At 43.3% G+C, this 144,179-nt stretch overlaps 1 protein-coding gene and 4 long non-coding RNA genes across 7 annotated transcripts; 3 read left to right on the forward strand and 2 right to left on the reverse strand.

Annotated features, from left to right (window-relative positions):
• The first annotated feature begins 918 nt into the window (after positions 1 to 918).
• LOC309540932 lies at positions 919 to 5,816 on the forward strand. Of its 2 annotated transcripts, XR_014223534.1 has the most exons (4): positions 919 to 1,649; positions 1,682 to 2,130; positions 2,908 to 3,895; positions 5,383 to 5,816. It is a non-coding gene; the product is annotated as an uncharacterized lncRNA (long non-coding RNA). The 2 variants fall into 2 exon arrangements; XR_014223535.1 differs by lacking the exon at positions 5,383 to 5,816 and having other exon boundaries at positions 2,908 to 3,995.
• Positions 5,817 to 9,690: 3,874 nt separating this feature from the next.
• On the reverse strand, positions 9,691 to 49,472 carry KLF3 (KLF transcription factor 3). Of its 2 annotated transcripts, XM_082238274.1 has the most exons (6): positions 49,202 to 49,472; positions 28,078 to 28,172; positions 16,994 to 17,462; positions 16,096 to 16,246; positions 13,682 to 13,842; positions 9,691 to 11,387 (listed from the first exon to the last, which is right to left on the reverse strand). In XM_082238274.1, exons 2-6 carry the CDS (start codon positions 28,132 to 28,134, stop codon positions 11,206 to 11,208), a joined length of 1,020 nt encoding a protein of 339 aa, XP_082094400.1. In that variant the 5' UTR covers positions 28,135 to 28,172; positions 49,202 to 49,472; the 3' UTR covers positions 9,691 to 11,205. The 2 variants fall into 2 exon arrangements, with proteins under 2 accessions (XP_082094400.1, XP_082094399.1); XM_082238273.1 differs by lacking the exons at positions 28,078 to 28,172; positions 49,202 to 49,472 and having other exon boundaries at positions 16,994 to 17,552.
• A 219-nt stretch (positions 49,473 to 49,691) lies between these two features.
• Positions 49,692 to 57,728, forward strand: LOC309540947. Its single transcript, XR_014223560.1, has 2 exons — positions 49,692 to 50,967; positions 56,636 to 57,728. It is a non-coding gene; the product is annotated as an uncharacterized lncRNA (long non-coding RNA).
• A 72,197-nt stretch (positions 57,729 to 129,925) lies between these two features.
• On the forward strand, positions 129,926 to 131,247 carry LOC309540982. Its single transcript, XR_014223602.1, has 2 exons — positions 129,926 to 130,201; positions 130,994 to 131,247. It is a non-coding gene; the product is annotated as an uncharacterized lncRNA (long non-coding RNA).
• Positions 131,248 to 131,971: 724 nt separating this feature from the next.
• On the reverse strand, positions 131,972 to 135,602 carry LOC309540952. The gene is made up of 2 exons (XR_014223568.1): positions 135,508 to 135,602; positions 131,972 to 132,262 (listed from the first exon to the last, which is right to left on the reverse strand). It is a non-coding gene; the product is annotated as an uncharacterized lncRNA (long non-coding RNA).
• Positions 135,603 to 144,179: the final 8,577 nt, after the last annotated feature.

Here is a 144,179-nt window from a genome sequence, read left to right on the forward strand (position 1 = left end):
CCTCTTTATAATAATACATTGAGTCTTTTAATGGAAAGTTGGTGCCATCTAGTGGTGTGCAATATACATGTTAGTAAAATAGAGGGCCTAGAATAGATGCTAAGAAACAAGAAAAGCTAATTTTAAAAAAAAGTTCTGTCCTTCTTTGGCATCATTTGGCCGACAATGCCCAAAAGCAAGGCCTCTGGTTTCTTAACTTTTTAATGTATGCGACAACAGCAGCAAGAATACTCATCGCAAAGTACTGGAAGACAGAAGATTTGCCCACTCTGGAAGAATGGCAGACGCAACTGATAGACTACATGGAATTGGCAGAAATGACTGGCAGAATCCGAGACCTGGGAGAAGAGACAGTGGAAGAGGACTGGAAGAAATTTAAGGATTATTTGCAGAAGTATTATAAACTGTATGAATGTTAGAATGATGCAGGATATAAAGATAACGTGGCATTAGTGACATATTTGAAAGGAGTATGCAAAATTGGTTTACAATAACAAAGGTAAAATTTTGAACAATATTATGTCAAGCTCAAATAACTGATAAATAAAGGGGAAAAATTGGAGACATAATAGCTGAAATGTATAATATAAAATAAGATTTGAAAGATGGTGAAGTATTGCTGAATAAGATTGTAAATGGGAACACAGAAAAGGGAGATGTGAGGGAGTCTAGAAAGAGGGTTATGGAAATAATATCTAAGAAATTGAACCTTTTTCTTTTTTTCCCTTTTTATGTCTTTTTTATGCTTTTCTTGTTTTTTTGTACGCTTTGTATGTCTTTTTTGTCTTTTTTGGTTTTTTCTTGATTGATTGTGATGGTGTTTTTTCTTTTCTTATCGGTTGTGAAGGTGAAGTTTGTTGCATTGTTTAAAACCTTTAATAAATATTTTTTTTTTAAAAAAAGAAAAGCTAATTTAATTTAAATTTAATAGAGGGCATATGTGCAAAACAATTGTGGGTTTAGAAAGGGATAAATATGGGAAGGCCCACTTATAAGGAAGGTATAGCGTGATACCAAATCCCCCATCAAAAGCATTGTTGGCTCTTGGCATAAGTAGATGATGAATACATGGAAAGTTATCAGGGGATAAGTGAATACGTCAGTTTTGGTTTCTCTCAGCTTATCCTACTTCCAGTCTTAAGATCAGATCTCTACCAAAATGTCCTCATGAAAACTCACCTGCATTTTAGTGTGTTCTCATATATACATTTTCATATGCAATTTCACCTTACATACTTTTTTTTTTTAAACAAAGCAGTGTCCCCTAAAATAATGGCTTTTGTTTGTTTTTTAAACTATTATATGCATTTATACCCACACTTTCCCCTTGTACATGCATTTTTTTACACATTGCTTGGCTGAAGAAGTGTGAATCCTGAAGGGTGGCTGTGTTCTGGTTCACACTTTGTTTTGGAAACTAAATTAGGCACATTGACCTTTAAATGCAAAGTGCATCAAATTTCTCCCTCATCCGTAGATGTTACACCTAACATAGCACCTAAACTGCACATGATGCTCAAAAGTTACAACTTACAATCCTCCACTTATATTAGATCTCATTTCCCAACTAATCTAGTTTTTCTCTGGAGGGTAGGGCTTGAACCAATGGCTTCAGGTTACAGTGGTACCTTGGATTACATACGCTTCAGGTTACATACGCTTCAGGTTACATACGCTTCAGGTTACACACTCCGCTAACCTAGAAATAGTGCTTCAAGTTAAGAACTTTGCTTCAGGATAAGAACAGAAATTGGGCTCCGGCGGCGCGGCGGCAGCAGGAGGCCCCATTAGTTAAAGTGGTGCTTCAGGTTAAGAACAGTTTCAGGTTAAGTACGGACCTCCGGAACGAATTAAGTACTTAACCCGAGGTACCACTGTACAAGAAAAGAGATTCTGACTAAACATCAGAAAAAAACTATCTGACAATAAGAGCTGTTGGACAACGCAACGGTCTTCCTTGAGACGTCGCGGACTCTCTTGGGAGCTTTTAAGCAAAGATTGGGTGGCCATCTGTCGTGGATGATCTAGCTGAGATTCCTGCCTTGCAGGGGGTTGGACTAGATGACCCTTGAGATCCCTTCCAACTCTATGATTCTGAATATACATGCACTCTAGTTTGAAAAGCAGTAGGTGACGTGCCCAAGGATTAAGGCTTTCTGGGAAATGATCTATAATGAAATGAAAAGAGGTATTTAAATACACTTTCTTGAAGAAACCAGAGGCCTTTCTTCTAGGCATTGTCGGCCAATTGGTGTCAAAGAAGGATAGAACTTTTTTATGTATGCTACAACAGCAGCAAGAATACTCATTGCAAAGTATTGGAAGACACAAGATCTACCCACTCTGGAAGAATGGCAGATGAAGATGATGGACTATATGGAACTGGCAGAAATGACTGGCAGAATCCGAGACCAGGGAGAAAAAATGGTGGAAGAAGACTGGAAGAAATTTAAAGATTATCTACAGAAATACTGTAAAATGAATGAATGTTAAAATGATGTTGGACTGAAAATAAGTGGTTTTGGTATCAAGGCTAATAAGAATATGCAAATATATATAGTTATTTGGATGAAAATATATAGTTATAATAGGTTAAGATTATAGAGTAAAGATAAATGAAAGAGGGTAAGGATTTGCTGAAAGGACTTTGTAAACGGGAATACAAAAGGGGAGGTGTGAGGAAGTCAGGGAAATAAGCAAATGAACTTAAAGATATTGAAAAATGGATTATTTCTTTTTAAGATATTGTTCTTTCTTTTCTCTCTTCTTTTTGATTTTTTATTACCGGTTTTTTAAGGTCTTTTTTTGGTAATTTTCTTGTTAGCTGTTGTTCTTTTTTCTTTTTTGTATGTTTTGTGTAAAATCTTAATAAATATTTTATTTAAAAAAAAATATGAAAAGCAGTAGTTGGCAAAAAAGGCTTGGTAGAATCTCAGGAAAGCTGACCAGGCACAACTAAAGCCATTCCAGGAGTCGGTTACGTAAACAAAATGCATTCCTCAGAATAAAAGGCATGAATATGTCTGACCGAGCTTTATTTCTCAGTCCACTCCCACAATTTCTGTTCAGAGTTGGTGTTTAAGAGTCAGTCACAAGCAGTTGCTGTGTCTTTATCGTTGCTTCTGTTGACAGAATCAGTACAGTTTGTTCTTCATTATTTAACTCGTAGGCTTCTGGTAGGAATTATTCATAGGATTAAATAGACATAGGACTAATTAATCAGCTTTCTTGATTGAAAACCTGCTCTTAAACTAGGTCATCATCCACATGCAACCATTTTTTAAAAGGAAAAAACCTTTGGATTTAATATTTACACACTCCCTTGTGGCCTTATATAACCTTGCTGGGCACACAGTCTAAACAACATTCTTCACTGTTAGAATTAAGGCGATTTTAGTGAGTAGCACAAATAATAGATTATTATTGGGTGAAGTTGCATAACTCTTATTAAAGGAGACCAGCTATGAATTTACAGGCTTGAGCGTTGACATTTAAAGTCAGGTTTCAATGGGCCATGTTTTAAGCCAGTTACTATCTGCTAATGTTATGAAAGTACAGAAGTGGCTTTGAAGATGCCTACAGGAAATAACCTTTGGGACACTAATCCCTATGTATCCATGTCTCATGTACGTCAGGAATTAGTGAGCATCACCACTGCTAACATCACATTTACGCCAGAGTTGTTTTACTCTTGTTATTCATATGACCAAACAATGATGTTGTGTTGTATGAAAGACAAAAGAAAAACCAGTCTTTCTACGCCACCTGGTGGACTTTTATTGCACATGCTTTCAACAATGATATGCAAAAAATGCATCAGGGATAGTTGGAAACTTGGTACATTGGAAGACGCTTTGGAACTTTTATTGATCAATATATAATTTTGTATGATTTGGTGAGTTGTATCTTCTTTTTACTCTTCTGGTATGGCTTGGTGTGTTATTTTTTGTTGGATAAATAAACTTGAAATGTGTAATAAATTCCTTTATGTCTTGTCTCCCAGTATGGGTTAAAATGGCTGTGTAATAAGGGCAAGAAGGGGGATACCACTCTCTTGGGAGTTCCACTTTGCCTTAGCCAGTAAAGATTTCTGGCACAAATTATGTCTGTAGTTGGAACTTTTGCAAAGAGAGAGAGAGAGCTGAAGGATTTTTCAGGGGAGGAATCTTTGCAAAAATGGTAGCCTGTTGTTTAGTTGTATTAAATCTTTTTTTTTTTTAAAAAAAAACCTGTTAGGAAATTTTAAAACAAATACCTGATGCTCATCACTCCCTGCAGTACATTTACATTCTTTGTTCAGAAGACTGGAGCTGATTTGCTTCTTACTAAACTGGGTAGAGTCAGGGCTGGTCCAAGAGATTTTGGTGCCTGAGGCAAGCCACAAAATGCGCCCCCCTCCCGCTTCCCACCAGGGAAGAATGGGTGACTGAAGATTTACACCAGGAACAAAGGGGTGGGGAATAAAGATCCACATCAGGATTTGCTGTCCCTGTGGATCCTGCTACCTGAGGTGGTCCTCACCTTGTCTCATTGGTGGGCAAGCGTACTGCCTACGTGCTTTTCTTAATATCTAAACAAAGGAGGGGATGTGGGTGGCACTGTGGTCTAAATCACTGAGCCTCTTGGGCTTGCCAGTCAGGAGGTTGGCAGTTCAAATCCCCGCGAGAGGGTGAGCTCCTTTTGCTCAGTCCCAGCTCCTGCCAACCTAGCAGTTCGAGAGCACCCCCAAAAAGTAGATAAATAGGTACTGCTCCAGCGGGAAGGTAAACGGCGTTTCCGTACGCTGCCCTGGTTTTGGTGTTCCGTTGCGCCAGAAGTGGCTTAGTCATGCTGGCCACGTGACCCGGAAAAACTGTCTGCGGACAAACGCCAGCTCCCTTGGCCTGTAAAGCAAGATGAGTGCTGCAACCCCAGAGTCGTCTGCGACTGGACTTAACTGTCAGGGGTCCTTTACCTTTACCTTAAACAAATAAAGAGGATAGTGAATAACTGGGAGGTGGGAAGCTGACTATTCAGGCAAGGTACCTGGCATAGACCTGAAGGTGGCAGACCCCCAACCTCACTATTTTCCTGAAAATACAGGATGCCCAAGTGCCGCAATGTCCAAGAACCAAAAAACCGGGTCAAACCGACCCTTTGAATCAATGAAAGGTTCTTCAGGTAAAATCTTACAAGACCTTTCCTCTGCTGAACACTTCATAATGACTATCCATCTATTAAATATTTACTTCATAGGTGTTTTTCACTTGGGTAGAAACCAAGCAGGAAGCTAGAAGGGGCAAGTTCCTTCTTTAACATCCATAAGAAATTCAGCACTTGGTTCCTCCTCTGCCACCTCCCAGCAGGCTAGTATTTCATTATTATTTTTATTTTATTTTGCAGGCTAGTAACTCCTGGGACTTACAAGGCCAATTTAATGGGGTAACTTGTGAATGAAAGCAGAAAATATGAGGAAGTGATGCAAAGATGGGTATCTTTTGTTGTATATGGGAATTAACGCGAGGGCAATCAAGCAGAGAAACATTCACATTTGGTCAAATGCACTTTAAATAATCCAACTTCACTTGTGCATAAAATAATTTTGAAAAATAACAACAGTTTGTACGTGTGACTAGTTGCGCCAGAATAGAAATGCAAAGCCGAATGTGTATTTTATTGATAGTAACGCAGCACAGATTTCAGGTCCATGATTCCTGATCTGGCTAATGATGTATGTGCAATGGCCTTTTGCATGTGCCAGATGTGTTGAATATGACAATCTGCTGTGATATTTGCAGTCAACCAACTTTCTTAGGTGAGTCACCAAATAAATAAGTAGCAAAGATCCTTCTCATGTGCTACTTTCAGCTCATCTAAAGGATACAGGGCTGTATCTAAGGCCAGCTGCCATTTGGCAAAATCAAGATTGGGGGGGGGGAGTCTGCAAGTTGTTTTGAGGGATAGTTTTAACTACATATTGACATTTAATATTTGTCTTGTTTTATTAACAAGTATAATACATATAGTATACTATATATAACATATGAGGACTGTACAGTACAAATTATGTTCACAGTTTGACATGACAAAATGTCATTACTGAATTCCCATTGGACTACCAAAAATAGAAAGTGAAGTTACATTAAAACATTCACATATTTAGTGAGAAAGATTACCAAAATGCTTCAGTATCTGCAAATGATAGGAATGCATGCTAGAAACCTTTAATTACCCGATTATTATTAGCTTATAAAATATATTACATTTTATTTTTTAAAAAAATTCTGCATATTTTTATACAAGTATTAAAGTAAATGTAATAGCCCTGCTACATTTGCAGGTAAAGTTTTAAGAGATGCTAAGCAGGAAGATTATTTTGACCGTATAACATTTAAAATACATAAATATCAAGAAAGTGCTAATATTTGTAAAATGTAATGCGAATTATTATAGCCCTTTTCAAATAATATGTATAAAATACTTTTGCAAATTCTGTTTAAAAGGAAAGGATTTGCATTCATCTACACCTTGCTAAGTTTGAACAGAACACAAAGAAGAGAAGATCCTGCAATTAGAAGGTTTTGTGTTGTGTGTTAAAACTGGAACTACAGTGTGCAATTAAAACCACATTATAGAAATACCAGCTTCACTCTGAACAATCCCTCTTGGAAGAACCCATAATGCTATTTAACTGAAAACATGATCAACAGTATCCTGAAAGTTGCATTCTGTACAGTGGAATACTACTAGTGCACATGGTTTGTTTAGAAAAGTAACTTTTAATTATTTGGACTGCGTACTGCTTCCCCAAACACAAGTGAATCTTCCTCATTTGCTAACCACTTGCTTTTCAAAATTGCTTGAGCCTCTTCTCTTGCAATTACATGTCCCCCCACCCCCAGTAGGCAAAAGACGACCTCCACTTGCAATAGTGGAGGACAAGTAGTAGCAGGAAGTTCTATGGGGAAAATGCACTGCCCCCAAAGCCGTATTTTGGGGGAGTGGAATTGGAATTGACTCTCTGGCCAATGGTTGCCTGCATTTTCCTGGCACACTCAAGACACGTGTTACAATCTGGATTAGAGATGAGGATGTTTGCATGGCTAAAATGGTCTACACTTAGTAAAAAAAGGCCTGCTTCCCTCCATAAGAACCACAGAATTAAAGTGGGCAATGAAGCCGGTGGGAGACTAGACTGTCATATCAGAGCATGGATTCTTATCTCCCGATTTCAACAGAGCTACTCCAGTGTAAGGGCTTTTAGGACTGCATCTTATCTCCCTAGGAATATGCAAATATAGGATTAGATCCAAAGTTCCCTTCCTCTGCTGGAGGAAGACTCCATCAGAAGAGAACCTTTGGATCCAACGCAGAGCCTAAAGCCCTGATTGCAAATATGCAACCAGTTCCATTTGCTTTCTGACTCCTATTTCCTAAACATCAGTGTTTTCCAATTTCCCACAACACAGAAAAACATTTTTGAAGCGGAGGGGACCTATAAACAAAGAGTGTTTGAGCTGGAATAGTTATTCCTGATTTAGACTACAACTAGCAATAATCCAAGGTGCAGAAAAGATAAAAATCACACCTAAACAAGCCTTTGGCCATACTGTTTGCTCTTTGAATCCCAGAATTATATATAGAAGCATGCAGATAAAATGTGGAATTTTGTAACTGTGTTTGCCTGAAGTTAACTAGCCACATAATTTTTTTATGTGGCATTAATAAACCATCTTAAAGGGGGCATTTCCATTTTGTATTGCAGGCCATTTTCTGCTCACCCTGCTGCGATTTTTTTTTTAAGCCCATGTATTTGATACATAGTAGAGCATTCCAAAAACCTTTTCTTAAAAACAAAAAAAAGTGGGTTTCCTCCTGGCGTTTTATAGTATAAACTCAAATGTTGCTACATACTTGAAACAACTTCAGATGGATTGTGAGAATAATTAATATAGCAGAAAGTATTTTTTTTAAGAAATAAAAGATAACATGTAGCAGCACCACAAATGAAGGAGTCTTTGAAGACATATCTGAACGACAAATCTGATGAGCTCAGAAAGTGGTAGCTCTCCGAGTATGGAATTTAAATCAAGGGCACTTTAAACCAAGCACTGCTAAACATCCTAAATGGAAAAAAGCAATTTCAGCCATGCTTAGACACAGTTTACCAATTTTCATATGCTGGTAATTTGTATCTGTTACGTTTTGATGTAGAAGGGGGAAAAGGTATCTTATTTTTGGAGGGATCCAAAAGAATTAAATTTCTATTCCAAGTATGGCACTCTCTGCTCCACAGTTCCCACTCCTGTTTTGCTGACACTTAGAAATCTCATCAAGTTTCCACGTTCAGTGTTTTTCCATGTTAGCAACAGAGTAGTTTAAGTGTGTCAACACAACAGAAAGTAATGTGTTTCCCAGATTTGCTTGGCAACACTAGAGAGGTTTTTTCTTGCTCCATTTATATTTTGATGGAATGGGTTGCAGATGCTTCAGTACAATTATTCCTGGTTTAAACTAGCTATTAGCAAAGCAAAAAAATCTGCCACACTTTTAACTGGATTGTTGTTTGGATTTCCAGGCTGGTTTTGAACATTCCTAATTCTTGCAAGGTTTGATTGTGAAACAGGCACCATACACACGTGACTGATTACACTGAACAATGCAACAGTTCCCTTGCTCTGTCAGTTTAATTTCTAGAGAAAGAGAGATTAAATTTATATGAAGCACCTATATATCCAACTAGGTGAAGTTTCAAATACTTCTGGGTTTGGCTTTAAAGTTTAAAGAACTGTAGAAAGCATTTCTTTATCTCTTCCCTCTCAAATTTACCTTTATTCTTCTGTTTTCACAATAGCAACTCACAAGCTGAATTCTGCACCTGTGACTCTGCAGAATGTTTTATTATTGCATTCGACAAAGATACTGTTCTCAACAGCCTGCCTCAACTTCCTTGCAATTAATTAAGTGGCAACTCTTCCATATCAGCCTTCTGACATAGTCTGTGAACGTTTTCCTTTCAGGAGTGGGAAAGTGCATGCTTTCTTGAAGGGAAGAAAATGTCACAGCACAATCCTATACTCAGAAAATTAAGTCCCTCTATGTACCTCTTTTTAAACTTATATAAATGAATAAATCAAAAATGTATTTCAAAATATATTAAGATCCTTAGTTAATGAAGTTACTGAATTGACGATCTACACATGATTTTTTTGCCTATTATTTATGGAAAACAGAAGAGATGAATTTCTTGCCGTTATTCAGTCCTGCACGAAATTTAGATGGAAGGAACCATGATGAGTAGAAGGGGGCAGGGTGGGGGAGACTGTTTATCACTGTTATTGCTCTTTTTCAGTGTTTGAACCTTTATTGCTATAAATTTATACTTTTTAATATAACATTTAATTTTAATTTTAAAGTAGTCCCATTGCTTGCCAATGTTGCTTTCTGCCATGAGTGTGTAAATGATTGCAACCTTAAGCTGAAGTTACCTGGGATTTACAAACCAAATTGAATCTGAGAAAAAATGTACAAGGCCTATCTAGAACAGGTGTGCAGATACAGAGTGCATGACACAAAAAATGATGGCCATGATCCAGCCACAGTTACTTTGTTACATCTGATTTCAATGGGAGAGAGTCACCAAGCTAAGTAAGCACCCAGCTGTACTTTTATTTTTCTGTTGAAGAAAAGAGGAGACAGGACTACAAAAAGTGCTAGAAAATAGTTTATAGAAATGAACTATGGAAGCCCAACACAGTTTATGAAACAGTAGAAGCACACTACTACTTTGACAGTGTTGAATGAAACAGGTTGCCCCTGAAGGGGTGGTTAACTCAAAATGCATTTGATTACAACAGTTGATTTCGATAAAGTGTTTCCTAGCACATTATGAGTTCCTTTCCTCTGTTGTTCATTCCCCTTATTGCTGCTGGCCTCAATATATCTATCTAGCTCCATTTTTTAAATTATGAAAGCCAAATGACCCATAATTCTAAGAAGAGCTCATAGGCACACTGGTGAAAAGAGTAATTTTTCTTTCTTTCAAATCTTTCCATGAAATCTCTAGAGGATATGGAATAGTATCAACCATGCTGGATTTTTAAATAACTATTTTTTGGTTGTGTATTTTACCACTCCTAGCATGACTGCATTACAAATCACTTGAGGGACTTCGTGAAGCTCTTCTGTGGAACATGGCAACGAGAGATCAAAGTGTACCTTTTCCATTTGCGATACTCAAATTTTGAGATCTACAGAAGCGCTTCAATTCAGAGGTTGTCTTCCTCACTTATCTTATGAATATGGTGGTGCCTTCCAGCAGTTCAGGTTCATTTTGCTGAAAAGGTTGCTGCTTCTAAACTGTGCCAGGGAAAGGACCAGAGGCCTTGTGTAGACAACAGGAAATGCAGAGGAGTGATGAGAAAATAATATACCTACCACACCTCCTCAGTGAGGTAGCTTATTGCATGTATCATCGAATGCCACATCATACGAGTACCATGTGTGTTCCATTCATACAGCTGGACACAAAACACAGATAACTATACTACAAGAAGGTCTTTGCTTAATGAATCTACCGAGGCACTATATCCAGGCAAACACAAGCTAGCATTCTACACAACAGACAAAAGAGAGGCAATGTCGGTCAGGATGTACATGATGCATTGACAACATTTCTGCTGATAAACAGGCACTCATCAGTCAAAAATTGTTCCATTCACTCCCAGTTTGAGGATTCTTTTCTTTTTTAAACACATCCAAAAAGTGTCTTGTGGAACATGCTTCTACAACCAACCACATTGGAAAAGGATCCATTCGTTGCATTGCTGAGCATAAAAAGGAGACACGCATCCTTTACAGGGTACAGAGTCTCTGGCAAGGACTAGCAGGCTGGATTTCCAACAACAGTGACTATGATCAACATATGCTGGTTAATTAAATGGCAAAACTAGCCAGCTCGATTACAAGATCTCTTAAGTCTCACGGAAATTTAATCTGCATGCTGGCAAGCAAGGGTTTGCTTAGCAACCCCCAGGAGAAAAAAAAAATGTTCACATTCTGTAGGTCTGACCCGTGGCATGGGCAAAGAAGGGTCAAGCAAACATCTCTTACTGACCATAGGGAAGGTTTCAAGGCTATTAATCCAGAGATTCAGGCCCGCTGAATCCAACTTAAAATGCACAGGTTAAAAATGAAAAGAATGAAGAGAGACGAAGGAAGAGTGTTTCAGACTAGCATGTGGCGCTTCCTATGAAGGGCAAGATGGTCAGAGCGGGAAAAGCTACGGTCGCAGTCTGGGCACTGGAAAGGTTTGACTCCTGTATGCTTCCGGAAATGTCGTGTTAGTTCATCGGATCGAGCAAACTTCCATGTGCAACCTTCCCAAGTACATTTGTAAGGCTTTTCACCTAAGGCCAAAAAAAGAAAAAAAAGGAAGGGGGGAAGGCAATTAAAACCCCCGAAGCAAAACAAAAACTCATGGAACATATTTTCATTTTACACAACGAACACATAAGAAAAGCAAGCCTCCGTTGTCAACAGCATTGTTACATAAAAACTACATATTTTTACATTTACACCCGATGTTCTAGTAAAACAGGTTTCTCTGGATTAAAAATGGGCCTTAGAATGTCTTTATATTTGATCCATAACTGACTTGTCCACTAGCCCTAACTGTTGCTTTTAATCCTGAGTTACATCCAATTGCATCTCTCTGAAAGCTCTTCAGTCCTGTGGGCATTATTTGTCCACGGTGAGGTTATTTTTGTTGTTTTCTCCCTTCTCTCCCACAAGTCAGCATGCTATACAGGGTTAGAGAGTGCCTGGGAGAAAAGGGGAACTTGTGAAAATTGCACCCTTTCTATTTGTGAAAGCTTTCATTTGTGAGAGCCTTCACTGAACAGAGCTCAGAAACAGAGAACAAGATCTGTAGAGAGAATGCTGGATCCAAGACAAATTTAGTGATGATGTAGAAGGGTGTGGTGGTACTAGCGCCATTCAGTAGAAAAATAAGAAAAATAAACCAGCCACCACTCAGAAAAGCAAAAGTGTGTGCCAAAGAAAATAAAAAACCAAGCCTAAAATCCTTTAACGCCTGCTAGGGGATAGGCCCCAATGAGCAAGGCTTAAGGTAAAGGGACCCCTGACTGTTAGGTCCAGTCGTGGCCGACTCTGGGGTTGCAGTGCTCATCTCGCTTTATTGGCTGAGGGAGCCGGCGTACAGCTTCCGGGTCATGTGGCCAGCATGACTAAGCCGCTTCTGGCGAACCAGAGCAGCGCACGGAAACGCTGTTTACCTTCCTGCCGGAGCGGTACCTATTTATCTACTTGCACTTTGAGGTGCTTTTGAACTGCTAGGTTGGCAGGAGCAGGGACCGAACAACAGGAGCGCACCCTGTCGCGGGGATTCGAACCACTGGCCTTCTAATCGGCAAGTCCTAGGCTCTGTGGTTTAACCCACAGCGCCACCCGCGTCCCCAGCAAGGCTTACTTCTGAGTAAATATTCATTGGACTGAAGTGTAAATAATTAAAAATACAGGCAGTATTCCACATTTTACATATCTGAAGCTTCAGTCTCAAGACTGAGAAATTTTCTGGTATGTGACACATGTTACAGAGTGGTAGGGGGGCCTTAATTTGAGCCACTCCTGAAGCTAAGGAAATACAAGAAGTGATAATGCCATCGGCTGTACAGCACATTGACTTCCTGGCACCAAAGAGACAAGTGACACTGCCATGGCATGAAAATACAATAACCCGAGCAAGACACATGATACACTGCCAATAAAACAAAATATGGAGCGCCACAGTGGTGGAACAGTGTTTATTGACAGCAAGCATGTTGCCTATAATTAATGGGTAGACTGGGCCACAGTCAGTTTTGCTTTATGGCTTTGTTTACGGCCCCATGGCTAGAGCAAAACCATTCCAGTCAAATTAAATTGTATATATTCCCCACGCACATTTTGCATTCCTACAGCTCAATTCAAGCTACAGCAGTTCTAGCAGCAACTTGGGCTGATGCAGCTGTCCTGCCAATCAAAGCATCCCTAACCTTCACATGACAATCAGAAGTGGCTCATGTGCATTTGTGTTGACCTTTGCAGTTCCTATGGACTATAAAAGCCAACACCATACTACAAATGGAGGGTCTCCACTCACATTGTTCAGCCAGGACACTGAAGTCCAGCTCCTCACTGCAAGAAGTGAAGCTATAGGGAACCGGGCAGAGGGTCTTTTTGGTGGTGGCGCCCTCCCATCAGATGTCAAGGAGATAAAGGACTACACAACTTTTAGAAGACATCTGAAGGCAGCCCTGTATAGGGTAGGTTTTTTAATTAATGTTTTGTTATGTTTTTATATCTCTTGGAAACCTAGCCAGATGGGCAGGATATATATATATTATTATTATTATTATTATTATTATTATTATTATTATTATTATTACCACCCCCCTGTTCCCACTCCTTTTCTTCCAGAGCACCACAACGACCCTTGTGCAGTAATACTCTGTGTCATTCATTTCTACATCTATAGGAAAAGTGCCGGCATAATAATGGCTCAGTCAAAAATTAGGTCTCAATGTAATCTTAATCTGCCAAGGAACCAACACTGTATGATAATAGAGCTATTTTTCTCTCTTAGAAACTTCTGAGTTGGGTTGTGACAAGAGAACAAGTGATCTTTGGATCTGCCTCATACCTGTATGTGTTCTTCTGTGAGCTTTTAGGTGGGAGCTTTTAGTGTAAACCTTGTTGCAGCCTTCGTAGTCACATCGGTGTATTCTGCGCTTCCTTTGCGTGTCTGGAGATTCCACAGGTAAAGGCCTCTTACCAGGCTGAACAATAACTGAAGGGTGATTCCTGCATGAAGTTAAGCCACAGGTCAACGATGCAATCAGCTTAGCTACATTGCCCTTAATGTTACACCACAGAGCTCCTTTATTCACTACCCCCTCTGTCTTTTGGCAGCCTAAACAACATTACATGCATGTGGAAGAATTCAAGCAAGCTTAGCAAATTTCATGGTCTTTCGTGGTAATATTTTGGCTCTCTTCCCTGCTGGGGGTTTTAGTCATTCTGTGGGATGAACAACAAAAAAATCTCCAGAGCATGCTAGGCTTTTTCGTTTATTTTTAAGATCAGGCTCTTGTTTCCCAGACAAGCATACTGTATTTAGATTTTCCAAATTCTCAGTTAGTGCTTCCAGTGAACGTCTATTGCTTTTGTTGACATATTTTCCTTCTGCTTAGGAAAGAAATTTTAAAAATGAGCTGGCTCACAGCTTTTTGACATTATTAAACCCACCAGTTCTTCCTTAAGAGCCTTTAGTCTCAATTCCCCTAGAGACCAATTAAGAATTTCCTGTTTAGGGCTGGCATAAGGGTGCGGTCTCTCCTCACCACTGATGTCAATCCCTAAAAGTAGAGTTTAGTCTGTATGTGCCACACCCACAAGATGTCAAAAATCGACTCTTAGGCTTCCATCAGTTGGAGGCGTGTGGCCTTACCAGAGCACATTATGCACACTAAGAGCATTTGGCCTAGGAATAACCCTTAAAATCAGGCAGTAACAGCTGTGCAGTTCTGTATCCGTACACGTTTATAGAAAAGACAGCTATCCATTCATTATTTCTAATTAGCAAGCAGAAAGCCCCATCTCTTATTTCCTGCATCTAGAACTTCTGTCTTTAAAAAAAGTGGGACTTCAGTAAGTGATTGTGCAATTTCTGCAAGATGGGGTTGTTGTTTTTTAAAGGAACTGTATGTGGTACAAGTGGTGATATGAGGAGGAATAATGTAGAAGAGCTATCAACATATCAGAGGTAACTATGTCATGAAGCCCAATCAATAAAGAATGCTTTTGGAACACAGACTTCAAAAAGAACCAATCCCTATCTAGACCAAAGTTCTGCCAGCTATCCAAACAAATAGCTCCAGATCTCAAGTAAGAGAGCCAAGCCAAATTGTCAAAATAAAAGGACTGGGGATAGAGTCCACAGGCTCTTTTATCTGATTTGTTTTAAATTTTACTTTTTAAAAGTCTTTTTGACCACATGGTGTCTTTATTTTTGGCTTTAAATACCACAACTAAACTGAGTGCAATCTACAACATCTCTAACTGCAGCAGGTACAGATCCCACAAATGAAGTTTTGAGATGTTACATCTGCACATTTCTTCGATATTTTACTGCACCAGTGCAACTCAGTTAGACTAATGCAAGATGTCTTGCAACTGATAGCGAAAGGTTGACCCCCCCCTTTTTCCTTTCAGTCAAGGGGTGTGTGGAAGGCCTGAGGGAGGGGATAAAGAATTGTTCTGGGTACAAGACTAGCTGTGTCCATTAGCTTGACTTCAGTAATACAGATCACCTTTTTTTAAGGTTCCTAGCAATGTTTTAAAAGTCTCTGAAGAAGTTTCCCAGGGAAACTTATCCTGTCTCCTTTGAGAAAGGAAATGAGCTGTTATCTCTTTATAAACCCAACTAAATCATGCTACACTTTAGATCATCATTCTATTGCTGTTCAACTGATTTATGAAACACACCCTACAAAGCATCTCAAAGCGTTTTCACATTGCAAAAAAAGCCATAGGCAAAACAACTGCATATATAAAAATGATGTGTGTGTGTGTGTGTGTGTGTGTGTGTGTATATATATATATATATATATATATATATATATATATATATATATATATATTCTAAACAATTTCAAATAAATTCAGATACCAACTGTGATAAAAGTCTCTTCCTAAAAAGGCTGGTTGAAAAAGTCTTCAACAGGCACCAAAAAGACAATTTACACGATTGGTTGGGTGTAAGAGATGACCCTGTATTTTAGGTATTCTGACCCCCAAACTACATAGGGCTGTGTTCTCCAGGACTAGCACCTTGGACTTAACTCAGAAGCTAATTGGTAGCTAGCACAATTCTTTCAACAGCGGTGTAATAGTAATAGGATGCAATATTCTGCCTTGGTCAGCTGCATTTTGCACTAGCTGCTGTCTCCAGGGCAGCCCTGCATAGAATGCAACACGGTAATGCAATCTATGATGAGGACGCAATTAATTATTGTGCTCAAACGAGGTAGTATAAGACTCCAGTTAGCTACTTACTCTTGAAGCATTGCTTGAGGAGGCGACAATGAGGTCATCAGCGGAGGGGACATTTGTTCAGGATAGTAGTCATTCCTAGGAGATTCCATGCCTGGTTCCACCTTAATAGATTTCCTTAGGGCTTGCTTCTCATAAGATTCTATAACAGACACTACAAGAAAAACAAACATAGCAAATAAACACATTTTCCCATCTTCTACATGCCGCGTGTAACTAACATAAGGTATTCCTGTGAAGATTGTAAACTGCTGAATATATTTTGTAGGCTGGTAAGTTCTGCATTTGAAACACTGTTACTTATTGCATTTCTTACTGCCCTTGCCTCCTCCAAGGAGGTCAGGACTAGGGCTGGACGATACCTGGTTTTCAACATCATGATATATCACCAGCTAAACAGCGCAATATACTGATATATCACGATGTCTGAAATAAGGATGGAGCTAGGCATTGGCTGGCTTCACTGTTTTTCCCATATCATGATTTTTGCCTAGCAGACACACATACATAATGATTCGTAATATATTGCCAGGTCAAAAAGTACGAAACCAGTACCACAATATGGACTTCAGTTTTGGACGATATATTGGTTTATCACCCAGCCCTAATCAGGACAGCATCCCTTGTTTCTGCCTTTCTGTCCCCCTTTATTGTCACAAAAACTGTGACGCAGATTATGCAGAGAGTTAAATGCCTGGTCCATGAAGTAGGAATCTACTTTGCCTGCTCTTAGTTGAAAACACTTATCTTCCGTATCACCTTGTAAAAGGATAAACAGAAGCAGTTTTGCCATGATAGATGTGGCACGACTTTAAGCAGAAGAGCATCAGGTTCCTTTTTAATTTATCTTTTAAAAAATAAAAAATGGGATGGGGAAGTCCACAAAAACCAGAACCTTTACCTGGCATGCTACTTGGGTTTTCCAACTCTTCTGAAAGGACCGTGGACACCATAATAGGATGCTGAAGGGGAGGAGCATACATAAAAGGGACAGGCTGCACTACGACGGGCTGTATAACTGGAAGCATCCCAGGGCTTCGAAGTCCATGGCGAGAAAGAGCTGCCATTACCGGAGGAATAGTTAATGGCATCGTGAAAGGCTGCAGTTTCTTCATTGGTGGGCTGGGTGAGGGCAGGTTTAATCCAGGTGAGCCTCTCCTGGGCTGGAATTTCAGGGGCGAAGGAGAAGGAGAACTTCCTGACGAAGGAGGCGAGCTCCGCTTCACTGTGAGGTCGACAGGCTCAACTTGCACTCCGTTGCAAAACCCTTCCGAAATCTGGTAGATTTTACTGGGCACCATGTTTGGCGTCGAATAAATGACACTATACTTGTTGTGGTTCATTTGGTCCATGTAACTGGAGCTGAACGACTGCGCAAAAGAGGGGAAGAAATAGGTGACATGGAATCCAGGACACAAAATGCGCTTTGTTAAATAAGGGACCATCTCTGCGATGCTTTAACCTGAATTCCACTGGACTCAAATATGAATTGAAATCCTACACAGATATTCTTTGAAGTGAGAAGACACACATAATTCTGCTTAGGCAGAACCATACAGCCCCACGAAGCAGATGGCTTACAGGTTAGCGATCCTTGATGCCTCACATTAACCACTTCTGCCACATTACAGAATACAGTGGTACTTCGGGTTAAGTAAGCTAATGGGATCTCCTGCTGCTGCCACACCGCCGGAGCATGATTTCTGTTCTCATCCTGAAGCAAAGTTCTTAACCTGAAGCGTATGTAACCCGAGGTACCACTGTATATTTTAATATGTATCAGAATCTTCTGTAATAAAAGTTGATCTGGTAGGATTAATTCTGTACCTTTTGGTGAATATGTCAAGTCAGGCCTGGCTACAAGGTTGTGGACTCAGCCAGCTCAGATTCTAATTCTAATGTGAAGACATCCACCACAAGACAAGGACAGTCCTGGGAAAGGTTTGCCACGTTTTCCTGGAACAACTGGGCCCATCAACACTTTGTTGTTGAGCAGTAGAGGAAGGCTACTTGGGAGGAAAGCCAATTGGACATGGCCCCTATGCTGCTTATTTTTGTTCTATTCTACTGTTTGCAGTAACAGAATTTCTTCAACATAAATGTATTCCATTGCACAACTACATGTAAATATGTTACATGAAACCACAACATCCCTGTGGATGTTTTAATTGAGACCTTTCGACATCTGCAGAGGACCACAACTCCCATCACCTGTGACCACGGGCCATGCTGGCTGGGGCTGATGGGAGTTGGAGTCCAACTACATCTGGAGAGCAGTGTTAGAAACTCAGGTATATATTCTAGGTGTCAAATGGGTCCTTAAACCAAGGCTGCAGTGTCACCAAAATGGACTGTCTAGTTGCCATTTGGGGGCAAGACAACTCTAAAGTCTTATTTTTCAAATGACGGGTTGCTGCTTCTGGTTTTATTTTATATGTTGTGGTCTTGTTGTGAACCACCCTTGATTTATTGATTCTCAGTTAAACATCTAGCTAGTTCAGATGATGAAGAAAAGTCACTTTTCCCAGGCACAGTCCACATATATATTGGCCTATTCAGCCCTCTTTTTCTTAATGGTGACTGCTCCTGCTCAGGCTGCACAGAAAAAGCCATTTGGTTCCGGAAATCCATTCCGATTGCACAGATAAAAATATAACTGATAGAATTCTACAGGATAGGGGTATTACTGTATGTAAACACTCCAAATCCAATGATCCCCAGATGGTACAGATGTCAGGCACTATCCTGGTGCCCAGGCATCTTCGCTTGGTTGCAAGTAGTCAAAAGCCAGGTGCAAAAGTACCTGGCTAATTTCAAATACTGTCGAGAGCCACCTGCACTATTTGCTCAATAATCTTTCCAGACTCAACACTTCAGTGCCTCTGCCCCATCAAGCATATTTCATTTGCAATCTTACGCCTGTCACAACCAAAAGAACACTGAAGCAAGGGAATTATGATAATTATTCAAGGATACCGACTAGGGAGACACTAATAATTAAAACAGCACCAAGCATCTAGCTCCCAGGGTTGGCCCAAGCAAAGCAATCCAAGAGGTCCACCCCAGCACTCCCTGCAATATTGCAAGGGATCCTGGGGCACACCTCTCGGATTGCACACCAGATCTGTGCTGCTCAAAACCACTGCTTGGGTTGCTTATGCAGTCGGGCTTGCACAAGATTAAATTGCCACAATAAGGCCAAATTAAACTCTTGGATTACCATTAGCAGAACAAAAACTGCCATGCTGTGGTGGTAACAGGTAGGCAAATGCATTGAGGTGGGTCTACTCATGCAATCAAGTGCAGTTCAAGATACCTGGAATGCTTTTCACTCACATGAAACAGACATATTCCTGTTTGCCCAGGTATTTTGATGGCTGAAATATACCTTTCCCGGCAAACTTGAAATTAGCAACTGTGAGGGTATCTGAGTGTTCTGAAATGATTTCAGAATATTTAAATTGTTGTTGTTATTTAAAAAAATATTTGCTACTTAAGACTTCTTTGGAAGCAAGGGCGGCACATAAATTTAATAACAATATTAATATTTCTGAAATACAGCATCTTGTGACCTGGTACTATAAGCTACTGCAAAAGCAAACATTTGCAGTGCTATGACAAGTGTAGCAAACTAATCAAGCACAGTCGAATGCCATTATTAGCAGAAACAAAAACAAAAAAATCACCATACATGATCATAAGTTGTTGTGAAGCTGAGAACAGAGGACAGAAGAGAGCTGGGACAGAAACGGAGACAAGCGCAGCATCCAAAAGGGATTTCAAGCACCGCAGGAGCCAGCTGTGTAACTGCAACCCTATGTGCTTAAAATTGGGTTGCACGTATTGGGAGCACACCTTGGCAGGCAGCATAGCAAGATGAACTTGCCCCACCAGTAAGAAGACACACCTTTAGTTACATCAATGCAAGACACTCAGTGCACTGTTTCATGGCTATAGGATTGGAACATCAGGTAATGGATTTCAAACATGAGTGCAACCGGAACAGAAGTTTTAAAAAAACACAGGATGGGAGACAAAGTTGTTGCTCCATTCACTGATGGAGCTTTCATCCAGGCAAGCACAGCTGCATTCACAGAAGCTGTCCTTCTGTGTGTGCAACTCTCCTCCCATTAATAGAGTGACTCCGCTGGACCTCACCCGTAATAATTTATGTCACCAATTCTGAAGTTCAAAACTGCTCATGTCAAGGAATGCCTTTTAGAAAGATGGTAACTGGACTTTTAAGAGATCACATTTTCTCTCTCTAATTAAAATAGCCTTCCATCCATTTTGATTGAGGTTGTTGATCCTAAGCGGACTTCCTTGAAATCAGTGCAACTTACTTCCTAGCACGTTTCTGAGCACAATTCAAAGTGTTGGTGCTGACCTTTAAAGACCTAAACAGCCTTGGACAAGTATACCTGAAGGAGCATCTCCACCCCCATCACTCCACCCAACTGAGCTCCAGTTCTGAGGGCCTTCTGGTGGTTCCCTCACTGCGAGAAGTGAGGTTACAGGGAACCAGAAAGAGGGCCTTCTCGGTAGTGGCGCCTGCCCTGTGGAATGCCCTCCCATCAGATGTCAAGAAAATAAACAACCACCTGACTTTTAGAAGACATCTGAAGGCAGCCCTGTTCAGGGAAGTTTTTAATGTTTGATCTTTTATCATGCTTTTAATATTCTGTTGGGAGCCGCCCAGAGTGGCTGGGGTAACCTAGCCAGATGGGCGGGGTATAGATAATAAATTATTATTATTATTCCCATTAAACGTGGCTGCAAAAATCTGTACAACTGCACAGTCATGTGTGCTTAGCCCCCAGCGAAAAGCATGTGGCTTATAGGACAGAAACCCATTCATTTCAGTATTGTAGGCAGGCTTTTTTTAGGATTGTCTGGGATGTACAAACCAAAGCACAGGACTATAGTTGAGCTATAATGTAGTACGTTTCCCCCCCTCTAAAGGTTGCAGGTCATGTGTAACTTGCAAGCTAAATTTTAAAAGTCCCGTTTGCTTCAGATGTTAAGGCAACCATGGAATGCTTAAACAAACAAACTCCAGTGGGAAATACCTAACTGCTGAGGGAGAAAAAACACAAAATTATTAAATTATGCTAGGGATTCAACTTGCTCTCTGTTTCTCAGCTTGACAGAAAGAATTTTCATTGTGTTTAGCTACGCTAGCACAGAATTCACCCAAGTCAGCTGTTTTTGTGCCAGTCTGAAGAAGCCGATTTATTTTGACAGGGTTTCTTTTCCACATTTCTACTGAGCTGCACATTTCCAGTAGAAGATCATGAACATCATAGCAAACAAGGAAAGCTAGAGTGCAAAAACAGGAGAAGTGCGGTAGGACACATCTGGTTAGTTATTACCTAAAACAAGAAAACCCCCACACAAATAATTTGTAACCCTTTAATGGGCATTAGGCAATAACCAAACAAAACCATGCCACTATGGACAAACTTAAGTTAACAAGTGACATCTGTCTAACCGAACATAATATTCACACACGATCTGAAAGCTACTCTCAACAGCATCACTTTGTAACCATTTGAAGTCTAACATATTCATTGCAGCATAAACTCCTGCCAAGCATTTAGCAGGCAAAACAGAGTACAAAGGAAATATATATATATATTTTTAAACATAGTGGGGCCAAAAAGTCATGAAATGCAAGGGGTAACGGTGCATCTGTAAACTTTCTATACATAGTTTAAGGAGTTTTTCCAATTTACCTTTACTAGTAGAGACATGAGTTTATAGGACAAAAGTGTGTGTGTGTGTGTGTGTGTGTGATTGCATGTTCATGTCTGTATGTCAGGATGTTAATGATGCTTTGCCTATGGTGTGTGTGTGTGTGTGTGTGTGTGTGTGTGTATATATATATATATATGCTTTCGTAGATTTTCACGGGTACAGGAATGCAGGTTTTGGTGTCTTCGGGTGTCTTCCCGTGTAAGAGTCGGGGTGTCTGTGCGACGTTTCGACGAGGTCTCACTCGTCATCTTCAGGCTGGTGCTTTCGGCTTCTTGTTACTGGAACAGAGCAGAATCTGGTGTTTGAGTTCCTATAAATACTGTTGAGGGGTGTGGTGTATGGCCTCCAACGTTCTGGGCAGAGAGGAAGTTCCTAGATTAGTGTGCCTTTTCTTCTTTTGTTCCTTAATTACTTGAGGGATATCTTGAGTGATTTCATGAGTGATATTCTGAATACCACTGGGTGGGTCATTAAGTGTAGATTAGTTGCTAAAGCTTTTGTGTCTTGACCTCTTGAGCTTGTGAAGAGTTTTTCTGAGAAGATGGCTGTGCTGCATTTAGTTGTGCTCTGGCTTGGCTTCGTGTATAGGGGCGAGCTGTGGTTTTGTGCCTTGTGCCAGCCAGATCTGTGTAGGGATTGCAGGGGGGTGCAGCATCCGGAGGTGCCACTATAGTTTGGCTACTGGATGGAGTCTGTAATATGTCTGTGGAGAGGGTCTGGGTTTGGGTCTGGTGTGGTTGATTGGTGACGGCGAGAAACACCCTCACAACATGAACAAGCGTGACGACACGTCCCGCCTGCCAGACATCTGGAAATTAGCCCTCCCCACAAAAACCGACACCAGAACCAGAGGCACACAGAACGCCGTCACCAATCAACCACACCAGACCCAAACCCAGACCCATGTTGTCTGAACATGGCTGCATGGAAGATTCTAAAGTTGTTTGCGTTGTGACAGGAAAACAGTGAAGCTAAATTGGCTGATTGCATGTTTTCATATTAGAAGAAATGGTGGTGGTGGGGTGTTCTAATAATTTATTAGCAATAAATTGAGTTTATTCTGCAACTTTATATTTATGAAATAAATAAAAGCAAGTATGACCCAGTCACAACAATAGTCACTGCATGAAGACTATCTTTCTGGCTGTGCTATATTACTTGAAACAATAGTCACTGCATGAAGACTAAAGCGAGATGAGCACTGCAACCCCAGAGTTGGTCACAACTGGACCTAATGGTCAGGGGTCACTTTACCTTTATTTTAACCATGTTTTCAGTTTGTTGTGGTTTACCATGGCTTGCCTCCCTACCGACACGGAGAGGCTGCATTGCAGCTACACAGAACTGCATAGTTGGTTAAGTCTGGATTTGATCATTCAAACCGGAACAGCAGCAAAATAAATAAATAAACTGGATTAATTAATATTCAAAAACAACCTACAGGTATGAAGTAGTTAACAAACTACTGCTGAACACAAAAGCTATTTTTATCACAGATAAGGTGCTTGTTTAGACCAGCTGCTGTGGCCTAGTATACTGTTTCCAATAAATGCCAGCTCCTGGATTTTGCTAAGCAAAAAATATATATGGATGTGATTAACTTCAGAATCGGGTGCTCTGTTTTTCAGCTAGATCACAAAGAGACAGAATATATGCTCAATTTAGGCATGCAAGCCATTGAGTGATGAAATAAGTTTAATACTGCTTAAGTTATATGGCCACATACACATTGCAAGGCAACACCATTAGATGTTGAGTAGCAATTCTCTAATTTGGAGACCCTGGGCTATAAGGAGCACAAAATGCTCAGTTTGTAGCCACCTGCAACTTTTCAAGTAGCTTTTCTATAATTAGAGAAGATAGGTATCTGGCTAAAAGGAGCAGCACTTCAAGGGAAAGAATATTCAAATATGTCACTTAATGTTCTCTGGCACAGCAAACAATTCTTCAGGGCGTTTTGTCTCTCTCTCTGAATCCTACTTCTATATGCAAGGATACAGAAATACTGGCAAGAATGTTCTTGATGAAGGCTGCCTAATATGTGTCATCCAATTTTTAGACATCAGTCACGTGCCGGGGATTTTTCCAGGTCTATCCTGACCAAGATTGCTTTTCAAATATGTATAAGCTGGAAAGCAATATAATCAAAATAACCGGGGAGTTGACATATTTCTTCTCCACTTGTCCACACCTAGGACAAAGTCCAGCTAAACAGGTCACATTTTGTGATCTCCGCCCAGATATGAATGCTCTCGTAAAGAGGCAACTGTGCTGTTAATCTGACAGAACTTGCTACATAGCATACAGTGGGTGACGATTAATAATCATCATCACTAAGAACTCACTTCAAATCTCCTCTCAAAAGGAAGATTTATGCAGGTCTTCTACAATGGACAGTAAGTCCTGTTCTTCTGTGGGAGATTTGTGTATTCATCTTACTTAAAAAGCAGGTGTACCCTATCTGCCTTTCCACCAAATGTAGGCCTCAAAAGTGGACACTCCAATAGCAAAAGCATCTGCTGCTAATTTGTGCTTTTCTGGAAACTTCCGTGGCACTGTTTACTCCAAGGTAACAAGTACCACACTAACTATTTCACATCACATGTAGTCAACAGGGTGGAGCTCAGGCGACTCTGTAATTACATCTACTATATAGTTATCACTCATGTGTGTAGTAACACCATTCCCAAACTGCCCGGTCCACCAGAGAGATGACAAAATGCTGTGGGTGTGTCCTGCCATTATGCGATTGTGGTAAACCTTTTAAAACCGCACCCTTACAGCATTGCTAAAACTCAACTTCGTTTCTTTTTCCTGGTGCTAAAAACTGTGTTATTTACACTGGTGGCGCTCCACTCTCAACAGCATGTCTTCGTGCAAAAAACGTCAACTACTGTTTTAAGCGTGAGAAAATGTTGGGCCGCGTGACAATTTTGCCAAATACTGCAGCAAACGCAATGCTCTTGCTTAGAATCGTAAGATTTGCAAGAGGAAATGAGGGTAGTTTTATTCCACCTTCCAAAGGCAGAATACTGAACTTCTTTCCACACACCACACGCTTTGCCACCTTAAATTCTCTTCCTCCCTCCACTTCCAAAGCTTAAGGGGACTGCAGGAACTACACGGGTCTGGTTTCTCCCAACACACCATATCAAACTTTGCTGGCATGAGTGCACAGGCTTCTGGTTTTACACCCACTCTGTTCCTCCCTGATCCCTTCTGCTGCCGTGCCACACTAAGCCAAGGTTTGGTTTAAGAAGCCATCCAAAAAATGAAATAAATAAATTTGTCACTCATAAAACCATAGATCGCAGGAGCATAGAATTGTTAGAGCTGGAAGGGACCGTGAGGGTCCAAACCCCATGCAATGCAGCAATGTAGGGCTCAAGCCCTCAACCCTGAGATTCAGAGTGGCATGCTCTACTGACTGAGCTATCCCAGCAGTATGAATGCATTTACAGTGGTACCTCGGGTTAAGTACTTAATTCATTCCGGAGGTCCGTACTTAACCTGAAACTGTTCTTAACCTGAAGCACCACTTTAGCTAATGGGGCTTCCTGCTGCTGCCGTGATGCCAGAGCACAATTTCTGTTCTCATCCTGAAGCAAAGTTCTTAACCTGAAGCATATGTAACCCGAGGTACCATTGTATACCACTCCGACCATGCACAATCCCACCTACCCCTCCTCTCCTGTTTATATATGAAGTCTCTCCCCACAAAGTCATCACCTCTTCTTCCTTCCTCTTCTCACTTGAAACACATTCTCTCTCCACCACAGACACATAATAATAATAATAATAATAATAATAATAATAATAATAATAAACAAACACACGCCAAATCTTCACTGCTGCAATCCGCTTAACATCCAAGACCAATTTAGAGGTACATCCTTTGGTCTTCATCCATCATTATTTACAAACCACTACACTAGCAAGCTCTTTTTTGGTCAGAAGTCACGAAGTGCAGTCAACATCACATGGACTCTGAGCTGCTCTAAACATCACTGAAATTTCAAACTCTGTACCAATTTGGCTGCAAATCCCTTTTTTAAAAAAGGCAACTTAATTTAAGGATGCTACAAATGGGCTGACAAGAAAAGGATGCACTTGCTAAAATGCAATGTAATGCATACATTATTATATTGTTGCAGCATTAAACCTCGTGTACATGTTATGCCAGAGGTAGCCTTTAATTATCTGCTGATGGATTCCCACTTATTTCTAGCAAATTACTTCCAGCCTCTCTGCAGAAATAAGCCTACAGCTACTTTGAGGAAAACATAGCAGTTATCTTTTGGAACAGCAACCAATAACTACTTTGGTCTATAATCAACCACACTAATTACTTAGGAGGGCAATTGCATTCATTTCCCAAAGGGCAGTTCTTAGTTTTCTTGACCAAAACAGTGTGAACTAAAGGAGAAGTTTTAAAACTTCTTTTATGAAAGCATTTATTAAAATATATCCAGGTAAAGAAGCATTTATCGGAAATGTCCCCCACACCCCACAAGCAGAGTGTTTCTTAAAATTAAAATTGAACCAAAAGCTGAACACTGTTATTGGATACTTTCTAACAAACATTGCAAATATCCATGACAACTTTGTTTCAAAGTGACCCTCACATCTTGTATAACCGCTGGCAGGAATATCAGCAGCCAAACACACAAAGATGATCTAATTGTATAAGCTTCTCATTACCAGCAAGCCTTCGCATACAATCCTCTATTCAAATTTTCCCCTTTGCGACTATTTTCCAAGTACACAGAGGCAAACAAAGCAAACAGGCTTAGGGCACCAGACTCACCCTAGAACATCCTAGACCGTAAGCTCATTTCCTTGAACATTGCCAAGGTGCTCCCTTCTCTCCTGCAACCTCTGTGTAGGTCAGGCAGAAAATCTCAAACATCGACAGTAAGAGAAAACATGGGAAATGCAAGTAAAGCTAACAGGACCAAATGCAGAAAGAAAAAGACTTGAAAAAACTCAGGTCTCACTTGCAGAGACCCCCCCTGTGCCCTTAACAGCTGATGTTCAACATCACTGCATCGCCAGGCAGGAAAACTGAACCTGCTGAATTCCTGCCTGTTAAATACACAGAACCTTGGTCAGGGAAAAGAGGCTATCCTAACTAGTCAGTGGCTCTCATGGGTGGTGTGCAGTGATTTATTTTTGTGCTTAAGGTAAAGATAAAGGAACCCCTGACCATTAGGTCCAGTCGTGGCCGACTCTGGGGTTGTGGTGCTCATCTCGCTTTATTGGCCGAGGGAGCCGACGTACAGCTTCTGGGTCGTGTGGCCAGCATGACTAGGCTGCTTCTGGCGAACCAGAGCAGTGCACGGAAACGCCGTTTACCTTCCCGCCGGAGTGGTACCTATTTATCTACTTGCACTTTGATGTGCTTTCGAACTACTAGGTTGGCAGGAGCAGGGACCGAGCAACGGGAGCTCACCCCGCTGCGGGGATTCGAACTGCCAACTTTCTGATTGGCAAGTCCTAGGCTCTGTGGTTTAACCCACAGCGCTTATTTTACTTCAAAAGCAGCTCAGGGGTGTTTGTGGGAGTGTTGTTTCTTCTCCTGTGCAAATGATCCCTCTGGAGATTTTGCACTCTGAAACTTTCCTGGATGCCCGCATTTCCAAAAAGCTTCCCCATAGCCTCAGGTGTGCTTTCTGTAAGCAGTGGGAATCAGCCTACTATGCACCTGACACCTGTTCATTTGTGTGTGTGTGTGTGTGTGTGTGTGTGTGTGTGTGTGTGGTCTTTTTCACTTTGAAAGAATCTGGTGCAGAAAGATTCTGTCACGGGAAAAAGAAGGTCCTTCTTCCTTAAATAGAAAATCAGAAAGCACATGGATCACAGGCCCTCACAGCCTAACTCTGCGATTCAATTAAAGTTCAGGGGAGCATGCTGTGAGGTAACTACTGCCGCAGGAAGTGCCGACAGCTAGGAAGGCTGCAGAGCGCTAGAGAGATGTTTAATGGAAAGAAACATACATACAACTCCTGCCCACCTTGTGATGATTAAAGCTGAACTCTACGCCCACCAAAATTCTGAAGAAATTCAAAAGGCCCCTGGTTATGATGGAGTAAAAAAACAAAAAAAAAAACAGGAGCCTTGTTTGCAAGGAAAGAAACGATTTGTGAAATTGGGGGCAGGTTTCAGCACAGCACGACTAGAATATAACCCATGACAACAGAAGCTTTAAAAAAATGTTTAAATACTAACCACTGGAACGGGTTCCATTGCTTCTTGTTTGATGGGGACAGGGTCAAACATTAGCATCTTCTTCGTCAGCTTTACTTATATTGTTGTGCAGGACTCTAGAAACACGAGGGGGGGAAGCAAGAGAGGGTTTTAAGAAAAGACAAAGCATGAGAAAGCTGTAGAATACTCAGCTCTTAAGTGAACATATTTCACATTACTGCGCATAGGAGTTAATTGCATGTACGGCATGCAAACGACTGGGCGCAGCTTATTGCTATTGGAGAAAACAACCCAACATTGGGAGCAGGGGTAGAAACATGAGTCCCCTCTCAACTGTGCTTGGGCAAGGCCTGCATGCAAGTAATGCATGCAAAACACCATATTATCTCCATAATCCTTAAATAGCTCTATACCAGGCATAGGCAACCTTGGGCCCTCCAGATGTTTTGGACTACAATTCCCATCATCCCTGACCACTGGCCCTGTTAGCTGGGGATCATGGGAGTTGTAGGCCAAAACATCTGGAGGGCTGAAGGTTGCCTATGCCTGCTCTCTACTTTTAAAATTGCATTCTCATCTCCATGCAGCCGCTGTGGGTGCCTGCAAGAAGCGAATGATGGCATGCCTAAGACCACCTAGTAAGTTTGTCAGAGGAACTTTGCAGCTTATCCTCAGAAACTCTTTAGGTCGACACCACATATGAAGTTGTGCGATACCGTCTCAAAACTGCAGGAAATCCCTTTGCATTTATGCTATCACGAGCGCTACTTTTTGGCTTCAAAGCAAAAACACATCTATGTAACAATAGGAAATATGTTATCAAGTACAGAAACTTTATTTTTTAAAATATGAGTCCTATTATCAGGGGTCAGCAAACTTCTTCAGCAGGGGGCTGGTCCACTGTCCCTTCAGACCTTTTGGGGAATCGGACTATATTTTGAAAAAATAAATAAATGAACGAATTCCTACGCCCCACAAATAACCCAGAGATGCATTTTAAATAAAAGGACACATTCTACTCATGTAAAAACACGCTGATTCCCAGACTGTCCGCAGACCAGATTTAGAAGGCGATTGGGCTGCATCCGGCCCCCGGGCCTTAGTTTGCCTACCCATGGCTTATATGAACCCCACTCCCAGATGCTGAACTACTTTGATGTTTTTATCCAGATTTAATTCAGAATAATTAGCACAAGCAGCGGCTACAAATAACCAAACACTCTTGCTTCTCTTTCCTCCACATAAGAGAATGCATTCACCACACAGATGTCCTGCTCACATGTTCGGTGTCCGCAATGAGGTCTTAAAGTAACACACCTTGTTTATGGGGGAAATCTTGTACAGTTCCTTCACATGCTGTTTTGTCAGCTGGAAAGCCTTTGCATCTGTCGACATTTATCCTAAAGTCTGGAATTGATTTCTAATACCACCTAAGAGGCAGTTTAAACCAGGGATTAGATGATAAGACCTCCTGTTGGAACTTCGATTCTAGGCTCTGCATGAGCTGTGAACTCACCGGGAGAGCTCTGGGCCTCAATTTCCAAAGGTAAAATGGGCATGAACAGTGCTTTGTAAGGATGACTGAAATGTACCAAAGAAGCAATAACTGGCATAGCTCGATGTAGTCAAACTGAAATCATTTAACTGTTTGGCACAAGATACAGGCTGTAAAATGTAAACAAGACAGTTTCACTTGATTCCTGTGGGACAATCTTAGTATTCCAGAATAGGACTGAAGAATACACACCAAATTTTACGATTAAAGGTAAATACTAGTAATCCTCCCTGCTCCCCAAAACCAATGTTAATTCCCCTTTAACTGTTAGGACGGGCCCTCAAATAACAAGTCCTGGTTGGCATTGCCTAAACTCTGGGTAACAAATCTTACGAATTTTGTATCATTTCCATTTCACATTCCTGTAGCTCAGAGCACGCAAAACAGTTGTATTCAGATAGACTACAGCAACCGTTATTTCTGGAAAGGAAGAAATCCCCTCTCATGTTACAATAGCGGGAACTAATTAGGAAAGGATCAGCAAAACGAGAGCTAAATCAAGCTTCAGAATGGATGGCACAATTATTTCTCAAAAGGAAAGCTTTTATTAAGTAGAACTCAGTTATTGTGCTCGTAGCAACTGTAAAGAGCCCAACACTGCCCTCAACAGGGGGAATCCTGCTCTTAATATTATACGTTGCCCATCTCAAGCTAATTATAAAAATAAAATTGCTTGCATTAAATATCATCCACAGTTGCCAAACTTGCCAAGAGTCAATAGGAAAAGCATTAAAACAACAGGAGTTAAAGAAATAATGTTATGGATGGATTTTACGTATCGGACCAATGAAGTATTTAAAGAGGGCAGACGGTATGGCCACTTATTTCAAAGACATGAGAAGTAGCAGATTTGCATACTCAACATGTGACTTGTTAAATCAGTGGCGGACTTTGGTCTTTAAAATTTCAGAGGTGCCCTGTGCAAGGCCAAAATTGGATGCCTCCCCACCTTTCAGTTATAGTTGCAAAGTCCTGCAATGCCCTCTAGTGTTGGCGCCCAGTGCAAACTGGCCAAAATCTGCCCCTGTGTTAAGCAGATAGGGCCATTAAGACAGTTCAGTAAAGCGTGAGAGGTGGCAACTTAACAGCAACACAACTGCTGCCTAGAGAAGGAACTTCTTTTAAGCCTTTTCTTTGGTGATTGCTGCCCCGTAAAAAAAAAAAAGGCAGATAGCCAGGATTTTAGTGTAGATGCAATTGGAGAGCAGTACATCCACCAAAAATAAAATACAGCAGCAAAGATAGGAGTTTGTGATGTAAACTCAAGCCCTATTTCATACAATCAAAGGTAATTTATTTTCTTTGGTTTGTAAACATTTTTAAAATTACCCTGCCAGTGCAAATAAGATATATCATTATTATTCCCAAATTTCAGTGGCGGAGATTGAGTTAAGTCAGCCATGCATGGGATCTATAGCCCACCCCCCATTCAGGATATTTTTTGTGCCCCATAAGCTTTTGTTAGCATCTAAATAAATAATGCCAGCTTAAATTTTTATTTTTTAGAAAAAGCACATTGCCAGACTTAAGTCTTGCAGAATTGTGTGAATAAGCACTAAGGAAACAATTTTTTGAAATGTCAAAAGGTTATCTTTAAACTAATATGAACATTACATATAAACCCCCCCCAACTTCATGTTGCAGGTGGTTCATATTTTTTCCTGAGGCCGCAAGTGCTGAACAATACACTCAATACCTTACTTAATCCTGTCCTAAATAATATGCAAGTTCTTAAGCACGACACTGTTTGTTCGTATCCATAGGTGGCGCTAAAAATATGCAACAAAGAACAATCCATTGTGTATTGCGGTAGATTTCATTGCAAGCATAGAATTCAACAAGTCGTTTTTTGAAATTCTCTCTGTATTTTGCCCAATGAATCAAAGGGAGCCTTTTCAAGGTAGACAGAGAGGTTCCAAAGGAAACGATACAAATGGTAAATCACATAACACCTCTGGAAACAAGAACATAGTGAACACTGGTAAAACACTGAGTCAATCCCATAACTGCTTCGGGTTTTTAAAAAAACCCCAAACCACCACCTAAGGAAGAGAGAAGAGTTATAACATAAAATGCCACAAGATATTTTGTGTTCTTATATTGTGATTTTATGAGACCTGTGGTTATAGGGTGGCATAACAAATTTAATAAATAAAATAAAACAAGAACAAAGAGGACAACACAAAAGCAATTAATTTCAATCAGATTATTCCTAAACTCCTCTTCCAAGGACCCTTTGGCAGGAGCTGGGAGACAAAGGGAGGCAGTAAAATTTTCTGGTGTACACTGGGACAGGTTTGCCAATTGCCTTGAAGGGGAAACCTATTATTATCTTTCATGTTTATTTGGAATGAGAGATCACTTAGGCCAGGCATTGTGGTATCCACGGCCAATTTCAGGTTAGGCGGACATGGAGGCAAAAGTTTCATTATCACCTTTAAGTTTTGCCTGATCAAGCAATTTAAGGTTGCAACTATGGAGCACATGACGTCTTATGAAAAATCACAGGCAAAACTGATTAAACGCAGTGCCATCTGCAGCATTGTAATTCACAATATTTTTTTGCTGCAGCCCCAGCTTACTGAGCCAACCCTGTCCTAGACAATATGCAGAGCAATGAATTCAGCCTAAGGATCAAGACACAATTATTAATAGTACTGCAGATCCTGACTCAAGATCTCAAGCAGAGGATTTCCCCGGTGCTCTAACCCCAAATGCTTTCCCCTTAAGGTACTAGATGCTAGGATCTTAAAAACATGCAACGGATGTGCTGTGTCACTAATTCTCCCCTCCCTGTGTAAGAAAAAAAATTGTGCTCCCATCAAGTCATATCCGCTTACCCACAATGATCGTGCTTTAAATATAACCCTTGCCAATAGCTTATGGTTTTGCTAGGTAGATGCAATTCTTTGATGAAGGACTTGTGAAGATTGTTTCAGCCTCTAAGAGTGGCTTGAACTTTTGCACTTCCGTCCTCTGTCGAAAAGTTTAACCACCTGAGCTATACAAGGAGGAGGACTGAGACTTTTCTTCAGTTTCAGTTTCTGCTTTTAGTAATGCAGTGCATTCTACAGACTTAGGGCTGGTTGATACAAGAAAAGGGTCTTAGCAGTGATTATTTATACCCATCGAATGCCAATTCACACATTTCTCCAAGTTTTGGTAGGAATCATGCGGAGGACATTGGCAAAACATGAGATTTTTATATGGGTTGTATTTTTCACCAATGGTAAGCAGAAAATGTTTGGTTCAGGCCAGGCCAAGTAGATTCCTTGCACACGTCAGAAATATTAAGAGCTCTAACTCATTATGGCTGACGTGGAAAAACATTCCTAAACGCTTATTTGGTGGTTTCAAGCCAGCTATCAGTGCTCATAATTATCTTTCCAAGACAGAGGTAAGGAGTAAATCTCTTCCCTTTCCAGTCCCATATTTACCAGAACCACCATCTGAGGTCCATAATCTACTTTCTATTGAGGTACTAGATGGAACCTTTCATGAACTTTGAAAGCAAATACAGCAGCTATTGAGACAAAAAAACTGTAGGAACATGGGAGACTGAAGAATGAGAGGTGTACTGTTATTGACCATAGTACTGATAAAATGCCCCAATTCACAAAAAGTATTTTTAAAAAATGAGATCTAAGTAACTGAACAAGGGTAACTATATAAATAACTGAATTGTACCAAGGAGGACAAAAATATTGAATATTTTAGGGATAGTTATCTGGTAAAACAGTGAAGCTTTACCACTGTTCCACCAAAGAAGAGGAACCAAAGAGGAGGAACAAGTGGGAAAGAAGATAAATTAAGGAACTACATTAAGGATATTCTGAGTATAGAGTCCAGTCGTAATGTGTCAATTTGCTTCTCTGTACACTGGGAATTCATATATTGCATATTTTGCAAGCCACTATAAATATTTTTTTAATTGTTGGAAGACAAAGCAGCCACAACAACCACCATTAACTATCTGGGCCACCACTTCAGAGGAGGTGCTAAATTTCTACAAATCAGACGAGCTAATTTTGCTTTAAATATTTTATATAGGTAGAAGTATGTAGGCTATATGTAATATGAAACTACATAACTAGCAATGATGCAGTAATCAAACATTCGTGTGTGTGTGTGTGTGTGTGTGTGTGTGTGTTAACAAGCCACACAGTTTTATTTTCCAGCCTCCTCCCAGCTGCTCCACCCTCTGGACCTTTGCCAAGGCAACTCGACTTGTCCAAACAGGACACACTTTGATAAAATTTTCGCTCACACCCTGTCCTTCGGTGAGGCTAGTGAAGCAATTGATTTCTCCATGCAAATAAGGACAGGTGCACAGTTAAAAGTCCAAGCAAACTTCTAAGGCACTTCCTGGAACTGTAACCTACTAGAAAAGAGAGCGAGCGTGTGCCAAGGAACCTGGATAAGGGAAATATAATTTATGCACTTGATTTAAAAAAGATTAATCTTCCGACGGAGTCAGGACACGACCCAGGCAAAGTTAAGTACTTTGGAGCATGCTCTGACTATTCCAGCATGGAGATCCTATGGATTTCAACAGCACAGATTTCAACTAGATGTGTTATGTCTCATTAATTTCAATGGAGAGTTGGACTCAAATGGAATTTACTCCTGAGGAGGCCTGTTTAGGATTGCACTGTTAAAATGCTCCAGACATATTTTCATGTTGTTGTTGCTATTTATATAACATCGTATACCCATAGATCTCCGGGTGGCACACAACATAAAATGACAATATACAAAATACACAATTGAGACAAAGACAACTCAATAATCCCCCCTATTTTGCCTCATCAAGACTCTGTTTGTTTCTTCCTGCATGGATCAGCTTGGCTTGCTTTCTCTCACATGCATCTACCCATCCTTTAAGATCTGTAGAGGGGGGACTTTATGGGGGCTGCTGCCTTCTAGCAGCACAGCACACAACAGGGCTTTTTCCGTGGTAGCCCCCTGTATCTGCAACTCCCTGCCCTGAGAGGTTAGAGGGCTTTCTCCCTCCTTATCTATACAATATCTACAATGTTGAAGAACCTTTTTGCAACAGCTTTTGGTTTTACCGCTTGTTAGAGTGGGGTGTGTCTCTTTGCAGAAAAAAATACGCTCCCTTAGGTTTTATGCTGTGTTATTTTGCCGTAGTTTAGTTGACTACAACACAATTTGGCCGACACAGATGCCAGCCCTACACCAAGTCTACTCAGGCAACATTATTTATTACAGGACCTAATCATGTCGTCCACATCATGAGTCGATTCGCCTGCGAATATTCCAGTGTGAAATATGCAATCACCTGCTGAGAGCACCTTTTGCATTACACACTGGACAAGCAGACAAGTCTCTACACAAAAGAACAGATGACAAACCCAGCATGAAAAATGGAAATATTGAGAAACCCGAGGGGGGTTATTTCAGCCTCCCAGGACACCGTGATCTTAAGCTGACCACATCGGAAACCAAGAAACTTCAAAACGCAATGTGAAATTGCTGGACTGCAATATATCAAGAGGTTCAGTGCCATCACATGTGGACTGAACTGGCACAATATATATTTTTAATCACATTCCCAAGTATTAATTGGCCTACCAATACTAACACACAAACGTAATTTTATTTGTATGCTGTCTTTCCACAGTTCAAACCATGCTCAAGGCGGCTTACAGAATGGAGAGAAAAAACACATAACTGCAATATAACAAAAGCAGTCATTAGCAAGAAATAAACGTTAAAAAAAATTCACAACCCAACTCAACCATTTCCGCATAAATCATCACAAGATCTAAAATAAAGATACAAAACAGCCAACAGCAACGACCCCCTGCCAACAAAACCCTCCAAGCAAGACCCCCAACCCAGCACGTCTAACTCATCAACAAATATGAATGACCAGCATTAATAACACAATTATCCCTTTCTCTACTTATCTACATTTCCTTTCCTTCTGATCTGTCTGCTTGCAAGTCTCTCCCTCTTTAAATCTCGGTAAAACTTCATAAATCTGATGAAGAGGACACTAGTCATGAAGACATATTCCATAGCAAAATGGTTAGCCTTTAAGATGTCAGAAGGCTCTTCCTTTCCTTCTTCAATTTCTTCTAGAAATTATACACTCATCAAAAATGCTGATGGTCTCTAAATGCACAAAACCTTTAAATGCTCTGATCAGGCTTATTTAGTAGCATTGTAAATGTTCTGCAAACATGGGAAGAAAATTCAGGACAACCACAAGGAGACACAATCTTGGTAAATATGTGGTACAGCCTGCTTCTAGGAAAGGAGCCAGACATAGCAGAATAGAGTGCAGAGATCCAGCATTTACACATTTCAAGGTTATTCACCATTCATGGCTTGGTCCATACTATGTGGAAGAGGAATGCTGAAAAACTCGCCTTAATCGGCATTTCCGCATGTACGCAGGGATAAAGAAAATATCTTCCAATGGTGCTGGGAGGTTCCACTTGTGGTTTTAAAAACTCGTGCCCCAAGTGCTGATGGAAGAACTTAATTTGGGCTTCATAAACTCTCCTGAAGTTTCAAAACTTCTAACATCTGCTTCCACTATCTCCGGGTTCTTATATCTCTAAGGCTACAATTCCAAGAAAATGTTCCAGGAAGTAAGAGTGCTTCCAGGATGACGACTTCTAGAGCTACCTAGGCTCTGCAATTCTGGGTCACTGCACTTGTTGAAACCACCTCTTTTTGCAAGGAATGAAGAATGGTGCTACGATCTACACCTGAAGAGATTGTGCTTCTTCTGTTCCACCCTTAAAAAAAGTAAACTTAAAAAAGTAAACTTTTTTTTGGGGGGGAAGGATGCCAAAGAAACGGAAGACCACAGGAGAACAGCAATTTTATAAATGAATGGACACAGAACTGAAATAAACACCTTGTGTAGAAGCACCCTAAGTCCCAGTGAAATCAGTAGGATGTATTTATGAATAAATATTTTTAGAACTGTGCTGTATCTTCAGAGGTTAGACCACAATTATGTTTTTTCCTCCTCAGCTGAGAGAAGGCAGTGCCTGCACACTCCCCCCCCCGCCTATTTGGTGTCCAGAAATGGCCCCATAGAGATCAGACAAAGAGGAAAAACAGGTTAGGATTCCAACTAATCCTACCTAAGGATATTAGTGTCAAGTCAGTTGAGAAAGCACAACCTTACAACTAGAACTACTACTGTCTCTGGAGGATTAACATAGGTAAAGGTAAAGGTACCCCTGCCCGTACGGGCCAGTCTTGCCAGACTCTAGGGTTGTGCGCTCATCTCACTCTGTAGGCCGGGAGCCAGCGCTGTCCGCAGACACTTCCGGGTCACGTGGCCAGCGTGACAAGCTGCATCTGGCGAGCCAGCGCAGCACACGGAACGCCGTTTACCTTCCCACTGGTAAGCGGTCCCTATTTATCTACCTGCACCCGGGGGTGCTTTCGAACTGCTAGGTTGGCAGGCGCTGGGACTGAACGACGGGAGCGCACCCCACCACGGGGATTCGAACCGCCGCCCATGTGATCGGCAAGTCCTAGGCGCTGAGGTTTTATCCACAGCGCCACCCGCGTCCCTTCAGGAGGATTAACAGATAAACTTTAAAGAGTCAGGACTCACATGAGAGAGGTGTTGTTGTTTTTAAAGGTCCTTTTAGCACCAGACCATTCTATTCCATTTCAATTCAATATTTTTCTTAAGAAAAAAAAAAACATTCTGTGACCTAAACCCAGCAGTTCACCATATATAGGATTTGGGTTAAAATTCTTCAGGGTATCTTGGGAAAGGGTACAGAGTGGGTAAAAGAAAATACTTGCCTTTTCTTTGTAACTTGGGTCTTCAGCAGGTGCTACGACGCCACTGTTTTCACCCAATTCTTAACTAGTTAACTATATTAAACCTCACATTTGGATCAAATAGTTATTGAATCAGTACTGTACAGGGTGGAAATGAAGAGAAAAATAACAGGGTCTACGATGAGGGAAATAGGGTTGTCAATCAACAACAGCAACAAAAAGAAAATTGCCACTGAATAACTGGTGAATAGATGAAAGAAATTTAAACAAATCTTCATATTGCGAAAACCACAGAATATGTGCCTTTGCAAGCTACTTAACAAAGTAGTACAGTGGTACCTCAGGTTACATATACTTCAGGTTACATACGCTTCAGGTTACAGACTCTGCTAACCCAGAAATAGTGCTTCAGGTTAAGAACTTTGCTTCAGGATGAGAACAGAAATTATGCTCTGGCGGCACAATGGCAGCAGGAGGTCCCATTAGCTAAAGTGGTGCTTCAGATTAAGAACAGTTTCATGTTAAGAACGGACCTCCGGAACGAATTAAGTACTTAACCCGAAGTACCACTGTATCAACAAGCAAAAGCTACCATGTTAGATAGAAAAGCTATTAGAATTTCCTTTCCACACCAGTAGCAAAAGAAGACTCATAAAATATGAACGTGTTCCTCAATGGATTGGCCCTACTGATTAAGTTTGGCTCTGACTGATGAATCAACTAAAGCTTTAGTTGATTAATATACCCAGTATAAATTGCAGGCACCCCAAAAAAATAAAAAATAAAACTGAGAAATTGGGAGAAAAGCAGGAAATCGCAGAGGACTTTAGCCTGCAACATGAAAATGTTTCACAAAGACCCCACAAGCCTGTATTCTATTTAACGCGGAACAACTTTTAGCCTTACGAATACAAATCTGCTAGCCATATACAGGAATGGTATGGTAAAAAAAATGTAATAAAGTTATAATACAGTCACACTCAGATGCCTAGCTATACTAGTTATTAATTCTACTATGATTTAGCTGTTTCCACTAAAACAAGCCATTGCTCTCACATGACCGTGTGTGCAATTGCTATTGCCCCCATTTTTACATCTAACTAAACTTTACTGAGTGCCTGCTGCCATGGGACAATGTGCTTCCTTATCAGAGCAGACCCTTATCTGCCTTCCTGTCTCAGCGACTTCTTTCAGAGAAACAGAGACACAAAGTTGAGCAAGAAGAAAGAGCAGGCTTCTGAAAACAAGTGAGGTATATATAATGGCATGACAGTCTTTCCTTTCCAAGCAGAAGAGAAAGAGCAGCTTCTTTTAAGACTCAACTTTCAATAATAATAATAATAATAAGAAGAAGAAGAACAACAAAAACACAGGAGATGTGCACAATCTAGCTGCAGTGATTTCAAGGGAATAACACCCAGCCCATAACAGGAGTGCTTCTGTTCAAGGATTCAGACCACCTGGAAAGGGAGCCTTGCAATGAATGCTATTCAGGTCTTGGGACAGGCAGGTGAGAAGGAAGAAAAGAAAAAGATGCCTTTCCTACAACATTCTTCAGAATACTTTCCCCAGCCCAGTGGAGTGGGGTGGAAGTTTCTGGAGTGTAAGAAAGAAGAGAGGGGGAGGTTTTAAACCCTGTGATATACATCCCATTGACCCTCTACTCACCTTGTGGAGAGTAGGAGAAGTTAGCAGCCTAAGCAGGTCATTTAAGCATCATAGATTTGTAGAGCTGGAATGGACCACCTGCAATGCAGGGACCCTTTCCTGTCCTTCTCCTTTTAATTTACAAAACACTTGGAGGAAGAGTCCCCCAAGCGTGCAGAAATCCCTACAATATTTTTTGATGGCCCTATTTGGCTTCCAAATTGGGGATCTTTGATAGCAAGCCATACATCATGCCATATAATAAAATTACAAATCCCAGTACGTAAAGGTAAAGGGACCCCTGACCATTAGGTCCAGTCGTGGCCGACTCTGGGGTTGCGGTGCTCATATTGCTTTACAGGCCGAGGGAGCCAGCGTACAGCTTCTGGGTCATGTGGCCAGCATGACTAAGCCGCTTCTGGAGAACCAGAGCAGAGCACAGAAACGCCGTTTACCTTCCTGCCGGAGCGGTACCTATTTATCTACTTGCACTTTGACGTGCTTTCGAACTGCTAGGTTGGCAGGAGCAGGGACTGAGCAACGGCAGCTCACCCCGTTGTGGGGATTCGAACCGCCGACCTTCTGATCGGCAAGTCCTAGGCTCTGTGGCTTAACCCACAGCGCTACCCAAGTCCCTAATACAAATCCCAGTAGGCGGGCCTAACAGATAGCTCTTTGAGTCCCAACCAGGATTTCTATCCCCTAAAAAACAACAACAATCAACCAGTCGCTCTTCTAGACAAGGGAAATATCTGCATTTTTACTCTGAGCGCTAAGGCATGCATATTAAACCATGCTTAATAAATCATTGTATTGAATTAGGCATCATATGCGTATTCCCCCTTCTCGGAAGCAAATTTCCCCCTCCCCTCTTAGCTGAATTATACATTAGCCAGGATTTGAAACCAGACTTAAAGGTGGTTCTGAACCCTGTTCAAGCAGTAACCCTGGTTCAGTTTAAGACAGTAAGGGTTTTTATCAATATAAGGGCAAAAGAAGCTGTCATCACCAACAGCCCCCAGTCCTCCACTTTCACTGCACAGTTTAAGCCCACTCCCCCCCTCCTTCTCCCCCTGCCTGTTTTCCTGCTTTCTGCATTTTTGTGGCCTGGCCCAACCCCGTAACTCTCCAGGAGGAGGAAAAACCAGCTCCCCACCCACCCACCCACTGCAAGCAAATTGCTATAGAAAAAAAAAGGCAATCAGGTTGGGTGACAAGACCCACCAGCCCTCAAAACAGCCTTCTTTCCTAGCCAAACGCGACACAGCTACATGCACAGGTATTCGCCCCAATCTGCATAAACTGGTTTGTTTCACCCAACACTCACAACCAATCCACTGCAAGCAATTCAAAATATTCACACACCCCAGCCCCACCCCATGTTTACTCAGAATGGTGTCCCTGGCCCAATCCGAACTAATTCAAGGTGCTTTCAAACCAATCACATTGCTGGTGCTGCAGTTAAAGAGACAGGAGCATAGCCAAAAGGCTGCCTTGAAAGCAGCTGGAGGAATAGGCAAGTCAAAGGGAGGGGAGAGAACCGAAAAGATCCAAAAGGCACAGATTTCCTTTCTCGTAGCTCAGAAAAGCTCAGCCCACCCCCCAGTCTTGATATTTCTGCCTCTGACACCTCCTTGACACTTTGCCCTCCCCAGTGGCAGACTTTGGTGATGGCGCCCCGAGCAAGGACAAAATTTGGTGCCCCCTCCTCGAAAATATTTCTTATTTTCACAATAATTCCTTTGGGTATGGTTGCTTTTTTAGGGTTCTTCCCAGTAGGTACCTGAATCAATATAGGCATATTATTATTATTATTATTATTATTATTATTATTATTATTACACCCCTTCGTCTTGATGCCCAGTTTGGGGGAACCACCTACACAACCCCTAAATCTAGGGCTGCTCTCCCCCTCCACTGGTAATCTAACCTCACCATCTCTCTCATCACCCAGTCCCTAGTTTTTCTCTTCCTCTCCACCACCACTTAAACACTGTTGTCTGTGTCAAGTGTATACAGTGGTACCTCTGGATGCGAACGGGATCCATTCCGGAGCCCCGTTCGTATCCTGAGTAGAACGCAACCCGCGACTGCGGGTCGCAATTTCCCGCTTCTGCGCATGATGTCATTTTGAGCGCCTGCGCATGCGCGAGTGGCGAAACCTGGAAGTAACATGTTCCATTACTTCCGGGTCGCCGTGGAGCGTAACCCGGAAACGCTCAACCTGAAGCATATTAACCGGAGGTATGACTGTACTTGTGGGTGCCTCTGGAGTCAAGTATGCTCTGCTTAGGGTGACCTGTGGCTCCACCAGCTGCTAGCTGGTCTCTTGGTAGACTGTGTCCCCTTTGCCCCGCCAGCTCCAGTGCAAAGCTGCCGCCACCATTGCCAACATATCAATATAACCCTTGTGGTTAAAGAGACAGGAGGAGGAAAAATTGCTGTAAATGGGAAGGACTGGAGTTCGGGAGCGCACAGTCCCACGACCACTCGTATGATCTTAACAGAGGTTAAGTGTATGTCTATCGCAACAATATGTGAAATCATTCATGCGAGTTTGGACTTTTGGATCTGAGCAAGATGTGAAAATCAGAAGGGAACATTACACAGATATACGTGAATTGCGAAAAATCAAACCAGGGAAGAGGAGGAAGAAAGATGACGGGTATGGAAAAATGATTAAATAAGCTTTTTTGTGTGTGTCTCTCTTCAGAGAAGCAATTTGGTCATTCTCTGATGTGCCAAGGCTTTTAAACTACTTGCTCACCGCATGTACCAGACAGTCACACACACACAATTTCCATTATGGCTAACCTTAGTATTTAAAATATGCAGGACTTCTAACGTTCTGTTTGGCTTACATAACTGTTAGGATAGCTACCCTTGGAATATATCAACAACTGTTATTAAGAACCCTATTAGGAAGCCCCGGCACTAGATGGAGCCTTAAGACAGGCAAGTGTTAAATTTGTTCCTTAACCCTGCCAAATGTCAAATTATGAATTGGAAGCAATAAACCTTGAAATGAAAACACAAAACTTCAATGCCAGCTACACAGAAGAGCTTCCTGCTGGATAGAAGCATTGGCTATTACAATAACCTGTCTTTCCAAAATATATGACTTAATTATAAAGTATGTCTCAGAAATTATGTATCTTTGACTTACAATGAATAGCAAAATCACCTACACTTACAAACATTAGCTTCAAATACCTGATTTTAGTTCACTGCAAAGAACAGTCCTAATAAATAAATATGCAAAAGTCCAGTTATTTTTATTTTAAAAAAGAAAATGCAATGGCAGTGTAATATTAAAGGATGGACCAGGCGGATATGTGATCATTAAAACGATCAACTATGTTATGCCTGACTAAAGCATATACAAAATTAGCTATTTCCCAATATCATGGTTGATTAAGGGGATTAAAATAGTGAAGCAAGATGATAGCCTTCAAATTTCTAAATTCTAAACTTGTTCACTGACCAGTATCCACACTATGGAAGGCACTAGTCAGGTGTAGCCAACGTAGTGCTGTCCAGATGTTGTGTATCTCAACTCCCATCATCCCTGACCAATGTCCATGTTAGCTGAAGGTGTAATCCAAAACAGCTGGGAAGCACCAGATTGGCTACCCCTGCACAGAATTCAGGCGAGAGTCACAGGCTTCATTGCTTATCTGCCTCAAATTTATTTGCCTATAGAAAGCTTATCACATGGGGGACAAAGTATTTTAGCATACCCTTCTCCTTAATATGCTTATAGAAAATGAGCAGAAGGTTCTTTTCAAAAAGGGGAGAGGGCAGGAAGGTGTATTTAAATAGGCATCCTCCATCTGCATGAATTGGTATGATCCTAGGAGACTAAGTACATGTTTTTTTCTGAATTTGCAGAGGGCTTATAAGCTAGTATTCCAATCCTTAACACAGAGGAAGTATAGAATATACAGTACTAAGAAGACATTCTTTTTTACACTTGGAGCTGCTCTGACAGTTTGTAAGCTACAGTATTTCAGCTGATGATTTTGTTGGTCTTTATTAACACGATGCACAATTTTAATATTAACCCAATGAGAAATCTAACATCTTTGCAGGAAAGCAGGTTTTTTTTTCCTTTTTGCAAATAAAAACTTACCAAAATATTAGCTTCTGTTATATACACAAATAAGTTCGTGAAATCCGTACTTCTGAGAAGAAAAAAATGCAAAATACCATAAGTGTATCTCTAAGAAGAATGGGCACAACAACCTAAAGTTACTAAATTTCCCACATTGATCTCAGTTGGAAAGAGTGGGAAACGCTTGCTTGAAATTAATGGAACTGAGGGAATATTTAACTTCGGCTAATTGTGCCATATAAGCCCCAATCCAGATCTTACTACATGTAGTTTTGCATGACCAGTTGCACCAGAATGTGGTTGCAGATGTGCAGCTAAATGAGCATCCTGCTGAAAGTAGTATCATGCAGGTAGATAACATCTGCATCCAGATGTGTATCCAATTTACACCAATGGCCCTGTTCCAGCAAATGCTAGGCATGCAAAAAGCCTGCTTCCATGCACAAACCTCCTTATCTGGGTAAATACAGAATACTAGTTAGCTATGAAATGATCCATCAGTAGTAAATCCCAATAATAATAATAATAATAATAATAATACAGATGGTCAAAGTTCTCTTTCTGAACTTCCTCTTGGAACATTTTCTTTCTCCCTCTTTCCCTTGTGAATGCATCCTTGCTTCCCAATCGGATACACGATTTCATTCAAACGAAGGATGCTTAGTTTTTCACATTGCAAAGAGAAATTTAATTCCCTGCTTCACATGCAGATTAGGAACACTTCCATGATGTGCACAGAGATCTGTTTTACTAGGGTTTTAAGTGAAAAGGCTGGACAGTCATTTTCCATGAGTGGTTTGGGAAGATGACAAACTACCTTATGGCAGAAAAATTCTGGAGTTAAAATACGGAGTGCCTCCAAACACTATTAATTTCCCAATTCTATGAAACATTTTGCTTTGGGTAGGGGTTAGGCTTCCCCCATCATGCCTAAAATGATGAACGTGAAAGGCTTTGATCACTTGAATGTATTTTACATATTTTAAGTACCATTTTTATCACCACCATAAGAGAGGTAAAGCTTAACCAAAACTATGATGTTTCCTAGAAAAAAAACCTTCCAGAACAGATGTTGAATTTACATGCATTAGTGAGTGGTCTGCTTTTTTTAGAAAAACTTTTAACATTCATGCACTTCAGTGAAACTACTTCCAATTCACACCACTGCTTCCCTCCCCTTCTCAAAAACCTGTACCTCCCCACTCCCAGCAAGTATCCTTAATTGCGCGCTGTAGCACAGAATGTGGGAGTTTAAATGCTAACACGGGCTCCTTGTGACATAACACAGGCTGCTTAGGCAATCGCTGAGTGTGTAGAGACATGATAATTCGCTGGGTGGAGACTGGGAGTTGTAGGGCAGTGACAAGGGGTTGTGGCTGGGCTACTGATCTACCAGAAAACAGCCCGAAACAGGAAAGAGCACACATATGCTACTTGGAATGTATGACGCAAACCCCAGCCTTGAAACAAAGAACAGGAAACGGCTCTGCTGGCTCGGCTGGAAAGAAAGCACAGAGAAACATTTGGGTGGCCTTCCCTGACCCCTATATTCATGTGCAGCTGGGATTTAACAAACAAACAAACAAGCAAGCAAGCAAGCAAAGTGGGTGTAACGTGTAAAGTGCTTGGTCTCTGGGTGTGAAAAAAACAACCTGTCTCTATACCGCAGACCTGCCCTTGACAAACACCAGACTAATATCTCTATGGGACAATATAACCACTGAGATATGAAAGCTGGGAGCTAAATGGCACCTTAAACCTAGGTTATGGGTGCCGCAACCGAATGTCTATAACAAGAATACAAGGTTGAAAATGAATGAACTGCAGCTAAAATCTCATATTCCTTTTTCACATGGTCTAGTCCTCATCTGAAGGCTGCAAACCACAAAGCCATACTTCCCCTGCCCGTCCCCCTAATATTCTTATGAGGGTCTCTTCGCCAGTCCTCAGAGAGTGGCTGGAAGTGGAGAGGCAGAAAAAGGTCCTCCTTCCGTTCCAGCAGTGGGAGTTTTAATCTGAAAATCTAAGGCACAGTACTACTCCCAAAGCTCAGAAACTGCTCACATTAATGAAATTCCCTGTTGCAAAATGCACCTAGAAAAATGGGAGTTTCAAACGCTGACCACAACATGCAATTTCCTTTGCACCCACCCTTTCCAGACAGCTCGGAATAATTAACTCTGGACTTCCCAAGCATTCTCCTTTTTTAAAAAATTCTGAAATACAAGCGCAAACTTTGTTATCAAGGGTTGAGGTGGACTCTTGCGCCCAATAAAGTATCCTCCCCCCAAAAAGACCGAAACCAACAGCCATTATTTTATTGCACTTTCTAGCCTCCTTTCTCTACTTGTACAAGATCTCCTTAATAGGAGAGGTCATTACAAACAATCTGGAGCTCCAATAATAGTGCCTAAAATTTATTGAAAATAAAAGTTGACGCACCAGACAGTAGCCTGGTTTGCATGACATGCAAGCTCAAGTCACAGCTTACCATGGTTCTGCAGGCTGCAAGCAAGTAGAGTGAAGCCACTTTTGCTACCCTGGTCTTTCTGCTACTGTGCTAACCCATGTCTTGGCTTAGTGTGTCAGCTGAATCCAGACTCATAGTTTAGTTCTCTCCAGGCTAACCATGAGCCGTAATTAAGGTTTGTCCTATGGTTTATGGCTCATGGTTTGCCTATGAGAGCTTGGTCACGAGCCCATGTTTTAATGAGACGCTAAGGCAAACCATGGCTTAGCTCAGCAGCAAACAACCAGGGAGGATCAAAGTGGTGGTCGCACTAAGTGGCATACATTTGCACTAAGTTTAGCATGTTGCATGAGCCAGATCATTGTAAGACGAAAACACTAGGACATATGGTGAGCTTATTTGGATATCACAATAAACCATGGCTCAGTGATGACAAGAATGAGAGTCAGAAAGTCTTGGCTGCTAGTTCCGATTAAACGACAAGTTGAGGCCGATTGAACAAATGGTGGTTTAAATTTAACCATGGTTTGTTTGAAACAAGCCAACTTCAAACCATGGGTTATGAAACTGTCTTTGTTTGAAAGAAAATAAAGTTAAGTTTAATCACATTATATGATCTGGATGTGATGCTAAAATGCAGTTAATCAAAAGCAAAAACTTCCTCTTGGAGTTGCGGGGAGCAAAGGGGAGAGGGGAACCGTAAGTGTCCAAGGCTTGCTCCCATTATGATAGCTATGAACCCACAGATGGGCCACAAAAACCTCCAGAAAAATACCTGTTGCCCATTTTATATCTGGTTGATTTCTACATATTATACTACTTTATATGGCATTCGTATTTCACATATTATGAACTAGATCAGTAGAACAGGTCATGCAGCCGTCTACTACGCCTGATGCAAGGGATGTCCTATATTCTGTTGGCAACCATCATAACAACTAAGTTCAGATTTGAACTTTGATTTGGGTCTCAATCACTAAACTTGCTGCTACAGATTCTTCTTAACACTAGTCTAGTCTCTGTTTGGACCCATGTTTGGATATGGTTGCTCCTAAAAGACATGCATTTTCTAATCAGAACACCAGTTTTCAAATTTTCTTCAGAAATTGGCACAAACTCTATTTACCGTGCAATTCTGTAACGTTTACTCAGAAGTACCACTGACATCAATGGGGTTTTCTCCAAAGTGAGTGTGCACATAGAATTACAGCCTTAGGTTGGCACAAGTCTTCCCCCTCCACCAAAGAAATAACATTCTGTGAATGTTACTAGTTTATAATAACTTTGGTGTTTGCAAAAACAGGAAGGCAGAATAGGAAGGCACACTTACAACCAGGTTTATTATTATTATTATTATTATTATTATTATTATTATTATTATTTATCATACTACACAACTGTTATTCTCAGATATTATCTTGCTTTTTTGTTTATCAGTATAAAATTCAGTCAAAGCAAAAAGTCTGCCTAGATACCTTTGCTTTGTGAGGAAGGGAGCCGAAGAAAGAGTTTATCTGAAAGCATTCATATTACAAAACTGACCAACACATTTTAAAGCCTAGTGGCCAAAGTTAGGTTGATGTACATTATTCCTAGGTCAAATTGTTGATCTTAACCAAATCCAAGTCTGGATCATGCAAGCAACTCATTAGGCAAGCTATGGGAAAAGTTCTCAAAACTATGGGAGAAAAGTTACACCACATTTTTTTTTGGCCTTTTATAGAAAATAACACCTTTGTGGACTCAAAATGTTTCAAAGTACTGAATCTATGCAAGGTTCCAATTTCTCCAACAACCAGACAAAGGTGAGCCCTGTGAACTGTGGCACTTCCTGCCACACACACAAAAGGCCACACACACACAACTGTGCAAGTGATGCTGCGCACACACACACTTCAGTTGAGAGATAACTCTGCATAAGAATAAAAATGGACAAAGTGAGAGTTTATGAATTGCTGCAGTAAGAAGAAAGCAAAATGATAATCTAAATCAAAGTGAGTTGTCTGGTGAATTTTACCACCATTTCCTAAATAAAAACTGTGGATTCTTGCTAAAGTTATGTTCCATATGGAAATTAATACAAACATCCAAGATAAGCAGTAATGTTTTAAGCACAAAGAAAGCAACTTTCAGGAAGGAATGAAGCCAAGTGCTGGTGTCCCTTTCAATTATGCACAAGACTTTTTAAAAAATTGATCACCAGAACCTAGGTGACTTTGGAAAGTGTGTGAATGTGTTTTAAAAAAACAATAAAATGGGTATACACTGCTCTCTGTGAGCCACTGAGGATAAAATGTGGACAGGCTACTCAATGCAGTTATTCAGCAATGCAATTATTCTTATTGTAAATCAACTGAAAATACACATGACATCTCCATGTCAAGACATGCATGTAATAGAAAAAAAGCAACAGACTTCATGTTCAAACTTACGTTGTGCACATTAAGTTTTCTTTCCCAAACTGCAACTAAACTGGTGATTGAAATAGAATTATTTATCCCCTTCTTTTTTGGTGGGAGGGAGGGGAACGACCTCTAAACAGTAGAACCTTAAGAGAACATCTCACATTGCATATCAATGTTACTTAACTAAGTACAGAACCAAAAAAAGCTATACAAATGTGTCCTCTTCTCTAGTTTGGTATGTAGTATCTAGAAACGGGCATAATTCACACATCTTGATATATGCTTCTCATTTTCCCTTTCTTGCTCCTATGAAGAGATAACAAAAGCAGCAACCCCCTGATCAACTGACACCTTAATTATTTAAATGGCAGTTCTCCAAGGATGTTATGGTGCAGGGCTGCCGTTTTGTTTTGAGCATCCTATGCAGCGAAGACCGAAATAACGTTCAGGGAACGCAAAGAAACACGGAGCAACGTCCTTTCCCACTTGGGAGGGAGAAGAAAAGTATCCCGAGTCTAGTTAGCGGCAAACTCTTGTCGAAAGAAAGCAATCCAGTAGCTCCAGGTGTTTTCTTTTTTAAAAAGCCCCTCAGGAAAGCTGCGGCAGATGGGATCTTTGTTCGACGGCTCTCCTCCCCAACAGCTCCAAATGACAGGAGGAACGGTTCGTGTTTCAGAAGACCGGGAACAGAAAAGCAAGAGGAGGAGGAGGGAGACACACGAACACGCACACACCGCAGATCGGGAAAACACCCGTGAACGCCAAAAGCTGCGGCGTTCCTTCAGCTTACGGGGCAGCGGCGACTCCAAATGGCAAGGCGTCGCTCTCCCACCACCCCCGGGGGTGGGGTGGGTGGGTCATGGAGACAGATCCCAAGACACACCCCCCCTCTCGCTGCCCCACAACTTTTGCAGCTGCACAAACACTCTGGCCGAAGCGCCCCTCAGTCCCCTGGCCGGGCCGGCGCGTCCGCCCCCGCTTCGCCAAACAAGAGCGCGCGCCCAGGAGCCTCTCCATTTCCCCCCTCGCTTGAGGAGCACCTTCCCTCCGGCCTCCCCGCTTCCCCATCCCTTCTCCCAGACACCTCTCGGCCGCCGCCGCCGCCACCAGACACGTCGCTTTCCTCAGCCGCCACCTTTGCCTCCTCCCCTTCCCTTCGCGCGACTTACTTTTCTCCCCTCTCTTAACTTGTCCAAGAAACCGAGGCGACGACGCCACCGCAAGAAGTTTGCTGCTCGAGTCGGCGGTGCTGTTGTCGTTCTCGCTGGTAGCGGGAAAAACCCTCCTTCCCTCTCTTTTTCCGCCCTCGAGGGGGAAACCCGGGGGTTTCTCTCTTTGCCGCTTGGCCGCAGGGGCGTTTAGTCCGTCGGCGGCGCGTCCGTCTGTCAGCCCGTCGCGCCTCTGCCCTCGCCTTCTGCTCTGTCTCTCTCCTCTTCTTCTTCTTCTTCCCCCCACCAAGCTCCAAGGCAGGCTCCTGGCACTAGGCAGCGCTGTCACATGACGCCGGCGCCGCTCGCTCTGCCAGGCTCCCTTGGCCGGCGGGGTAGCTAAGAGGGCGGGCAGGAGGGAGGGTCAGGGAGGGGCGCGCGAATCACTCAGCCAGCCAGGCGGGCGAGGCGGGCGAGGCAGGCCGGGCGTGTCCCCTCTCCGCCGCGCTGGGGCGGAGGCCTCGGCGCACCGCAACCCGAGTCAGGGGTCGGGGCGAGGCGAGGCGCTCGCTGGCACTCCGCCTCCCTGCCTCCCTCCCTGGCGCACAAACAAGTCGGGCGCGCACCGACTCTTCCCTTCCCCCGGGAGGCAGATACGAGAAGGCGGCGCCTCGCACAAGTTGGCCCCTAATTACCCCCCTCCCTCCCTCCCTCAGAGGACGAGAGAGAGAGAGAGAGAGAGCGGGAGCCGCCCCGCTGACAAACTCGCCCTTCCAGCTGCGGCGCGCTTCGCCCTCCCTTCCCTCCTTCCCCGTCTCTTCCTCGTCCCTCGCCGGGGCCAAGAGGCGTGTGCGCCTCTGGCACCCGGCTCGGCAGGGAACGCACGCAACGCGCCCTAGCGCGCGCGCCCGCCCTCCCCGCGAGCGAACCTGCCGCGGCCAAAAGCAGCAGCAGCAGCAGCAGCGACCCCACCCCAAAAGAAGGGCCCGAAGGGAAGGAAGGGAGGTGCTCGCTCGCTGACAGAGGCGGAGGGAGGAGGAGGAGGACGAGGCCTCAATTGTCTCGGGCACGAAGCCCAGAGTGGACGGCGCCGGCTTCGCGCGTGGCTTGGTTAGGGCCCCGGGCCTGAATGAGGGGTGGTTGTCCTGCTTTAGTCAGGGCTCAGCTGGGGCAGCTTGGGGCGTTTTAGGACAGGCGACCTACGTGGCAGTTCCGCTTCTGACTTAAAACACAGCAAGCCAGGGATCGCGTCCAAAGCCGAGGCCGCGTGTAGTCAAAATACACTGGGTGCAGGGGAGGGTGGGATTGCCAAAGTGGCTTTTCCCAGATGCCCGACCCCTTGCTTGGTTTGTTTTTATGCCAAAGCTGAACACGCACAAGTTAAGTGCGCAGAAGTTGTGGGCTTGCTGGGTAATAAACGGCTGCTACTTTTGAATGGTACCATAAGCAGCTGCTGGCAGTGGGTCCAGCCCCCTTGCATAATTCATCTCTGTGGGGATGTGTTGGCTGCTTGAAAAGTTTGCAGCATAGCCCCCCAACCTGTGGCGAGGCGGTGCTCCCAACCATCGCGCTGTGGTAGAGTTGGGGATCCCATGGTCTTCCACTTATCAGCCCCAGCCAGAATGGCCAATAGTCTGGGTTGCCTGAGGTTTCCCAGTGCCATTTGGCAAGCTGGATTCACCACCTTTGCAGTACTGATTGGCTACCACCCCAGCCAGTTGCCTGTATGAAGAAGTCGCCAAATGTCACATCTGAGAACAAACAGACCCTTCAAAGCTGCACGGCATGTAAGCTAGGGTCTTTTACTCCATGTGCTAGGAGCACGTTCTAGGTCAGGATGTCTGAAGATGAAGACACATGCCTTCTAAAGTGTGGTGGTTCAAGCATCTGTTCCAAGGCAGAGAATGTGTGTTCAAATCACTCCATTAGACTTTAAAGTTCCGATTCCAGAAAATAACCATTGAGCTTTAGAGTGCTCCAAGAGCACTATCAAGTAAATCACAGTGCGCTCCAATAACATCATTGACTTTCCTGGACTTCTCAGAGCCATTGGAACCTGATAGAAATTGTATCCTCCTGGCCTGCCTTGCTCAGATGGGACTAAGGGGCACCATAGTGCGGTTCTGTGCTTTCTGCTGCTTTACCCCATGCCGCTGGCTTGCAGGTTGCTGCAAGGTCCCATCTTGCCCCATGTGCTATTTAACACCAACGTTAAATCTCTGGAGCAGCTGAAAATCTGGGGTGTGGTGACATCCAACATGTTTGCAATATTCAGCTCTGTTTCTCCTGTCGTTACAGTCTTGGGATAGCAGTTGAGTTTCTGAACAAGTCTGGGCTATGGTTATTGGGGGATGATATTATTTGAGAGTAGGTGTGCAGTTTGTTCTGCATTGCCCTTTCTCACATCAGCCTGTTATTTCATTCTGATAATCTTCAGAGGCTCTGTTTCATATGCCTATCCCCCAGAGGTTTAGGCAAGTGGTTCCATGAGATAGGGTCTTATCAGAAGTTATTCCTGTGTTGCGAAATTTCCTCCCAGGGGAGATTCTCATAGCTTCACCCTAGCACTTCACTGGCATACTGGGGGCGGGCATGGCAGGTGGGGGGGGACGACAGCACATAACAACGTAGCTTACATTCCTTCGATTTATGGGAACATTGGCTTCTGCTGGACACAGAAGTTGGATGGGAGTGCCTCTTTTCTGCGCACTCTAGAACTGTTTTAATTTGAGAAGGCAGGCCTTCAGAAGTTCACATGGGATAGGTGCTGCTGCCAGAGTGTACGAGACGGTCAATTAGGGGTGAAGAGGAGAGGGAGAGATGGGCGTGAGGATGAATGAGCAAAAACAAACATCCTGGGAGCTCCCCCGCCCCCCCTTTTTAACCTCCTGCCATCTCATTTTCCCCCAGCCATCCCAAACACAAATGGATCACATTCATCCCTTTCTCCTTGTGGGTCTCGAGCCCCCATCTCCTAAGGGAACCCTTGCCAGTTGCTGCTTTCAGCATCTATGGATGCCTTTTTGAGTCCAGGCTGTGTCTGCTGGGCAAAATACTCCCTGGATGGGTCATGAACCCTTGTCCCTGGAATCAGAGGCAGACTTTGGTCTTTCAAATGTCAGCAGCAACCTGTGTGAGCCCAAAATTCAGTGCTCCTCACCACCTCTAACCTTCTGTTCTGCTCAATTCATCATGTCATAGTTGCGGTGCCTAGCACCACCCCCTGGGCTCGACACCCAGTGTGGAGGAACCAGTCGCGCTGCCCTAAATCCGCTTATGCAGGAAGGCTATGTGTGCTCTCTGCAGTCATTCTGCCCAGGGAGATGTGTATCGGATACTCAGCTATGTATCTTCTCCTTCCTCCCCATTGGGTGTTGTGCTCATAAATCGCCACTCCTGGTGTAAAGGAACTTGAAGATTAGTTTATCGTTCTGTGTTGTCATTTTGTTATGCCATGCTTGGTTATGTTGCGATGTAAACTGCCTTGTAGCTCATTCTGTGGACGGGCAGGGTATGTTTTAAATGAATAAAATGAATAATTCCGGCAGAACATGTAGTCCACTCCTAATATTGGTTGATCAGTGGGAGAATTCGCCAACAGTGATGTCAGAAATGATGCCATTGCCCATTCCCTGTAACATGGAAGGTTATAAATTAGGAATATTTAGATTTTGTGACTTCCTAACCTTGATTTGCGTATAGTTAAAGCCATGGTTTTCCCAATAGTGATGTATGGAAGTGAGAGCTGGACCATAAAGAAGGCTGATCGCTGAAGAATTGATGCTTTTGAATTATGGTGCTGGAGGAGACTCTTGAGAGTCCCATGGACTGCAAGAAGATCAAACCTATCCATTCTGAAGGAAATCAGCCCTGAGTGCTCACTGGAAGGACAGATTCTGAAGCTGAGACTCCAATACTCTGGCCACCTTGTGAGAAGAGAAAACTCCCTGGAAAAGACCCTGATGTTGGGAAAGATGGAGGGCACAAGGAGAAGGGGACGACAGAGGATGAGATGGTTGGACAGTGCTCTCAAAGCTAACAGCATGAGTTTGACCAAACTGCAGGAGGCAGTGGAAGACAGGAGTGCCTGGCGTGCTCTGCTCCATGGGGTCACAAAGAGTCGGACACGACTAAACAACTAAACAACCACCACCTTGATTTGTACTGTATCTGCAGTTACCACTTCACTATTTCTAAAAGAAAGAACACAGAAAAATAATTTATTCCAGTCATAGGGTAGGTTTGCCTGATTTCTTTTTTTTTACAGAGATTTTTTTTACGGCATTTTGCATTCACCTTATGATAGCTATCTAAATGCTTCCCAGCTATGTGCATGGTTCAACAACATGTGACTTCATCTCAACTTGATTTTGAGGGCAAAGTTCAAAACATGCGCAGAGAAATGATTCTGATTTGGGAAATCTACTTGTAACCTTTAGTCAATGTTGTTTGTATTCTCTCCCTGGCAGAACCACTAGGCACAGTAATTTACCAGTGTAGTTTTCTGTGCCTACTTTTGTTTTATTCCCAATGTGTACAGGGTGATTAAAAAAGAAAAATCCCATTTTTATCTTTGGGTAGCCAATGTAGTGTACAGTGGTTAGTGTGTTAAGAGTAGGACTATGAGATCTGTGTTCAAATCCCCAGTAACTATGAGTCTTTTAGCTCAATTTAGCTCACAGGATTGCTGGGAGGTTAAAGTGGGGGAGACCATATATATATATAACTATAGATTTGATAAGCTAAAAGGTTTGATAGAAGTGGAAAAAATAGATGTAGTTATGTCTTTGAGATTGACTACTCCTAGATGCCCCCAGAGCAAAGAAGCCCAAATATTTACCCTTGGTATTCTGACGTATATAGTCTTAATTCAATCAGCAGTGTATTTGGTTTTTTTTTATGTTGCAAGGATATTCCAAAACCCAAAGTGACATTACAGAACCATACTCTGAACTACATACTTAAGTGGGGTTAATTTAGAAAATGAGGAGTACTCTTAAGAAGAGCAAGGCTCTTGGAATTTGTGGCCCAAGTGATGTGGCATTGCGATGATTTGTTTTGCATGATGCTTGCTATTACACGACACAGGAGGTGTGGCAGATAATCTGCAAATCCTGTTTCATTGCACGTGATTAATTAAATGCAGGAGCCACAGTGCATGCAGCTGCTCCAAAAAACCCAACTTGATTGGTTTGCTTTGGTTAATTTCTGGACATATTGGTCTTATATTGATCCAAGCTTGGAGTCAATTTTCCACAAAGCCACAAGCAGGTTGGTCTCTTTTAATCTGTTCCTCATATCAGAACATTAACAATGCATCATGCAAGGCTACCAAGAGCAACAAAACGAGCACTACAAAATACGTTGCACTCTGGAAAATGCAGGCAGAACTGTGTTCCTCTATTCAGGTCCTAGTAGGGAGCTTCCCTGTATGCAAAGGACATAGCTTCCTAGGAGGGGAACTAAGGGGAAATGCAGCCCACACAACTTCCTCGTTCCTTCTTCATCCTGCTCTGCTGTGTGGCAAGGCTCAGCTAGGGTGTAAGACAAGGTGCAGTTTGGGATGGACACAAGACTGTACCCTGGAGAACATAGAGCTCTGAAGATGCTTCAGCAAGGAGGAAGTTATTACAGCCTTTTTATAGCACTAGCTGTGCTCCTATGGTGCTGGAGGAGACTCTTGAGAGTCCCATGGACTGCAAGAAGAACAAACCGATCCATTCTTAAGGAAATCAGCCCTGAGTGCTCACTGGAAGGACAGATCGTGAAGCTGAGGCTCTAATACTTTAGCCACCTCATGAGAAGACTCCCTGGAAAAGACCCTGATGTTGGGAAAGATGGAGGGCACAAGGAGAAGGGGATGACAGAGGACGAGATGATTGGATAGTGTTCTTGAAGCTACCAGCATGAGTTTGACCAAACTGCGGGAGGCAGTGGAAGACAGGAGTGCCTGGCATGCTCTGGTCCATGGGGTCACGAAGGGTCAGACACGACTAAACAACAACAACAGCTGTGCTCCAAGTTGCTGCTCCAAGTGGCCTAGCCTTCTTTAGTAATCTGCAGCGGAGTGGGAGAAGCTCACTTATTTGATGGTCTTCTATAGAGGACTCCTCGGATGACAGTGTTTCATCCTTAGGCCAGTGGTGGGGGAAGTCCTGGCCCCATTAGGTAGGCTGGTCCTGGCCCTGTGTGACCTTCAGGTTTGGAACTCTCACCTCCGTCACCTGATGAAGAGGAACGCAACTCTTGGTCCTTGAGCTTTTCTGCTTCCCTACCCCTCCAAACCTGTTGAATTATTTCTGTCCTTGGAGCTCCAAGTTCTCAGGTCAATTCCTTTCCTCCCTGAAGAGGAGAGAATGTCAAAAGAAAATGTTATGTTTCCTGCAGTGAAATCCTATGTCAACGGTATTTCCTTTCGCCTGCTTGGAATCCGCTGCCTCTTGATTTCCTTGGGTCGCTGTTGAGTTGTAGAATTATGAGAGAAAGGAAAATACTTTTGCATCCATTCCACCACCGTTACTAATTCTGTATCATGCCCCCTGCCTTTAGTGGTCTTTCCCCCTAAACGAGAAAGCCACAAAGGCGTCAGCATTTTCTCATACACAAGGTATTCCAACCGCAATCACAATGGAGATCGAGCTGCTCAGACTTTGCATGTTTCTCACTCCTAGGTTGTACAGATGATACAAATGGCCCAGCTAGAAGGCCAGTTCTTAATTTGCTTTATTTGCAGACCAATTCATGGGGCTTTATGTATGTATATATGTTCTGTCTTAAACATTCTTTTTTATTTTAATAATTTGTATTACATTTTCAATTTTTGTAATCACAATATCCATACATACATCACTAAACTTAAACCTTGCTCTTAACAGAGCATCAACCTCCTCCCGCCCCTCTTCCTGACTTCCATATATATTTACTTTAATCTTAGCATTTCTATAACCACTTTTTTACCTTCTATCTCATTTTTATATTTCCCCTTGTTAAATGTAAATCACTTCATTTATATTGTCATTACGAAACATTTCAACTCAAAGCTACAAATGTTTTCAATGCATATTTTATCTTGGTTCACCAAACCATTCTGCAGGCATCAGAGCCCTGCAAAATCTGACTCACAGTCTTGAAAAATATTGCACCTATGCACTGGCACCACCGTAAAAAAATGATTGTAGCAAAGGATGTCTGCTGAGAGATTATATATCATACAATCAACTGGCATTATTGAAATATGTTGCTCTTAAAACAAAGCATGATTTTATGTCATGCAGCTATAAATACTTATTTATTATTATTTTTAATCAACCTTCTCATTCAGTGTCCAAAGAACACATCTCGTTAGGGTGTTGCATTGATAATGCTGTGCTGTTGCTACATAGCTATGCTCAGATATAAGGTGCAATAAAATTAATGCCACTAATTATAGCTATGGTTCTGTCTTCCTCTATGCAGGTCACCTCCCACTGGTTGCACAAAACAAGTGAAACTGAGGACAGGATTATCAAGTCATGCAAAGCTACCAAGAAATGTGTCAGATGCTCCTGCTGAATGCAACAGGAGTTTCTCCCTTGAAGCACTCGTTCCATATTTTGATGGTAATTTCATGCATATAACTGGAATTACAGCAGATTTGCACTAGTATAAACAAGTGTGGATTTGAGTCCTCCTTATAAAGAAATCTTTGGAAAAAACTGCCTCATCTGATGAATACCAAAGTCATCACTGTGGCTACTGATGGGATGACACCTCCCAAGTTAGTTACCTGCTGTGTGTGTTGAGTCCCAGGCACCACAGAGGTAGATTTATGAAGGCCAGTGGCTCATAACCTCGACTTAATTTGGCACAACAACTTTTCAAGCGCTCATATGGTAGTGTGCTAAAAATCAGTGATCATGTGCCTGGCATTCAAAAGACTTGCCGCCATGGATGACACCCCAGGCTTGGAACTCAATGTGTACCTTCCATTGCCTGGACCTCAGAATTTTCATTTTGTTTCAGTTGCCTAGAATGCTAATGTGATTTTGGCTATGAACTTGACACAGATCAATGGAATAGACTTTGGACAAAACCCCCTCTTTAAGTCCATTCCAGCAAGCAATAGAAAATTTACCTTAAAACTCTCATATAGGTGGTACCGAATCTCTAGGAAACTGGCAACGATCTATCCTAGCACCTCATCATGTTTCCGGTAGATATCTCCACGCATGGTGGAAATGTACAAAAACCCAGCCTTTCTGGAATTCTGTATTCCAGTAAATTAATACAAATACAACAACAACAATTAGCTATATCAAATATATTTCAATGCAACAACCTGGATTTACATAATAAAGAATTAAGAAGCCATTTGTTACAAGCAGTGAAACATAACCAAACACTGGAAATACATTTCTGGCACAGCGATAGACAACTGGTACAAGACAGTTTGGGAAACAACCCTCCTTGAAAGTTTAACAAATAAACTATGGTTGATACATGGACAGACCAGGAAAGATGGCTTTATCCTGGTGTGGTTTAATTTCATAACATATGCCAATATTCCAGGGGGGAAAAAATCCTCTCCAACAGCATTTGGCTCAGTTCGGTCAATCTAAATTTAAATTGTTATCTTCACTTTGAACCAACCTCCCACGTGCATCAATATACCCAACACTTTATATTGTTTCATTGGTAACATAAGAGGAAAACGACTATTACTCATACTTAATCTGAGCACAATCACAAGGGCTCCTGGTGAGGCATTTAACTGCGGTGTTGAATGCTACCTGGCTTCTATCCTGTTTCCCCTTTGTTTTTGCTTTTGTTTAAACCAATGCACAAACCCAGAAGTTATACACTGGCCACTAATCGTGAACCATGTGTTGTAGATATTACTGCAAATTGATTGTTCTATTTTCGTGGTATACAAATGACGTGGCAAGCCTTGGTCTATTTATTTGTATCATTTATTATTCCTATGGTCCTTGTTTATAAAACCAAATAAAAAGGTTTTTTTTAAAAAAAAAATTGCCTAGAATGCTACCTGAAAACAGCAGTGTGTGTGTGTCAGTGACTGGGTCAGGCTTCATGGCAAATTTTGGACATTTACTATGACATTTAGGCAGTATTCGATATTTGCAATAGTGCAAGGATCAGCACAAAGGATTAGTGCTAGTGCAACAAGATCCATACCTTTCCACCCCAATCTTACCCTCTGCTCTGGAGGGATGAGGGGAACCCTCCAGAAAAGATTTAAGGGGCACATGGTGGGAGGTGAGGGAGATAATGTTTTATTGGGAAAGGACAGATCCTTGCGCTGATGGAGTGTTATCCTCAGCGCAATGTTGAATACAGTTCATTAAGTTCAAGTGGATTACTGTGGTGTGATGCTTTTTTCTTTCATCTTCTTTCTTAATCCTTTTAGAAAATGCAATTCTTCGTTTAATACTTGCGAATCACGTTTTTGAATTGTTTCCGTTTGCAGTGAATTTAGCTGTCGTTTGCAAAGTATGAAGATAAATAGTGAAGAAAAACGAAATTCAGCTTGAATTGCCTGCTCCAAAGTCCAAGATGAGCAGGACATCTTGTTCTCTCCCATGGTGGGAAATGCTCTGCATGTGCATTCTCTGTGCATCTATACAGGACTCCCACATGCATAGCAAAGAACCAGGAAGCTGCAGCATTACACCCAGCTTTGAAGTTTCTGGATCACAGCCCAACAGTAACTGTGTAAATAATTCCTTAGAATAATTTGAAGCTAATAAAAAGTTAACTATTGACTCATATAATCTGCCTTTTCCTTATGTGGAACCATGGCGTAATAAACCAGGGTAGAAGACACAGGAAGTCATTTTTCTCTGTATTTATTTATTACATGTATGTTGATAAGGACGCAGGTGGCGCTGTGGTCTAAACCACTGAGCCTCTTGGGCTTGCTGATCAGAAGGTCGGCGGTTCGAATCCCCGCGACAGGGTGAGCTCCCATTGCTCAGTCACAGCTCCTGCCAACCTAGCAGTTCGAAAGCACACCAGTGCAAGTAGATAAATAGGTACCGCTCCAGTGGGAAGGTAAATGGCGTTTCCGTGCGCTGCTCTGGTTTTGGTGTTCTGTTGTGCCAGAAGTGGCTTAGTCATGCTGACCATATGACCCGGAAAAACTGTGGACAGTTTGCCTGCGGACAAATGCTGGCTCCCTCGTGTAGCCACCTCAGAGTCGTCTGCGACTGGACTCAACTGTCAGGGGTCCTTTACCCCTTTTTTATGTTGATAAAGGGACATGTGATGTAGCTTCATACCCAATCAGACCGTTGGCTCATGTAGCCCAACATTTTCTACCCAAATTGGCAGTAGAACTGGCAGGGTCTCGATCCTGCGACTCAGGATTTTTTAATTGGATGTGCCAGGCATAGAATTGAACCTGGACCCCACTTACCTTTTAAACCTGGGGTCCAGGACATGGGTGCCCCCAGGAAGCAGTGCAGACAAGGAGGGGGCAGCGGTGGCGCATCTCTCCTCTGGGCTCTGGTGTGCAAGGGAGCTGGGCCCGGTTGGAGGGAGTGGAAGAGTCACCATTAAACAGCCACTGCTGCCAGAGAGGTGCAGAGAGCCCCCAGAGCCCCTTTGCCTCCTGCTCCCTGTGTGGTGGCAGCCGCTTGCACCTCCTCTGCCTGGCACTGGAGAAGTATGGAGCTTGATGTGCTGGGGGCGCATCAGTCAGAGTGTCCCCGTCTGCGCTGCCCCACCACTGGCCGCTACTGGTTGCTCCTCTTGCATACCCAAAAGCTCGGCTCCTTTTTATTGAAAAGTGCAACGATGTAGCCAGTGGCGTAGCGTGGGTTGTCAGCACCCGGGGCAAGGCAAGTAATTTGTGCCCCCTAACCCCTAACCTGCCGCCGCTGCCAGCTTCTTCTTGCTGTTGCCTGGTCTGGTCTGGTGTGGTTCTCTCCCGCGCTCAGCGCTGCGCTGGGCGGCCGCTGCACTGTCCCTCTCCCAGATAGTCCCTCGCTCTCTCTCCGCACCGCACGCCTGGCACCCACCCCCTCCACAGTGGGCGGTGACCCGGCGGCTCGGATCGGATTCGCACAGCCAGCACTGCAGTGAGAGAGAGTGAGTGAGCCAGGTAGGGGCAGAGAGCTGAGAGTGCGAGCGCCCCCCCCAGATGTTGCGCCCGGTGTGGCTGGCCCCCCCTGCACCCCCCACGCTAGGCCACTGGGTGTAGCTGGGTTTAACGAGGTCCTTGTTTAAGGAGGCACCAAGCTAGGTGGTGTAGGGCTTCGTGGCTTACCACAAGACCCTTCGACCTGGCCTGGTAGCAAACTGACAACCAGCGCACCTCTCTCAGAAAAGCGACAACACGTTACCAGTTCCCTGTTCCTGTATGCATCCTGGCTGCTGCATTCTGCACTACAGTGGTACCTCAGGTTAAGTACTTAATTCGTTCCGGAGGTCCATACTTAACCTGAAACTGTTCTTAACCTGAAGCACCACTTTAGCTAATGGGACCTCCTGCTGCTGCCGCGCCGCCGGAACCCGATTTCTGTTCTCATCCTGAAGCAAAGTTCTTAACCTGAAACACTATTTCTGGGTTAGTGGAGTCTGTAACCTGAAGCGTATGTAACCTGAAGCGTATGTAACCTGAGGTACCACTGTACTTGAGGCTTCCAGATCAAATACAAGAGCAACCCCACATAAATGGTGTTACAGTAATCACGTCTTGAGGCTAGCAGTGCATGGACCACTGTGACACACACCCCTGGTGGAATAAGACTGATACTGGAGTAACACCGATACTGCCTCAGCTACCTGACTTTAAACATCTCTACCTTAAGAATGACACACTGATATTGTTTTGTGCATTAAGATACGCGAAAGTGGGTAGCGACACTATAGGTATTTGAAATGCGAGAAGGGGATTGTCCTGTAAAGCTGGTTTCTCATCCTAGTTAGGGTGTGGTATCACTTTAATAAGTAAACTAAATAATTACTTATTTACAGATTCAGCAAAGAGGAAAACCATCCGGAGTTTTGAAATAAACAGGGCCATTGTAAGAGGGTGGAGAGAAATCTGGGTCTCGATTTGAGAGACCAGCTTCAAATCACTGCTTATATTCAGTGCTTGCTCGAACAGCCTTGGGCAAGTGCTACAGAGATGCTGTGTAATAATACCATTGCCCTGGACCTGAAAAACAACTGAAGTGCGGTTGTTGGTCTTGCTAGTCTATTGTTGTAAAGATGCATTGTTCAGAATATATAGAACTCAGAGGCTTTGTAGCCAAAATGGGGTTACTGACAAATAAGAGCATGTTCAGGGGAACATCAAGGTTTGCAGAGACAGAAAAATGTCATTTTTAAAAGGGGGGGGGGACATGATAGGGGTCACCAACCATTTTGTGTTTGTGGGCACATTTGTAATTTTGAGAGAGTGCCATGGAATAAACCACTCTGTTTGCTTTTCTCCTCACACCCCAGCTCACTCTTTTCCAGACAGAAAGAGAGAGCAACGAGACATTTTGCTATTCCAAGAAAACTAGGTAGCTAAAAGTCAGATCCATTTCCTGCACTATGAGTTTGGGGTGTTAAGCTGGGTGCAAGACCCCTCCAATTTCTAAGGCGGCAAAGGGGTGCAGCCCCACTCCCTCAGCAGAAAAAAGCCACAGCTTGGAAATGAAAGTGATGTGATCTCAAAGCAAAGCAGCAAGCTGGAGAGATAGTCAGGGCAATGTTTGATTTCTGTTTGGCTCCAAGGCTACTGCTATGGGAGAAACAAGAGCCTCTAGGGGGTGTTAATACTGTGAACAAGGCTCAGGTTGTACATATGGGCAAATGAACCACATATCATAATGGTACCACGGTCTCCGCTGTGCCTCATTTCCACGAACCTTGGGTGAGTGCCTGGAACCCCTGGAATCTCGCAACAACTGGAATTGAAATGGAGTCTCCTGGATTTGCCTGCTTTTGCATAGGGCCCTTAAAAGCCACCATCAGATTATTGTAAAGCTTAAATGAGTAGGCAACACAGTCAAAATCGTGGACAGCAAAACCACCAAGCGATCACTGCTGTCCATGCCTGGCCTGTCTTGTAAACAAGCGTGACTGCCCTCAGCTGCAGTGGAAAACACTACCCCATTTTGAAGCAGAGTTCAGCTGCCAGCTTGGAAAGATTGGGGAGGAGGCATCCTGTCCTTTGCTTCTGGCAGCAAGGTGTTTTAGGCTGCCCTCTGAAAGTGTAGCACTGCTTTGGCAGGCAATAATCTCATAACTGGGTCTCCCACCATGTCTCTACCTGGGGTTACTTAATAGGGAGAAATCTTCTGGCTGCACCTCTTGTGAGTTGCTTGTGTGAGCTCACCCAGGAATAAGCCCTCCTGATTTTAATGGGACTCGTGTCCCTAATAATGCCTTTGGTGTAAAATCAACAGGCATTGGTGATGACTGAAAAGTCATGTTGTCTCGGTCTTTTTCCACTGGCTTCAGCTGGAATTGCAACACCTGTTCAGTCTGGCAGAGAGTTTACTCTTTGTGTGACTGTTTCAGTGAGAAGGAAAACACTGACCTGCATCTTAAAAACGACAGGAAAGGGTCTAACCACTTCACATATTACTTTTGAAGTAGAGCAGCACACCTTTGGAAGGTTTGTGGGAATATAATACTTAAATGCAATTGCATTTGTGTGTTTGGGAGGCGAGTGAGCTACCACAGCCTTGCCCTAAATACCACCTGTGAAACATTTCGAATTTGTTTTATTCATTTCACTTTTAATTTGTATACCGCCTTTCTATGTTACGATACACAAGGCAGATTACAAGCTGAAGAAACAACAAAACAGACAGCAAAGGTCACACAACTAATAACAATCGGATCAAATTCAAAACTATCATAATAAAAAAGTAACATTATCATGACAGAAGATCTCTTTGGATTATCTGAGTTCTAAAAGCACAGGGTCTAATCTGGAAGCAGCCAGACTCAGCAAAGTCCTCAATGGGGCTCAAGGCAACTTGAGGATTGGGGACATTGTCTAGTACAGTGGTACCTCGTGTTACATACGCTTCAGGTTACATATGCTTCAGGTTACAGACTCCGCTAACCCAGAAATAGTACCTCGGGTTAAGAACTTTGCTTCAGGATGAGAACAGAAATCGTGCTCCGGCGGCGCGGCAGCAGCGGGAGGCCCCATTAGCTAAAGTGGTGCTTCAGGTTAAGAACAGTTTCAGGTTAAGTACGGACCTCCGGAACGAATTAAGTACTTAACCTGAGGTACCACTGTACTCAGTTTTATGGACCAAGATGGCATGTTCACATTAAAAGGTTTCGGACTGGGATTTCCCCGATTACTCTGAGATACTACATTCCCCACATGACAAAGTAGTGGTAAAGGGCTCACTGTTTTTCCAGTGATGGTAGTGCCCTTTTATTTATGCTTCCCCATATCCCTACATTATCTTGACATTAAAATCTACCACTTTAAAGGTATTTGAGATGTCCAGAGGCATCGTGTGACTCCTGTTCATTCCCAAGGGCCACTTGCACTCCACAGCATAAAAAGTTTACAATGGATTGTGCCATATCGGTGGCTGGTCAGGCAATTGAGAATACCTTGCATATGCACCTGGAAATGTGCATAACGATAGCCTGTTTTGTTTCTTGTTTTTTTTAAAAAAGCAGGGTTTGAATTTGCAGCAATGACTAGCACCTATTTCTTGCTTGCTTCCGCACAGGCCTACCCAGAAATTAAGATCAATCTGTTGTGGTGGTGTTGAGATTCTGGAATGCTCTGCCAAATGAAATTCCCCATCTTCTCTCTTTGTACATCTTTCACCAGAAGTGGAAGGCACAGTTATTTCAATAGGCTTTTTAATGTGTTAATTTGATCATTTCTGGTTTTAATGTATAACTTTTGCTTCTCTTGAGGTTTTCGCTTTATTTTTATTTCGGTACTACTGCCGTAAATGTTGTTTGTTACTGCTTTTAGAAACTGTTGTGCTTGCGTTTGTATTGATTATATCATGTGGTGCTATGATGATGATGATGATAATAATTTATACCCCGCCCATCTGGCTGGGTTTCCCCAGCCACTCTGGGCAGCTTCCAACAAACTACTAAAATACAATAACCTATTAAACATTAAAAGCTTCCCTAAACAGGGCTGCCTTCAGATGTCTTCTAAAAGTTTGGTAGCTATTTTTCTCTTTGACATATGGTGGGAGGGCATTCCACAGGGTGGGTGCCACTACCGAGAAGGCCCTCTGCCTGGTTCCCTGTAACTTGGCTTCTCGCTTCAAGGGAACCGCCAGAAGGCCCTCGGCACTGGACCTCAGTGTCCGGGCAGAACAATTCAGAGGTATGCCTTTCTAGGTACTTTTAGTGGAATAGTATGGCATTAAAAAAAACAAAACATTATTGGTAAGCACACAGAATAGGCCTTTTCTGCTGTGACCACCCTATAATGGAACACCATTTAGAGAGATATAAGGCAAGCCCCATCTCTGGTCTCTTTTAAATTGGTCTTAAAGGTTCGTTTCTTTGCTGTGGCCTTTGGAGGTTAATTTGGGATCCAGGATGATGGGCTATAGTTTTAAATGGGCTGTTTGTTCTTATGAAGGTGTTACTCATTTTGATGCAGTTTAAGTGTTTACGTTTTTTAATTGTTATTTATTGATTCATTTGACTGTAAACTGCTTTGAAAGGCAGAGCTGCCTGAAAAGCTGTATGGAAGCATTTCAAATTAATAAAATTATTAATTTTGACCATCTGCAGGCCTAATTTTCAGAGATAGTAGATGTGCTGTCCACCTGCTTTTTCACATCATTGTAAAAGCATAAAGGACATTGCGTTGGTTTGCTTGCAATCGTAATTCAAAGTGACACAGTTTTGAATTTTTAATATCTAAATGGCATTGGTGTAATTATCATATTATTTGGGTGTGACTGATATAATTTAAAGCTTCCCAACACTGATTTTTTTTTTTTTGGGAGGGGCAATTTAAAAATCTTCCAGACACTAATGCTGCTTAAGCACTATACTGTAGAAACTCGCCCTCTCTCTGTAAATATTCATTACAGAGTAACAGCCCAGTTCTCAAAATGCACTGAGAAAGTGAATGGGATTTACAATGACAGTATCCTTTGGCAAGAGAAACCTTAATCTGCAAAGATGTAGATCTGCCTATGTATTTACTAGATGGCATAGATATAGCGTAATGAGTTAAAATGCATGCAACGGTGAAGTGTGATAATTAATGCCTAGACTAGACCCCCGCCTTCAAAAATGCTATATCAAAAGAGATGCCTCAGTGATTATATATAAACCTTCAGTTGTCTCAGCCTTTCGATGGCTAAAGTCTGGGCTCGATTTCACAATGTGTATCAATTTATAGATTTCGAGGACATTTCCCCTGCTCTGTTCTGTGAGATAAGTGAGAAAAGCACAATACATTTAAAAGCCACACACACAAATAAGACGAGCACCATAAAAGCTCGGCAAAATTAAAAGAAGGCCAAATTGTCTCCATCGTCACTGCCACCCTGCCAATTTATTTTTGTCCATTAAAAGGCAGACCAAATAGACTTTGGGGAATGATCTAACTCCATGTATTGGACAGAATCCAGATAAAAGGTTGGCATGCTAGCCACATGAAAGCAGAAACTCATCAAACGGCAAAATGATCCGTTTCAGGTGAATCTGGAAACGGGGAGAAGGAATGAAGTGTGATTTGGGGTGTTTGCCCTTTTTATCCTTACACAGTACTTGCTGTCGCCAGCATTCTTCGTTCCGTGGCTGCCTGTGAAAAGAACACTATCATACCTCTGGGAACAGGTAGGTAGCCGTGTTGATCTGACGCATTCAAAATAAAAAATTAAAAAATAGTCCAGTAGCACCTTAGAGACCAACTATGTTTGTTCTAGGTATAAGCTGTATTTATTTATTACATGTATGTTGATAGGGATGCGGGTGGCGCTGTGGGTTAAACCACAGAGCCTAGGACTTGCCGATCAGAAGGTCGGCGGTTCAAATCCCCGCGATGGGGTGAGCTCCCGTTATTCGGCCCCAGCTCCTGCCAACCTAGCAGTTTGAAAGCATGTCAAAGTGCAAGTAGATAAATAGGTACCGCTCCAGGGGGAAGGTAAACGGCATTTCTGTGCGCTGCTCTGGTTCGCCAGAAGCGACTTAATCATGTTGGCCACATGACCTGGAAGCTGTACGCCGGCTCCCTCGGCCCGTAAAGCGAGATGAGCGCCGCAACCCCAGAGTCGGCCACGACTGGACCTGATGATCAGGGGTCCCTTTACCTTTACCTTATTACGATGGCGACTGCCAGATGAAAAAGACAAGCGCTGCGCCTTTAACAACTGTGCAGAAGAGTTACAGCGGGTGTAGCTGCCATGCTTCTTCACAACTCTTAAAGGTGCAGGAGCCTTTTTTTTTTAATCCGACCCCCCCCCCCAGCCCACGTCTAGTGGTTACATGGAGGGTTGGTTCTCTGCATGGTGGAAGAGATAGCTTTGCCCGGTTCTTCCTTCACTCTATTTCAGTGCTGCCCTTGGCTGAATATACAGGGAAATATACAGGAGAAATATGTGTCGTACAGTTTTGCATGGGATAGATAATCATGGGCGAAGGCGGGGAATTACTGTTTCTTATTAATGTTACAGTGGCTGGATAACAAGGAGCAAAATGATCCCTAGAGAAGAATAGATGAAACCCAATATGAATACAGAAAGGTGGATGTATAATAATAACGATAACAAAAATTCTACCAATAAATCAACATTCCTCCAAACCAAGCAACCTATATGGGAACTACCCATATAGCCTCAACTTATGGTGGTCAATAGTAAGTGCTCACAACATGAAACCAAATAATCATTGAAACTTGAAAAGCTGCATAGAAAAATTGCTTCGGAATAAGAGTAATCCATCAACCCATTCAAATTTGTGAATTTCTCTTTTTCAAAGTTACTTGCCAGCAGTAAACAGTATAGCTTTGGGAGGCTCCCAAAAAGGAAAAAAGACTTTCAGTTTTTATTTTTTAATTTTAAAATCCTGCTTAAGGAAATGGTAAGCAAGCAGGTCAACCAGAAGGATGTTCACAGGAACACATTAATCAGGGTGGATGTGTTTGGGAGAGGAACCAATGACTAAAGGCAGCTTGAGTGAGACATTTCTTGACCATTGTTCTCAGCAAGGCACACGGATCATCTTCATGTTGTGGTACAATTTATTAGTAAAGTGGGTATTGTAGTATATGTTTGCACTGGGCAGGGAGAAGGAGAAGGCGAGATCAGGGCAGGGGAAACTAAAGTGCTGAGCTATGCAAGAACATCTAGGATTTTTAAAGCAATCCGCCTCCTTCCACTGGTGGGGGGGGGGCAAGGACTGTGCAAGGTGAATTTGAGCTCTTAATACAGGATGGAAAATATGCCCTAATAGATGTTACTGAAACCTGGTGGGATGAGACTCATGACTGGTGGTAGACCTAAGAGGTGGTGGACTCTCCTTCCTTGGAGGTTTTTAAGCAGAGGTTGGATGGCCGTCTGCCATGGATGCTTTAGTTGGGATCCCTGCATTGCAGGCAGTTGGTGTTGAAGACCCTTGGGTCTTCAACTCTTCAATGCTATGATTCTATGATTCTCATCAACAAAGTGCTATGAGTCAGTGGGCTAGGACAGGGACATGAGCAGAAGGGAACCCAGTAACCTATAGGCGAAACTCGAAAAATTAGAATATTGTGGAAAAGTTCATTTATTTCGGTAATTCAACTTGAAAGGTGAAACTAATATATGAGATAGACTCATGACATGCAAAGTGAGAGATGCTTCCACTTCTCAGAGGTCTAATATTGCTCTATTTTGCAATCCTTGTTTTGCTGATTTCATTGAATATTCTAATTTTCTGAGATTGTTAATTGGGGGTTTTCATCAGCTGTACGCCATGATCATCACAATGATAACAAGGCTTGACATATTTCACTTTGCATGTCATGAGTTGATCTCATATATTAGTTTCACTTTTTAAGTTGAATTACTGAAATCAATGAACTTTTCCACGATATTCTAGTTTTTCGAGTTTCACCTGTAACTGTGACGTAAAGTGGGTGGTGGATGGGAAGATCTGTGCTCTTAGGATGTGTGCATCTTTTGAGATCAGTTCCCTCCCATAGGATTCTATGGTTGGAAAGGGAAATACCCTCGTATAGTTTAAATAACTTTAGCAGGGATGGGAACTGGCCTGAAAGGACAACTCACCTAATGTTGCTTCCTGATGACATATTTACTGAGCATCCAATCTGATTTGTTGGCAGGGAGATTGGAAGAGGTTGGCTATTCAATGAGGATTCACTCTAATTTGTTTGCAGGGAGCTAAGTTTTGGTGCTGACCTTTAAAGCCCTAAACAGCCAAATATATCTGAAGGAGTGTCTCCATCCCCATCGTTCCACCCGGACACTGAGGTCCATCTCTGAGGGCTTTCTGACGGTTCCCTCACTGTGAGAAGTGAGGCCACAGGGAACCAGGCATAGGCCTTTCTCAGTAGTGGTGCCCGCCCTGTGGAATGCCCTCCCATCAGATGTCATGGAAATAAACAACTACCTGACTTTTAGAAGACATCTGAAGGCAGCCCTGTTTAGGGAAGTTTTCAATGTTTGATGTTTGATCGTGTTTTTAATATTCTATTGGGAGTCGCGCAGAGTGGCTGGTGAGGCCCGCCCAGATGCGTGGGTTATAAGTAATAAATAATAATACAGTGGTGCCCCGCAAGACGAATGCCTCACAAGACGGAAAACTCGCTAGACGAAAGAGTTTTCCGTTTTGGAGGTGCTTCGCAAAACGAATTTCCTATGGGCTTGCTTCGCAAGATGACAATGTCTTGCGAGTTCCTGCTGGTTTTTTTCCTCCCCCCTTTTTCTAAGCCGCTAAGCCGCTTATCAGCTGACCCGATCATCAGATAAGCCGCTAAAAGCCACTAATAGCTGCTAATAGCGCTAATCCGCTAATCTGTCAATGAGCTTGCTTCGCAAGACGAAAAAAACGCTAGACGAAGAGAATCACAGAACGGATTCTTTTCGTCTTGTGAGGCACCACTGTAATAATAATAATAATAATAATAATAATAATAATAATAATAATAATAATAGACAACACTGTGGAAAAGCAAAGTGTTGCCCCACACTTCCCACTGCATATTTCTGTTTTCTGATCTGATCTTTTTGGAAAGCAGGTTGGTTCCTCAAGTATTCCAAACAACTACAACTGCACATTGAAACCCACTCAAAATTAGTGGCAGTCCGAAAGTACCCTAAGGCAAATTCTTATTCTCTGCCTCCTTCTACCATGAATTTGTTTCCATGGATTGTATTCTTTCCTAGCTGGTTTTATCTGGTCATCTACAGCCCAAAGAGTCATGATTTCAATGGGATTTCAGTGAGACTAGCGTGTGTATTCATCGTATGCTGGATTGTGGTTGTAGTTGTCTTTGCAAGAGTTGTTGTGTTTTTTTTAAGCCATTCCAAATGAAAGAATCACTGGAATACTCTTCAAGTTTTCCTCTGGAATCCTAGCCATCCATATTCAAATAATCCAGTTCAGACCATGGTCTTAGCATTGGCTTCCTTCAATTGAGTTCTGTTGCGTACTTGGCAGGATCTTACATCCCAGCCTCCCATCTGCAGCCTGCACCTGCTCTGCACAATTTTTAAAAAGTCAAATAACTCTGAACTTCCTGGACTGCCCCGGTTCCTGTAGGCAGACAGCTTGAAGACAAGCCCATTCGTTATCATAAGACGTGGTGTTTGTGTGCAGAGAATAGTGCCGGCTTTTATTTTCTACACTTTTGCCTTTTGTTCTTTAGAAAGTAGCTCCCGTCTCGCTAACAAACAGCTGTCCTCCAAAGACACACACTGTTGAAAATGAAGGAGCAGACAGAGTGGTGTTACACTAAAGAAGAGGGTGGATTTGCCGCTTAATTTACCTTAATTCCATTGGGAGGCTTTTCTATTGTAGCTTTTAAAAAAAGTTTAATCCTGTAACACTTTGCTAAGAGTAAGCTTGTGGTCCGGGCCTGGTTTTTCTGATGAAAAGGACACAATTTTAGGTGAACTTTTATTCATTTCACCACCCATGTATATAAGTGCTTTACCAAAAGAATAAAACAATAAAATTATCAGTAAAAAAACCCCAGTTAAACACAACTATTTAAAAATGTTCCCCGAAATGGAAAAAAATCAGCGATGAGTTAAAAAACAGATCAAAACACACACGCCCACATTCTACACGTTTGGAGGGGCTTGCCTAAAGAAAAATTATTGTGGCATTTTCTGAAAAGAGCACGGTGAAGGCGCAAGGCTGGTGTCAATAGATAGGGAGTTTCCAAGTATGTGAGCCACCACACAAAAAGATAAATTTGTGTGCAAGTGTGGGATGAATTTTATGTAGCACCTGCCACAGGTGAGTTCTGCAGATCAGAGTGGTTGAGTGGGCATATATTTGGGTAAGGTGGTCTCACAAGTATACTGGTCCGAAGCTTTTAAGGATTTTATGTACCTTAGGTTACAAACACCTCAGGTTACAAACGCTTCGGGTTACAGACTCCGCTAACCCGGAAGTGGTACCTCAGGTTAAGAACTTTACCTCAGGATGAGAACAGAAATTGTGCAATGGCGGTGCGGCGGCAGCAGGAGGCCCCATTAGCTAAAGTGGTACCTCAGGTTAACAACGGTTTCAGGTTAAGAACGGACCTCCGGAACGAATTAAGTTTGTAACCAGAGGTACCACAGTGGTACCTCTGGTTGCGAATGGGATCCATTATGGAGCTCTGTTCGCAACATGAGCAAAACGCAACCCACAACTGAGTGTGCGCTGGTCGCGATTTGCCGCTTCTGCGCATGCACGTGACGTCCTTTTGAGCACCTGCGCATGCGCGAGTGGTGATACCCGGAAGTAACCCTTTCCGGTACTTCCGGGTCGCAGCGGGTTGCAACCTGAAAAGATTTAACCTGAAGCTTCTTTAACCCGAGGTATGACTGTAACCCGAGGTTCGAATCCCCGCGGCGGGGTGCGCTCCCGCTGCTCGGTCCCAGCGCCTGCCAACCTAGCAGTTCGAAAGCACCCCCGGGTGCAAGTAGATAAATAGGTACCGCTTACCAGCGGGAAGGTAAACGGCATTCCGTGTGCTGCGCTGGCTCGCCAGATGCAGCTTTGTCACGCTGGCCACGTGACCCGGAAGTGTCTCCGGACAGCGCTGGCTCCCGGCCTTTAGAGTGAGATGGGCGCACAAACCCCAGAGTCTGCCAAGACTGGCCCGCTCGGGCAGGGGTACCTTTACCTTTACCTTTATGACTGTATTAGTTGTAACACCCTGAACTTGGCCCAGTAGCAGATCGGCAACCACTCCAGTTTTCTGAGCAGAGCTGTTAATAACAACAACAACAACAACAACAACAACAAATTATTTATACCCCGCCCATCTGGCTGGGTTTCCCCAGCCACTCTGGGCAGCTTCCAACAAAAGACTAAAATACAATAACCTATTAAACTTTAAAAGCTTACCTAAACAGGGCTGCCTTTAGATGTCTTCTAAAAGTTTGGTAGGTATTTTTCTGACAGGGTCTCCCTCCTGTCAGGAGTCATGCCAAAACATTCTGCACTAGCCGGATCAAGCACAGAGGGAAGCCTCACATAAATGCATGCCTCCCTTGTGTGTGGCTCTGCCTACACACCCGACAATTAGAGCACATTTCTCTCTCCCCCCACCAAAAAATCCTCACCCACCCACATGGGAACTGTAGTTTATGGGCGCTGGGAATCACAGTTCTATGAGGGATAAACTAAGATGGTTGCGGGTGCGATTTAAATGTGTAGGGTCGCCATTTCACTGTCTTCTGTGAGAAGAGATTTCAGCTGCAAGGTTTTAAATACAGTGGTGCCCCGCAAGACGAATGCCTCGCAAGACGGAAAACCCGCTAGACGAAAGGGTTTTCCGTTTTTGAGCTGCTTTGCAAGACGAATTTCCCTATGGGCTTGCTTCGCAAGACGAAAACGTCTTGCAAGTTTGTTTCCTTTTTCTTAACACCGTTAATACAGTTGCGACTTGACTTCGAGGAGCAACTCATAGAACGCAGTGTACATAGTAGCCTTTTTTGAGGTTTTTAAAGACTTTGGTGATTTTTGAAGCTTTTCCAAAACTTCTTTTGCAGCCATTTGGTAGGTTAAGCTTTTAAAACTTTTTTGGGGGGGTTTGGATTTTGGGTTGGGGTGTTTGGAATTCAAGGACTTGGTGTTGGGAAGGGGTTTGCAAGAATCTGGAAGCTTGTGTGTCCCCCCCCCCTGCATTTTTATGATTTTCTGTGACCATTGGGCCACTCTGCTGTTTTTTTAAAAAAATTCTGGATTTGAATTTCTGTGTGCTGGGTGGCTGGGGGAACAGCTGGGGAGGGGTTTGCAAGAATCTGGAAGCTTGTGGTTTTTTTCTGCATGTTTATGATTTTCTGTGACCATTGGGCCACTCTGCTGTTTTTTTAAAAAAATTCTGGGTTTGAATTTTGAAATGCTCTTTACAGTATGTGTGACTTTAAAGAGCACTTAATAAACTCTTGTACCAAATTTGGCTTTGTTTGGACTTTTTTTGACCATAGGAATGCATTAATTGATTTTCAATGCATTCCTATGGGAAACCGTGCTTCACAAGACGAAAAATTTGCTAGACGAAAAAATTCGCGGAATGAATTAATTTCGTCTTGCGAGGCACCACTGTATTCAGGAGCCATTTGCAAAGAAAGCAGGTGGTTGGATCCAGCCTACAGTTGTACTTGGAGGAACACCATGGAAACAAATGGGAACGCTTGTTGAGTTCAGTGGTCTGCTCTAAACGTGACTCAATCTGGAGCCAAGCTGGTGTGTTTTAACAGCATTTTTGTGGTTAGTTTATAACCATAGGAAGATTGTCAACACAGGTCAATTAGTCACCTTTTATTTATTTCTTTGTGCCATTGGTGTGCACGCCTAACCTGTAGGCACTTTTAATTCTTTTGAACTGTTCTTGCTCTGTATAGAACCAATAACTGGGATAGAAACCTATGTGGATCTGAGCGATGTGGTCTAAAATACAGGGGGGAAAGTGTGTTCTCAATTCTTCCCCAATGGTGTCCCAGCTCCAACATTGTAGCAGTGCTTCGAAAATATAAGAACACAAGTTGGTGTCTGTGAGGAATGTGAGTTTGAGAGAGAGAGAGAGAGAGAGAGAGAGAGAGGCTCAACAGTTAAAAGATGGAATATTTTCAACTTCTTCCTATTATTATCACCAAAGTTATATCTCAACCTTCCTGTGTGCACCTCTCATCTAGCAAATGAGAAGAGTTCAGCACCCAGGTGTGTGTGGTGTGTGTGTGTGTGTGTGTGTGTTACGGAGCAATGAGCAGTTGCAATGACCTACTATTTTCTTGCAAGAGCAGATAATACAATTATTGTGATTTTAAACCATTTTTCTTTTCTGTTGGTTGGTATCTTGTAAGCTACCTTCAACACTGTGTCAGAGGTAGGATTGTTGTTGTTGTTGTTTAGTTGTTTAGTCGCATCCGACTTTTCATGACCCCATGGACCAGAGCACGCCAGGCACTCCTGTCTTCCACTGCCTCCCGCAGTTTGGTCAAACTCATGCTGGTAGCTTGGAGAACACTGTCCAACCATCTCGTCCTCTGTCGTCCCCTTCTCCTTGTGCCCTCCACCTCTCCCAACATCAGGGTCTTTTCCAGGGAGTCTTCTCTTCACATAAGGTGGCCAAAGTATTGGAGCCTCAGCTTCACGATCTGTCCTTCCAGTGAGCACTCAGGGCTGATTTCCTTAAGAATGGATCGGTTTGATCTTCTTGCAGTCCATGGGACTCTCAAGAGTCTCCTCCAGCACCATAATTCAGAAGCATCAATTCTTCGGTGATCAGCCTTCTTTATGGTCCAGCTCTCACTTCCATACATCACTACTGGGAAAACCATAGCTTTAACTATATGGAACAGAGGTAGGATAGCAACCCAAAAAATATTAAATAAATTCCCAGGGGGCACCACCACACTAATCTGGGAGATTGTATGAAATGAGTAAAGAGAGAGAGAGAGGGAAAAAATAGGGATTGCCCACGAAGTGACTCCTGCGGGTCAGGTTAAGTAAATATCACATGATTTTAATAACTGTCAGTACATGACATTTTATGCAAATACACCAAAGTCTTGTCCAGGTGCACAAAGACAGGTGTTCCTATTACCCCACCCTGTTGACACCACTGCACACCTGACTTGGCAGGAAGTGAATGCATGGGCTGCCAAGCTGGCTGCACCTCTAAAACCAGGAATAGCCCAGGCCAAAGGATGACCCAGAGTGGAAATGGCATCTTTCAGACGGATATGGCTGTGATTTATAATGTGTGTTATCATGGTGCATGTGTCAGCCCGTCTACATGGATGTGGAACTGAAGGTTTTCACTTGTTTGCAGAAGTCTGGTGACTAGCCACAGCCTACCTGAGGAAAGAGAAATAAACCAGCAAAATAACAGACCCAGGAACATCTGGTTGAGAATGCTCAAATCCTTCCCAAGAGACCCAAGCCTGACATTACAAGCAGGCACCCTGACAGCCTCCGCTGGGCTGAAGTATCTTAGCAGCTTCCTCAACCCACCACTTGTTTGTTGACTCATTTCTACTCCAGGCCTCAAAAACTCCTCTGAGTCACCGTAAAGGACCAGAACTCCACCCCTACTGCACTCATACATTACATAAGGCAAGGGAGTCTTGAACGGATAAAAGGAAACAAAACCTTTTCATGAAAAATGTGTCGCCACAGACACCTTTACTAGATAATACTTGAGTACTGTGTGATTTCCCTCTCCTTAAGTGGGGACGATGGTGCAGGGTTTAGTTTTGCTTGGACGAGAGATTGCTGGAGATTTACGGTGCCTTTGTAATATCGCTTTGTTTACAAATGCACACAGGCAGAGCACATGGGAAGCAACTCAGCAGGCAGCTGATCCAAAACCAGACTCCCAGAGAAAGCCCCCAAACGCCAAAGCATTTCACCTTCAGCCAGCTCATGGCTCTCTGGCCCTCTCTGCCTCCTTTCCAAATTCAAACTGCTAAGCTGTTCTGCGCTATTCCTCAGGCTCTCTCCCCTTAGCTCTGAGAGGTGTCACATTCCAACGACAGGAGCGAGAGATTCCAGGCCATGTTCCAGGGAACATCCATCATTTGAACAAAGGAGGATCTCCCAGCATCCATAACAGTATTAATTCAGAGACTGTTAATTCAATAAATACACATTGCAGCAAGGTAATCATCCTCGGAGCTGGCAAATGGATGTCGGAGCCAAACAGCAGGAGATTTAGCGGTGGAATGTGAACACAGATGCTCAGTGAATTTCAATCCTTTTATAGTATCAGTAGATAAAGGTGAAATGTGATTGTGTGGGGTGCTGGGATTCCCCACTAGAAGCATAGATGTTTATTATCTTACTCAACAGTACAGTCATAAAACCCTCTAGCGAAGAAATCAAAATGTAAGAAGGAGGGTCTGAGAATTTAAAGCTCCCCCATCAAGCAAGCCAGTGGAAAAATCAGTGATCTCAGCTGCTGGAGGCAAAGAGCCAGTCACATTACTAATGTGGACTTCTTTGCCAGCAGATCTCTTTGGCAGGGATGGTGTTTAAGCTCAGCCAGAGCAAGCTTAAAAAAGAACAGGGTGCCAAACGGAGGAGGAGAATTGGTTTAGGTAACAGCGGACCATTTCTTTCAGTCCAGCAAGCAGCAGCGGCAGCCACTGTTAATTAGACCTCCTGAGGTTCAAAGGAGTTGCAGATGGGGCCAAAAGGTTACAGGGAAGGAGCTTTTCAGCCTAAAGAGGGGCTGTGCAGTTAAAACACACACACATGCACAAAACCCACATGTGTTGGAATGCTGGAAAGCCTACAAGGAAAGGGAACTGATGCAAATGAGATCTTCCTGTCCAGGGAAAAAACAAAAACAAAACAAAACAAAACAAAACACCCTACAATACTCAAACCCTTGACTGAGTTTCATTCCAGGACAGGTTTTTCTGTTGCAATTAATGAACAGTTAATTAATGAATAAGCACAGGTATGGTTTTATATTGTCATTCCTAGAAGGGTTCAATGGTAATGGGGAACAGAGAGGGTTGCTATAAGCCTTTAACATCCTAGTAACCCTCGTATTTTGCAGCTTGGGAGGTTCTGTATCTTCTAAGCCTTTTTTTTAAGGGGGGGGCAATCTCCCTGGATATCTGTCCTGCAATCTGGCAAGTGCTCAGAGCAACCTAAGCACTTTAATATGTCAGCACTTTCCACTACCTCCTCATCAGCAATAACACAGAGGTAAATATTTGGCATATTTTGCTGCCACATCTGATTTCTGTTATAGAAGAGTTGGCCAAGGAAAAAGAGAAGGCCAACAACAACCTTAGGCTTTTAGCTCTTTAACAATCTTCCTGGCAGGTATTCCAAGTCCTTACGTCATTTGGAAAATGAATACCCCACCCTCGTGTTAGGAGCGCTAATCATTCCCAGAACAATTTCAGACTTTACTTGTAGAGCCAAGACGTCGCACCAAGGCATCCTCACACTGCTCTGACAATGTAGGGGATAAACCGCCAGCCTGGTTCACACAACACTTTTAACCTAGCTAAATGGGACTATGGTGTAAAAGGGAACACACAGTGCTCCCCCACTCCTGTCATGCTTCTGGGAACTAAGCCGTGGTCTGGGCTCATGGTTTGTCTCCCCCAAACAAACTACAAGAAGTAAACACACTGAACTTGGTTACAGCTCATGGTTTGTTTAGAGAGAAACAAGCAATGAACCCTGGTTTAGACACAACACTAAGCCAAACCATGACTTAGGAAGATTTGGAAGAAGGAAGCAACACAAGGGGGTGGAGGTATTTAAACTACAGTCATACCTTGAAGTTGAACGCCTTGGGAGTTGAACGCTTTGGCTTCTGAACGCCTCAAACCCGGAAGTGAGTGTTCTGGTTTGCGAACGTTCTTTGGAAGCTGAATGTCCAAAGTGGGTTCCGCGGCTTCCAGTTGGCTGCAGGAGCATCCTGCAGCCAATCGGAAGCTGTGCCTTGGTTTTCAGACGTTTTGGAAGTTGAACGGACTTCTGGAAGGGATTCTGTTCGACTTCCGAGGTATGACTGTATTCTCCAACCACCAGTTCCACAGTCCAAATCATCTTCCAGGCTCTTCCGTACTCTGCAAGGTTCCAAACATATATTTGCCTCTTCAAACATGTTTGAAACCCACTGGGAATAAAGCAGATTTGGAGCAGAAATGTGGCATGTTAGGAATATTTTGGCACCCCCTCCCTACAGTTTCCCATTCGAGTCTTCCCTCTCCTAAGCAGCCTTAGGTAAATGTCTCCTCTGCCATTCTGTGTTCTAAGGGCAGAGTTACCTCACAGAATTTAATCACACTCGGTGCACATTTAAAGCACAGGACTTCCCCCAACAGATGCTTGGGTTTGTTACGGGTGCTGGCAATTGAGAAGAAAACTACAACTCCCAGGATTCTTTGGGGGAAGTCACGTGCTTCAGACGTGCCTTGGATGCGCTTTAAATCTATGGTGTGGATCTGCCCTTAACCCACCTCAATGGGTGTTGAAAGGATAAAACGCAGAGGGGAGAACTATGTACACTTCTGTGAGCTCCTTGGAGAACTATGTACACTTCTGTGAGCTCCATGGAGGCATATAAATGTAAGAAACAAATAAGTAAATAATAAGCAAGTTTCAAAAGCTCAGGTGCCAGTATTGGTCCTTGGGAGCCTCCCTTCACGGCTTGCTTGGCCACTCAGAAACAATGCCTGATTCAGTGGATCTTGGATTGATCCAGCAAGACAATTTCTGTGTTTATTTATTTAGCAAAATTTACACGCTGCTTGATATACAAGTCTTCCCAGCAGTTTGCAATAAAACATTCAAGTTATCCATAAAAACAGTTAATAACAATTGAAAATAGTTTTAAAAAAGATTAAAACACCTTGACATCTATATGTGAGAGGTCATAAATTGTGTCCTGGTGAAAGTCAGGCATCTCCTCACTCAGTACATTCACTTTGGGAGGCCAATGAAGCGAAGTGTATAGCCCACAAGCAACTTTGTACTACAGTCGACTAAATGCCCTAGCAGGAAACCAGACTCAGGCAGGACCCACTTTTGGGCAAATATTACCACACTCCTCAGATGTTCAGGTAAGTAGAATGTGAAATCTTCACTTTGTTGACATACCTGTTAGGAATTGGCCTTTGTGACCACGATGAGCAACCAAATTGGGGCAAAATTTTAGCCTAAAATCTGAAATGTCTGGTTTTTAGACAAATGTTTGTCCTTTCCGCAAACAGTGAGGAAAAAAAATCCTTTAACTTCCCTCTTCAGTTTATGATTTACTCTGAGGGTGTATATTTATACAAACTTGCTTACTCCCAAAGAAACCCTTTCCTCTTTCTATAAGTAGCTCCTCCAAGAAATGATGACTTTGTCTTGCATGAACTCCACACCCTTTTGTACTTTACTGCTTGGCCAGTCCTTTGGTCTCGGGTGCTTGTTTGATTGCACAGTTAGGTGTGGAGCTCTGCTTTTGATAATCATTTATTACTTACTTTATGGCTGCTCAGGAGTTCTCGAGATAACCTTCTGCAGACAGCCCTAAACTATTCTATAAACTGCCTATACTTAGAATTCAGGAAGGTATTCAGCAAGGCGCTGTGGGTTAAACCACAGAGCCTAGGACTTGCCGATCAGAAGGTCGGCGGTTCGAATCCCCGTGATGGGGTGAGCTCCTGTTGCTCGGTCCCTGCTCCTGCCAACCTAGCAGTTCGAAAGCACGTCAAAGTGCAAGTAGATAAATAGGTACCGCTCCAGCGGGAAGGTAAACGGCATTTCCGTGTGCAGCTCTGGTTCTCCAGAAACGGCTTAGTCATGCTGGCCACATGACCCGGAAGCTGTACACGGCTCCCTCGGCCAATAAAGAGAGATGAGCGCCGCAACCCCAGAGTCGGTCACGACTGGACCTAATGGTCAGGGGTCCCTTTACCTTTAAGAGTCTTTCTGGCCAATACCCAGGGTAGGGCTGCCATACGTCCTGAATTTCCCGGACATATTTGGGATTTGTCTGTCGGAAATAGCGTCTGGGCAGAATTTCCTAAAACTGGTAGAAATGTCTGGGATATTCCCATGTCTGAAGGTGTTGAGGTCAGGGCTGCATGTCAAAGACCCTGCCTCATGGCCAAGTTTGAAGTAAGATTCAACTGCAAGTCTAGGCAGCTTCTGTAGGTGGAAATGGGAGAGGAGTGTCATTTTGTCTTTTACCTCAGGCAGCAAAATGTTTTGGGCTCACCCTGATCTCAGTAGCCTGATTAGGCTTCTGAGATACTTTGTATATGCCCCAAACCAAATGGAGCCCAATAATAACAGTAAATAAATAAAAAAAATAGAAGTAGTGTGTTCATAGCTGCTGCTGGTGAATTGACCCTACCTAGGCACAGAAGTATAACAGCAACAATGAAAAAACTATATTATTTAGGAAAAGCATTTTGCATGGCATTTTAAAAGGGGATGAAATTCAAAAGAAACACCAAAAGGATGAAAACAGCACAGGTGTCTTATACACCTGACCTACAGTACTGGCTGAGTTAGTGACTTTTCATATACTTGGTTGCAGAAAGCAGACCTTTGTCTAAAGATGGCTGAATGATATACCTTTTAAAACAAAAGAGCCAGGAGGGAGGAGGAAATGAAGCAATGATTTCCTGAGCATGCTAGGCTAGAAGGAGGTTTTCTCTCTAGCCACTAAAGAGCTCCATTTTGAATCTGGCCTCCCCCCTCAGCTTTTTTAAAGACGGAACGCTCACCTGGAGAGGTGAGGTACCAGTTCACTATCGGATGTGATCTAGTTCTTGTCAGTCACATCTTGCAGGAACAAGTCATGTACCAGCCATTCAGATATGATAATTTAAATGAAACATGAGGTTATTGCTGTTTATTATTGGCCTGTTCACATATCCTCAATAGCTGCAGTCTGCCAGTATGCCAGACCATTCACACTTATTAACATAACTGATGGAACAGGGTGAATGGGAGTGAGGATTTCAGAGGTGTCTGGAGAGAAGACAGGCTACAATGCACAATGTTCCTGTGTGTGCATACACACCTAGCAAAAAAACAACAGCTTTGCTCCAGTGAGGTCTTATGGAGCTAGTCAGTTGAGAAAACTTTGTAAATCCAGCTGATTTTCTCCACACCAACCATACCTACCTATAAATTATTGAGGAAAATAATGCTGTGAGCATTCAAGGGTGCCAATTCTAAGTATACCCACCCAAGATCTTGCATCATCTGTGAAATTATTAGATTTAGTGTGAAGCTTCATTTGAGAGGATGATTTCTTGTGCATCCCCGCAGGCTCCATCAGCAAGCTTATTATTTGGGCAGAGTGGGCGGGACATTGATAGCCTCCTCTACTTCTACTGGTTACACCCAGATGAGCGAAAACATTCATTACTTGCTTGAGAAGGCAGTTTGGATCTCCTAAACACAGAGGTGGTGTGTTTTGGGGAGTGCAGAAAATTGGCCTCTGCAAGGAAGAAATCTGGAGGGGTACTTAGCATTCTCCAGTCTTTACATTCTTCTCACTGCAAACACAACCCCTCCGACATTCCTCAGATGAAAATAGGGGCATTTCTTTTCCCCCACTGCAAGCGACCCTTCTTGTCCCCCTGTTTTTGTCCCCCCCCCCCCCGCAGACCATTTCTTATCAGCACACACGCCCTCCAAAGTCTTGAGAAAACCCCTTAATCCCGATTTGATTTTACTTTATTCTTTGGTATGTTTACAAAAAGGAAAAACACACCAATTGTCGGGCTTCAGGGAATCTGATCCCCACTGCCTCACGGCTGGCAGCCAGAAGTGGGAAAACAAGAAGTTCTCACCATGGTATTTTATTCAATATTCACACAGAGAGACGGATGCTGCCGCCTCTCAGGTAATGGTGTTGCTCCAAGTAAAGTCCTACCCCTTCCGTCTTTCCTATTCTACGTCACCCCTACGCCGGCTGATCTGTGCTTTCTGCCTCTGAGCTTTCTGATCTCCTGCTCTCAATGCACGCCGGGTCCTGGGAGAAGGGTGGGTCAGGAATGCTTTCCAGAGACACCGAGTCTGCCAGTGTCATGGGACAGCCAGGGAACGCCCTTGGGTGGGTGGAAGGGGGAGATTCAGAGCAGGAACAGTCATAAGAGGGAAACAGGGAAATGACGGAAGAAGCAGAGGAGGCAGCGGAGAGCAGTCAAGTGGTGTCAGGGCTCTGCGGTGCTGAAGAGCCCTGCCGCCAACCAGGGAGTTCAGGAACAGTAGGGGAAGCGGTGCCTTCTGCACAGGCGAGGAGAGAGTTAAAACGCAGGGATCAAAGGTGTCTCGTAAGATTTCCATGTCTGCTGTGTTGGAGAAGGAATCGAAGGAAGCCACTCCCCGAATATGACCCATTGGATTCACATGCATGATTTGGAACTGCCGCTGTTTGTACATATGTAAATAAAGAACTCTAAATATCACTCTGAGTGAGCAGAGGTTGCTTATTGCGAAGAGCAGATACCACCTTGACAGGCAGCTGTCTCTCCCCTGGTGCTTCTTCTTCCTGCTGCTCTCCCAATATTTCCCAGCTTCTCCCCTCTGCAGCCTCTGAACTGTGCCCTTCTGCAAACCACTGTTCTAAATCTATACTGTTCTTCTGTTCTCGGGAAGGTTCAGGAGAAAGGGGGGCAGTCCCCACGATTCTTCCTCAGTCCAGTCCCTGACATCGACAGATAAATTTTAGAAAGGGGCAAGATTAGACACGGACATACAAAGTATTTTTTTTTTTAATCAAGACTCCTTGCACTCTGCTCCCCCTTCCTTCCTGCCCAGGGCAGCCCTGCCCTCTGCCTGTACTTTGGAGTCAATGTGTCATGTGGGACTGGGCTTTCATGGTGGCCATCTCTCCTCCTCCTTCCTCGCTCTCCAGCAGCCACTACAAGCTGCCCCAGGGAGGAGGCTGGCAGCGGCTGTCATGTAGAGGCCATGGGGTGCTCCCTTGCAGCCTCCACTGACATCATCACCGCTTAGGACAAGTCCCCGCTCATCCTCCGCCCGGAGTTTGGCGCCAAGGCGCTGTCAGGAGAAATAGGGATATTCCGGGCGCAAATCTGAAGCTGGGATGGCTTTCGTGATTCCGGGACTGTCCTTGGAAAACAGGGACGCTTGGAGGGTCTGCAACCAGGCGCAGCAGGATGACGTTTGCCACTGTCAGTTGGTTTACTTCTACTCATTCTCGACATTCGGAAAGCAAGGAATAGTTATGCTTCCTGCTTGAGAAAAAACAACAAACCAGAAAACACGGAGCTGCAATAGGCACCTCCATTGATGGCATTAGCTTTATTAAAGGTCAAGCTTAAGGGAAAAGGCAAATTTCTGGACTTGCGGTCAGGTCATCTCAACCATTCAGCTGTTTCCTTCCTTCTGCCTCTTGCTGCTCTCCTTTGAGATATATTACTCTTTTTTTCTATTTCTGTTGGCTTCTTTAACTTGAACATTTTGTCCCTGTAGGCTTTGCCACTGGCCGTCTTTATCTTCCTGTGCCTAAAACCTAGGGGGAAATCAGCATTTGATGTGATGGGAGACATATCTACCATTTCAGTTGCGAAGTTGGACTCTCTTAATCCATTTGTTTCCTTTTTCATCCATGCCTGTCTTTACCTATACTACATTTGGTTACCTGTAAAGTACGCCCAGTGAATGCATTACATTCCAGAATCTGAAACAAAACCCGAACAATGGTGAAATCTCTCTTTTAATGTTAAAATCCTCACACTGACAATTCAGCATCCATATTCCCAAATGTTATTTGGGATTGTACAGGACTTTATAAACACGTATCTACATTATTATTCTTACTATACCTATTCTTACTATCATCAATAAAATTTTGATGCTTGAGGTGAAGACATTCACCTACCATTCAGAGTTCAGAAGCTGACTGGACTAGGTGTTGAATCTTATTCCTTTTTTAAAAAAGACAATATTTTTAAAATTTATTTCCGCTTTTAACATTTATCACCATACATAAATCACAATCATTTTACAAATAGGATTCTCAGAATCCTGGAACTTCCCTCCACCTTTCCATGGTTTCCCCAGATATTCTTATCAAACTGAATCGTATCAAATTTTCCAAATTTTCTTAAAACTTGATTTTTTTTCATAGTTCTCACTTCATTGCAAGTGTTTTCAAAATGCTGCCAAAGTTTTCAAATTTTTACAGTGTTCTTTCAAGTAACTGAGAAAATTTCCCCATTCTTTGTTAAATTTATTGTCCTCTTGATCTCTGATTTTCACAATCATTTTCGCCAACTTGACATAGTCCATCATCGTTATCTGCCATTCTTCTTTTGTAGGTAGATTGTCCTCCTTCCATCTTTGGGCAAGTAGCATCCGTGCAGCTGTTGTAGCATACATAGGTAAATAATCTCTTCTGATCCTTAGGTATTTCTGGACCTAAAATACCTAGTAAGAAAGCTTCAGGTTTTTTTTTTACAAAGGTAATTTTAAACATTTTTTCCCAACTCATTATAAATCATTTCCCAATATACCTTTGGGGTTTTTTTTGCAGGTCTACCACATGTGGTAAAATGTGCCTTCTTTCTCTTTACACTTACAAGGCTGCTAAATCTTATTCCAATACAGTGGTGCCTCGCAAGACGAAAAGAATCCGTTCTGTGATTCTCTTCGTCTAGCGGTTTTTTCGTCTTGCGAAGCAAGCCCATTGAAGGATTAGCGGATTAGCGCTATTAGCGGCTTTTAGCGGCTTATCTGCTGATCGGATCAACTGATAAGCGGCTTAGCGGCTTCGAAAAAGGGGGAAAAAGGAAAAAAACCAGCAGGAACTCGCAAGACATTGTCGTCTTGCAAAGCAAGCCCATAGGAAATTCGTTTTGCGAAGCACCTCCAAAACGGAAAACTCTTTCGTCTAGCGAGTTTTCTGTCTTGCGAGGCATTCGTCTTACGGGGCACCACTGTACTGCAATAGAATGATGTCCTCCACCGCCCCTGAGGGCTGCAGGTACTCATTACAGACATCAGGCTATATTGTGGTTTCTTGACCCTTCTTTAGTCCATTGCTGGCCTAGCATAAGATGTATATAGAAATCCTAGCGACGCTTAGCCAGGAGTAAGTCCCATTCAACCCCAAAATGCTCAGGCCTAAGTTTATAGGATTGCATATATATCTTCAGCTTTCTGTTTCCCTGTTGGGAAAATTGGCTACTTTGAGTTCAGCCAAATTTTAGCAAAATATTATTTTTATAGATAGTACAGTTATTATAGTCTACATTAACCCCCTCCAAAAAAACTACACAAATCTTTAACCAGCATTATATACCGTATTTTTCGTTGTATAAGACGCACCCGACCATAAGACACACCTAGTTTTAGAGGAGGAGAACAAGAAAAAAAATATTCTCTCCCTCTCTGTGCAGCGCCTCTCCAGCAAAACAGCAGGAGAAATGGAAGGGGCACAGTTTCTCCTCCTGCTTCACTGAAGGAGCACTGCGCAGCTTTCCCTCTCTGTGCAGCACCTCTTCAGCACTGAAGAGGCGCTGCACAGAGAGCGAAAGCTGCACAGTGTCTCTCCAGCGAAGCGAAGTCAGAACAGCAAGAGGGATCTGGCTTCTGGGATAGCCATGCCAAGCCTCTTCAGGGCAGCGGGAGCATTCCTCCCGTTTCCCTGAAGAGGCTTCAGTGATAGCTGCGCAGTCTGCATTCACTCCATAAGACGCACACACACTTGCCCTTACTTTTTAGGAGGGGAAAAGTGCGTCTTATAGAGCGAAAAATACGGTGATATTATAGGCAGTGCTATTTTTCTAGAGAAAGATGTGTTGGAATACACCATGTTGTTCTCTTGTAATGGCAACGGCGCCCACCTGAGAGGTGCCAGACCTGAGTTCCGGCTGAAAAAAAGCCCTGGTAAGACGAGTAGCTATATCCAGATGTGATGCTCCATTATGCAAAAACCGTCAGAGTGGGAAGAGAAGGGGAAAAGATCTGCAAACTGATAATGTGGCGTAGCTGCACAGTCTAAGGATGGGATTAGCAAGACAACGCTCTTATCAGCTTTCATATCTAGTTGAGTAAGCTCCTGATAACCACTTATGAATGCTGCTGTAAAGTCTGAATCACGCTCATGAGGGTTTCACGGAAAGAACTCCAGGCAGTATAAAAGTTTGGAGCTAATCCTTTATATCCTGGGATGACGAGCAGCAGCGTCAGCGATGGGAGATGACAAAGGTGTAAGACCAGAAGAAGAGCTCTGCTGGGATTAGACCAAAGGCCTATCTGGTCCACCATTTTGTTCTCATAGTGAGCTAGCCAGATGTTCTGTGGAAAGCAGGACATGAGTGTGATTTCCAGCAACTAGTGATTTCCAGCAACTAGTTTCAGAGGCATAATGATTTGATAATGGAAGTAATATAGCCATCATGACTAGTAGTTTTACCCTCTGGTAGCCTGGCTAGATTTTAGCCGATAGGAAGTCTAGTGGTCAGTGACCCTGGGATTCCAGAAGTGGCTGAAAGTGCGCCTGGGAGGGAGGGAGGAGTGTGCCATCTTCCCAGGGACAAACGATGACATATAAGTACCTGAGAGGATGGCACATCATCCCTCCCAGAGCACATGTGGCCACACCTGGAATACCCATGAAACAGCCACTGGCCTTTGGAGTACTTAACTGTGGGAGAATAAAGATTTTTTAAAACAGAAAGGCAGCCTTTGGACCTCAAAAAAGGATGAATCTGTCAACTTCAGGTTCTCAATGTTTCTCATTTTTCCAACCGTTAGTTCCGCTCACCCCATTTCTGCACAAATTTGTGATACAGTGGTACCTCGGGTTAAGTGCTTAATTCGTTCTGGAGGTCCGTTCTTAACCTGAAACTGTTCTTAACCTGAAGCACCACTTTAGCTAATGGTGCCTCCTGTTGCCGCCATGCCGCCGGAGCACAATTTCTGTTCTCATCCTGAAGCAAAGTTCTTAACCCGAGGTACTATTTCTGGGTTAGCGGAGTCTGTAACCTGAAGCGTCTGTAACCCGAGGTACCACTGTATTTTCTTTCTAAAAAATTGTATGTATTGGGCTTGCCCTGATCTCAGTAGCCTAGAATTATAGAATCCTAGAGTTGGAAGGGGCCATGAGGGTCATCTATTCCAACCCACTGCAATGCCGGAATCTTTTTGCCCAACGTGGGGCTCAAACCCACAACCCCGAGATCAACCATGTTCTACCGACAGGGCTAGAGGAATGTTACCAGTTGTCCCGATAGGGTTGCCATATTTTGAAGAGCAAAAAACAAGACTTCTACTTTTAACTATGGGTCGCTATAACATCTCTACCCATGAAAAAGAGGACGTGTCCTGGAAAAAGAGGACATATGGCAACCCAAAGGCCTGACTGATCTCAGCTAGAACCTGGGCATTTAGTGTTGCTGGCTCCATGCTGTAGGATACTGTTTCAGCAAAGATTCAACAGGCAGCCTTCTTTCTGATTTCCAGGGAATCTTTGATGCTGACAGGCCTATGTGGTTTAATTTTGATTTTGATTAGTCAGTCACCTTGACAATTATCTTTCCCCCCCCTTTTAATGTTTTTAATTTTGTACACTCCCCTGATACTTCATTATATGGTGGCATAGAAATACTTTTAGATATGAAGGAATTCATTTTTGTGCACACTTTTGGGTTGGTGAACTGCACCACAAAATTCAGCGCGATGCTAATTTTGAAGGCTAGGTGTGTTTCAGTTTGCTTACTGTTCCCCTGTTTGGGGACTGAATTTAATGGGTTTTACACAGTTAGTGGCTGAGATTCAGGGGGGCCCATTTGTGCTTCGGGTCATATAAGAGAATGCTTGGCTTTTTGCTTCTGCAAAATGTACATGGAACACTTCTCCGTGTGTGTGTGTGTGTGTACAGAGACTACGACCAGAACAGGAACAGAAAAATCCATGTGTGTGCATGGAATATGGTCCTTTGGAGCCCGGCCAATATGTCTAATAGGAAGTCATATACTGTGCAGTGGTACCTTGGTTTTTGAACATCTCCATGGACGAACATTCCAGTTTTCCAACGCCGTAAACCTGGAAGTAAATGCTTCGGTTTTTGAACACACCTTGGAAGTCAAACATGCCACGCAGTTTCCGTATTGAGTTTTCTGTATTACGTTTTCTGTACTGAGGCTTTTGTATTGAATTTTCATTTTTTGAACATTTCAGAACTCGAACAGTCTTCTGGAACAGATTCCGTTCAAAAACCGAGGTATCACTGTATATATATATGGCTATTTAGAATTTTTGAATAGGATATGTTTGCTGGTTCAGATTCCATAATATTGTGACTGGTTTTGTGTTGATTGTTTGCCACGACTCATTTATCTGACAGGGAACAAGGGAGACTAATAACTACATTTTTGTGTTTAGTATTCCCAGCTAATGTTCAGTTCTCTTGAGGATAATTTTTTTGAAATATTGTTGAGTCAATCAGACCACAAAAATAGTACATGACAGAGTGCAGCTGAAATGGGGAGGTAAAAGCCAGGTGGCTCAAGGTGTCCAAAGTAACAAAGAAGAAATTGAGCTATTTGCCGAAAGGTCACTAAGCTTATTCAGCTTGTCAGCAACTGTAATTTCCCATGAATATTATATTTTCTGCAGCTAAAACCTTCCTTATCACATGGTCGTATCAAGTACCCATATAAATAAATTTTAGATATTTAGGAAGAAGTGTGCATGCACGCGAAAGCTCATACCAATAACAAACTTAGTTGGTCTCTAAGGTGCTACTGGAAGGAATTTTTTTATTTTATAAATTAATTGTTTAAGATCATCCTTTGTAATCTTTCTGTACTGGTGTAAGAAGTGCAATAAGACAAAGGTTGCCATCTATTCATCATTTTAATTCCTTGCTTGTTTTAGGAAGCTTTTTTTTCTACTTGGGAAAAAAAACATTTCTTTGTCATCGTGAACAATTTCACATAAAAAACAAAATCCCAAAGGGTAATGGTAAATTGTGCATGAAACTGAAATTGAAGGTGTGTTTTGTCACTTTGATCAATTAAATTAATCAATAGGCTTTCTACTGGTAAAGCTTTGGCCTATGTTGACATCATGTCCCTTTAGATGTTGAATCTTGGCTGCTTCCAGCCAAGAGTGGCTGCTTCCATTTTTATTTAAGATATGATATACAGTGGTACCTCAGGTTAAGAACTTAATTCTTTCTGGAGGTCCATTCTTAACCTGAAACTGTTCTTAACCTGAGGTACCACTTTAGCTAATGGGACCTCCCACTGCTGCCGCACGGTTTCTGTTCTCATCCTGAGGTAAAGTTCTTAACCAGAGGTACTATTTCTGGGTTAGCGGAGTCTGTAACCTGAAGCGTCTGTAATCTGAGGTACCACTCTAATTTTAAAAATGTGGCTAAATGCCCATGATTATACAGCAGTTATAATATCCTTTGATGAATGTCTGGATTGTGATAATATTAAGGATAAAGGCAGATGTAATATTTAAAATGAGTCCTATAGTGAGTGAAAGCCTGTCTTTTCCCCAGCGTTTTAATTTTGAATGACAGATGCATGTTCCAGTCAATTGAACAATAGTTTAGCATGAGCTGTTGCACCCCACTTTCAGGAGAGATGTCTACTTTTTAAAAAAGTGCCATATGTGAGTTTAGTCATGCATTAAATCAATGCCTTATTAATAAACGAAAAAGAAACCAAAGAATGCCCCCCACAGAATTATGCACAATCTAATATACCAATGCTCAAAAGAACCAAAACAACACTTTACAAAGGTTATTATTAAAATAATGTTAATAAAGTAATCCGTTATTATGTGCAATGGAACTTGCTCTTAGGTAAGTGTGTCTAGGATGGCAATCTCAGTTACATCACAAAAACACAATTGATTCACAACCTATGATCCTATAACATAATAAAGTTCCTACACAAGTGGGAAATGATTTCTTACTACTGTATTTTTTTATTCCCACAACATTTGAAAAATCCCAACTCATTTCCAAAAAACGATTATTATTACAAACTCTGTTAGTCCCATAATGCCAACTTTAATTTATTTAATGTGGCAGTATTGCTGCCACAATTGTGTAAAATAACATTGCTGCCTTGTTCTAATATACCAGTGCTTTTCTTCTAGAAATATAGGAGCCACTACTCACCATGCAGTTGTTACAGTAAGTGCCACGCTTTTTAACAACAAAATAGTACCTTGGTTATCCCCTGAAAAAAAGCACTGCCTTTAATGTTGTTAACAAGAAGATCTGAGGGTCTAAATTAAATATTTCCTCTAAAATAACATTGTTTGCTTTCAATATTTGTTTCCAAAATCCCTTGGCATAAACCCAGGACAAAGAGCAAGGTACAAAAATGTTTTAAGTGAAAAACTGCTCTGGGGATTGATGATATCACAGGCATTGGCCGAGTTTGCATGTCATATTAAACCATAGCTTAAAACAAATTGTAGTTTAGTGTGAATGAGCAGTGTGCTCATGTACACTACTCTAAATTTCCTATGGCAATATTTCCAGGGGCCTTGGCCCTCAACTAGGGTCTGTGCTTCTTTGGAGAATGACCACTCCCCGCTTAAAACGGGGGGCGGCCTTTGCGTGGACGCGTGCAGCCCCTAGATCTGGAGCGGCTCCAACAGCATAGGCTTGGCTTTGCCTTCCCTCAGGTGGGATACCGGGAGGTCTCCGCCTACCTCAGTCAGTTGTCCAATCCCACCTGGGGGAAGCGTTGCCAAGGAGACCAGGCCAGGTAGGGGAGGGATTACCTGCCCACACAATAGAGGGAGGATCTTACCTGGGAATCCTCACTTGGCTCCAGAGCTTCTCCCACCCTACCCACCCTCAGTTAATGTCTTATTTTGCAGGTTAACTTTTCTTCACAGGTTTTGCAGGTTAACTTTTCTTCACAGGTATGCGGGCGCTGCTACGTTAAGGTCGCTGTTAAAGGTCCGGAAAGGAATTTCCCTGCATTGGCAGGTTTCGCCTTTCCCGTAGCAAAACGTCACAACTTTGGCGGTATCAGGCCTTGGGCGGAATCCTTTTGTCCATCTTCCTCTTGCGGCGGCGATACCAGGGTTCCCCGTTAAAGGGGTTTTCTGAACGGAGGCTTTGGCCGTACACCGAAAGGTCGTCATTGCTCCCCCTGCGGCGGCGGCGTTACGGGGGCGGCCATCTCTGCTTGAACATATGTTCTCCAGAGCCGGCCCATCCCCCCCCCCACTGGATAACCCTGATGCTCCCTAGGTCCCCGGCTGGGGACTGGGGAGGGAGAACGCCCAATGCCTGAGCCAAGGTCTACTCACATTTGAAAGTTAATAAAGTTGTGGCCAATTTAATCCCATAGCACGTTGTCATGAGTCGTTATTTCACATGACGGGGGGACCGTGCAGGATCTGGGGACTCCACCTGTCCACACAATTGAAGATGCAGTAGAGGCTGTTGTAGATTTAAGAAATATGATTTATTCACATTTAGACAGAGGGAGTCCAGATCTTACAGCATGGTCATCTCAAGAGGAGCTTGTTCTCTACAACAGTGCAGTACTGGAGCCTAAGGCACCTCACCCAGGCAGCCTTCAGCCAGCCTGCCCAAGATGGAGTTGTTTTCCCTTCTTGTTCTCCTTCTTGTTCCCAGCACACCTTACTAAAGAAATTCTTTTCTTGCAACCTCACACACACACACCATCTTCTTGGCAACCTCTCTCTGGCTTCCTCCAGGCCCAAGAATTCCTCTTAGATGGACAATCAACACCTTTCGTCATTAGCCCAATCAGGCTGATTTGCATAACCCAGCCCAGGGATTCCTTGTCTGGCGCAGTTCTGCATCTTGCATTTTCATTCATATCCCAAATAATGAAATCCTACCATTTATTAATTTCTTGGGGGGGGGGGGTTGGAGGGGTTGCAACTTATAACAATACATACCTGCGTGAATATATACTTGGGTTGTGCTGATATGAATGGGAAGCACAGTCCAATTTGCAATCAAAATGTACATACCTGTATTGGATTCATTTGTAATTAGTTGTCCAGTAACACCTTGTTTGTGAACAATTACAGCTAGATTGAGACATTCTTTTTAGTGTTATATTATGCTTAATGTTGCATTTTAGTATTAAAAGGATTTGTATATTTCTTTCGTGTTACTATTCGTAGTTATTTATCTGGGAGTACTAACCAAAGTTCTCGAGCCGCTTACAATATATTTGTGACACAATAAAATAGCCGGTGATACAATAGTCACTACGGCAGGGCAAAGGTGTCTATAAGGCCCCTCATCCCTTTGTTCTCTGATGTTCCTGCAAGACTTGAACTGGTTCGCCTCACAAAGCAGCCAGATTTCTACAGAAAGGACACAAGATCTCCTCTGACCTTAGAATTGCATTTGCAAAACCCGATGGGCCTTGAAATTGTGCTGGCGTTGACATCGTTTACGCTGATTGAAAAGACACAGCAAACACCTTGAGAGTTTTACTCTCCTCTAGTGCAACAGGCCTACTAACGTGCTGATTCAGCGTTTGGATATCTCACTTCCTGCCACAAATTCTATTTTCTCTCTTTGCTGTGGTTATCACTATTCTCGTATCTTTCCACATTCCTTCCACCTGTCTCTTTGCTGATGTCTTTCTATTGCGATATTCTGATGTTTGCTTCCCTCTGTCTCTCTCTCTCTCTTGAGCAAACACACTATGACGCCCAAGGACTTTCTGGAATTGTCATTTTACGAAAATTAAAGAGATGTGTGCTATCTCAGAAGCAAATCTTTATGCAACAAGCTCCAAATATTTTTCTTTTACAATTATCCAAAACCCACGGTTTTATATTGTAATGTGCTAAGGATCTGGTAGCAGCGAAGCTCCTGACAATGACTGGCTGAGCTGCTCTCTCCAAGTGTGGCAAAATGCAGCATATGAAAACGATGTTGTGGTGTGGGTGAATTCATTCTGGGGAATCTCAGGGCAGCATGTTGCATATTGTAGGCAAAGGTACTGTTAATGTAACTGTTGGAATGACTATAGTGCTTAAAGGAGGGTCTTAGAATTTCATACCCTCCAACATTTCTCCAATGAAAATAGTAAAGGTAAAGGGACCCCTGACCATTAGGTCTAGTCGTGGATGACTCTGGGGTTGCACGCTCATCTCGCTTTATTGGCCGAGGGAGCTGGCATACAGCTTCCGGGTCATGTGGCCAGCATGACTAAGCCACTTCTGGCGAACCAGAGCAGCGTACAGAAACGCCGTTTACCTTCCTGCCGGAGCGGTACCTATTTATTTATGAAAACAGTAGGGACATATGGTAATATTTAACCACCACAACTGTATTATTTATACCTGGCTCATCTGACTGCGTTGCTCCATCCCCTTTGGGCTGCTTCCAACATATATAAAAACATGCTAAAACACTAAACATTTTTTTAAAAAACCTTCCCTATCCAGGACTGCCTTCAGATGTCTTCTAAAGGTGGTATAGTTACATCTCTTTGGTTTGGGGGGGGGGGTGTCCCATAACCCAATATCCTCCAACATTTCTTCATTGAAAATAGGGATGTCCTAAGGAAAAACAGGACATTCCGGGATCAAATCAGAAAGCAGGATGGTTTCTGTAAATCTGAGACCGTCCCCGGAAAATTGGGACACTTGGGAGTGTCTGGAATTTCATTCCACCCCCCTCCGCTACAAAAATATTAAATTGATATATGGGTGGTGCCTTTTTGCCACTAGCTATCAAACGATGACAAAAGCTGAGTCAAAGTATTTGGCCCAGTTTTAATCTCAGCACATACTCCTTTATGCCCAAGGGTGACAAACCTAAAGAAAGTTGAAAACAGAGGGATATTGTGTCCTCCCTAAAAGAGGGCATGTGTTGCGGTGAGGCCTGGAGACCAATCCCCTGTGTTGTGGGTGGGTAAGATTGGTCAGCCACAACATCCGATTGGTAGGTCCCTTGTTGTTGGGTACCATCTGGCCAATGGGGCGCAGTCCAAATGCATTGAGGGACCTATATATACCCATGCATGTGACCCAGAGCTTCCTCCTTCACCATGTGCATTCGGAACTCCCACCCACCTCTCCCTACTTGTGCGCTTGACCTCGTTACGCCGTCGTGTGCCGTCTGTTGTTGGGACAGGGGCACGGCAGGAATTTCCCCCACTTGGCTGATTGGCTGATGCCATTTGGGTTTCACCTGCCGCGTAGCAAATCGCCACAACTTGTAAGGTTACGGATAGGCTCTGGTTCAGGTGGTAGGAATGGGAGAACGCTCTCGCCATCCCTATGTGAAGGGTATTCCGTTAAAGGAATCCAGGGACTCAAATGGTTTGGTCAACCCCTGAGAGGGGGTTGTGCCCGTGCCTGAGTCCAGGGGGGGTATTTGGGTGGTGGAGACAGCCTGTTCCCGACTTTTCACTTATCCAGGTGTTCACCCTTGGCTGACCTATGCTGGAACCCTGGGTCAGCGCTACTTGCAAGTGTGCAGGGAGCTAGTCGAACCAGAGCCCATGCAACCACTCGCTTTCTGTAATCAACAAAGTTGTGGCCTAAATTCTGCCAAAAACCAAAGCTAAAATTTGATTCAAGTGTTGATTTATTTAGGGGGGAGGCCTCTGGGTCTGAACACGCGATAGGGATCCCCAGACAAAAAGGGGACCAAACTGTTTCTTATCTAAGTATCCTGTTTGCAGTTTGTTGAGTGCAACTCTGCCAAGGTACGAGTTCTGTCAGGCTTGGCACCAGCCAAGAACCCCTGTCCCCGACTCTTTAGGATGTAATGTTTGCTTAAAATGTTGACCGCTCTGCCTTCGCCACAGACTGAACTCAATTTCCTGCTTCCTGGTTATTCCGTCAGAACAATAGTAGAGGCCATAGAAGGTGCTGTGCTCACCCTGTTCTCTTGAGTCAGCGTCTTTTTCCATGGGGTTAACAATTGCCATACTGAAGTCTCTGGGAATCTTGCCACTGACTTCAATCTGCGCATCTATAATGAGAGGGGATTTGCTTCTTTGAAGCTTATGGTACTATTTTACTAAACAGGTGCAAGCTTTCAGCAACTGTTCCTGCCCGGCTCCAGTGAAAGCTGGTTATACGCCAGATAGACTGCAGCCAAAACCCATTCAGTCATAATATCTTTTGTGGGGAAGGTGGTGGTTGAAATAGATTGGAAAAGGAGACCGTGCCTGGAAGTGGCAATGGGAGTTAATTAATTCAGGAAATTACTGACTCAAGTACCCAGCATGTGTACTCTTATCATACACTTGTTATTAAACACGTTTGGAGTGCCAAACATTAGATTTTTATGAGTACATGTTGATAATGGACTGTTGAAGTTATGTAACCCTAAGGCTGTAAGCCGGCACAGCCCTATCAGTAAGCAAAGCAAAGAAGCCACTTGATATGTTGCAGACTGGGGACTCTAAAGAAAAAGGATTTGATGAAAGTGGATCAAAGGTTTTTTTTAAAAAAATAATTTTTATTAACAGGCCAATCAAATCACATTATTTCCAAGTCACATTAATTCCAAATTATACAGCCAAATTTTTAAATTTTGTTGGCGGTACCCATACTTCAAGCTCCGAACGGAGGTCCAAGCATCACTTATATTGCTGCTTTAATTAAACAGTTCTATCCAGTTCTATCCAGGTAGTCTCTTTATTACTTTCTTCATCTTCTTGTTGTTATCATATGTTCCTTTCTTTGCGATCTCTGATAATCTTCACAAGCGGGTTGGAAACAAACATCCTCTGTGTGGGTTTTACACTCTCCAAAAATCATAAAAGTGGATCAAAGTTTGAATTAGAGATATTAAGTAATGATTCTAAAATTTTGTCTAAAATGTATAAATTGCTGCTTGAATGGCATTTGAAGGATGAGGAGGTTAAGCCGGTTATGATTCACTGGGCCAAAGATTTTGGGTATAATATACAGCTGAGTGATTGGGTGCAATTATGGAAAGAAGGTTTAAAATTTACTGCATGCAATGTCCTAAAAGAAAATGTGATGAAAATGATGTATAGATGGTATATTACACCTGTCAAGTTAGCGAAAATGTATAAAGTCAGTAATAAATGTTGGAAATGTAAAGAAAAAGAGGGAACATTTTATCACATGTGGTAGGAATGTAAAGAGGTGAAATGCTTCTGGGAGATGTTATATAATGAGATTAAAAAAAATGTTGAAATATACATTTATAAAGAAACCAGAAGCATTTTTACTGGGCATTGTTGGGAGTGATATAAATAGAAAGGAATATAAGCTCTTTTTATATGCAATAACAGCAGCAAGAATATTACTGGCCCAAAAATGGAAGCAAGAAGAATTACCGACGATTGAAGAATGGAGGATGAAGTTAATGGACTATGCAGAACTAGATAAACTAACAGGAAGCATTTGAAACTGGCGGGACCAGAAATTCACGGAAGACTGGAGTAAATTTACGGACTATTTGAAAAGTATTTGTGAAGATCAGACGACGTTGTAGGTTTGCAAGAAGTTTTGTGAGGAGTATTATTGGAAGTATTGCAAAATGGAGAAGGGGAAGGATTATTTGTTAAGAGATGTAAAGGCAATATAAGGTTAAGAAATGCATAAGAAGTGGTTAAAACGGTGGATCATCAGAGGTGCTGATGGAAGTGTAAAAAGATTGTATAAGTGATTAGTTTTGTGGTACATTTTATAATTTATATGTTAAAATCAATAATATTTTTTTTTAAAAAAAAGATGTTGCAGACTGGGGGCTGGGACTAGCAGAGAGGTACTGGAAGGCAAATCCATGTGTGCTGTATCTATGCTCCCCACCAGCCCATGTCCCCATGCAATCATTGAAATAACATTGAACTGCCTGTCCTTTGTGTGTGGAAAAGCAGCAAAGTTTCATAAGCTACCACTCACTGCAAACTTATGCACACCTACAGAAGAGTAGGAATGGGCAAATCTCTCAATTCTGGGTTCTCTCGCTGCTGAAAGTAGGTGGGTTGTGAGTTCTTTGTGGTGTAAATGGGCATTGTTGTCTTGGAAGATGTTTAGTAGGGCCAATTCTGGGGTGATGTCTAATACTTGCTTAGTTATTTTACATATTTCTCGTATGGATGTTGTCCAGAATAGTTGGATTTTGGGGCACTCCCATGTCTCAACAAATGAAACTGATTTGTAAAAATGTAACATGGAAAAAATACGAGAGACATTACACATACTTCTGTAAAACGAGAAAATCTTTAATAAAAATACCGTATTTTTTGCACCATAACACTCACTTTTTTCCTCCTAGAAAGTAAGGGGAAATGTCTGTGCGTGTTATGGAGGGAATGCCTACGGATGGTGGGGGGATCTGCTACAGTCGTGAGCAGAGGATCCATGGTTCCCCTTCCTTCCCTCCTCCGTGGCTCGCTTTGAAACAGCAAAGCGGGAGAGGAGAGGAGCCTTCTCGTCTTATACCCCTCTTCTGCATTATTAACAGCATCCTTCTCCACCCACCCCACGCGTGTTTCTTGTCCCTTGAGTGCTTTTCCTTCCCTCCCCACTTAAAACATGGTTACAAAGCACGGATCCACATGGATCCTCAGGATTTTTGCACTGGGTCACCCCAAATTCACCATCAGATCACATAGCATGTCCATGGCTACGGCTTGCACCAAAAAAATCGCACACCCACTGTTGCCTGGGGCTGCAGTGGTGCAAAAATGTGGTTACAAAGCATGGATCCACATGGATCCTCAGGATTTTTGCATTGGGCTACCCCAAACTCACCATCAGATCACATGGCTGTGGCCACAGCATGAACCACAAAAATCATACATCCACTGTTTCGTTTAGAATATTTTTTTTCTTGTTTTCCTCCTCTAAAAACTATGTGCGTGTTATGGTCGGGTGCGTGTTATAGAGCGAAAAATACGGTAAATAAATTACACCTTCAAAATAATAATAATAATAATAATAATAATAATAATAATAATAATAATAATAATAAATAATTCTGGGTTCTCTCCATTTCTCGTTTTCCCCATTTTAAGTTTAGTTCCCCACATTCCCAAATCGGTTTCTCAATTTTTTTAAAAAAAATGAATTTATCAGTCTATTGGTGCAAATTTCTCCTAATATACACGTTTTGCCTAACAGACACATTTTTGCAGAGCAATTTCCCCATAGAAGATGCGTTTTGGTTGTTTTCACAAATATACGCATTTTTATGCATGCTTTTGTCCTAGCCCATGCATTTGTCCACACGTTACTTGGCCAGAGAACTGCGCCGCAAAATGTGGAGAAGTGTGAAGCTCAAAAGATGTTTTTGGTTTTATATTGTTTTGGAAAGAGCAAATTAGGTAGGTTCTCCTTCAAAACTGAGCTGAGTCAAATTTATCCTCCATGTCTAATTAGGAATAAGCCTCACTGAACACGGCAAGACTTGCTTCCAAGTAAACTTGAACTCATGGGCACTGAGGCTTGATGCCTAGCTTCTAAGAGCTAGTTAAGGCTTGGTTCCTCTGCAGATGAAATCAAGTTAGGACTCTGTTTTTCTGCAAACTTGCCTTTTGTCATGGAGCTCAAATCAGAGCACAAAGAGTTTCAAAGTTTCCCCAAGAATATAAAATCTTTAGCACTGATTCAGAGCAAACGTCAATCACGTTTTCTCCAGATTGAAGGTTATTTTGATTTACCAGTAAATAGTGGGTTTTCCCAGGGAAAGCAGTGGGGTAAAGACAAAATCACTCAGACCCATGCTTTCCAGGCATGGGACAAGTGGAAGTATGGCTAAGCCCTTAATATTACCATTTTCCATTCTTAAATTTAGTTCTCCGCATTTCTGTAGCAATTTGCTAATGAAAATTCATCAGTATTTTTGTGCAAATTTCTCACAATAAGCACGGTTTTGTATGCAGCTGTTACTAATGTACATATTTTTGTACGCAATTTCCTCAAATATAATGCATGTTCTTTCCCCCAATGTATTGATTTTTATGCACACTTTCCTCCTAATATATGCATTTTTGTAAACATTGTTTGTATTTGCTCCTGCATTGAGTTTACATGTGTCTTTAAACTATTCATCTCAGATCAGGGAGATGCTTCTAGATTCTTGCTCAGTTTGCCTCTCTAAATAATGTGGTGCCATATCTAAGCCTGGTATTAAGTAAACGATATAGCTCCGGATAACAGTACCCAATTATGTCTGACTGGAAACTGTGGTTTTTCCTCCTGTGTAATGCATTTCTTTCAAAATACCTTCCAGGAAATGCTGAATTGATGAAAAAGAAAATGCAACACCTTTTAAGCTTAGCATATTGGATTCTATTTGGATATCTAAGTAGAAACTATATGTAATATTTATAAATCCACGTGAAATTTATGTATGCAAGCTTTCACACAGATTGTTACACATAAGATGTGTGTCGGTTGGTGGTTCGTATCATATAAAATGCCACCTATATCTGAAATGACTACTTCCACTAAAAAATGTGTGCAATCCCATTAAGTTCCGTAGGATTTTGAACATGCTTTAATCTTTTACGTTGAAATAAATAGGCCATAAAAGTGCTTGGATTGGGTTTTACATTTCTTACACTGGGGAGAGGGCTTTTAGGTTACGTAGTGATCATGACTTGAGATCCCTAAGCACATCTGCTAGGATAGTCTATTGCACAAGCCTTATTGAAATGAATAAGATTTGCATGTTTTAATTTTTGATTAATGACAGATAGATGAATGGAACTAACAAAAGAACAGAGCAAATGAATGTGTTACAATTGTCCTTTTTTTAAAAAAAAATTATGCATGTTATAATCTTAAAGTCTTGCACCGTTACAGCCAATGTACTGGAGCTCTGTTTCATGTTTCCCCCCTCTTCCTTTCTGCATTATCTCCCTGTAATTTTACAATTTTGTAAAAACGAAACGATTGAAAGCAGATGGAGAGAACAGAAGGAGCGATTAAGGATGGGTAGTGATACATTATTTTCTCCTGACTATACTCCTATTCAGGGACGTGGATGGCACTGTGTGTTAAACCACAGAGCCTAGGACTTGCCGATCAGAAGGTCGGCGGTTCGAATCCCCGCGACGGGGTGAGCTCCCGTTGCTCGGTCCCTGCTCCTGCCAACCTAGCAGTTCGAAAGCACACCAGTGCAAATAGATAAATAGGTACCGCTCCAGCAGGAAGGTAAACAGTGTTTCCGTGCGCTGCTCTGGTTCACCAGAAGTCATGCTGGCCACATGACCCAGAAGCTGTACGCCGGCTCCCTCGACCAATAAAGCGAGATGAGCACCACAACCTCAGAGTCAGCCACGACTGGACCTAATAGTCAGGGGTCCCTTTACCTTTACCTATACTCCTATTCAGGTACTCCTCATCTCGTGATTATAATTGTGTGGGAGGTAGTGAGGGGGGTAACATTTCCTGCCCCCAACCACTCTGTTGCATCTCCATTGCGTCATCCATTCACTTCTAATGTATTGTATGGGAAAACCTATGCAGCATAGTTCCTGCTATAAGAGAATAGACTCCCTGTGCAATTTAGAACCCTAATCTAGACTTAAATTCCATGGATTTCAACGAGAGAGATGCGTAGCCCGGTCTCATGCATATCTACTTGGAACTAAGTCTAACTGTGTCCAGCGTTGTTCATTCCCGAGTAAGTATGCATAACCACGTGCTAAATACTCCCAGAAAAATCAATGGGACCCGAGAGTGCTTCATATTGGTTGGATCATGCCCAAAGATTCTTTACACAAATGATGAAGGCGATTCTGTTGAAATATGGTATCCTTTTATAAAATACTTTACTGATAACCCTGAAGAATGGCAAACACCGAAATTACAAACTAGGCTCTTAAATAGACTGATCCGTCCTGAAGGTTTTTTTTGTAATTTTCATTATATTTTGGAAATCAATAAAACTATATTTATCTAAAAATACACATATTTGGGTTTCTTTTATCTGATAATTATAATTGTCTATAAATATTCATTAAAAGAAAAACACTTTTGGGAAAAGGCTGAGAATCTTTGCAACACTTTCTCCCCAACACATGCAACCTTACCCTTAGCTCTTAAAAATGTCACAGCGGTCATCAAAATGGTAGTAAAATTCATCTTCATCAGAGTGGCTGTCAGCTAGTGTGAAAAATACAGGTTCCCATCCAGACTTGTTCCCAGCAACTATTGAAAGAAACTGTATGGCTTGGGAAAAGTGATCACCTTCAAGTGGGAACTGGTTCTTGGAAGTTACAAAAGTGTCAGTAATGGGAGGCAGGCTAGAGCGGTGATGCTCACCTGATGTCGGAAGTGAGCCAGCACTGTAATAAAATAAAAAAATAAAATAAAATGTTATTTATATCCCGCCCTCCCCAGCCAAAGCCGGGCTCAGAGCGGCTAACAACAGTAAAATAATACAGCATTCTAAAACAATTAATTATAAAAATCAGTTCAAATCAAATTAACGGCAACCATTGGGCTAGAGTTCTGTGAGGATTACCAAAGGAGGGGGTCTGGCTGTGCCTTGGCCAAAGGCCTGGTGGAACAGCTCTGTCTTGCAGGCCCTGTGGAAAGATGTCAAGTCCCGCAGGGCCCTAGTCTCTTGTGGCAGAGCGTTCCACCAGATTGGAGCCACAGCCGAAAAAGCCCTGGCTCTGGTTGAGGCCAGCCCAACCTCCCTGTGGCCCGGGACCTCCAAGATGTTTTGGTTTGAAGACCGTAAGGTCCTCCGTGGGACGTACCAGGAGAGGCGGAGTAAGTTGGAGTTAGCTCTGTATTTAAAAAATCATGATCTGCAAATGAGTGCCAGGCCTAGCACACTAATTCCTGGTACCTCCTCAGCTTCCGACACCTCCTTTCCCCAGTCTTCTCCCTCTGACCACTCATCACTGTCACACCCTTGGTGGTTCCCCAGCTGGTTCCTCCCACCATTCTTCGGCACCCAACCAGTCCATGATACCTGAAACCCTGACAACTGAGTCACTGCTTCCTACTGGTACTGTAAGGAGCAGCAAGGCAGCAGAGAGTTGACATGATGTAAACACACCAGCAAAGCCAATCTGATGCTCCTGCTGGTGTGTTTTCACTGTGCTGACCTCCCCAGTGCCTTGCCCTTCCTCTACTCCATCCTAGAAGCTCCAGCAACGCACCTATCAGGAGCAATTCAGTGTCCCACCATACTATCCACTGCTGGAAAGGTTATGTGTGGTGTTTTTTTAGTATCACAACATCTTGGAACAAGTCAATATAAGACAGCTGCTGCATGAAGAGGAAGACATCTTCCACGAGTTGACCAGGTGAGTAATAAAATGTTTGTGCAGGTGTAGGTGCTGCCCCACCCTGAGGAAAAGGCTGTAAGAAAAACATGGGCCTGAAATTAGTTTGGATTGACACACCTAGGTAGGCAGGGCATTTGGGCTGAGCTGGGCACACCCTGTTCATCCTAGATTTGCTCAGGCTGATTTTTCACTGGCATTGAGCGTCAACTTGTGTTTGAGCTGTAACACGTCAGTTCTGACAGCAGCTCACAAGACTGAATACTCCTCCGTAACATTTCCCCACACACAGAAAACTAGAATATCAGGAGATATAGTTCGAGTGTGCCACATACACCTTAAGATGCTAGTTTTTCTGGAGGATGTTTTGTTTTCTACTAAGAATATTCAATTATGTCAGCTCCCACCTGTAATTTGAAGTTGAATAGTCCAGAAACAGGTTTAGCTCCTCTGTGAAAACTAAGCCTTATTAGTTGGTGTTATCTGGAGCTGATTTATTTATTGTGCTTACATTACCAGTTCTTACTCATAGCACCACATATTTTCACTATGTCCTGAAAGGCTTAAGCCCTATTGTAGCTCGACTTTAAGAAGAAGAAGAAGAAGAAGAAGAAGAAGAAGAAGAGGAGTTTGGATTTGATATCCCGCTTTATCACTACCCCAAGGAGTCTCAAAGCAGCTAACATTCTCATTTCTTTATAAATTAATTAAATGCAACTCCAACTTATGCAGAGGGTAGGCACCCTCTCTATTAGCGTCTTAAAAACTTTAGATACTTTTTTAAAAATTATGGTCAGCATTTTGGTGGTTTTTTATTTTTATATTCTGAAACTGTTGCTATTTATTAGTGGAATTTTAATGTTGTATTGTATTTCTTTGTTGTAACCTGCCTTGGAAGTGTACACTTCCAAAAGACGGGTCAAAAATCCATTAAATAAAATAATAACATGTGGGCCAAACAAAGAAAATCCTGGATATTTTTTAGGAGACTTGTTGAAGCATAATAATTTCTATCAATGAAAGTATAGCTGGGGCCTCATCCCATTGTGGATAACAAAACAGCAATGGCTAGCTAGTCTAATTGTTTATGAGGGGAATGACTGAGGACAGTCTAGGAAAGTCTTGACTTCTATCATCCTCCATTTTTAATCAGGGGATTTGGTCGTCAGACAGTTCTTTTTTAATTAGGACAACTGGTTCGCTCCAGAGCAGGAGAAAAAACAAACTTGCTCCATCCTCCATGTGAAAGCCCTTTAGATATTTGAAGATGGCTATCATATCTCCTCTCAGGCTCCTCTTTTCTAGGCTAAACATACCCAACTCCCTTCATAAGGCTTGGTTTCCAGACCCTTGTTCATCTTGGTTGCCCTCCTCTGCACACATTCCAGCTTGTCAATATCTTTCTTAAATTGTGGTGCCATTAACTGGACACAGTATTCCAGGTGTGGTCTGATCTAGGTAGAACAGTACTATTACTTCCCTTGATCTGGACACTATACTTCTGTTGATGCAGCCTAGGATAGCATTAGCTTTTCTTCTTCTGCTGCTGCATCATCATACTGTTGAGTCATGTCAAGCTTGTGGTCTACTAAGACCCCTGATCCTTTTCACATGTACTACTGGCAAGCCAAGTGTCCCATATCTTATATTGGTACAGCTGGTTTTTCCTGCCTAAGTGCAGAACCTTACATTTGTCCCTTTCGAATTTCATTCTGTCATCTTGGACTCTGTCCTCCAATCTGTTAAGGTCCTCTTGAATCCCAATTCTGTCTTCTGTGGCATTAGCTACCCCTCCCCTCCCTAGCATTAGTGTTCCCATATTTAATTAACTTTAGTTAATTAACTGGAAGGGATCCTGCTCCTTTCCCACTTTGCCAAGCTGAAAATCAAGCTTTGAGATTGATAATGCTTTGATAGTCATCACTGCAGTTGTACTAATATTAAATCAATTTCCTGCTGGTAAACATTGTTCTGCCTTGTAATTCATTCAAGTTACTTTAATTTTACACCCTGTAAACTTCCGGAAGGTGGTGGTGGTGGTGGTTGTTTTCTTAGAAGGGTGGGAATTGCTTTTGATAAGTAACAGACAGGAAAACCTGATGGAGATAAAGTAAAGGTGATTATGGCAACATTTCATGGGAGGATATGATATGCTCAGCAGCTTCCTTTCCCAATTCCACACTGCAATCACGACTCTTATCTGTGAATATATCATACTTGAATAAAAAGCCAATGAGTAATTCCACCCAATTTCTCCTGTAGAGTACCTTAGTAAACAAGAGTCCTAGATTCACTGGAGATGAATATTCAAGATCTAATTTTTCGGCTGAATGTGTGAGAACATGAATGTAGGAAGTGTTGCTGTGTCAAACAACAAAAGTAACAAGCTTGTGCCCATGATTCTGCCCTCTGTGTCACAAGAAATGGTGAGCAAATGAGCAAATGAGGACTTGACTTGCCAGAACTTCTTGTTCTTCCATTGACTCTTGAGTGATATGCAAGTCATGTTGTCATAAACTGAAAGAATTTCAATTGCTGATTGAGATTCTGCAGTGCTCCCTTGAACCTCCACCCCAAGTAAATGTCACCTTCCACATGGTGTTTATAGATTCCTAGTCTTTGGTTTCTCTGTGGTTTAGCATTCAAATTCAAACCAAATAAATAAAAATAAAATTCTAATACCTGTCTAGGATTGGAGGATAAGGCAGAAACCCAAAGATCATCCTGGGATGTCCCTCTTCCTCATCCACCGCTGCAGTCACTCAGGACAAGCGCCAGCTCCTCCTCCTCCCCAAGCGTGGTGACGGCACTGGCGGGGGAAAATAGCAGCATTCTGAAATGAATGAAGAAGCTGGGATGTTTAGCGTAATTCCAGGACTGTCCCTGGAAAATAGGGACACTTGGAGTGTGTGTAAAGACTTTGGCAGAAACCAAGATGAGAGTTCTTTGTCCAGTTGTGATGACCAGGACATGGGAATCCCAAGTCTCATCATCGCTGACCACTGGCCATGTCACCTGAGGCTAATGGAAGTTAGAGTACAGAAACATCTGGAGGACCAAAGATTCACACAGGGACAGGGACCAATCCATTGGGGAGGGGAGGAACAAGCAGAAAGCCTTTGAGCCTACTACAGGCCCAAGAAGATGCCAGAGGGATAGTTTCTCAAGGAAAGGTACCACAGCCCAACTCAACATTACAGTGGTACCTTTGGTTACAAACACTTCAGGTTACAGATGCTTCAGGTTACAGACTCCGCTAACCCAGAAATATTACCTCAGGTTAAGAACTTTGCTTCAGGATGAGAACAGAAATGGCGCGGCAGCAGCAGGAGGCCCCATTAGCTAAAGTGGTACCTCAGGTTAAGAATAGTTTCAGGTTAAGAACGGACCTCCAGAACAAATTAAGTTCTTAACCTGAGGTACCACTGTATTACAAGCAATTCCTGAGATCATCCAGATGTTAGTTGTCCCCTTTGTTACAGAGGGTGGAGTAGCTTTGAGGGTTGTTAATCCCATGCTGTGGAACACTCTTCTAGCAGAGATTTGGCAGGCCTCCTTGCTTTTGACTTCCAGGTGTCTCTTGAAGACTTTTTGATGTCAGCAGGCCTAGGCAGTTGTTTAAAAGTTTTCTTGAGTAGCCAGATGATTTAAAGATGGTTTTGCATTGCCTTCAATGTTTTTATATTGCTGCACTTCACCTTAATATTTTATGAGAGGACAGTATATAAACATGTTAATAAAGAAATAAAATGCAACAATTATCAATGGCTTTCCTGCCCTGCAGATTCCTAAAGAGCTCTGCTACCTCTTAACCACTCTCTTTTGTTTCTGCCCTTTGGAAATATTTCAATCTCAGCCCTGTGCTGAATCGCATTTCCACTATTATTGTGCCAAACATGCTCAGAACAGACTCTGCTCCAGAGCATAGCTTTGCCTATGAGTCTTCCCTGCACTTTCCTTCCCAAGTTGTCATATAAGACTAATGAATGTATACAAGAGGAAATCAAAGCCTGCGTTGGCTTCTTAATCATTCTGAAAAAATGCCAGTTGTTGGCCAACACAATAGTTTCTTAACCATTGGGGAGGGGAAAATGCAAGTTGATAAGAGCATGAAGACTTTGTGGAGAGAGCCGAGCACAATACAGTGGTACCTTGGAAGTCGAACGGAATCTGTTCCAAAAGTCTGCTCGACTTCCAAAACGTTCAGAAACCAAGGCGCGGCTTCTGATTGGCTGCAGGAAGCTCCTACAGCCAATTGGAAGCCACGGAAGCTGTTATGTACTGAAGTTCTCACCCTGGGCCAGCAGGGGGATACTGTAGATAGTTTTTACTCAGGTCCACACATGCAAATAAGGGATTGAAAGTGACGTTCAGTGATTGGATAGTTACAGAAAGTTGTTACAGTTGTGCTGTACTGGAGCTCTATATAAACAGGCTGGCTGAACCCTTCAGTTCAGTTCTGTTCTGGCCTGTGAATAAACAAGAGCTGTTTGAAGAATCGCTGTGTCGTCTGATATGTTCACCCACAACTTAACAGAAGCCGCGTCAGACGTTCGGGTTCCAAAGAACATTCGCAAACCGGAACACTCACTTGCTGTGTTCAGGAGCCAAAACATTCGAGATCCAAGGTACGACTGTATTACAGAGCAGGCCTGCACAACTTATTGCCAGACATGTGCCTACCAGCCACTTTCCTGCAGTGTCTCATGGCCTGTGTTGGGCTTTGTAGGTCACAAAATTGTGCAGGCCTACCTTGTAGCATGGTAGATAGGCATGGTAGAATGAAGCTGCCTAGCAGCCCAGTCTTGCTGGACCAGCAAATAATGCCTAGGATGAGGTGTACCAAGAGCTGTGCCAGCTACAACAACAGCTTGGAGTTGGTGGTGTTATGATGAGTGTTGAAAACACGCTCCTTGCTTATGCAGAGAAGCTCTTCCCTTGGGGTGGGGTGATCTGTGATGAGCTGCCATTTGCTTAAACACACTTGCACACCCACAGAGAGAGTTCAGAGATATCACATCTACATACACTGGTAGGATGAAAGCCAGATTTGGGGTTTGATCTGACAGGAAACAGTTTTGGAGCTGACCGGGAGGGAAACCAGGCATAGAAACTTGCAACATCTCACAGATGGAATCAGGGGACACTCTTGTGATTGGTCTGGTGGGACAGGGGTAGAGTCCAGTAGCCCAAGGCCATGTCCCTCCCAATGGCTAGTGGTGGACCCACACAATCCAGGCTTTAGTAATAATAATAATAATAATAATAATAATAATAATAATAATAATAATAATTTTTTATTTATCTGCCGCCCATCTGACTGGGTTTCCCCAGCCAGTCTGGGCGGCTTCCAACAAAAAATAGTAAAAGCACAATACAACACTAAAACTTCCCTGAACAGGGCTGCCTTCAGGTGTTTTTTAAAAACCACATAGCTGTTTATCTGTTTGACATCCACTGGGAGCAGGGTCGGATTTAGATTTGATGAATCCCTAAGCTATTTAGGTAATGGGGCCCTTTATATGTCCAGCTGTCCTTTGTAAACAACAAATTGTCAGTTTTTGTGTGTTGAATATATAGTGGTACTTCAGGTTACGTATGCTTCAGGTTACAGACTCCACTAACCCAGAAATATTACCTCGCATTAAGAACTTTGCTTCAGGATGAGAACAGAAATCGTGTAGCAGCGGCGCAGTAGGAGGCCCCATTAGCTAAAGTGGTGCTTCAGGTTAAGAACAGCTTCAGGTTAAGAACAGAGCTCCGGAACGAATTAAGTTCTTAACCTGAGGTACCACTGTATGTTATATGGTAATCTATGGACCTAATAGGTATCTAAAACCATTTGCACATAACAAAATATGTATTTTATCAAAGTAATTGTTGAAATACAATTAATACAGTTTTTTCCCTTTAATTTTTTTTGGGGGGGCCCCAAGAGAGTGGGGCCCTAAGCTATATAACTTGTTTAGCTTATACGTAAATCTGGCACTGACTGGGAGGGCATCCCACATGCCCTCTGCCTGGTTCCCTGTAACCTCACCTCCCACAACGAGGGAACCACCAGAAGGCCCTTGGAGCTGGATCTCAGTGTCTGGGCTGGAAGATGTGACCCAAGTTGAAAGCAGGAACTAAACGTGCATGTAAACAGATGCAAGCCACCTGCCCTGTGACAAGCCAAATAAAGACACTTACCGTATATATGCTCTATGTTGCATTGACATCAATTGAAAGATACTGCTCCTTTCTGTAGCAGGAGAACACTATAGCAGTCCATTATTTGCCCAAGGTCAGTCAGTGAATCCATGGCACAGAAACTGTAAGCAAAAAATATCCAGAAAATAATACAGGGATTTTTTTCTGACCATATGTGGACTGCTCTGAGCCATTACAGTCTCCCCTTCCCACGCATAAAGTTAAGTCACAGGGCTTTCAGAGTAAATCCTAAGCTCCCTCATTTTAGGAATTAACCATTGATTCCAGCTTTCTTGCAAGCAAACAATCACCAGAGAATACAAAGGGTATGTTCATCTCCACCCAATATTGCACTCCTAATTTCCCTTCCTCTATAAATTCCTCACAAAACAACTTTTTAAAATAGCCTGCCCCACCCCACTGATTAAATTTATGCCAATATATTTGTCAACAAGCTTTCTCAGCTAGATGACAAGGTGTTTATTTTGTATCACTTGCATTGTTTTTAAACCTATCTTTAGTTGTCGCTGTACTGTTTTTAAAACTATTTTTAGCTGTTTTATGGTATGTTTGCAAATTGCCTAGAGGCAATGTAAAAGGAAAATAATTAGAATTAGAATATCTCACCAGAACTCAGTTTTCTGTTTTCAGTAGCATCTCTGGGCCCTCAACTTCAGAAAAAAATATATTCCTGGGCATATGCAGAGTGCCATTCCCTACCAGTGAATGGCTACAATGTCTGGTCTTCCCACACACAAAGGTTGACTGAGACATGCCTGGGCATGTTTTAAAAATTGTTATTACCAGAGCTTAACCAATTGTCCTTTCCCTCAACAGCAAAAATCTACTCTGGGTTGTCCCTTCTTGCCAACAGCTCCAAAATATATGCTCTCACATTAGTGAGCCAGGTGGAAAAATGCACTTTTCAAAGCAACAACCACCTGTTAATGTTTATTTTATTTTGCTATGAATGTGTGTGTGCAATGGTGAAGAAAGCACCCCGCTTAGCCAACTTCCTGCCCTTCCCCCACCCCACTGCGAACATTCATCACGATGTCCAGAAGTGGTCTTGGGAGAAGAAGAGAGCGCTGCCACTGACCATTAGTAAAGTCTCTAATTTGCACCGAACACTAAGACTTTTAGAGAAGCTCAGAGGGGAGGAAGCCAGCAAATGCACTTAAAATGAGCACATTTTGCCAGTTTCTTGGTTTGCCTCAAGCACAGAAGGACACATTGTGTGACAATTGCAGTTTGGGGCATTGTTGGTGTTATGTACTGAAGTTCTCACCCTGGGCCAGCAGGGGGATACTGTAGATAGTTATGCAAATAAGGGATCGAAAGTGACGTTCAGTGATTGGATAGTTACAGAAAGTTGTTACAGTTACGTTGTACTGGAGTTCTATATAAGCAGGCTGACTGACCCCTTCAGTTCAGTTCTGTCCTGGCCTGTGAATAAACAAGAGCTGTTTGGAGAATCGCTGTGTCGTCTGATATGTTCACCCACAACTTAACAGTTGGGTATCTGATATGAAAGCTTGCAGGGAAGTATTATGAAGCCCACCTAGGGCTTTAGTTGCCTTAGGCTGGGGGGGGAGGGATTTGTAGTAGAGAAAAGGAAAGATGCATATACGACGGAGTCTGGCTCTGAATAATGTGATAGTAATAACATGAAGATAAGCAGCTCAGATGCTGCCTTAGGATTTGCTGCACTCAATGCACTCTCGGTCCTCTCTTCCGACAAAGAAATCGGTCCTGTAAAGTTCTTACCATTTCAGGAAGTACGGACCAGGAAACAGATTGGCATTATGGGAAACTCTGCCAATGCCCTTAGCAGTGGCCGCATACAGAAACCTCAGGCAGTATCTAAGTTGACTTGGGTTTCCACTTGTGCAATGGAACTCTCAGCCTTCCTCCCCACCCCAGTCAGTGTTCTGGGGCTCCTCCCGACTCTCCAGAAAAGATTTGGAGTGGTCACAGGACATGTGAGGCAGTGGACTAGGGGGACTAAGCTAGTCCACTAAATGTTCCCTTGATGCCTCTTTCCCAAAGCCTAGGAAGCTTCTGCCTAGCTTAGGGAGGGAGGAGCGATGCTCACATGCACAACATTGCCCCCCCTTCCCCAATCGCCCTCGCAAACTGGTGCCTCTTGCCCTAACTGTTCCCCTATGAAAAATTTCACTGCATGCCACTGATGTACGGGGAGGGGGGGCGGAGTTCCATTGCACAAGTGGATTGAACAAGTTAGTGAGATCGCGCCCCACACTCCCTGTATGAATATGGTGTCCCAGTGATCTAGAAGTAGTTCTTCTTCTTCTTCTTCTTCTTCTTCTTCTTCTTCTTCTTCTACTGTCCTATACCATGGGGTCTCAGGGCGGTTCACAGAATAAAATCAAGATATACCTAACAAAAATAAAAACAACAACCCAAGAGCCCACCCCCCCCCAAAAAAAAACCACACACACATTTTAAAAGGGCATAGAATGTAAATCGGATCAACTAAAGGCCTGGTTAAAAAGGAACATTTTTGCCTGGCACATAAAGGTGTATATTGAAGGTGCCAGGCGAACTTCCCTGGGGAGAGCATGCCACACACGGGGAGCCACTGCAGAGAAGGCCCCGTTCTCATGTTGCCACCCTCCGGACCTTTCGAGGAGGAGGCACACGAAGGAGGGCCTCAGAAAATGATCTCAGGGTCCGGGTAGGTTCATATGGAAAGAGGCGGTCCTTGAGGTATTGCAGTACTGAGCCATTTAAGGCTCTATAGGTCAACACCAGCACTTTGAATTGGGCCCGGAAACTAATTGGTAGCCAGTGCAGTTGGACCAGGATGTGTGTAATATGCCCAAACTGTCTTGCTCCGGTGAGCAACCTGGCTGCTGAATTCTGCATTACAACGCATTGCAGTAATGAAATGCAACTTTCCAAAACTACCTCTGTTGATGTTGCAGGTTTTTTTTCTCCCCTGAGCCCCAACACACAACATTGCCCCAATGGTCTTGGGTTGGTTCAGATCAAATTCCTGCCCACAACTCGGAGCACTAGACAAGGAGATGACTGAAATGGGGCTCTCCTGTCTTGGTGCCTGCAGTAGCTGTCAGAACCAGCAGCCACTAAAGGCAAGTGGAGGCTTTTGTCCTTGTGGTGTTGCCTTTCGAGGTGAAGGTATGAATTAAGGACAAGTACTTTCAGAGTGTCCTGCAGGCTGGTGATTAGAAAGCAAGGCTCCCAGATAGAGGGTGTTGACATCGGTAGCTTTGATCAGCTGGCACCTCTCCTCTCAGATTTTAATCAGTGGCTGGAAGTTACAGAACTATAGACCACAAAACCTTTGGTCTCATTGGAATCCACCCCCCCACCCCTCCGATCTTCCACAATGGCTTTCCACAACTATTACAGGGTTGGGCGCAAGCTTTACCAGCAACATAAATAGCATCCTGTTGCCTAATAAGACGCTCACCAGTTCCCAAGCTCAGGCCGTGTCAGTCTGGTTCAGCAGAAAGAAGAAGCCAAGCTGTGTGCATCCCCTAACTCACTTTGGGTATATATTTGAAACGATAAACTCAGATTCATCATAGTTATCACACTGTCTCTGCCAATGAAAACAGCAGTCTTGCACGGCGGAAAAAAACGATGTGTTTTGGGCTTTTGCTCTAAAATGCAGCCTTTTAAAAGTCCGATGCAAGATGAGAAAAGTAGAGCAAGGGGTTGGGCCTCCTGCAAGCGTCTCGCTGTCTATAGGGAGGTGCGGATTAATGTCTCTAATGCCAAAAGCAACTGTTTATTAAGTGAGCCGTAGCTTCAGGGTATGCAGATTGAGAGCATTCATCATCTCTGTGTTTATCATGCATTTATAAATACCGAAGGGAGTTTGCTGAAGACAGGCAGGGCAGATCAAGCTAATATGACAGAGGCCTAGCTTTGTGCAACCCTCACCTCCGGGAAGACGGAGGCAATCCTTTCTCCAAGAAACAGCTTGCTGCAACCAGTCCCATGAACATTCCACTGGCCTATAGGAAAAAGAGAAAGAGATCCCAATGCACCAGCCTTGACAGAAAACCAAGTGTGAAGATGAAGGGAACTGCAGTGGCTTGTGAAAGGGGAAAGCTCACTAGTGGAGAAGGGTCAAAGTTCTGTCTCTGACATACCCAGGTCGAACTACTGTAGAAGAGAATCTTGTCTGAAAGCCAGCTGACAGACAATAACCCGCCAACAGCATACAAATCAATATGGCTAACCTGATCCAAAACACCCACCCACCCCACTCACACACACATGACAACAAAGACCACCCCAGCCAATCACAAACCAACAACCACACCCTGGGCCAACCCCAACCTCTCTCACCACCAAAGGAACACAAGTGAACAGCAGAGAACCTGCACAAGCAACGCTGACACCAAACCCTACATACATTAAGCAAAATAGAAACATCGCCACCCCACCCCCAACCCATCTTCCCCCCCTCCACCCCTCTCCCCCTTATCTTCCTAATGTCTCAACAAATGAAACGGATTTGTAAAAATGTTACATGGAAAAAATACAAGACAGAGACATTACACATACTTCTGTAAATCAAGAAAATGTTTAATTTTTTAAAAAAAGATGAAAACCAGCTAACAATAACGACTTAAACCAGGGTTTCCAAAACTTGGGTCTCCAGCTGTTTCTGGACTACAGTTCCCATCAACCCTGACTACTGGTCCTGTTAGCTAGGGATAATTAGGCTTGCCATATGTCTGGAATTTCCCTGACAATAGCCGGGATTCGGTTGTCAGAAATGGTGTCTGGGCGGAAATCACTATAGATACTATTTAATATGATTCAGTCCTATAATGGCTTTACTCGTATATGATACCTTTCCTTATGGATTGAATCTCTTAACATACTTTAATTGTTGTGGACTTCCATCTACCTCATAACGGTTCCTTTTACTTTACTACATTTCCCCTCTGTGTTGAATGTTTTCTCCTCATCTTGCTATGAGGAAGCGATGTATCTGTTTATGGAATTATTCCAAACACAACCAGATTTTAGATGTGGGAGCTTGTTTCATTAAATAATCTTTTTTTGTTCTAGCTGCATTGATTACCAATTTGTCTCTGGGTTCAGTTCAATGGCCTAGCTTTCGCCTGATATGGGAAGAATCACCCACTCCTATGTGAATCTTTCTGATCTCTGCATTGTGTTTTTTAAAAAATATTTCGAGTTGATTTATTTGATGCTTGCTAATGGCCTTTATTAATGATACTGCTGCAGGATAGTGGTATAATTGCATTTTAACCTTTTTCGTGTTACATATTTCATGTTTCATAAATTGCTTTGAGTGTGCCAGTCACAGTACAGCAGCTTATATGTTTGAACGTAAGTAAATGAACAAAATATTATCATTTCATTATTTATGAATAATAAAAGGGGGAAAATAAAGGCATGGGGTAAGCCATGCTTTTTAAAAAGACATACATTTGAATCATAATATGTAATATTAGCAACAGATGAATAACCACTCCAATTAATTAATTGCACTGCGAACATTTGTGTTCTATGAGTGACATTTTGGCACCTGAAAAGCACAGTGTTTTATGCCAGATAATATGACATATAGGGCTTCAGGGGATGCATCTACAGTGTGCATTTGTGGAGTCAGCAGTACCAGGGCGTCTCACAGATAAAACGATACTGTGTGTTAACTGCAATGCACAATTTTGACAGCAAAGATTATGTCGGCAATCCCCAAACACCTACAAAGCATGGGGAATTCGCTTCTCCCAGTTGCAATGGCAGGAAATAAGTAACCCCCTTCACGGAATAAGTATAAAGCCACTTCAGATAACGCACTGCTATAGTGCTGATAGATGGGATGCGGGTGGCGCTGTGGGTTAAGCCACAGAGCCTAGGACGTGCCGATCAGAAAGTCGGCGGTTCGAATCTCCGTGACGGGGTGAGCTCCCATTTCTTGGTCCCTGCTCCTGCCAACCTAGCAGTTCAAAAGCACATCAAAGTGCAAGTAGATAAATAGGTACCATTCTGACGGGAAGGTAAACGGCGTTTCCGTGTGCTGCTCTGGTTCGCCAGAAGTGGCTTAGTCATGCTGGCCACATGACCCGGAAGCTGTATGCCGGCTCCCTCGGCCAATAAAGCGAGATGAGCGCCACAACCCCAGAGTCGGTCACGAATGGACCTAATGGTCAGGGGTCCCTTTACCTTTACCTATAGTGCTGATAATCATACTGTCAGGCCCCCTTTCATATATTGCAGCAGAAATGTGAGGATCGCTTCGAATGCACTTCTTCCCACACAGCTGCGGCCGTGTTTGGCATGTTGCAAGAACATTATGGGGGCAACTGTGGGGGCACAAGTGAGAAGGACCTGTGAGACTGCAATATCTCAAGGACCGCCTCTTCCCATATGAACCGAGCCAGACCCTGCGATCATCTTCTGAGGCCCTTCTTCATGTGCCCCCTTCACAAGAAGTCCGGAACGTGACAACATGAGAACGAGCCTTTTCTGTGGTGGCTCACCATTTGTGAAATGCTTTCCCCGGTTAGGCTTGCCTGGCTCCTTCGTTACATATCTTTAGGCGCCAGGCAAAAACATTCCTTTCCTCCCAGGGCTCCAGCTATTTAAACAATCTATGCGTGTGGAGAAGACTCCCTGGAAAAGACCCTGATGTTGGGAAAGATTGAGGGCACAAGGAGAAAGGAATGACAGAGGACGAGATGGTTGGACAATGTTCTTGAAGCTACCAGCATGAGTTTGACCAAACTGCAGGAGGCAGTGGAGGACAGGAGTGCCTGGCGTGCTCTGCTCCATGGGGTGACGATGAGTCGGACACAACTAAACGACTAAACAACAACATGCGTGCGGGTCGTTGTTTTGGTTTGTTACTTTGGCGAGCACTTTTGTGTTTCTATATCGTAAACCGCCCTGTCATCCTCGGGTGAAGGGTGCTATAGAAATTTAATAAATAAATAAATAAGCGAACCGGCCAGCACAACGGGATACCTTCATCTGCCCCAGCTGCAACAAAACATCTCTCTCCCGTATCGGTCTCTACAGCCACAGCAGGTGTTGCAACCTTCCCAAGGTTTGACTTCATCCCAAAAGGCACACTCGGCCATTGTCTTCTGAGACAGACAGATGTCAACAGCGGCCCACATGACTCCAGGGGCTTCCAAACATTCCTGCGGAGTCATGGGAAAAAGACATGGGGAAATCAGCTCCACGTTGCTGCGGTAACGTATAGAGAGGCCCTCTGAAACATTATCATCTGATACTATTGTCCATCATTCAGCAAATATTTGTCCGTTTCAGGTCTGCTTCCTTTGCTGCTATGCTACAATACTGGCTCTATTGTTACCTGCCCTGGGAGGAATATAAATCTAAATAAACCATCACCTGCCAGGCAGACACATAGCTCTTGGATCTGGGAGTGCTTCTCTTTAAAAAGAATAAGCACAGCCTGTTTGCCCATGGAGAAATTTCCTCTTACAATTAGAAAAATAGCTTTCCCTACCGCAAGAGCAGCTGTGGCTCAGTTTTTAATCCCTCCAACTTGTTGCTAGGTGTGGCATCTAAACGGCTTTAATTCCACCAATACTTTCTTTCAAACAATATTGTAACTTGACCCTTTGAGGAATTTGATATGTCTGTCAACAAGCAAGGCTGGATCGAAGCTGGCATAGTTATTCCTGTTAGTTATGTTTTGTATTAGGTAATACACATAGATGCCAGAACGGCTAATTTATTAAAGCAAATACAGATTTATTGACAAAGATGGTGCATTTTGTAATAAACCTTGAATATTTTCCAGTGTATTGATTTCTGTTTCTTCTTGTAAAAAGCTAGAAGCTCCCATAGTGCACCCCAATCTTGCGATCATTTATTCCCATGTTCTCCATAGTCAGATTCAAGAGTAGATATCCTGGTCTATTAAAAAGCTGTGTAGATGTGTAACTTCGCAGGTTTTGTTTCATCCAGTATACTCCTTGGTAGATCAGAAGATAGGATTTTTCTCTGTGTTTCCTTCTTATGTTTAAACTCCCCTGGGTCACACTTGTGACTTCCTATTTGTTGATGCCCCATTTAAGAGTCTGAGATCTATCAATCTAATCACCTTCTTTATTTCTGTTACCAGATGAAAACATTCCTACATCTAACAAGTTTCCTTGACCATCAAATGACCACTGTTTCTGTTAGGTGTTTAGTTTCAGTAGTATCTTGAAGTTTCATATTGTACTTCATGTTTTTAATAGATTGTTTTAATCTTATGTTAGTTTGAGAACTTATTTTAGTGGGAAGACAGGGAACCTGAAATTTCCTCCTCCATACAACTATCAATAGTCCGGAATTCATTTCCTTCTTCAAACCTGATCATGCAAGTCATGGGTATACGCGCTTGGTGAGGTCAACCTGGATAGCTCAATAAAGCATTGATTCAGTGTGCAGCAGCTGTGAAAATGGCAAATTCCATTGTAGGAAACTTAGGAAAAGGGATCGAAACTAAAACTGACAATACTGGTAATCCCTTTATATAAATCTGTGATGCAAGAAGACTTGGAAGAGTGTAAAAAGACACGTGCAATCCTTTAAAAAAGAAAAGGGGAGTGGGAGGGATGTTTCCATCTGGAATATTACAATATTTCTTGCTTTGGGGTTTGGTTTTTTTTGCTCCAGAGCTTTCCCCATGAAAACTCATTCTTTGGAGCTCAATTGGAGCAAATGACAATCGGCAGAAATCCCGAATTGATGTATATGCTCTGGTTGAGCGCTAAAGAGCAGGTTTTCGCGAGGAAACCTATAGGGCAAAATAACAACATCAACAAAAAACCCCAAAACCAACCAAACACTCAGACACTGAGCTTTTAAGTGCAGACTTGTGCCTGGAAAGAACAAGGGAAAAGGTGAGTGGTGGATAAACCTGGAGATTCAAGACAGACAAAAGTTATTCACACAGTTCATAGGTAAACTATGAAATTTGTGCTCATGAGATGACGTGATGGCCACCAGCTTAAGGTAAAGGTAATGGGACCCCTGACCGTTAGGTCCAGTTGTGGCTGACTCTGGGGTTGCGGTGCTCATCTCGCTTTATTGGCCGAGGGAGCCGGCGTACAGCTTCCGGGTCATGTGGCCAGCATGACTAAGCCACTTCTGGCGAACCAGAGCAGCGCACGGAAACACCGTTTACCTTCCCGCCGGAGTGGTACCTATTTATCTACTTGCACTTTGACGTGCTTTTGAACTGCTAGGTTGGCAGGAGCAGGGACCGAGCAACAGGAGCTCACCCCGTCACGGGGATTCGAACCGCCAACCTTCTGATCAGCAAGTCCTAGGCTCTGTGGTTTAACCCACAGCGCCACCCGCGTCCCTGCCACCAGCTTAGATGGTTTTAAATGGAGATTCATGGAGAACACGGCTATTGATGGTTATCAGTCATGATGAATATAGACTACCTCCAAGATAAAAGGCAGTCTGCCTCAGAATGCCACTGGGAGAAGGTTATTGCTCCTGTGTTCTGCTTATGGGCTTCCCATAAACATCATTGGTCACCAGGAACGACGGGTGCAGTGTGGCAGGGGCCACTCTCCTGCCACCAACATTGCTGCCGCTTAACTGGATAGTGGGAGGGCAGTGGTGAGGACAGCGCTGTGTGACCAACCTGGTGGGAACACCAGAGTGGCTCCGCTGGTACATCCACACAGCCCTGTCCTTGCCCCTGCCCTGCCCCTGCCCCATCCAACCATGTTGGTATCTGAAGAGCAGCTCTACCACAATGGCAATTCTTCCTGGTCACTGTGGGAAGCACGGTGCCTTTAGTCTTATGTTCGTGATAGCTATAAATGCAAGCGCTCCATGTTAAACACCCCCAAATCTTCTTCACACATTGCATAAAATTAATAGGGCCCTAAATAGCCTTACCTACAAAAAAACCTTATACATCATTTTCCGTAAAGGTAAAGGTACCCCTGACCGTTAGGTCCAGTCGCCGACGACTCTGAGGTTGCGTGCTCATCTCGCTCTATAGGCCAAGGGAGCTGCGTTTGTCCACAGACAGCTTCCGGGTCATGTGGCCAGCATGACTAAGCCACTTCTGGTGAACCAGAGCAGCACACGGAAACGCCGTTTACTTTCCCGCCGGAGTGGTACCTATTTATCTACTTGCACTTGACATGCTTTTTGAACTGCTAGGTGGGCAGGAGCAGGTACCGAGCAACATGTGCTCACCCTGTTGCGGGGATTCGAACTGCCGACCTTCCGATCGGCAAGCCCTAGGCTCTATGGTTTAGACGACAGCGCCACCCGCGTCCCCATCATTTTCCATAGTATTGTTTAATTCAGGCGCCAATTTTTGTAAACTGTGAAAATGTACTTATCAAAGCAGACTTAATAATTCTCTAATCTCCCTAAAACCAGCTAAAGGTAGATTGCAATAATACTTAAGTAACTTGGGAAAGTGCTATAAAGATCTGTTATATTATTCAGTCGTCAGCTCATGTGAGCGCTATATTTAGCCACGTGAAATGCTTTTGCTTTGGGGAATATGAACAATTTATATTTTGAGTGATATCCAAACTAACACTACGCACCAACACGAGTGGTTACCTGGCAATGAGGTTTTATTGTACAGACAGGTGCTTCCATACAGATCTGAGATTACACTTCAGCTCATTGGTATCTAGGAGGTGATATTATCACCTTCTTTCTGGGTGATGGAGAATTAACTCCGTGTTTGGAAGTCGTTAAGGGAAACAGAGGTAGATAAGATCGCTTGGAGTCCTGTGCTTTATACTGCCATGCCAATGCTGAAGGTTTTAAAAATAAACATGGAAACTCCCAAGCCAACAGACCCCCTTTCGGACTTTGAGGCAGGAAGGAAGCAAATTTCATTTTGATGCAAGATGTAACAGCTCTATTCTGAACAATGTTTCACAGACAAAGGGCAATGAGAGGGGATGCACACACAAAAATCTCCTCTGGGCCTCTGCCAGCAGATCTGCCTGATCATCTGTAGCTGAGCTTTGGTGAAGAAACGTGGATGGAAAAACAAAGCAGAGTAGACAGCTAAGGACCTGAGGAGGTAGGGAGAGAGAGCCAGAGGGGGATGGTGACAGGAATCTTGCCAACCTCTCTCCCTGTGTGTACAAAACAAACAGACTAGAGTTTCCAAAGGGAGTCATCACTCAGCAGATGGCTTGCAGATGGAAGTAGGCTGAATGAGTGAGGAATAAGGAAAGGGACGACAGGTTCTTTTCCTCTAGCTAGGAGTCCTTTAAGAGCTGCATACTTAACCTGGTGGCAGATTCACCTTAATTCCGGGGACTTGCTTTTGAAGGATGTGCGCTCCTATCCTATGTGCGCTCTTTCAAAATAAGACTCTGGAATTAAGAGGGAGCAAGGAACTGCTCCACTGCCCTTAACTTCTTGCCTAATGGGCACACACAGTCTAGAAGGATGCACACAGCAATAAATGGTTTTAGGCATGCCTAGGCTTTAAAAGACACCTGCTTCTTGTGAGAAAAGCAGTGACAACTCTAGACAGCATCTGAAAAAGCAGAGACATCACCTTGCCAACAAAGGTCTGTATAGTAAAAGCTATGGTTTTCCCAGTAGTGATGTATGGAAGTGAGAGCTGGACCATAAAGAAGGCTGATCGCCGAAGAATTGATGCTTTTGAATTATGGTGCTGGAGGAGACTCTTCAGAGTCCCATGGACTGCAAGAAGATCAAACCTCTCCATTCTGAAGGAAATCAGCCCTGAGTGCTCACTGGAAGGACAGATCGTGAAGCTGAGGCTCCAATACTCTTTGGCCACCTCATGAGAAGAGAAGACTCCCTGGAAAAGACCCTGATGTTGGGAAAGATGGAGGGCACAAGAAGAAGGGGATGACAGACGACGAGATGGTTGGACAGTGTTCTTGAAGCTACCAGCATGAGTTTGACCAAACTGCGGGAGGCAGTGGAAGACAGAAGTGCCTGGCGTGCTCTGGTCCATGGGGTCATGAAGAGTCGGACACGACTAAACGACTAAACAAGGCTTTAAAAACCTGTTAAACCATGGTGAATGTTCATTTATATATTTATTTCACAAAATCAATACAGCAATTGATTGTCAAAAGGCAGTCTTGCCGTCTATCTGCTGCACATCATATATTTATTGTTCTCTTCTGCTGTTTTGTTTTTGTATTGATAGCATTTATTTATTTTTACTCCTTTGCCCTATGATTGCACTAACGTAATGAAGTTACAAGATACAGATGTAATTAATAAATAATTTGGACTGTATCACATTCTTTTCTTGGTTCCCTCCCCGCCCCACAAGTCTCTGGAGCAGATGTGTTTGTGGTTGGGGACAGTAAGTCCTGTTGCACAGGCAGAAGTCATTGTGGAAATACAATGACTTTGCTGGATACCATTCTTTAAGTCCCATTGGCTACAGTGGGACTGGACCTGCAATCCTATACCCACATACCTGGGAGTAAGACCCATTGAACTCTATGGGACTTCTGCGCAGAAATGCATTGCACTCTTTAGAATGTCAGAACAGCCCTGATGGATCAGACGAAATGCCCATCTAGTCCAACCAGAGATGCCCACAGGAAACTTGCAAGCCGTACAAGAGCATGGTCCCAGCAACTGGTTTTTAGAACCATACTTCCTCTGACAGTGGAGATATAAGCAAGAACTTTCTATGAAGCCAGAACAAGTTTTACTCTGGAGAATTATTGGACCCAGAAAAGTATTCTACCCTCTCATCTACTCTGATTGTTTTCTGCCATTCTGTTTATGATTCTTCATATCCCGCAAAAAGAAATTTCTGAACATCTACCCTTTATTCCCTTTATCTAAATTTTGAATTGGCTACCAATTCTAGTATCATTTCATTTTTTTTTTGAATTTCTGGCTTGGCTCCAAAGTAACCGAGATTGCTGAGTTCCAGTTAACCAGAAAAAAAGTTGAGGTTCTGTTTGATCCCCTATGGATGAGGGAAGATTGTTCCTCTCCTTCTAGCATGCAATATATTTTGATTTCTTTACCTAGTCAGAGCCATAATTTATCACGGACATTTATTTTACATCGCAATGCAGAAATATCAGCTTGCGATCATTCTAGCTATATCTCAGTGGATGCAAAAGCATATTTTTTTGGTAGGGTTTTTTTGTACCTTTCCCTGATATTTGTATTTTATGTAAATGTGTAACTGTGCCTTAGGGTGTTTGCATAAGCTGTGTTTGGAAACGTAAATCTAATTAATATCACACATCCATCTTCTGGCTTCCAGTTTAGCCTTGCAGCCTGACAAGGAGGAATGATTTAGTCCCACAGTGTATCTTTACCTTGTGGGAAAGTTGAGTAGGAAAGGCAGCTCCACCTTTCAGTAAAAGCACCTTCCTATGCCAACACTTTCAGGTATTTAAGCTGACCCCTGAATCTTTTGGGACACAGGTAGTCAATGGGGTGCCCTTCGGATGTTTTGAACTACAACTTGCCCTGACATTGGTCTTGCTGGTAGGGGCTGATGGGAGTTGCAGACCACAATGTATGAAGGACACCATTTTCGCTGTTCCTGCTTTGAGATGCACGAGGAAAACCCTGATCAGCCATGACCAAAGTTGGCAAGTTGCCTGTGCATCATCCTCAACCAGGTCATTTTAAATATAAGATCTGGGTGAAATACATTCAACTATGATTCATCCTCCTCCTTCTCCTCCACCACATCTAGATTGAACTTCACCAACTTTTGCCTCACGTAGTCACTTGAGGTGTTTAGTTGTCAGGGATTGGGCAGAGGAGGAATGGTGGAGACCACTTTCTCAGCCTGACCCTTCCAGAGAAGAAGAAGCCATTGAAGGCTTTATAGGTCAAAACCAGCACTTTGAATTGGGCCCGGAAACTAATTGGTAGCCAGTGTAGTCAGACCAGGATGGGTGGAATATACTCAAACCATCTTGTTCCGGTGAGCAACCTGGCCATTGAGTTCTGCACCAGCTGAAGTTTCCGAACCGTCTTCAGAGGCAGCCCTGAGCCGTTTAGTCTTGTTGGTTTTTATACTAGCTTAATACTGCATTTAATTGTAAAAATTGCATTTGCTGATACAGTGGTGCCTCGCAAGACGAAATTAATCCGTTCTGCGAGTCTCTTCATCTTGCGTTTTTTTTGTCTTGTGAAGCACGGCTATTAGCGGCTTAGCGGCTGTTAACGGCTTAGTGGCTTTAAGAAAAAGGAAACAAACTCGCAAGAACTCGCAAGACGTTTCATCTTGCGAAGCAAGTCCATAGGGAAATTCGTCTTGCGACTCAAAAAACGGAAAACTCTCTCGTCTAGCGAGTTTTTCGTCTTGCGAGGCATTCATCTTGCAGGGCACCACTGTAAGTTTTATGCTAATTTCAACTGGCATTTCTTGTTGGGCTTTTTGTTAATGTGATTTATTTTATTTGGGTTTTAACTGCAAATTGTGTTTTGTATGATATGTTTATGTAAACTGCCCAGTTAGATGGGTGGGTTGCAAACGTAATAAACAATGCTAAAATAAATCGTAATATATTAGAACGTGAAAGCCAGATGCAGGGCTCTCTGTATTTTGCAGATCTGTGCAGGTGCTTTTGGTGCACGGGATTTGCTGCTAAAAATTTGGTACCCTGAGACTCTCAGCTCATATTTTTCCCTTGCGAGAAGCATAAGAGTCTAGACCACATGGCTGCAAAGACAGGCTGGGATGTGTGGGGATAATGTCTGGTGCACCCTCTGATTTGGGAGGAGAGAGGAAATGTAGGGATTCAATGATACTGAAACTCTTGCTTGACAGAAGCAGAAAAGGTTCTGTGAAATGGAAAACTGGACATATGTTTGTATATTGTTATGTACTGAGTTGAATAGGATCCAAAATGCAGCAGTCTGATTGGTCCTAGAACAATAGGATCCAAAATGCAGCAGTCTGATTGGTCCTAGAACAATAGGATCCAAAATGCAGCAGTCTGATTGGTCCTAGAACAATGCAGCAGTATGATTGGTCGGCAGGAGCCACCCAATCCAGCTCCAGGTGGAAGTGAATCCGCAACCTGATTGGCCTACAGGATTAGCCAATCACGTGCAGCCCATTGTGCAAATAATGTATATAAAGCAGATATTGTGGGGGAAACTACTCCTCACCACTATGAGCTGAATAAAGAGCATGAAATCCACTCTCGACTCCGAGTATATGTCACATATATTCTACAAGTCAGAGAATCCAGCCTTCCTGGTGTAGAGCAAAGCTGGCAGCAATTTTGAGGGGCCGCCTCCTGACCAAATGTCTTCTGAAAGGCTCTCTTGTCAGGCTTACCTGCTGCTGGCAGACACACCGCGATCTTCAGTGGGTGTCTCCAAGCTGCCAACCATTTTAATTACCCACAAATATGCTCCATGGCACTGGGGAGAGGGACACCACACTGGGGGTGTCTCGCAGGCCCATATGCTTAGTAAAAACAACAACCAAAGGCCGGCATCAGAAGTGTGTTCTGTTGGGCTCTCCGCAGGAGCCCAAAGTGCTGACACGGATGCAGAATTTGGCTTAACGTGGCTCAAGATTTCCATTTTATTTAGCACAGCTTTAGCCATACACAGCGTGTTGCCAGTGCAACTCCCTTTACCGAAGTCCCGCCAGGGCCTGACGCAGAAGTGTTGGCAACCTTTTAAAATGTCTGGCTGACTGGCTGGCTTCTGGGGACGAGCCAATTCCAAGGGTGGGGTTTTTAAAAAACTCTGTTATGCTTTCAGTCATTTAAATTCTGTTTTATTATGACCTACTTGTAATTTGTTTTTAACCTATTGTTGCCCCAACAACTAAGCCTTAGTAGAATTGTCCTGGCCAGAAAGCAAATTTAGCAATTAAAACAAAAAACAACAACAACAAGAAACTGCACGAGAGCAGAAGCTCATGGAAGGTTTTGTTAAAAACCAAACCTGACATTCATGTCATTTTCAGCAGATTTTTTTTTTAGGTTGCTCATCAGCCAAAAAAGGCTCCCATAGCAGCTTCAAATCACTAAAAAAAAATAAAAAATAAAAAATGCCCTCAGGCCTACAATATATTAAAAAGGACACAAAAGGAAAATTGATTGGAAGAGAAGAGGAAATAATCATCCCAGTGGCATCTCCATGGCTTTTAATGTTAAGCTTCAGAATGCACCCAATCCTGAAGGATTGGAGCTGGTAAATAATAATAATAATAATAATAATAATAATAATAATAATAATAATAATAATAATAATTTATTTATACCCCGCCCATTTGGCTGGGCTTCCCCAGCCACTCTGGGCGGCTTCCAACAAAATATTAAAATACTGTAATGCATCAAACATTAAAAGCTTCCCTAAACAGGGCTGCCTTCAGATGTCATCTAAAAGTCTGGTAGTTGTTTTTCTCTTTGACATCTGGTGGGAGGGCGTTCCACAGGGAGGGCGCCACTACCGAGAAGGCCCTCTGCCTGGTTCCCTGTAACTTGGTTTCTCACAGCGAGGGAACCGCCAGAAGGCCCTCGGAGCTGGACTTCAGTGTCCAGGCAGAACGATGGGGGCGGAAATGCTCCTTCAGGTATACTGGACGGAGGCCGTTTAGGGCTTTAAAGTTCAGCACCAACACTTTGAATTGTGCTCAGAATACCATTGAACTAACCTTCTCAGAAGCCTATAGCCCATAGCTGTCAACTTCTCCTTTTCTTGTGAGGAATCCTATTCGGAATAAGGGAATTTCCCTTTTAAAAAAGGGAAACATTGACAGCTATGCTATAGCCGCTCCCAGAGGGATTGTGGCCATTCCCTTCTCTTTCTAACTGCTCCCACAGCAATTCACAGTGGAGCCACACCCCACTTCCAAGATGTGACTTTCTTCTTTACTCCTTTGGAGCCCCATATTTTGTATGTCATTCTTGCTTCTAGCCTCCATTTTGTTTAGTCGTGTCCAGCTCTTCGTGACCCCATGGACCAGAGCATGCCAGGCACTCCTGTCTTCCACTTCTCCACAAGGCAGCACCATCACACACATTGGTTTTCTCTTTTAAAAAATATTCTAATTCTTGGGTGTGGGTGTGTGCTGCATTGTTGATATTTTTATGTAGACTACTGAACCAGAAAAGGAATGACTCCTGGGCAGACCCCGGGGGTAGCCAGGGGTTTTTTTTGCCCCGGGTGATGTCTCTAGAGGGGCTTCATTGTGGCTCTCAGCTTGTGTGTAAATGTGCATGGGGCGTGTGCCAAACTGGCTCTTTAACCTGGGTGAAATAAAGCCCAGTTTCTTCATTGCAGCTCAGGGGAAGCCCTGCGAGAAGAAACGCCATGGCGCACCTGTAGCCGCACATCCGGATGCCTTCATCTGCCCCAGCTGCAACAAAACATGTCTCTCCCATATCAGTCTCTACAGTCACTGTAGTAGGCACTGTAACTCCCCAATTGTTTGGCTTCACCTCCGAAGGCTCACTCCTCCATTGTCTCCCGGACAGGAAAATGCCAACAACAATAATGGACTACTTTTGGTCTTTCAGTGAGCCACTCGATTGAATGAAGGAAAGTAGCTAACTTCCATTTATTCTTGCTTAGCTTGGGCACACATGTCGACGCTGGATATCAGTTTGTGAGGAGGTGCACATCTCCCAGACATCAAAGCTCATTTTATGCACAACCACGTTCTTTTGTTGCATACAAATCTGAAACACCTTTTCCGCATTTAAAATAAAAAAGTCAAAACAGAAACAATTGCACGCTCTTGATGTGTGCTCTGAGCACATACACAAGTTTAGCTTCCTAGCGTAAAGTGGCCATTCAGTAAAGTGGCAAGTCAATAATAATTAAAAAATTGCTTATCTCCTCCCGTGGGATCTTTCTGAAATTCTCCTGTGTTTGGTTATGGGTTTAAATCCATTGGTGCTTGCCTGATTTAAAACACATATTAAGTATTGGGTTTGCGGAGGGAATTTCATTGTGCCCCTAATCAAAACTGTTACCCAACAGTGTCTGGAAGCTCAGCTTATATGCCAGACCTTTAATGGCTGGGATTCTTTCTGGGAATTAGGACACTTCTGGGAACTTGGTATGCATAGACTGGTACATCTAGTTATTACACTGCGCTGTATTTCGTTTTTTCTTCCAGGATGCTTTATGAGAACCCAGTAAATTATTCTTGCTGTGGTACAGCTTGATCATGGCATACATGCAGAATTACTATAATCATGCATTTATTTATTTATTTTAAAACACCACAATGAAAATGTAAGACATGAGGTGGGGGAAATTCTTCTGCCAGGGAAATACCTTTACTGTGATGGAGATGGGCAACATTTCAGATTTCTCTAGAGGGGAGAAAGATTTCATAGTGTCTACAAGGGGGAGGAAGATTATTGGTAAGGCCTATAGCAATACATGTTATGAACCCCTTTTTAAAGCAAGAGTACACAACTTGGACCTTTTAGCCATGTTGTTGTTGTTGTTTAGTCGTTTAGTCCTGTCCTACTTTTCGTGACCCCATGGAACAGAGCACACCAGGCACTTCTGTCTTCCACTGCCTCCTGCAGTTTGGTCAAACTCATGCTGGTAGCTTCGAGAACACTATCCAACCATCACGCCCTCTGTCGTCCCCTTCTCCTTGTGCCCTCCATCTTTCCCAACATCAGGGTCTTTTCCAGGGAGTCTTCTCTTCTCATGAGGTAGCTGAAGTATTGGAGCATAAGCTTCATGGTCTGTCCTTCCAGTGAGCACTCAGGGCTGATTTCCTTCAGAATGGAGAGGTTTGATCTTCTTGCAGTCCATGGGACTCTCAAGAGTCTCCTCCAGCACCATAATTCGATAGGCGATCAATTCTTCGGCGATCAGCCTTCTTTATGGTCCAGCTCTCACTTCCATACATCACTACTGGGAAAACCATAGCTTTTACTATACGGACCTTTGTTGGCAAGGTGATGCCTTTAGAGACTTTAGAGACTCTACTTTAGCCATGTACTTTAGTACAAAGGTGCATTTCATTTTTTTTAAGGCACTGAGTAAGCTTTCTTAGGTTTGTGTAGGCTTTGTGTTATAGGTTGTGGTGGCTGCAAGAATTGCCCTGATTTAGGTCACTCCCACAACCTAGGTTTACACCGCTTCAACAGTCATGGCTTTCCCCAGAGAATTATGGGAAATGAAGTTTGCTAAGGGTCTTTTAACAACTCTCAGAACCCTTAACTAACTGCATTTCCCAGGATTCTCTGGGAGGAGAAGCCATAGCTGTCAAAGTGATATAAGAGTGCTTTAAATGCAGGGTGTGGACATGTCCTTAGCGAGCCTTGATTAACAAATAAATATCTCACGGCTTGGCCTCAATTACCTGCAAGAGTTTGGAAACTGCTTTCCCACGATGCGCATTCCACATTGCTTTGGGAGTGTGTAGATCAGGGGTGGGAAAACTTTACCAGCCTGAAGGTCACATTCCCTTGTGAGGAATCTTCCGGAAGACACAATGCAATGGTGGGTGGAGCCAGAAGCAAACGAGGGCAGACCAATGGATGCGACTCTTGCCTTTGTGCAGAATCCATTAGAGGTTTATGAGCACACCTCTCTCCCTCCAAGCAAAGAAGAGACACTGCAGATAGGCAAAAGACCTCAAGGTGGGCATGGCGCATGGTTGGCCAAGGGACTGCTTCAAAGCCCAGACAGAGAGTTCTGGAAGGAAGCAGGTAGATGCTATCAATAATAATAATAATAATAATAATAATAATAATAATAAATTTTTATTTATATCCCACCCTCTCCAGCCAAAGCTGGGCTCAGAGCGGCTAACAACAATAAAAGTAACACAGCATTCTAAAATCAATTCATTTTAAAACCAAATCAGAATCAAATTAATGGCAACCATTGGGCTAGAGTTCTACGGGGATTACCAAAGGAGGGGGTCAGACTGTGCCTTGGCCAAAGGCCTGGTGGAACAGCTCTGTCTTGCAGGCCCTGCGGAAAGATGTCAAGTCCCACAGGGCCCTAGTCTCTTGTGACGGAGCTTCCCACCAGATCAGGGCCACAGCCGAAAAAGCCCTGGCTCTGGTTGAGGCCAGCCTAACCTCCCTGTGGCCCGGGACCTCCAAGATGTTTTTGTTTGAAGGTCGTCTGTGGGACATACAAGGAGAGGCGATCCCATAGATACAAGGGTCCTAGGTCATATAGGGCTTTAAAGGTTAAAACCAGCACCTTAAACCTGATCCTGTACTCCACCGGGAGCCAGTGCAGCTGGTATAGTACCGGGTGAATGTGATCCCACGGCGAGGACCCCATAAGGAGTCTCGCCACGGCATTCTGCACCCGCTGGAGTTTCTGGGTCACTCTCAAGGGCAGCCCCACATAGAGTGAGTTACAATAATCAAGTCTGGAGGTGACCGTCGTATGGATCACAGAGGCTAGGTCAGGGCGAGAGAGGTAAGGAGCCAACTGCTTAGCTTGGCGGAGATTAAAAAATGCCGCCTTTGTTATAGCTGCAATCTGTGCCTCCATGGAAAGGGAGGTGTCGAAGATTACACCCAAACTCTTAACGGTTTTTTGATGCGGTTCTTTCCACACAAACATCCTGATGAGCCCAGAACCTATGGAATTCTTGTGCTTTAAGCATCCGCCTAAACTACATCCTGTGTGGGGTTTACTCCACTCAGGCAAATAAGGTCCCAATGCTGATATGAGTCCAGAAGCTATAAGTCTGCCATCCTCCCTCAGAAACAAGTTGTTCACACTGAAGGAGCCCAACAATATGGAAGCAATATAGCAGCAAGTGACTTGGGATCGTGTCTCCAGAATCACGTGGTTCCTAAGAAAAGGGGGATTCTGGGTTATGGGATTAGCAACCTGTCTCAAACTGTTTACAACAAGGATGGAGAATCTAGTCAACCAGATGTTGTTGGAGTCCAACACCTGTCAGCCCCAGCTGCTATGGCCAATGACCAGGGATGATGGGAGCTGTAGCTTAGCAACTCCTAGAGGGCCCCAATCCCCCATCCCTGGTCTATAGGCCTTCCTCTCACCTAAAGCTTGAATGGCACAATGAAGATTACCTAGTCCCAACAAGCCTTGCCCTGATCAGTCCTGGAAGAGCTGACAATAGTAAGCATAAAAGCTATATTACATTATCTGGAGATCCCAAAAAAAGATATCTAGCTCAGCCTAAATTAGTGAAAGAATTTAGTATGATGAACTGAGAGTGATAGATCGTTATGCAAACATGAATTTGCAAACTTTTATTAAAAATGAAGATATTATCTTGCTGCTGGACATGATTTAATGGTGCCAAATAATGTCCACAAGTGTGGAGTGTTCATACCGATGGATCAAGTTACAGAACTGGCTCTTGGATCCACCCACGCTCCTTCTTTTTATTTATATCGCATGAATGGTAGTATAACTAACTTTTAGTTTCTTGTATTCCGTGCCAAAATCTTAGAAAACATTTTAAAACAATGTCCATGCCTTTTCTTTTTTCTTTTAAATATTATAAACAGTGCATTCAAAGTGCCATTTTTTTAATAAAACAAAACATGAGAAAACTACTGTCTAGCTTTGGACTATAAGTTCCTCACGGACAGGGACATAGCATGATTTTGATGGGGCGTGAACCAGGTGCACTCTGCCTGTCACCGGGGATCTGGAGCCTGGCCTGGCCTTGCCGCCGTGCCCCCAGAGCCAGGACTCACCATGAACACCTCCCTTGTTCTTTTGTAATGGCAACAGCACCCACCTGAGAGATGCTGGAACTGAGTTCCAGTAAGGTCCAGCTGAAAAAAAAGCTCTGCAAATCAGTCTCTTTCTGGTCTCTGTCACTTTTGTGTGTGTTTACCTGGAAGTCCTTTGACATTAGGCCATTTTCAGAGAAGCCTTGGCCCATACCATAGTCAACTTCCTAACAACAACAACTAATAATAATAATAATAATTACTATTATTTATACCCCACCCATGTGGCTGGGTTTCCCAAAAGAACATTAAAAATACGATAAAAGATCAAACATTAAAAACTTCCCTAAACAGGGCTGCCTTCAGATGTCTTCTAAAAGTCAGATAGTTGTTTATTTCCTTAACATCTGGTGGGAGGGTGTTCCACAGGGCAACTGCCACTACCGAGAATGCCCTCTGCCTGGTTCCCTGTAACTTGGCTTCTCGCAATGAGGGAACCGCCAGAAGGCCCTCGGTGCTGGACTTCAGTGTCCAGGCTGAATGATGGGAGATGCTCCTTCAGGTATACTGGGCCAAGCAAAAATAACTACTGATCAAGGATCTAAAATTATTTGCGGGGTTTTTAGGAATATCCCTTCTACATTAGAACCAGGACACTGAGCCCAGAGAGACTTCTGCTCTCATGAATTGTGCTGTTGTTATGCAACTCTGATCAGTCTGCACACCTTTCCGTCTTTAATGTACCTAATACCTCCATTGTGATTTTCTCTTTTGGTCTCCCGGCATTTCTTTCAGACTGAGGGTTAAACTTCGCAGAAAGTTAGCAGGTATGGCTTTGGCTTTGAAACAAGGGACTGGAGGGCATATCTTACTTGACATGTTGCATTGTGAATTTCGAGCAAGGGTGTGGGAGGTCTAGCCTGACTTTGTTTGCGATCTGCACAGGTGTGCTTAGAACTTCAAAGCCAACTACAGTAGAGTTTACAGCTGGGAGAGGGGGAGGAACATTTGTCAAACCCACAACAGCAAAAATCTGCTGAATATTCAGGTGGAGCCTTTTCCCCTCAAGTAATCAGCTCTGAACATCTATTTCCACATAAATGGAGGGTCTTCTCTGGAACACCTGAGACACCGATCAACTTGAAACAGGTTTCCCCTCCCACACAACAGTTGGATTTGTCCTGCCTGTTAAATATTATCTTGCACTTTCAATCTAATTTAATTTATACCAGTGAAGCGCATGGTTGATGAGGCCGTGCTTCAGATGTGGCAGTCCCAAGAGTTTTGCATCCCCACCCTGGAAACAGGTGTGGCGAAACATGGAATGTGAGTAGTGGTCTGAGTGCGCTAACCAGCATTCTTTGCAATGTCTGCATCTTTAAAGGGCACTGCACATGGCACTCTCTTTTGCATCAGATTATTCGGGAGGAGTGTGAGAGAGAGATACTTCAAAGGCGGCCTTCTGAAAGTAAATGCCATCTTTCAATTGACTGCCACAACCTTCAAGGGAGATATCAAATCGTATAGCATTTTGCATAGGCGTGGGGTCAAACTGGTGCTCATTTGTGAAAGACCTAATAACTTTGTCCTCAGGGACCACAGAACTACTTTTATTCAAGTGCCTGGAGATAGTTTATCACATTGGATTTTCTTCCCCCGCTTTGAAAACAGATGTGATACCTCAGCTGATCCTCGTCACGACCCAAGGAGAACTCAAAGAACTCCTAAGTAGGGATGGAAGGATATGTCGACTTTGACTCTCATTTTTCCAGTCTGAAATTCAGTCCTCCACATTTTGTGGTGATATTATTAAATTTTTTGAAAATCAGCATTTTCGTGCAAATATCTCCTAATAAACCCATTTTTAAATGCAGTTTGGACTAATGTACACATTTTTGCAAGCAATTCCCCCTATAATATATCTCATATGTTATTTTAATAAATATATTCATTTTTATCCACAGTTTTGCCTAATGCAGTCGTACCTTGGTTCTTGAATGCCTTGTGACTCGAACATTTTGGCTCTCGAATGCCGCAAACCAGAAGTGATCCAGTTCGCGAACATGTGATGGCTTCCGATTGGGCGCAGGAAGCTTCTGCAGCCAATCGGAAGCTGCGCCTTGGTTTTTAAATGTTTTCAGAAGTCAAAGAGACTTCTGGAACGGATTCCATTTGAGAACCAAGGTACGACTGTATGTGCATTTTGGTAACCATTGGTTGGAAAGCTGCATCACAAAATTCAGACGAGTGCAAATTTCAAAGGATGGCTGTGTTTTGGTTCACTTTTTGTTTAGGAAAGTGTGAATTAGTTAGAGCTTTAACTGTGTACCGAATCAAATTTGTCCTCCATCCCTACTGACAACTTAATCTTGTCCTGTCTGAATTGGCAGTACAGCCTGGAATGTACCCAACCCATCCCTGTAGCCACATTATTTAGCAGAAGACGAATAATTACTATATTTGGGAAGTAATATTTGGAGAATTATATAAAATGAATTTTGAGGACTTCCTCCTACTTCAAGATGTAAATCAATTAGATGTTGGAACTTCGAATTCTCTTCTATGCAACGGTAGAATGGAGACCTGGCCAATAAGGAGAAAATTGTTGTTGTTGTTTAGTCGTTTAGTCATGTCCGACTCTTCGTGACCCCATGGACCAGAGCATGCCTGTCTTCCACTGCCTCCCGCAGTTTGGTCAGACTCATGTTTATGGCTTCGAGAACACCGTCCAACCATCTTGTCCTCTGTCATCCCCTTCTCCTTGTGCCCTCCATCTTTCCCGACATCAGGGTCTTTTCCAGGGAGACTTCTCTTCTCATGAGGTGGCCAAAGTATTGGAGTCTCAGCTTCAGGATCTGCCCTTCCAGTGAGCACTCAGGGCTCATATCCTATCCAGAAAGGAGAAAAATTACTTATAATAAATACAATTATTGTATCACAAGCTTTTGATGTTATTTGGCCATCAATCAAACATGGGGGTTTCTCTTTTTTGAGGGGGACCCTGTTCTGATTCTTATTCATTTTGTATTTCTACGTGCACTTTTCCTAAAAATGTTATCGGCTTTAAATAACCATCACAACAGCAAACAATGCACTAAGTTGTAAATTGCGTTGCAGACATGACTTCAGACCTAGTGGACCACATTTAGATTTGGAGTGCAAGTCTGATCCATTTGAGATCAATCCGAGTTAATTGGGAGCGGGGTACATTCCCAGACTGCCTTTGTAATGGATGGCAATGATTACAGGGAGGGTTAAAAACTTGGGAGCTGCAACCTTCATAGCCGACTCTCTGACTTTGGAGGGGGCTTTGCTGGGTCAACCGAAACTAGCTAACAAAACCAGCACAACATTCGTTTTCATTTGCTTCGTGATGATCTCAGTCTCCCTGGAGACTGCCGTGTGTTGCAAAACACAGGCTTGAGCCCTGCAGATGGTTAGGGCGGGGCTATCCATTTTAGGATGGCCTCAACAGGGTGTGTCCTTTGAAGGCTGGGGGTGAGCCCTGCGTATCTTATCTGCTGGAGTCAGCTGCCAGTGTTAGACGAGTACATGTTGTTTCTTTTTAAAGCGCTGGTCGTGTGATCCTCCATCAGAAATGCTTGGGAGTCTTATTTTTTTCTGTTCAAAAACATTAGTTTAGGACGTAAAAAACAAGAACGCAATAAAGAAAACAGTAAGATTTAGGAGAAAGCAATGAGAACGGAACAAAGGATCTAGGGCTATAATTCTGTGTATTCTTTCCTGGAAGTAAGCTCATTGTACACAGTGGGACATCTCAGTAAACATGCATAGAATTGCCCTGTCAGATTACAGTGGTGCCCCGCAAGACGAAATTAAATCGTTCCGCAATTTTTGTCGTCTAGCGAATTTTTCGTCTTGCGAAGCACAAAATCCCATAGGAATGCATTGAAAATCAATTAATGCGTTCCTATGGTCAAAAAAAGTCCAAACAAAGCCAAATTTGGTACAACAACAGTTTATTAACTGCTCTTTAAAGTCACACATACTGTAAAGAGCAGTTCAAAAATTTAAGGGAAAATAAATTAACTTTATAAATAAAACATGTCTTTGTTTTTAGTCAAAGAAAAAAAGTCGCGAGACGTTTTCGTCTTGCGAAGCAAGCCCATAGGGGAAATTCGTCTTGCGAGGCAAATCGCGAACGGAAAAAACTTTCGTCTAGCGAGTTTTTTGTATTGCGAGGCATTCGTCTTGCGGGGCACCACTGTAATTGCTTAAACAGCTACTATCGCACGGACTTGCTAAGGAACATTGGAATTCATGTTATTATTCCTTCATATATTAGAGTGGCTTTATATGTACCTGGTTAAATGAATAATACAATTGCAAGTGTGCCTTTGGAGAGGGGTGTTTGTGTGCAATATGCCAAATTTGGTTGGCTGTTAGGCATTAGGAACCTAGGAAGCAGGATTCTGTAGATTCAGTATTGCCTGCACTGACTGGAAGGGGCTTCCTAGGGCTTCAGAGAGGGTGTCTCCCTGCCTTGCCAGGGTGTGCTAGGAATTGAACCTGTGACCTTTTGCATGCAAACCAGATGCCTTAGCAACTGGGCTACAGCCCTTCTGCTTTGTCACATCTTTACCATTCCCAACATGATTCTGGATAGGTTATCATTTTGGAAGGATGAACAAGTGTGATGTGTGCCAAAATAGTTCTGAAACAAAGGGGAAGTGAGCAGGGAGGAGAGAAGAAGAAGAAGAAGAAGAAGAAGAAGAAGAAGAAGAGGAGGAGAAGTAGAGTTTGGATTTGATACCCCGCCTTTCACTCCCTTTAAGGAGTCTCAAAGCGGCTAACATTCTCCTTTCCCTTCCTCCCCCACAACAAACACTCTGTGAGGTGAGTGGGGCTGAGAGACTTCAAAGAAGTGTGACTAGCCCAAGGTCACCCAGCAGCTGCATGTGGAGGAGCGGGGAAGTGAACCCGGTTCCCCAGATTACGAGACTACCACTCTTAACCACTACACCACATTGGCAATAAAGGTAACTCTTTGGGGGAATAGTCCCTCTGCTCCTCCCAGCCCCATTTTCATCCCCAAACTGTTTGCCTTATAATGTTCCTCACATTCCAGCTGGGAGCCAAGTGCTCTCCCGCTGCTTAGAAAACGACATAGTGGAAGGGTGCAGGGAGCAGTGGCGTAGCGTGGGTTGCCAGGGCCCAGGGCAGTGCAGGAGAGGTGGGTGGGAGAGAGAGAAACCGACAGAGTACGCATGCGCATTCAACTGCACCCGCGTCACCCAGGAGATTGCAGCTGCAGAGATAAGAAAAGAAGAGTTGTTCCATTGTCTGGATAGGTCACTTCCTGGTTTGCATGGAGAAGCTGTTTTCAGTGGAGCCCAGTCACAGAAGCACACAGCTGTGTTGAGGCAGCACCGGATGTTGAAATTTTGTGCCCCCTAACAATTTTGCACCTGGGACAACCACCCCTGTGACCCCACACCATGCCACCAGCAGGGAGTGAGTCCTGCTGTACCTTAAAGATTAACCTGATTTATTGTGGTTCTTGGAGGCAAAGCTTACTTCACTTGATAAACAAAAGATATCGCCAGGAGAAGAAAGCCAAACATATGTCGCTCTGCAATGAGCATCCTAGAAGGGAGTAAACTTTCCTGCTCCAAAGGATATCAAACAGAACTCGAATTCAAAAAATAGAATTCCAAGGCAATTTTTCAAGGAGCTGCAACGTAGCCCTCCCTGTTACCTTGGATCCAAACCAGAAACTAAACGAAACCAGTACTGCTAAGCGGTTCACAATTGAAACTAAGAGAATAAAAGGCAAGGCTTTTCGACAGTTATTTTCAGTGTATATAAGGAAGGCTCTCTCTCCTTCCAGTCATAGACAGATTGGCAGAAAACCAGAAAGCATAGAAGGGAGCGTGAAAGACAAGCGAATTCTGGAACTGGTTATTCTCTAGGGTAAAAATGGTTCCTTGTCCATACAACGAGTACAATCCTATACATGCCTACTCAGATGTAAGTCTCATTGAGTTTGCAAGGGCTTCCTCCCAGTTCCAGGTAAGGTTGCAGCCGAAATTCTTATTTAGTAGAAAAGGAGAGACCACAGCCTCTCCCCATGTTTTCATGTGACAGCCCTGCTTTCCTGTGAAGCACCTACCTCTCCATAACATGTTTTTCATTCAGTACAATTTGTTCTCCTTTTTCTGTCCAGCGTGACTGCTGGGTTATTGTTGTTGTTTTCTCGCTAAATCGCACTCGGCTCCACCTAGCAAACCACTCCCTTGAGGTTAGGCTGCAACCTTCCCTTTCAGATAAACGTAGAGAGGAACAGATGCTGAAGGCCCCTATGTGTTATTTCTCACCACGGGTAAAAACTCAGCACTTCTCATTTCCCCTGGTCCCGATTATGGACTCAGTCAAGAGCAAATCTTTGAAACACCAAAGTTATTCTGCAGTTTTTGGGCATTGTTTTGCTTGCTTTATAAGGTTGCACAGTAACCGTGCAGAAAGTGAATCCTGCTTTTATCTAATCTAATTAGGAAGAAGATGGATGCAACGTAAAAGTTAAGCACAAGTGGTTTTTGAGCACATTTTTTTCTGTCCTGAAAACGGATGGCTCTCAGAATGCAGCAAATGTGTGCTTCCACCACAGTCAAAACATTGCATCTGTCTTCACCTTTAATCAATGCTCATTTGGTGTGGAAGAACAGACCTTGCTTGTTCAACTCAAGGCTCCAGAAAGATGAGGCAGTTCCTGGCATACAGATCAGAAACTTCCTGGTCTCTGGGAATCAGGGCCACATATACTTAGTCCCATTAAACCTTATGAGCTTACTTCTTATTAGACATGCATAAAATTACATGGTTCATCTCCCAATTCCCGTCCCCAAAATTCCTAGCATCCGACACATTTTAATCTTTTGGAATGGGGGTGTATGGGATGTTAGAGGAGGGGTAGTACCTCTGGTGGGGGATGTATTTGGGAGAAGAAAAGGCTTAGGAGTAAACCCCACACAAATCCAGAGTGGAGTTCCTAAGGCAGTTGGATGGTGCTTTGTACACCTCTGGCAAGCTGGTGGCAAATGTTGTTGTTGTTGTTTAGTCGTTTAGTCGTGTCTGACTCTTTGTGACCCCCTGGACCAGAGCACGCCAGGCACTCCTGTCTTCCACTGCCTCCCGCAGTTTAGTCAAACTGATGCTGGTAGCTTTGAGAACACTGTCCAACCATCTCATCCTCTGTCGTCCCCTTCTCCTAGTGCCCTCCATCTTTCTCAACATCAGGGTCTTTTCCAGGGAGTCTTCTCTTCTCATGAGGTGGCCAAAGTACTGGAGCCCCAGCTTCACGATCTGTCCTTCCAGTGAGCACTCAGGGCTGATTTCCTTCAGAATGGATAGGTTTGATCTTCTTGCAGTCCATGGGACTCTCAAGAGTCTCCTCCAGCACCATAATTCAAAAGCATCAATTCTTCGGCGATCAGCCTTCTTTATGGTCCAGCTCTCACTTCCATACATCACTACTGGGAAAACCATAGCTTTAAATATACGGACCTTTGTTGGCAAGGTGATGTCTCTGGTGCCAAATGTATCACTCTGCTTTTCTTTGGACTGCATCAGCAAGGCTAAGAGGAAGACCTTGTTGTCTGGGCAGTCCAGGACCTCCACACACACTGCCCAGGCTTGTGCCCAGGAGAGAGATCAATTCAGTACAGCTAGCACAGCAGTTTGGCTTCACCCCTGAGACGCACTCGATTGTCTTTCAAGACACACAGACACCAAGAAGCTTTGGAATAAATGATATTGGGGCTCATTTAAGGTAGACGCTCTTGCTCAAGCTGCCCTCATCCCCAAAATGTAGAGAAAACAATGCCTATACAACCATGGTAGACATCCTCCACTAAGATGGTCCTCATGACAGAGTGGTGCATGCTCTAGTTATCTCCTGCTTGGACTACTGCAACACACTTTATGTGAGGCTAACTTTAAGGATGACCCGGAAACTACTACTAATCCAGAATGCGGCAGCTAGACACTAGAATGGGAGTGGCCTCCTAGACCATATAACACCGGTCCTGAAAGACTTACATTGGCTCCCAGTACGTTTCCGAGCACAATTCAAAGTGTTGCTGTTGACCTTTAAAGCCCTAAACGGCCTCGGCCCAGTATACCTGAAGGAGCGTCTCCACCCTCATCGTTCAGCCCGGACACTGAGATCCAGCGCCGAGGGCCTTCTGGCGGTTCCCTCACTGCGAGAAGTGAGGTTACAGGGAACCGGGCAGAGGGCCTTCTCGGTGGTGGCACCCGCCCTGTGGAATGCCCTCTCATCAGATGTCAAGGAAATAAACAACTATCTGACTTTTAGAAGACACCTGACGGCAGCCTGAAGGCAGCCCTGTATAGGTAAGTTTTTAATGTTTGATGTTTCACTGTGTTTTTAATATTATGTTGGGAGCCGCCCAGAGTGGCTGGGGAAACCCAGCCAGATGGGAGGGGTATAAATAATAAATAAATTACTATTATTATTACTCAATGGGGTGACATATAGAGAGGCACTGCACTCTCTGAATAAGGGTTTCTACAATGCGCTCTCTCTCCATGCCCTTGGCCCATCATAATGATAGCACCTTGCTAGCCCACAATATTCCGCAACTTCTGCCAGCAGCCATCCGTTCTAGTTAAGTGCATTTGTTCTGCGTTTGATTTGGAGGTCATGTCCCTGACCCAAATCTATAATGTAGGCATGTCTTCTTTCAAAAAACCAACACCACGAATCTGGAGAATGGTGTGTGATATATCCTTTGGCCAAAGGCCTAACTGGGAGAAAACTTACGTGTGCTTGTTCTGAAAGCCATGCAGCCCGACATTTTTGAACGCTTCAATTTTCGATCCTCCAACTTTTCTCCTCTCCAAGTGGAGGCGAGGTTTTCCAGAGCTGTCGAATTGAGATGTCAGCTTATGCAAGAACAGCTGTTTCAATCTTGAGTAAATGCGTACACACAGGGGAAAAAACTTCTTCGCTGTTTAATCTAATCTCTCCATCATGATTTTAATGGAAATCTTATTAGCGACATTTTTTGCATCTCGGTAACACTAAGAAGTCAATTTGTTTCTTTTCTCTCTTGGACTGAAGGGGGGGGGGAGACTACAGAAAATTGAACTAAATGAGAATTGGGTGGGGAGCAATTGAATGAGATATGACGATGGCTGGAATCCTAAATGGAAGTAAAGGCTGATCTATACAGTCAGATCAGTCGCAGGGAAGACAGGTCCTAGGATGTGTAGTTTTCAACTCCAGGTACAGGACAGCATGCTAAAATGTTTCAACACCTCTAGTTTCCTCCACCTAGTGAAAAGAAGATCATCAATTTAGCCTTTCCCCTGATGTGTCAGTTTTCTCCACACATGGAGAATGAGCAATTGCTTACAAGGGGAAAACTTTCAGATATATCTGTCTATGATATGAAGTGGTTTGGTCCTAGGTTCTGTGCCACATGTTTTATTATAGATGCCCCTGTGACATTAACATATGAGAGAGTGCTGGAGGTGAAATAGTTAAACAGGTTACCCAATCAGGACCCAGGGGGGTGGAGTCAGAAGGACTATAAAACCAGCTCTGGGAGGAGTTCATTGGGAGTTGGGTGGTTGGTTGGAGTGGGAGTGAATTGAGATAGAGTTTGTGGGTAGGTTGGGTTAGTGTAGTGAAATAGGCTGAGTCAGGAACAGTTAGGGGCTTGGCAGAGAAGTAAATATCGGAGAGGTGGTTTAGTGAGTGAGAGCAGGTAGCGAAAGTTATAGGTCTGGATAGGCACCCCATGAATGTAATTGACTGATACTGTTTATGAAACCACACGCTTGTTAAACTGCAATAAATAAACAAAAGTTTATGTTCCAATTTAACCCTGACTGGACTCAGTATTGTCCCAGGTAGGGCCTGGGTGGTGGCAGCGAGAAACAAAGTGGTGGCACAGGGATCAATAGGCGGTGAAACGTCCGGGGACCCTGTGTGATCGCCACAGCCCCCCCCCCCACCGGAAACATAGGATCAGACAATCGTAGAGTTACATACATATAGAAAAACGATAATTTAGAATGTTGCCTATCTAGGATCAAACAAACACAAGAGGAGTGATAAGGGGCCAGACAGCAGAATCTCAGAGATTCAACTGACTTTGCACATGACACCAGATGTGAGGGAGCTGATGCGATGCTGCTCCTAACCACATTGCCACAGGAAATAACCCCACCCACAGAGGAGGTGCCCACCCTACAGTTCTTCCTCATGCCGGTGTTTCCTAAGGAACGACACTGATATGGAGACCAGCCACAGCAGGGACTCTTTCAGGGTTTGTCAGGGTTCCTCTCATTATTCTGGCAAAGGGCGCAGGTGGCGCTGTGGTCTAAACCACTGAGTCTCTTGGGCTTACCGATCAGAAGGTCAGCGGTTCAAATCCCTGCGACAGGGTGCGCTCCCGTTGCTCTGTCCCAGCTCCTGCCAATCTAGCAGTTCGAAAGCATACCAGTGTAAGTAGATACAGTATTTTTCCGTGTATAACATGCCTCCATGTATAAGACACCCACAATGTAATTTTTAATTTTCAAAATTAAGAATTGGGGGGAGGAATCCCCCATAGTTGTTGAGCTTTTTTTTAGAGGGGATTGTTGAAAATCACACACCTGCCAGACCGCAAAATCCACCAATCTTCTGTCCCCTCTCTGACAAAAACAGCCACCAGTGACAATCTATGACTCATGGCAGTAATTGATCTCAAGTCCCCACAATGCACTATCCATGTATAAGACAACCCCCCTATTTCTAACATGATTTTTGGGTAAAAAATGCAGTCTTATACACAGAAAAGTACGGTAAATAGGTACTGCTGTGGCAGGAATGTAAGTGGTGTTTCCATGCACTCTGGTTTCCATCACAGTGTTCCATTGCACCAGAAGTGGTTTAGTCATGCTGGCCACATGACCCGGAAAGCTGTCTGTGGACAAACGCCTGCTCTCTTGGCCTGAAAGCGAGATGAGTGCCGCAACCCCATAGTCGCCTTTGACTGGACTTAACCATCCAGGGGTCCTTTACCTTTTACCATTATTCTGGCAAGACAGGAAGGAGCAGCTGCACAGCAGTTCCTCTACTGATAGCATCATGCAAGATCCAGTCTTCATGCTAATAAAGGTAAAGGGACCCTTGACTGCTAGGTCCAGTTGTGGCCGACTCCGGGGTTGCGGCGCTCATCTCGCTTTATTGGCCGAGGGAGCTGGCGTACAGCTTCTGGGTCATGTGGCCAGCATGACTAAGCCGCTTCTGGCAAACCAGAGCAGCGCACGGAAACACCGTTTACCTTCCCGCCGGAGCGGTACCTATTTATCTACTTGCACTTTGATGTGTTTTCAAACTGCTAGGTTGGCAGGAGCTTCATGCTAATAGTGGATACCAAATGGAGCACAAGGCAGCCCTGTAATGCTGAAAAAACCCCAAAACAATTATATTGCCAAAATCAAGGTAACCTATTCAATTTAATACTTATCTATGACCATACAACCTTAAAACCATTGCTTCATAAAATAAATTTGGTAGCCAACAATTCCCAGTGGCTAGATCTCCATTCAGCCTGCATGTTAGCAAACTGACACATATAAATGTACTGTATTATTTGGTGTGTAGGCAAACCATGCCAGACTATTTTTAGCCCAATGGTCTGTACAGCCTCAGGTGGAGTTCTGTTTACAGCAGCATGGGCATAGCCAGGATTTTTATTAGGAGAAGGCAGGCCTTTTGTGTGTGTGGGGGGGGGTGGAACCTCAGTTTGCTATGCATTTTTATTGATTTTTATTGATAGGGGGCGGCTGCCCCTCCTTGTCTCCCCTTGATACAGCGGTGTTTCCAAAACTTGGGTCCTCAGCTGTTTTGGGAGTACAATTCCCATCATCCCAGGCCCCTGGTCCTGCTAGCTAGGGGTGATGGGGGTCGTAGTCCCCAAACAGCTGCAGACCCAAATTTGAGAAACACTGATTTACAGTTTGCACTTGAGAGAACTCTTCCACAGCCAGATGTTAGTGTTCCTCAGTGGCAAATCAACAAGTCCGAACAAAAAAAGCTTGAGCATGAAATTAGAAGGAGCCCTTGGAAGGGCTGATGTTACTTTTAGCTATTTGGGGAATTTATTTCCCCCAAAACTTTAAAAAAGCGAAACCTGTAGGCATCCTTAAATAAATAAATAAAAGCGACACGGGCCAAAACCGCACAGGAATTCTTCCTCGCAGCACCATACCTGCATCGTATTGAAACAAAATGCTACTGCTGCTCTTTACAAGTATCATTTACAGCTTTTGGAAAGTACTGGTGGCTCGACTCCATTTGGCAGTACAGTGCTGTGTTCACTTGGCAGCGTTCTCTCAGGTACCTGGGGCTTGTTACGATTGTGTGTCAAATCACGGGAAGTCCGCAACATTTTGCATGTCTGTCTGTTGGCTCAGGTACATAAATTCTGTGTTGTCCTATGGAGTGGTCCAGGAACATTTCAGGTAGACTCTGTACAGTGGTACCTCAGGTTACATACGCTGCAGGTTACATACGCTTCAGGTTACAGACTCTGCTAACCCAGAAATATTACCTCGGGTTAAGAACTTTGCTTCAGGATAAGAACAGAAATCGTGCAGCGGTGGCACAGCGGCAATGGGAGGCCCCATTAGCTAAAGTGGTGATTCAGGTTAGGAACAGTTTCAGGTTAAGAACGGACCTCCGGAACGAATTAAGTACTTAACCCGAGGTACCACTTTATTAGCTGTGGGTGGCATGGAGGGGTGTGTGTGGCTATGCCTCTCACCTGACCTTCCTCTAGCTTTATGGCTGCTGCCTGGCAAGATGGACACAGGGAGGCAACAGTAAGGATGGTGCCCTGCAAGTCCTGTACCTGCAGAGCCAAGCCAGTGCTCCTGCCGTCGTGTTTGCACTGCGCCTCCTCTCTCCTCCTGTTCTCCATCCCAATATACAGCAGTGTAAAAATCTCAAAGCAATATTTTGAATCCAAGATCAAGGATGGGAGAAACAGGCCTTTGTAACTAGCCCTTAGGACTCTCCGTAGTCCACAGCATCCCCCCCAACCACCACCACCCTTGCCCTTTACCAGGCCTGTTTTGCACCCTCCTTAAGTGGTTTTGCCTGGCGGGAATGTATTCCTCAACTCTGATCATGCATTTTGCTTCCCCGAATGGAGGATAATAGCGAAAGAAATAAGTGTGTGCAGAAACTAGCCCCCTGTACGAAGGTGAATTTCACGTATTTAAATTTAATTGTTCTACATGCCTTTGCCACTGTCATGCAATCCTGGGAAGGTTATGCAGAAAGGTGCTTTTCTCCTTCGGCTAAGAAGTAACCTTAAGGCAGGGGGAGGACTTGGGGGAGGGGGGTGCTGCAAGGAGATAAATAGCAGACTTAGCAATGGCAGCGCTCTTCCCATCTCTGTGTCTGTTTTGCTCTAAAGTGAGATTATACTTTTATTCCCACTCTCCATGATTTGAGAGAGTCCTGAGTTTAAGCAAATTGACCTGCCACCATCAAATGTATTTGGAAAAAACTTGGCTGGCCATCTTGTACAAACACTCTCTCTCATGTAATTCTGAATTCTTAACATTTCAGGGGGTGGGAGTTTTAGTGCTTGGCTTCTCCTTAAGCCCCTCCAGGAAGACCACGAGACCCTCAAGACCACAAGAATTTCCTGTTCTTCAATGTTTCATTATTTTCACTGTGCTTTCAACAACCACAGGAGAATAGAAAGCTATCCAATCTTTTTTTTTTCTTGGATCCTAAACAATTGAAAAGGTATGTTTCCTGTTTTCTCTCTCCTTTCTTAAGTACTAGACAAAAAAGGTACAGATGTGTCAGATGGGGTGGCAGAAGTTCTTCATTCAAACTCAGTCGCTTTTTCTTGTCAAGGATGGATCACCTTGACTATCTGTCAATTGCCCAATCACTTCTTTATCATTTCCTTGTTTGGACCCTTAACCTCATTCGGAGGGCACAGGTCAGTGAGGAAAGTAAAAGGACCCCTGGACGGTTAAGTCCAGTCAAAGGCGACTCTGGGGTTGCGGCGCTCATCTCGCTTTCAGGCCAAGGGAGCCAGTGTTTGTCCACAGACAGCTTTCCGGGTCATGTGGCCAGCAGGACTAAACCACTTCTGGCGCAACAGAACATCGTGATGGAAGCCTGAGCGCACGGAAACACCGTTTACCTTCCCGCCACAGTGGTACCTCTTTATCTAGTTGCACTGGTGTGCTTTCGAACTGCTAGGCTGGCAGGAGCTGGGACAGAACAATGGGATCTCACTCCATTATGGGGATTCAAACTGCCAACCTTCTGATCGGCAAGCCCAAGAGACTCTGTGGTTTAGACCACATCGCCACCTGTGGCAAGCATGCACATTGCATACAGGATGTCCCAGGTTCAATCCCTAGAGCCTCCAGTTAGCAGGTGAGGTGAAAGATTTGTGCTTGAGAAAGAGAGCCATTGCCAGTATGGTATAGAAACACAAAAGAGTCTGACCTGGTAGAAAGCAGCATCCTTTTTGCCTTTATGTATTTCTAAAGCCAAATATTCACAGAAGGGAGGATGAGATTTTCCCATCAGTGGTGGGTGGGGCCAAGGTGGAGGGTGGGTGGAGCAACATTAGGCTGATGTCATGGACCAGTTGGATGCAGAGGTATGGTGGGAGGAGCCAGCTGGGGAACCACCAATGGAAGAAGGCTCAGAGCCTGGACGTAGGTGATGGGACGACGATGAGTGGCCAGAGGGAGAAGGCTGGGAGGAGGTGTCAGAAGCCGAAGAGGTAA

This window comes from Podarcis vaucheri (assembly GCF_965113315.1).
Source record: "Podarcis vaucheri genome assembly, chromosome: 9".
NCBI lineage: Eukaryota > Metazoa > Chordata > Lepidosauria > Squamata > Lacertidae > Podarcis > Podarcis vaucheri.

What these genes read in the sequence shown, in the direction of transcription:
- KLF3 (XM_082238273.1), bottom strand. Translation starts at nt 17,537, where the DNA reads ATGGTCCCTTATTTAACAAAGCGCATTTTGTGTCCTGGATTCCATGTC. An exon ending in AAACCCAAGTAGCATGCCAG is followed by an intron (nt 16,247 to 16,993) that starts GTAAAGGTTCTG and finishes TTTTTCTTGTAG; the next exon opens with TGTCTGTTATAGAATCTTAT. An exon ending in TCACAGAAGAACACATACAG is followed by an intron (nt 11,388 to 13,681) that starts GTATGAGGCAGA and finishes TTTTGGCCTTAG; the next exon opens with GTGAAAAGCCTTACAAATGT.